At 34.5% G+C, this 144,179-nt stretch overlaps 6 protein-coding genes across 19 annotated transcripts in view; 3 read left to right on the top strand and 3 right to left on the bottom strand.

Moving 5' to 3' along the window:
• The window catches only part of LOC106070643 (phospholipid-transporting ATPase ABCA1-like), a 76,162-nt gene extending 50,882 nt beyond the window's left edge, over positions 1-25,280 (top strand). For 5 of the 9 annotated variants that reach the window (XM_056028305.1, XM_056028302.1, XM_056028303.1 and 2 more), the window contains 29 exons: positions 261-530; positions 1,169-1,280; positions 2,041-2,249; positions 2,990-3,065; positions 3,894-4,019; positions 4,584-4,598; positions 6,616-6,779; positions 7,491-7,633; positions 8,335-8,439; positions 9,331-9,443; positions 10,108-10,228; positions 10,575-10,761; positions 11,076-11,245; positions 12,019-12,196; positions 12,544-12,659; positions 12,846-12,996; positions 13,109-13,232; positions 13,319-13,448; positions 13,638-13,761; positions 14,016-14,197; positions 14,537-14,678; positions 15,028-15,162; positions 15,316-15,419; positions 15,902-15,994; positions 16,749-16,878; positions 17,179-17,292; positions 17,702-17,834; positions 22,188-22,327; positions 24,765-25,280. In XM_056028305.1, coding sequence (XP_055884280.1) covers positions 261-530; positions 1,169-1,280; positions 2,041-2,249; positions 2,990-3,065; positions 3,894-4,019; positions 4,584-4,598; positions 6,616-6,779; positions 7,491-7,633; positions 8,335-8,439; positions 9,331-9,443; positions 10,108-10,228; positions 10,575-10,761; positions 11,076-11,245; positions 12,019-12,196; positions 12,544-12,659; positions 12,846-12,996; positions 13,109-13,232; positions 13,319-13,448; positions 13,638-13,761; positions 14,016-14,197; positions 14,537-14,678; positions 15,028-15,162; positions 15,316-15,419; positions 15,902-15,994; positions 16,749-16,878; positions 17,179-17,292; positions 17,702-17,834; positions 22,188-22,327; positions 24,765-24,806 — 3,849 coding nt within the window. In that variant the 3' untranslated portion in view covers positions 24,807-25,280. Of the gene's footprint in view, positions 1-260; positions 531-1,168; positions 1,281-2,040; positions 2,250-2,989; positions 3,066-3,893; positions 4,020-4,583; positions 4,599-6,615; positions 6,780-7,490; positions 7,634-8,334; positions 8,440-9,330; positions 9,444-10,107; positions 10,229-10,574; positions 10,762-11,075; positions 11,246-12,018; positions 12,197-12,543; positions 12,660-12,845; positions 12,997-13,108; positions 13,233-13,318; positions 13,449-13,637; positions 13,762-14,015; positions 14,198-14,536; positions 14,679-15,027; positions 15,163-15,315; positions 15,420-15,901; positions 15,995-16,748; positions 16,879-17,178; positions 17,293-17,701; positions 17,835-19,748; positions 19,787-22,187; positions 22,328-24,764 lie in introns of those variants that run through there. The other 4 variants (XM_056028310.1, XM_056028309.1, XM_056028308.1 and 1 more) reach the window with 3 other exon arrangements.
• Positions 25,281-25,657: 377 nt separating this feature from the next.
• Positions 25,658-51,375, bottom strand: LOC106070651 (neurogenic locus protein delta-like). Of its 4 annotated transcripts, XM_056028315.1 has the most exons (7): positions 51,050-51,375; positions 41,080-41,598; positions 38,510-38,902; positions 31,666-31,834; positions 30,507-30,619; positions 27,672-27,907; positions 25,658-26,184 (listed from the first exon to the last, which is right to left on the bottom strand). In XM_056028315.1, exons 3-7 carry the CDS (start codon positions 38,794-38,796, stop codon positions 26,177-26,179), a joined length of 813 nt encoding a protein of 270 aa, XP_055884290.1. In that variant the 5' UTR covers positions 38,797-38,902; positions 41,080-41,598; positions 51,050-51,375; the 3' UTR covers positions 25,658-26,176. The 4 variants fall into 4 exon arrangements, with proteins under 4 accessions (XP_055884290.1, XP_055884286.1, XP_055884288.1 ...); XM_056028311.1 differs by having other exon boundaries at positions 25,658-27,907; positions 51,142-51,372; XM_056028313.1 differs by lacking the exon at positions 41,080-41,598 and having other exon boundaries at positions 25,658-27,907; positions 51,050-51,372.
• Positions 51,376-64,659: 13,284 nt separating this feature from the next.
• Positions 64,660-73,989, top strand: LOC129926303 (uncharacterized). The gene is made up of 2 exons (XM_056029613.1): positions 64,660-65,391; positions 73,903-73,989. Exons 1-2 carry the CDS (start codon positions 64,660-64,662, stop codon positions 73,987-73,989), a joined length of 819 nt encoding a protein of 272 aa, XP_055885588.1.
• A 103-nt stretch (positions 73,990-74,092) lies between these two features.
• Positions 74,093-82,475, bottom strand: LOC106068776 (uncharacterized). The gene is made up of 7 exons (XM_056030909.1): positions 82,290-82,475; positions 79,429-79,648; positions 78,314-78,501; positions 77,462-77,577; positions 77,268-77,359; positions 76,426-76,621; positions 74,093-75,998 (listed from the first exon to the last, which is right to left on the bottom strand). Exons 2-7 carry the CDS (start codon positions 79,606-79,608, stop codon positions 75,340-75,342), a joined length of 1,431 nt encoding a protein of 476 aa, XP_055886884.1. The 5' UTR covers positions 79,609-79,648; positions 82,290-82,475; the 3' UTR covers positions 74,093-75,339.
• An 8,581-nt stretch (positions 82,476-91,056) lies between these two features.
• Positions 91,057-96,252, top strand: LOC106068775 (arginine/serine-rich coiled-coil protein 2-like). Its single transcript, XM_013228245.2, has 3 exons — positions 91,057-91,886; positions 93,779-93,850; positions 94,178-96,252. The coding sequence occupies exons 1-3, from the start codon at positions 91,098-91,100 to the stop codon at positions 94,289-94,291; spliced, it is 975 nt and encodes a 324-aa protein (XP_013083699.2). The 5' UTR covers positions 91,057-91,097; the 3' UTR covers positions 94,292-96,252.
• A 4,708-nt stretch (positions 96,253-100,960) lies between these two features.
• On the bottom strand, positions 100,961-137,238 carry LOC106068774 (AP-3 complex subunit delta-1-like). 3 transcript variants are annotated; one of them, XR_008777828.1, is made up of 34 exons: positions 137,016-137,238; positions 134,228-134,323; positions 133,684-133,764; positions 133,178-133,258; positions 131,073-131,180; positions 130,663-130,792; positions 130,262-130,401; positions 130,040-130,113; positions 124,433-124,482; positions 121,508-121,557; positions 119,081-119,129; positions 118,191-118,336; positions 117,772-117,920; positions 117,530-117,656; positions 117,306-117,409; positions 115,834-116,065; positions 115,198-115,343; positions 113,811-113,909; positions 113,612-113,678; positions 112,994-113,147; positions 112,591-112,772; positions 112,264-112,340; positions 111,536-111,677; positions 111,027-111,188; positions 108,615-108,791; positions 108,339-108,518; positions 108,060-108,107; positions 107,796-107,933; positions 107,420-107,560; positions 106,462-106,547; positions 106,154-106,278; positions 104,703-104,782; positions 101,451-103,602; positions 100,961-101,387 (listed from the first exon to the last, which is right to left on the bottom strand). XR_008777828.1 is itself a non-coding variant. In XM_013228243.2 (33 exons), the coding sequence occupies exons 1-33, from the start codon at positions 137,109-137,111 to the stop codon at positions 103,504-103,506; spliced, it is 3,816 nt and encodes a 1,271-aa protein (XP_013083697.2). In that variant the 5' UTR covers positions 137,112-137,238; the 3' UTR covers positions 100,961-103,503. The 3 variants fall into 3 exon arrangements, 2 of the variants coding, with proteins under 2 accessions (XP_013083697.2, XP_055884485.1); XM_013228243.2 differs by having other exon boundaries at positions 100,961-103,602; XM_056028510.1 differs by having other exon boundaries at positions 100,961-103,602; positions 121,508-121,536.
• Between the last annotated feature and the right edge of the window lie 6,941 nt (positions 137,239-144,179).

Raw genomic sequence — 144,179 nt, 5'->3', positions numbered from 1 at the left:
AGGAGAAATAACTTGTATAAACTTCTTACCAGACAGACAGACAGAGCTGATATATGCTTTGTAAAAATGATCAAAAAGTATTAACTCACAAAAGTGGTTCAGTGAATCCCTCATTAAGCATCTGCTTCAGAAATTAGGTAACTTAAACTCTGCTGGCCCTTTAGTTTGAAAAGAGAAAAGTCATTATGTTTTAAATAAGTAACAGCTTAGTCCTTACTTGTTATTCACACCAGTTAAATTTATATTTCACATAATTCTAGCTTATGGCTATTCGCTGGTTCTGGTCTTCAATCGTGGGAACCATTTTTGATCTCCACAAGAAAAGTGCACTCACTGGAAGTAACGATGGTAAAATGCAGCCATCTGGCAATAATGTCAACAAATTTGCTCCCACTGGACGTAGCATTGATAAACTTACATCTTCTAGAATTTATGTTCCAAAAGTGTCATCGACTAAAAGTAATATTTACAAAATGGTGTCAGCTGGAAGAAATCTTAAATCCGCTTTTACTAAAAGCAAAACGTTTGCAGTAACTGACATTGTGGAATGTTTTCTTTCATTTTGTTCCTTTTCACATCAGAAAATTTGCAATTTTTATTCCTTTATTTTATTCATTTAATTTTGACAGTTTTCTTTATGGTCATTATAATTTCTTTTTGCTGTAAGAAATATTTAAAATGATTTTTTTGTTTTTGTTTTTGAGTGTTAAGATTTTGATTTGTAAGTAAGTTTGACTATATTGTATTTAGCTTTCACTAAAGTACATTTAAAAGATCTTCAACTGAAGTAAAGAACATGACTATATAAATTAGTAACCTAAATCATCCAATTCACTTTTCTACCAAAAAAAAGGTTCAATTTAATCTTACATATTGAGTTCAACTTGAGTTTACACCAGAGAAAGTAATTAAACAAACTCACATGTAATACTTGTTTAATTTTGTAGAAATTGACATATATAGAATCATTAATGTTAATAAGCCTTCCTTTGTTTTTTTGGACATAATTCAAAACTTGTTATATTGAATTTCATGGGATAGCTCAATTTGTTTGATATATCTAACTTTGATATAAATAAATGCTTTTTGAAATCTAAAGATAGCCAAAATTTATATAAGAAAGATGATGTGTCATAATACTGAAACATTGTTCATATTTGAACATTAGCCTGCATTCACTGATGAAGATGAAGGCTATGATGAGAAGAATACAGTGGACTCCAATAGTGATGATGGAGTTGTGCCACTTCCACTGCCAAAAACTAGAACCATGGTTTCAGGTAGGACCTAGCCCTCTAAAATATAGATTTGAATATCTCATTGTCATTTTTTTGTTTCATTTGTTGACAATAGAAACAGTCCATGCATATTTAATGTTTGTTTTGTGATCAAAGAGAACATAAGTCTAGATAATGTGTTTAAACTGTTTGTACTGAATGCTTACATAACATGCTGTAACACACTGTATGGGAGAATTAAATGATTCCTAGTAGCCAATGGATTGGGAAAAGGGAAAAGGGGGGGTGGGGGTAATCTCTGTTTTAAATCTGGAAGCTGGGATGGGATGACTTGGGCCTTGTAAAAGTCAAATTATAAATAATAATATTTTACTTCTTTAAATTCTGAGCCTGAAAATTAAGGCATTTAAGGATTTCTGCATCATTTTGGTCAAGATCTTTTGGATTGTTTTTGATGACTGAAAAAACTTAGTTACAAGCACAAATCTAAGTAGTAGAAGTAGCCCATGCTTGAGTTCCTATAAATTCTTGAGTTCATATGACTCTAAAAAAAGAAACAACAACAACAAAAAAAAAAAAAACAAGATAACTCTAAATAGGCAAAGGGCCACAACCAAACTGCTTAACAGACTCTATAATTTTTAGCTTTTTTTTTTTATTTCTGCCCATATCTTCCCTGCAGCCTTGACATTGAATGTGTTGTTCTTACGAATTGAAGAAATTGATTGCTACATTTATAATCTATTATAATGAATATAACTTACTGTTCCCTGGTTTGTATGTGCTTTCTTTACTCTTCTAGGTTTCAGCCTGCCTCGTCTGACTTCATTTATTCAAAAGATAGTTCCAGGGGCAGTCCTGGTGGAGGATAACAGTATGGAGGTGTGCTACAGGCTCCCAGAGAATGACGGACATGCCAGAAGATTTCAGGATTTGTTTTCTGCCCTAGAGACGTCTTACAAGACATTAGGAATTTCCAGCTATGGGATATCTGACACCAGTCTTGAAGAAGTACTTTTGTTTTCTTTCTCAAAGTAACTTAACTTTTGCAGGATTGGTGGTGCCTCAGTGTTGAATACAATATCCTTGAGTTTAATAACTTCAAACTCAATTTAACAAAATAATTATTCCATTTATGAGCAATATTTCTATAAACATAAATCACTTGTACAAATCATATAGATAGTAGAATTACTTGATTCACAAATAATATTAATGATAAAAAATAATCACAGTAAATAATTACTCATCCAAATACTGACAATCAATAACTACTGACCAATGGCTGATGACCAAAGACCCTGATATCTAGCCTTGTTTTACTTTTATAGTCTCCCAAAAGACTTTTCCAAATTGTTACATAATTCTTGATCCTTTCTACAAAGCTTTTATCTCTGGCTTCCTGTTTACATAAATATATTTTTCAAGTACTGTTTTGGTCTGACACAAAACAAAAAATTTTGGCCCACATTCTGATCAGGTTTCTAAACACAGTGACCTCTTAATCTGGTCAGTTCAAATATATTTACTTAGCCGTGACGTATGGTTGAAAATGAAAAAAAAAAAAATCTTAAGTATAGTATCTGGCTATTATTTAGTATTGTCTGAATTTCATCAGTTAGATTTTCAATATTTCTTGAATATAGATCTGATGTTTAATGATTTGCCAGGTTTAGTAAGTATTCTTAAGAAAATATCAGTTTTCTAGCTTTAGTCATTTTTTTATTTTATGAAAATGTTTTTATATTTAGGTTTTTCTGAAAGTGGCTGAAGAGAACTCACCAGACAATGAAACTGAAACTCTGCAGTCTAAACTGAAAGATGACAGTGAGTAGCTTGTACATGTGACTTCCAGACTAACAAAGCAACAGCAATCAATAATATAGACTTAATAAAAAGTTGATTGAAAAAAAAAAAGGAAATAAAGATTTGCTGTTTTAAATGCTTTGCAGTATAATAGATATTTCAAGTTGAATTTTTAATTCACTTGAGTATACCATCTGTTGTAATATATTATATTATGTGGATTACTTGTCCTCACATAAGACAGCTTGACTTTAAAAGACCAAATCCAAGAATAAAAATTGTAAGAAATGAGAATTATCTGCTGGATAGTATAACAATATTGAACTTACAAATAGATTTATAAAGCTTAACTAAGGAATGGAAATTAAATGAATCATCTGAATCTGTTATTTAGTCCCACTGACTCGACTCTCCTTTCTACTAGATTGTATCACTTTTTTTTTTGCCCAGCACAGTGCCGAATACTTTAAATCTAGAAAGGAAATATTCACTCTCAAGTGCCTGATGTCATACGTTTTTTTCCCCACTTCTTATTTCTATAGAACAAGTTCAGTAGTGGATTAGTTCCCATAACTTCTGCCCTGCTCTGTGATAGATAGGGTAATGGCAATGTCTTAGATTCTTCATGATAGAAATAAACTACTCATAAAACTCACTAAGATACTTCTGCCCTGCTCTGTGATAGATAGGGTAATGGCAATGTCTTAGATTCTTCATGATAGAAATAAACTACTCATAAAACTCACTAAGATATTTAGACATTATTTCTCTGCATTAGAAATACATGCATAACATTGAAAGTGACTGATAAAGTTGAATAAAATGTGTATACTTTGTTACATCTAACAGCTGGACGGTATCCTACCAGGTCACCCAGACACAGCCTTAGAGGAAACCAAACCAGTTTGTTTAAGCTCAGTTACAAAAACCGTGTCAACTCTTCAGAGCATCTGACTGCTGATACTGATGATGCAGGTAGATTATTTCATACTCATTGATTTTATCAAAAAAAGTATATTGCAAAATCAATATAGATCTTATGGATCTTTTTTTCCTAAGTCAATTTGTCTTTCAACAGCAGGGCATTTAATAGCCATAGATTTGACTATCATTACTATTTCAAAGAAAGTTATAAAACAAAAGTTTATTACAGTTATTTAAAATGTTATCATGATCTGCTGTTTGATAACTTTTTTTTTTTAACTTAATTATTTCTACCTATTCCTCTGGAAATAACTGAAGTAGGCCAGCTATTCTTACATTATGACAACTTCTCTCAACATCCCTATAGTATGTAGTAGAGAGTATATTTCAAACTCAATTCCTTTGGCCCTTCAGTGTATCTTGAGACATCACTCCTGACCCTTTCTAAAGGGTCACTATTCCCCACTGTCCTCTGGGTTTTGACAACAAAAAAAATTGGCCAGTTAATGCTCTAATATCCTCCTTCCATATTCTCTTCTGCTTTTTACAGAGAATAACAACAGCTATTATTTCTTCTTACGTAATATTCTTATTGATTATTCTGTGCATCAAAAGCAAGGAAGATTTATGGTAACATTTTCTGTTTCACCTGTTTCTTTCACTCTGTTGTTTTTTTAATAACATTTTGATGTTTTGTGTTTAGTCACAAACCATTTGAATCTTACACCTTAGGAATAATTCTAAAAAAAAAACCCAACATTTTAAATACTTAACAAAAAAACACCAAAGCTTATACGAAATGTAATAGTATCAATTAGTTTGGATCAGTCTATAATTAAATTTGTAATAGATTTTTACCAATTGTTTTTGTTTAGCGTTATTTTGTACTTTTAGATTTCTCAATACGCTATGATCCTATCAATTATCCAGAACAGTTAAGAAAACAGGTTAGGGGTTAGGGAAGAAAGAAAGGGATATCTTTGTGAATTTTACTGTAATTGGTTTTTAAAAGCATTGACAAAAAGGGGGGAACGGCCTGAATTTGAACTCATGACTCACATCTCTTCAAGCTGACATAATAACCACTCCGCTAGTGAGGTGCTTATGACTATAGAAGATTGTATAGTTATGTATTGTTTGTTTCCAACTTACTTAAAAGTGGCAACCTATAAAGGCGACTAATTCAGCTTTTACCACCACATCAGTCAATTACAATTTCTTTCCCTTGTTCTAGATACCAAACAAAGTAATTAATTATCAATAGTTAATTAACTAATTTGTTATTTTTTAAATTGATTCTTGTGTTGTCACGTAAAGGAAATAATTGTCAAAATTTCAACCTGATCTGAGATTGGGTATTGAAGAAATAACATCTGCAAACCTTTTATCAAACAGACAGATCGAGTTGATATAAGCTTTGTAAATAGCACAACAAACTATAAAAATATTGTGACTTAAACCTAATCATACAGATGTAGCACTGATGGAGCTATCACTTTGGGAAATAAAAAATTAGCTCAAATTAAATGTCTTCTGTCAATCAATATATTGAGCTGTTCTATTCTGAATACACAGATATGTGCCTAACAAATATCTAGTTATTATTTATGTTAAAGCTTTGTCAAATCTTGATCCTGCCATCATGCTCAATTTCTTTATGTTGAACTTCATGCCAACAATATATGTATTGAAATAGTTCAGCACGCATATTTCAAAGTTCATTTCATTATTACCAGCAAACTCAGGGTGGATCTTGTTAATACAATAAACAGTTAGTTCTTTAAAATTATGTTTAAGAAAAGTTATAGAGAAATTTGTGTGTATTTTTAATGACCTTAAAGTTTTTGTTGTTTGTTTTTTTTTATATACATATTCATTGTTTACTATTACACTTACAATAATAATTTTCTAGAACAAAGTAGGATGTATATTTGATTTGTTGATTTAGTCATTAAACAATGTTTTCATTCACTTTAAACTTAGCATTACATAAATTTTTTAGAAGAATAAAGAAAAAGAAAGATTGAGCTTTACATTTGTATATCTAGGATTGATTATTGTAAATCTTGAAGAGCTTGGATGAAATTTCTATACCAATATAATTGATAAATGATTTTAATTTTAAAAAGTATTTCCCCCTGTGTTCATAAAATTCAGCTTTGACTATTTAAGTAGTGTTTGTTGATATTGCATATTTTTAGTTTATATTAGAACATCAGTTATGTTGTATCTCCTGTCTTTTTAATTTTTATTCCTATAAAGAGTAAAGATTTTATAAGAAGTTCTTGAACTTTTGTTTTGCAATTTATTTTCTGAATGGACATGACATTCTGTGAATAATGCTTAAGAATTGGATTTCTTTTTTTACATTGCTTTAATAGTTACAATATTTCAAGATTAATAAATTTTAATTTTTAAATAGTTGCTTAGTTGTTGTTTTTTTAATTCAAAACCCAAAAATTGTAGAACACTTCATTGTAGTTATACAACAGATTTTTTGGTCAAATTTTTGAAAATATCATTAATGTACACAATAGAAAGGGCAAAAAATTGGATTCTTATAAATTTTGTTAGCTCAAATGTAATTTCTAAATGCAGAATGGTGATGCCTGCTGTTATATTTTTACTATCGATATCCATGTTTCAGACTCCGTCACTTCTGAAAACCCTGATCCAGCAGTAGAAGTGAATTTCAGTGGAGCTGGTAAGGTACAAGTGACAGGCAGGAAGCTGGTGGCTAGACAGATGATGGCTATGTTTCTGAAAAGGTTTCATCATGTCAGACGAAGCAAAAAAGGTTTTATCAGTGAAGTGAGTTGACCTAGTTTAAGAGTATCAAGATTTTTTTAAAGAATAAATTACTTGAACAAGATAATCTAGTTATAGGGTAGTGACTAGTTTGATAACATTAACTTCAAAACTTATTGGTGAAATATGTTTATAACTCCTCTACTTGACCAGTGAAATATGTTTATAACTCCTCTACTTGACCAGTAAAATATGTTTTTAACTCCTCTACTTGACCAGTGAAATATGTTTGTAACTCCTCTACTTGACCAGTGAAATATGTTTCTAACTCCTCTACTTGACCAGTAAAATATGTTTCTAACTCCTCTACTTGACCAGTGAAATATGTTTGTAACTCCTCTACTTGACCACTGAAATATGTTTGTAACTCCTCTACTTGACCAGTGAAATATGTTTGTAACTCCTCTACTTGACCACTGAAATATGTTTCTAACTCTTTTAATTGACCACTGAAATATGTTTCTAACGCCTCTACTTGACCAGTGAAATATGTTTCTAACTCTTTTAATTGACCAGTGAAATATGTTTCTAACTCCTCTACTTGACCAGTGAAATATGTTTCTAACTCCTCTACTTGACCACTGAAATATGTTTCTAACTCCTCTACTTGATTATCATTACAAATTAAATCATCAACCTAAATATCAGGAAATAATATGCACAATAAAAGTTTATAAAAATCTCAAAAGAATCTATTTTCATTTTACTTTTCAGATTCTATTGCCAGCAGGCTTTGTGTGTCTGGCTATGGTGTTTTCTCTTATATTGCCTCCCTTCTCTGAAGAACCTGCCCTTGAACTTCAACCTTGGATGTATGAACCAACCAAAGGAGATAACTTTCTTTATATGTTTTACAGGTATTTATTTTAAAACCAAATATTTAGTTAAGTCTGGTGAAGTAGTTAGACACATGTCTGAGAGATTTTCAATTAACTCCACTCTGCTAGATTGGCAGAATCATGTAAGAGTTAACCAGATGAGTATAACGTGACTTAACTGATTTTGATGACTGTTATTATCTTTTTTTTTTAATAGTATAGTGTTCCAGATATATACTTACACTTAGTTAAATCTCCATATCAGCAAGTTATATTAGTGTCTAAAGCAATTGACTAAAGTTGGACATTCTGAAAGAATGTATTTGAGAGTTTAATTACAGTCTCAGATGGTAGTAAGAAGGTATAATGTAATAGCTTCAGATAGTCAAGTAAAATATGAAAAGCACCATCTCGGAACAACTTCACAGACCAATCCAGATTTTGTACTTCTAATGGTTAATGGACAGCAGCTCCTGGCTTCTCAGACCTGTGACAAAAATAGCAGCACAAACTTTTATAACACAAAGCAAATCTTTAAATCTATCACCAGCTTTTGACATGTTGCTTCATCTGATGACTACATCTACCTAACCTTATTTAATTTTAGAATATTTTGTTCAACTCATTTGACTGTAGAAAGGTTTCACAGAAGGATTGTCTTTTTCTCTCTTTCTATCAATAAATATTTAGAAAATACATTTATAAATGTATATCATCTGTCTTTCTAATAACTTTTTCAGCAATGAAAACTCCAGCAACCCACTAGCCCATGACCTTGAACACAACCTGCTACATGAACCTTTCTATGGAACTCGATGTATGAACAAGTCTGTATATGAAATAGAGTAAGTCAAAGATTTCATTGTGATGAAGAAGATTACTTAAACAAAACTTTCCTACAAACAAAACTTTCATACATGTGCCATCACATCTTGTTATTTGGTGTAGGGTAACACTTTGATCAAATTAAGTAATCACATTTCACTTTTCTAGTTTTTGTTTAATATTTTTATATAATTATTAAATCTCAGTAATTGTTTAATAGTATAACATTGAGCCAAAGTTTCTTTCTTTAAGCTACTATGCTTATTTTCTATAGAAAACTTTGTCACTTGTCTTAGGTCTACTAATTCTTTGGTGTCCCGCAAGTGCTGAGATGTTTCCTGCATTTCCTGATAGTCTCTACCATTTTGAGGCCTTATAATATCTTTGCATTATCTTTCTATTGCTTGTTGCCTTCTTAGTAGCACTATTTTCTATATTTTCTATTTAAGCCCTCACATTTTTGTGAAATCATTAGTATCATGACTTACAGTGGTCACCCAAATCTTCATAAGGTCTTTTGAGCCTTATCATGGAATTGCAGAGTTACCTAACTTTATGATTCATCTTATCTCCATAGATTGAATTTTGTCTAAATATGCTTTTTATCTCTAGGATTAGCATACATCATGCAGTAATATAGCCATAGAACTATTATTCATTTGCCACATTGATATTGTAATTATGTAACTATGTCATTTTGTGACCATGTAATTACATTGATCTTGGAATTATGTAGCCATGTCATTTTGTGGCTATGTAATTATGTGGCCATATAAAAATGTGATTTAATAACTTATTTTACTGTTGTTGTTTTTTTATGGCAATTTTTTGTTTTTTACAACTTTAGATTTTTCAGATGTTTGGTTGCATTATTAAGTTTAAAAAAAATAAATTTGTTATTATCTTCCCAGTGGTAAATCTTGCCTAGCACCATTTCCACTGACCTGGACACCTGGTAAAAACCCAGAACACACAAAACCTCCAGAATGTTCCTGTAGCTCAGGCTTCTTAAGATGTCCTGAAGGTAAGTCTACTGCCTATGTAGTTTATTTCATCCATTATCTCCTATATCTTGATCATCGATAGGTTATTAGAATGTAGAGTTCATATCATTATACATATCTTAAGAACATATTACTAAACCCTCATAGATTTGTGATCAATTATATAATATATGCATTTATATTGGATGAAGCCTCTTGCTTAATTGTTATAAACATTTTGGTTGATGTTAATAGAAATAGCTCAGCATTTTGAAACGAACAATTTTACCATAGTTCAATCTCCTCACTCCACACTGTGTTCTTGTGTTCATAGCCATACATAGCCAAGTCCTTTTTTTTGTTAACACTAAAAGAGGATATTTTTCTTAAAAATCATTAACGTTGCCCTTTTGTTTGCTGATTTAATCAGTATATGCAGTAAAATGTATCTATCAAAGGTAGTAAAAAGTATTTTAAAGTATGCACTATTTCAACGTTCTCTCCAGCTACAGAAACAATTTCATTTTCCCTTTTTTTCCCCCTTCAAAAATCATTCTCATTTCTTTGGGGTTTTTTTTACATTTAGTATTTGTTTACTCCCTCCCCCCCCCCCTCCCCCACATACACATATAAACATTTTATAATCCTAATTTATTTGTCAGTGCTGGTTGATTTCATGAGTTAGGTTTGTTTTTTTTATTTCAGGAGCAGCAGGTTCAGAACCAGCTAAAATGAATCTATGGACAAACGACAGACTGTACAATGCAACAGGAAAAGATCTTTCAGATTGGTTATTGAAAACTGACAGCCTTTATCAGAAAAGAAGGTTTGATGTCACAATACTTGTTTTTTTGCTACTTAAATTAAAAACAAATGATATTAACTCTACTTGTGACTCATTATAAAGGGAGTAAATAAATTGCAGCATATATAAGAGGGCAATAACAAGTAAATTATTCAATATTCTTCACCTTTGCCTTTTTAGAGTGACCATTTCATTGTTATAGAAAATTCTAATTCTTTACAAACCTTGTTCTACCTAAAAAATCCAATTAAAATCAAGGGCCTGTTATTTAGGAAGCTGATGCAATGAATATATTATTCAGACAAAAAATGTAATATTTCATATTGAGTTGTAAACATGTTCTCCATTATTTCTGTTGATCACAAAGGTATGGTGGCTACAGTTTTAGTGAGAAATCAAGCATCTCTAGGCTAGATGCTAATCAGATATCTGCCTCATTGGACCGCCTGATACGAGCAGCAAACAATAACAAGTCTATATTCTCTGGAGCCATTCCTCTAATGAAAGATTTGGAAAATGGACTTAAGTTTGCCCTGTCTCCCTATAATCTCAAGGTTGGTCAATTCATCAGTTGGACATGGTCTTTGTAATAGTATTAGTAGAAGTCTATGAAATAAATGGAATTGTAGTGGCATTTCTGCTAATTTTTGTTCATATTGTTTCATTGATAAATTTGAGCTTACTTTAATAATAACGATGTTTTTGTATGATATTTTGTATCACTTATTTAATCTGATCAGATGTTTGTTTGATATTCTGTAGAAATTTTAGTGATATATGATCATTTTCTAGAAGTTTAACTGATATTTTTCTGATCTGTTATCTTTTTGACTTGATCCTTCTCTGATATTGACAATTTTATCAACAGGTATGGTTCAATAACAAGGGCTGGACTGCATCTGTATCCTACATGAATGCTTTGAACAACCTCTTGTTAAGGACACTGTTGCCTTCAGATAAGAGTTCACAGAACTACGGCATCGTCACAATCAACCATCCAATGAACTTAACTAAAGAACAACTGAATGAAGAAACATTGTAAGTCAGATTTCCCTTATCCTAAGATATGCATACATATTGGAAATGTGTTATGATAAGCTTGGATGTAGAATTAAAACTAGAAATTTCTTACAAAAGCACCACCACCAGGAAAAGCTCACTCATGAAACATGTGCATTGCCATAACTGCAAATAACTATAAGAAATTTAAGCAAATTCAAAGCATGTTATAAGTGAAGTCTACTAATTTGAAAGCCTTACAAATTTTGAAATGATTTTCGGTAAAAATTCTAGTAGTGATTTACAAAGATAATGCTTAATGTTATGTTTTAATCAAGCTTTCACCTTTCATTTAGTCTGGTACAGTAATGTACCAGGAATTACCTATGGTAGTGTTTCCCAAACTTTTGACCTATGTGTAATCCCATTTAATATTTTTGTAATGCGAAGTAACCCCCCCCCCCATTTTAATTTATTAAGAGAACATAATAAATGGGCACTTTAAAAATCAGCATAGTTAATGAGGTGCAACACATACCCCCTCCAAAGTCTTCCCATACCCCTATGTGGCCTCTGATCATATTAAACAGCGAGCCTGAGCCCGAGTATCTGTATTGCATTTATGGTGTGAGCCAACCCAGTAATAGTCATGTAAATCTAGGAACATTCATACAGGGGATAAAGAGCTCCTGGTTCACAGAAATCCTTGTCATTGCTTCAAGGGTTCATGTTCATGTCCTATGCTCTAATGTCCTAATGGACTTGTTCAAAACTAAAGTAATGATGAGCTACATTATTTTCTCCATCTGTAGGTTCAACAGTGCAGTTAATGTGGTGGTGGCCATCTGTGTTATATTTGCCATGTCCTTTGTGCCTGCCAGCTTTGTGCTTTTCCTAATTGAAGAGCGGGTCTCCAATAGTAAACACTTGCAGTTTGTATCTGGCATCAACCCTACTGTGTATTGGTTGGCTAACTGGAGCTGGGACATGGTGAGTCATTGAGTAGTGTTGTTCAGTCTGTTTTCATTTGATAGCTAATGATATAACCTTTTGAATAGATTTAGCTGTTATGATCATATTGTTAACTTATGCTGCCATGGACAATTAGATGTGAAAAGAAAAAAAAAATACTCATTTAGTGCAGAGAAAAAACAAAATGCTTAATGAGACCAAAAACTGGAAGAAATTTGACACATTTCAAAACTAAGATTTGAAATAATAATACATTAAGCCCTCTTCTACAGCTGTTAAGCATGAAGAAATAGTTAAAAAAAAAAAAAGGATGTCATTTTCAGATATTTAAATAGCTTAATATGGTTGAAACATTTTATCTTCAGATCAATTATTCCATTCCTGCTTTATTGTGCATCTTGATTTTTGTGGCATTTGGAAAGAGTGCTTATGTCTCACCTTCAAACTTACCATGTCTGTTTGCCCTTTTATTTTTATATGGGTAAGTGAAACAAGCTCTTGTTATTAGCATATATATATATATATATATATATATATATATATATATATATATATATATATATATACAAAAATTGTGAAAATATCTACAAGTATATACTTTTTAAAATTTGTTGTTATTTTGTTATTACAATAGACTTGTTGATAATGATTTTTTTATATTTTATAGATGGGCAATTACTCCAATGATGTATCCATTTTCACGGCTGTTTGATGTGCCAAGTTCAGCATTTGTAGCTTTGTCATGTGTCAATGTATTTTTAGGCACTGTTTCAACCCTGGCCACTTTCATTTTAGAAGTACTTTCACAGGATGACCCAGTAAGTGTTGCCAGATAAGTTATGAAGATTCAAGTTAAGAATTTTTAACTATTTTAACTTAGTATTTGAAATTGCATTTCAAACATACCCATGTGTATTTTTTTTTTCACAGGATCTAAAAGATATCAATGACATTTTGAAGCAAGTATTTCTTTTACTTCCACACTATTGCCTGGGCCGTGGTCTCATTGATATGGCTTCTTATCAAACTCAAGCAGATCTGACAGCCAGATTTGGTAAGTCCACAATTCCTCAATTTGAAATGATTGTTTAAATTATTGTGTGAAAAAAAAAGGTTTAACTTGATACAATTTGTGTTTAGGTGAAGTTCTACACTACAATTTGTTTGATTGGAAGATAGTTGGACGCAATCTTTTCTCTATGGTACTCTTAGGAGTTCTGTTTAACTTATTGAACTGGCTTATAGAATACAAGTTTTTCTTATCTTGGAGGTGAGTGCATGCTTTGTAAATGTGACATAGGTGACATTGTTGTTTTATAACTTATAGAGTGTCTTTGTATATTTGACTTAGTTGACATTATTGCTTTATGACTAGAGTGTCCAAAAGTCATTTTGGTTCCTGTATTAGTGAAAGTTAAACTTCATTGACTTATTTAATGCTTATTTTCTTTCTGGTTAGCTGCTTGTCAAAGACTGCAGTCAGTAAACTTAAAACTGAAGACATTGATGTGGCTAATGAGAAAAGAAGAGTTCTGTCAGGTGGAGCCAAAAATGATGTCATGAGATTAGAAGGATTGACTAAGGTTTGTAGCTGAATTATTTGAAACATTTTTGTATCAATATTCTTTATGGGATTATTTATGACATTATATTTTGTCACTTGACAACTTGAGACGTTACCTTTAAAAATGTTGGATCTGATTCCATGAGAACTGTAAAAACATTTTTATTGTTTAATGACATAATTTTCATATTGATCTCAAATGCTCATGAGATTGATGCCTAATGCTATGAATAATATCTTAACATTAATATATGATGCAATCAATCTGTACAGGTCTACTGGACACCTGGAAAAAAGGGTAAGATGACAGCAGTTGATAACTTGTATGTTGGAGTACCTAAAGGTCAATGTTTTGGACTGCTGGGAGTCAATGGAGCTGGAAAGACCACAACTTTCAAAATGTTAACTGGTGATGTCAGTGTGACTTCTGGTGATGCATTTATAAATTCATATAGGTCAGTAAGCACACACAATATTTTACAGTGCATTGAATATATGTCAGTAGAAGAGAAACCATTAGTATTAAATGTAGTCTACACAGTAGACCTAATAATAGGCACTTTTCTTTGTACCAACAAATACCCAGATAGTGTACAATGATGTTATCAAAAGGCCTTTTTGTTTTGCATGTGTGTGTTTGATATGAAACTATCCAAACTGATTCAAAATAGTTTAAAACATCAGCCTGAAGTGTATAATTATCCTCACATATTTTTAAAAATGTTTATCTTCAAATGCAAGTTTGTAATTTTTTAAAATTTGACATTTATTTTTCTTTCTCTCTTTCAATTTAGCATAGGCAAAGATAAAGTTACTGTAAGAAAGTATATGGGCTACTGTCCTCAGTTTGATGCCCTTGACCCTCTTCTAACAGGGAGAGAGCATCTGGAATTTTATGCCAGAATCCGAGGCATCTCGTCTAAAGATGTGAAAAATGTAGGTGTTAAAAAATTTCTTTTACATTTTCAATGCCAACATCTTACTTTAAGAATACTAAAAGTTAAGTCTTCTTTGATCTAGTAGATTCTAGAAATTTGATGCTACGTTTCCATGGTCTTTTCTTAGCAAGATTATGCATAAATAATATTCACCTATCACAGCATCTGTCAGCTATCTTTCTGTGATTAGTGGCTTATGATTGGTCCAGAATCAGTGTAGTTCAGTTTTGCAAGCTAAGCTTTTGCTATCAATACAAAAGGTTAATGATAAGCAGTGAGGTTACTTAAAATGAAACTGACACAGGTATCTGGTGTTTCTATTAGCTTTTGATGCTTTGTTGTTTCAGGTGGCAGACTGGGCAATCAAAAGACTGGGGCTTGTCCGTTACTGTGATAAAATCTCTAGCAGTTATAGTGGAGGTAACAAAAGGAAACTCTCGACAGCAATAGCTTTGATTGGGAATCCACCCATCATATTTCTGGTAAAACATTCATATTGAAATTGATTTTAAAGTTCTATCAATAGATTAAGCTTTATGTTTAGATCTGATATAAATACATTAATTTTTATCATAAACTTTATTTTACATCTGAAGTGATTGGAAGAACTAAAAAAAAAAGTTCCTTTATTTTAGGATGAGCCCACCACAGGTATGGATCCAGGGGCCAGAAGATTTCTATGGAACTGCATCAACACTATAGTCAAGTCTGGCCATTCAGTTATACTTACCTCTCACAGGTTGTACTTTCTAAATCTCTTTAAAAAAAAAAATTCATAATTTGTATGTTTATTAAATAAGAAACAAGTTTTCATAAACTAAACATTTATGGTTTAAAGTAATAAACATTCTAGTGATCACATATTGAGTTGCATATATAGTGGGCGAATATAATAATTGACTTGTATAATTTAAATGCAATATCTTTCTTTGACATAAAAGAAGGTCTAGAAATGATCAGATGTACAAGAAAAATGCTATTTTAATAAATAAATAAATCTGTTTATTTTATGGGAAACAATTTTACTTCAACAATTATTCCATCTCTGCCTGGACCTAACAATATTTATATCCAGATTTTTTAGATTTGATTACATGTTGATATTCAATATCTTTGTATAAAATTTTACTTTACACTTAGAGTAATAAATAATCTTACTGTATCTAATATTAACTGGTTTAGATGTCAAGTTAATGTCCATGTTTATTTTTATATCCACAGCATGGAGGAATGTGAAGCTTTGTGTAATAGACTGGCCATCATGGTGAATGGTTCCTTTCAATGTTTAGGAAGTGTACAGCATCTGAAAAATAGGTCAGAAGTTATTTACTTCCTGCTAACATAGTTTTATGTCTTTAATAGTTAATTCAATTCATCTCATCATCTCTGCCTGTGGTCTCTTCTGGGGGATACGCCACCAACCAGCTTCCTCCAGGCATTTCGTTTTGGGGCTGGTCTCTCCACTGTCCCCACGTCTTGCCCATCTGCTTGGCATCTGCTTCCAAATCGCGGCACCATGTATTCCTTGGCCATCCCCTCTTCCTCTTTCCTTGGGGGTTCCAGGTTAGGGCTTGCCTTGTTATGTTGGTTGCAGGCTTGCGAAGGGTGTGATCTATCCATCTCCAACGTGGTATTTCAATTAGAAACCTATAAACAGAATTTATCCAATACCAGTTGTCAATGAGAGAATTTATAATTAGTCATACAGTTTCATATTATCAGATAATAAGTTTTAAGTGTTTTAGACATGGACTGGAGAACAGATATTATGATATTGCTTCTTGTGTTAAAACAGCTGTCTGTATTTAAGGTGTTAAGAAGATATAAAGACAATTTCAAATTTGTTAGTGGCTTAAGATTCAATGTCTAATCAAATAGAATTCAATTTAAAATTAATAATTGCTGTGCTTATGAAAAATTGGTTATGAGATATACTAATGTTTGTAAAATATGTTAACTCAACAAATGCATTCAGACATTTTTATAATAAAACTACTTCAACTAATGAAATGTAATTTTTTTTTAATGTACTATAGCTGAATATTTTTTATTTCTATGTATGTTATAGGTTTGGCAATGGTTACACAATTATTTTAAGAGTCAGTGGTCAGAATCCTGATATGCATCCAATCATGGAGTTTATCAGCTCTACCTTCCCCACTGCTAAACTGAGAGAGAAACATCACAACATGTTACAGGTAGAGTAACTCATGGGGGGGTAACGCCCTGTTTTTTTTTTTAACTGTCTTTTTAAAGATTGTTTAAAATTTATTTTCTGAGACCTTAACTGTACATGAGTCAATTTGGAAAGCAAGAGTAGTGGGGTCATAGACCTGAAAACACAATATCTCTAAACCTACAAAGGCCTCGTAGACACTTCTCAGGATTTTATGCCTTAGACTAAAACTTTAAATGTAAAGCAATTTAGAATTGTCTTGATTCCTCTGTAAAATTGTTAGAGCATTTTTATTATCATTTTCTTTGTTCCTGTTTTCCAGTACCAACTGCCTACAGACAATCTGTCTCTTAGTAGATTATTTGAAGCTATGGAGCTGGCCAAAAGAGATTTCCATGTAGAAGATTACAGTGTATCCCAGACCACATTAGACCAGGTAAGCGATGTACTATGACTAGTTGAAGTATATCTTACATTTGTATGAGCTGTGATCCATTGTCTAACTTTCATAACTTATGGATGATGTTTCACATAAAAACTTCAATACTCACATTACTATGTACTTTATGATACGCGGTGGCTGAGTGCTATAGAGTTTGACTGTCAGGCAAAAATCTGGCATTTGAATCTGGACTGGGCAATGGGTACTTTTCTTATGGATTAAAAACTGTTAACTAGGTTTTGATTTCTTAGCATTAGTAGAGTTTTAAAAAAAGATTGGTTGGTCAGCTCATTAGGTTGAATATTAGGTGCATAAACATGAACTTTATGTACCTAACCTTTGAACTTTTCAAGTTGTACTTTATTTCCTTCTCTACTTTGATGATTTATTCCACCCCCTCCAGGTATTTATTAATTTTGCAAAGAAACAGACAGACTTACTGGATGAGGAACTAGAAGACACACTGCAGGACATTGAGGAGACTAATGTGAATGAGAACAATGATGGAGATAACACAAGTGCCATGTACAGTGTTGGTAAGTTGGAAAGACACCATGTCTATCTAGCATGCAGACAATCACCTGATATATCTATCAAAGGCAAAAGGGAACAAAAATTGTATTTGTTTTCACACGTCTAATAGCATAACTCAACATAATACTCAAAATTGTATTCACAATTTTGTTTGAAAAAAACAAAACTCTTTGTCTCCAAACACAGTATTAAAGAAAAAGGTATTATTTTTATCCAGTCTTTCTTCCCTTCGTCTAGTCATTCTTCAGTTTATCCAGACGTTCTTCCTTTTGGTTATTCTGCAGTTATTCAGTCTTTCTTCCCTTTGTCTAGCCATTCTTCAGTTTGTCCAGTCTTTCTTCCCTTTGTCTGGTTATTCTTCAGTTTGTCCAGTCTAGTTTGTCCAGTCTTTCTTCCCTTTGTCTGGTTATTCTTCAGTTTGTCCAGTCTTTCTTCCCTTTGTCTAGCCATTCTTCAGTTTGTCCAGTCTTTTTTCCCTTTGTCTGGTTATTCTTCAGTTTGTCCAGTCTTTCTTCCCTTTGTCTAGCCATTCTTCAGTTTGTCCAGTCTTTTTTCCCTTTGTCTGGTTATTCTTCAGTTTGTCCAGTCTTTCTTCCCTTTGTCTAGCCATTCTTTAGTTTGTCCAGTCTTTCTTCCCTTTGTCTGGTTATTCTTCAGTTTGTCCAGTCTTTCTTCCCTTTGTCTGGTTATTCTTCAGTTTGTCCAGTCTTTCTTCCCTTTGTCTGGTTATTCTTCAGTTTGTCCAGTCTTTCTTCCCTTTGTCTGGTTATTCTTCAGTTTGTCCAGTCTTCGGATTATCATGTTGCAGACATTTTTTAAAATACATTTTTAGAAATAAATTTTACTCAAAATCTGTTTTCGCTACATAATATGCTTGATATAGTGTATGATTGATCCATAAACACAGACTTATTTATCTGAAAGTACTACTATCTAGATGTGCTCTTGAAGTCAATGACACAAAATTTAAGAATTTTTAATTTATTGACTGCATTACCTAATATAAAAATGATTAAACTAACTAGACCTATTATTGACTGTAACTCTTTAAAAAAGGTATGCGCTCTTCAGGGGCATAGCTAGAAATTTGCCATCATTTGGGGGGCTTGACCTCTTTGGAGGCTCCTGCATTTTGCATACTATTTAATATTTAATGTAAAAAAACACTCATTTGGGGGCCCCCCTCAAGTGGGGGACTGGGGGGATTTTCACCTACACCACTGGTGCTCTTGACTGTCCTATGGCCCTGGGTTTGAACCTTTCCTGCTACCAACACTTTTCAACCTGCAGGAGGTTTGGGCTAGGATGTAATAATCTTCATTTTTGAAGGAGTATCTGAAAACATATAAATCAAAAGTTAACTCTTTTCTCTCCTAATCGACGATACCATTGTTGATTTGACCTCATTAAATTAATATATAATTTTAAAAAAAATTTCTTTATGTTATATAGAAGAAGCATGCATTCACCTTTAATTCTATACCAAATCAAACATTTTCTGATCACAACGAACAAAGCTATTGAAGCGTAATCATAATATGGGTAGTGAAATAGTAATGAATTCCGCCTGAATGTGCAAACATAATTACAGAGGGAAAGAGTTAAATATTGTGTACATTGGTTACTTGAGTTAAATTCATTTTTTTTTTTTTTACTGAAATCACCATTTCAGACTACATGATTTAATGTGTTATAGATTTATCGTCATCTGTCCCTTGACTTATAGATTTTCTCTTGTAATAATGCTAGATAGTGTCCATTTAGTTAGAATCATTCCGTAACCTTTAAACTATCAAACTACTTTAAATAATTAAACTCCTGCTTCTTCAAAAATTATCGCCAATACTTTAAGAGAACAATTAAATAATATCGCTAAAAATTGGTTAAACTAATGTATTTTCTTTAAATAAATTCAGACCCTACACTGGAACACTTGGTGTAAATGAAACTTTTGGTAAATCACTCATTATTTTACTGAGTAGAAAACTGTTTTTGTACCCAAAAAATGTTTAACTTGGTAAATCACTCTTTATTTTTATTATTTCTCTGTGAAGTGTTCTTTATCAATTAAACTTTTCATTAGTATTAATTTTTAGTTGAGAATTAAATTGCAAAATGCAAACAAATGTAATGTTTACATCGATTTTATGGGGGAAAAAATACACAGTATTCCAGTGGATAGTTATTTTGTGGTAATAATTGTAAGGAACACTTGAACTTTTAGTGCTGCATGATTTGGCTTTCTATGTTTTGTATTTACAACAATGTCATGCATTAGTTAATGTTAAGCAGTTTCTAATAATAAAAAGCCATAATAAAATGAGGGGATGAAACAGGGTGGAGGACACGCACTAACCATGAGATATATCAATTGTATGAAGACCCACCAATAGTGACGGAAATAAAAAAGAACAGACTACGTTGGGCAGGTCACCTTGAAAGAATGTCAGACAACAGAGGAGCAAAAATCATATACAGGCAAAAACCAAAAGGCAGGCGACCCAAAGGCAGACCCCGAATGTGATGGATTGACGATGTGGAAGCAGATCTGAAGAAGCTTGGTGTTAGGGCGTGGAGACGAAAGGCCCAGGAGAGATCTGAATGAAAGCATGTGTTAAAGCAGGCCAGAGCCCTCCATGGGCTGTAGCGCCACTGGGATGGATGGATGGAATAAAATGAGGGCTTCATAACCTTGATTAAAAAACTCAACATACTTTGCTGCAATAGACATAGACAATAACAAGCAAAATATGAAGAAAAAAAAAAGCTTATAAAAGGGGAAGAACTGCAAAATCACTGCCATATATCTCAGTATTGAGGGATTTAATCTGTCATTTTTCTATATAAAACAAAGTTATTTACCACTAATTGATTTACTAATTGGTTAATTTTTTTTTACTGATTCATGTATTGTCATCGACTATGAATAATTATGCAAAATTTCAACTTGATTTAAGAATGGGAAGTGGAAGAAAAAATGTGTATGAAATGTATTTAGGGAAATAACTCCACATGTACAGCCACATCTCTCAATAAGTTGCATTTATTTCCCTTTTTTGATGCCAAACAAAATAATTAATTACCATTAATAAATTGACTAATTCGTTAATTTTTAAAATTAATTCATGTTTTGTAAGGTACAACATGTTTCATGTTTTGTAAGGTACAACAAATAATTGTGTAAAGTTTCAGCTTGTTCCAAGAATGGGTGGGGGAGAAATAACGTACAAAAGTTGTAACAGACAGACAGAGTGAGTTGATAAATGTTTTGTAATGTAAAGAAAAGTCTTGAATTATGCCCTTTTATTTAAAGCTGTGCCACAGCTTTGTTGTATCAAACTTGAATACAATACACTTTTATGTTGATCCAAAAGACATTGATGACCTATGCATAGCAAGAAAAAAAAAGTGTCAACTCCCATAGGAATGCTGAATGTCCCATAAAATAATTACACGATAGCTAGTACACAATATGTACAGTCCTTAATTACAAATATTTTACATTTAGTTTTTAAAAAATAATCTATTGTACAATTATTTGCTTTAGTATTAAAACAACAACATGCACCCTTAAAGTTAAAGCAAATCAGCATTTTTTGCTAAAAATTTATAGGGCTCTAAATTATATATATATATTTAATTATTATGTGTATTATAATTTCATGTCACTCACTATGCATTTATTATTACTATTTAAAATTAGCTACTAATGTAGATATTTAGTCAAAGTCATTTTTTTTATTATATAGATGAATAGAACAATGCTACTCTATCGCATGATACAAATAATTTTCTAAAAGCATGTTTTATTATAGCTTTTGGTGGTGGGAAATACATCAGACCATTACACAATTTGTTCAGACCATTCAATATCCTCACCATCAGCTTGATTATGCATGAAATATGTGTCAGTGTTTGATGTTTTACTCTCTGTTGTTCTATGAACATAAATGTTCATACAACTCTACTAGTAAAACACTGCAATAAAATAGAGGTTAAACATAAGGAAATAAAATACTTCATTGCTTAGTATTTCTAAAGAAACAAATTTAAGAATATGCTTAAAAAAAGTTGATAATTTAACTATGAAATTTTAATATGCCTTGTGCATATCAATTCACATAAATAATACAAGCTAGCAGTATGAGAAATTGAAGAGTTCAAAAATAACTTTTTAACGGCCTCATTGGATAAGGTAACACAGTATTTGTATAGCCTATACATTAAAAAGTTTTTTTCTTGATTATAATAAGCATGGTAACTGATGTGAAAGCTGCCTGTCCATTTATATTTTAAGGAAATTTATTTTTAAAAAAGAAAATAACATCTTTTTTTTTTCAAAATATTTTTTTTAGATTCGACCTCCACAGGTCTTCCTACAGAGTACGATGAGGTTAGCGTCACAGGAAGTACAGTTGATCTCATAAGATTGGACAGTTCTAGGAGTAGAAACAGAAGGATGGGTCATGAGCAGAGACCTAAGGAAATCTCAGATGTATCTATTACATAATTACTCACACTTGTACTTGTTGCCAGGCTTTCACTGTTGTATTGGTGCTTTGCATTTCTGAAAGTTTTATATTATACCAGATTTTTTTTAGAGCTAGATTTATATTTTGATGGAGTTGATGGAAAATGTTGAGATTAATTAGACATAGTGTCTGTAACATTGCATAGGATGTTATATTAGGCTAGATAATATAATCTACAGCAATAAGAGATTTCAAACTGGTATAAAGTGCTCAGACAAGATTGTTTTAAAATTGTCTATACTCATTTTTTAAAATTATGTTCATAAAAAAACAAAATCAAGATTATAATAAACTCTGTAGATAAAAAAAAAAGCTTACTTTAAAGATGCCTGTGTATAATAAATTATTGTAAACAATTGATTGGATGCCTTTTATGATACACTTGTTTTCAAATGGCTCATGGTGCAATCAATTTAATGTATTTGTGCTAGTTTGATTGGCACAGGACATGCCAGGGAAATGTCATTCTTTGTTTAGTTGTTTTTCCCAACTAATGAGAAACCAGGGATCTTATCCTACATTAGTCTCCTTACATCTACATTAGACTCAAATACTTTGGGACACTTGACTATCTTGCCCTTTAAAAGTAGATTATCATCTTCTATGTTGATTGAAGAATTTCTTTGCCAACCAGGTTTGGGGAGAAGCTTCTTAGTGTCCCTCTACACTGAAATGCCAAGAAACTATGCTAGTTTTTTTTATTTAAAGTGGAGAGGATTCATCATATACCTACAATAGTGTAGTAACAGACAATCACTTCAAACGTGGATTGTTTCCCTTGCTTGACTACATGAACATAAGCTTAGTTGATACTTATGCTATATTACATTGAAAATTTGGTATAGGAACCTTTGCTTTGCATCTAATAAAATAGCCTATACTATCATGTCCAAAACCAAATTTTTGGCCTGCAAATCCTAGTAGCCCTCAAGGGTGTATTATGTTTGCTCCTCTCACAGATCAGTCTAAAATACCCCTTTCCACCCTCCCTCTACCACATACACTCTTCTTTGTCCCATTACTTGTAGAGAGAAAACTCTTTGTGTCCTCCCAATTGATATCAATGTTGCTATCGGATCATCTCACTGCTGTCACGTTACTGTGATAACTTCACATTGTTCTATCTAAATGTTTGGCTTTCAGTTTTGTTTGATGCTATTGAATCTCTCACGATGTACATAGCAGACTATTTATTGACATTGAATTTTATTAAGATCACTTTGAGTTATCTTCACACTTTTTATAAATTCAGAATAGTCTTAGGTTTCATAGAGTTTTTTTTTTTTTTTAAACATATGTTTCATTCAAGTATTATACTTGCAATTACTAGATCTAGTGTTTATTCCAGATTTGCAATAGCTTTCTTGTCCTCCCTAATACCAAAAGTAAAACCCAATGCAAATGGATTTGAAAAGCAGAATCTATTATTTTTTTTTAGTAGTTTTAAATTCTATTATCAATTACAAAGGGAGTTAACATTTCTTAGAGTTTTACTTGATAATAAAGTTTATTGTAGGATTCTTTTTAATTAAATGGAAATTATCTATTTTGTAAGGTTACTAGACTACATGTTACAGAATACCCTTTACTATTGTTGTTATTATTATTTTAAAAAAGCTTTTGAAAATATGTTTGAATTGTTATTATGTATGTTTTCTTTCATATTTAGAAATTTATTTCATTTGGATTCATCTATTCATACCCCAGTTCATCAGTTAATCTTAACATGTATACACTAGAACTTTCACTATAAACCATATATTTCTAAGTAACGCTAAAAGAATGATAATGAAGTTATTTAAAGTTTTAGGTAATCAATAATTTTTAAAAACAATTTTAGCTGTCTCAAAGTTTGTAAAAACATATCCAACCATTGAAGTCATTATGTATGTAATTTAGGAACAAAGGTTAGGGCCATTGTCTCAATTCAAATTAGAAGAGAATAGAATACTTTTTAAAAGATAAGATAAATAATATGATATTTGGATTGGATCATTACTTAGGTATGTGTCACTTCTGAATTGATCAGAAATTTTAAAACTACTTGCTTCACTTTGTTAACATTTACTGAAAAAAAACTTTGTTCACCTCAATATCTTTTCCTGAGCTACCATCAGAGCTTTTTGCTTATTGATAGTTGTATCTTCTATCTTGTTTCATTACTTTTACTGAGTCAATGTAAGGTTTAACAATGTTTGGCTGTATGTTTTTTTTTAAAACTTTTCATGAACAATAATAAACTACACTTGATGCCACATGACTTAGTGGTATAGTAAACTTTTGACCAGTTAGATAATAGACCTTTATTAGTAAATTCTTTGTTTCACATGACCAATTAGATAATAGACCTTTATTAGTAAAGTCTATGAACAAAGTTTAATTTTTTTTTTCTGTCCCCAGGAAACCAACACAGAAGACACATTTGTATCAATAAGACTTTAGTTACTTTGTGTGGTGAATCTTAAACAGGAGGAGGGATATTTGAAATCTGTGATGCCTTTGTTTTGTCCTTAACTGAATAAAGGGGAGTTGTTTCACATTAATATATATCTATTCTCATTCTTAAAACCCATTATTATTTTGGTCTTGCTTTAAATCATTGCATCTTCTGCCAAACTGTGAGAGCCATTTCACAACAATCAAAAAGGATGCTTTCATAGATAGAACAAGAATTTAGCATCTTTGCTAAATTATTGAAAAATATGATGTAGTAAATATTTTCAAATAAACATTTAAAAATACAAAATATTTCTAACAAACTATTTGGATTGAAGTTTTAACATTTTCTACCCAACGCCACTAACTGTGGAAATCTATTTTCAATGCTTATTTTTCTATTCTTTCATTGGTTTTGTTGATAACTAATTGTAATTAAGATTTTTGTTTACATTAAAAAATATATTTGTTTATATATAATGTGGACTTTGATTCAGTTTATCTTCAGAATGTGCTTAGATAACTTTATTTTATTTTGCAGTCACTGTAGAAGTAATCATTTCTGTTTTGTGTTTGCTACTCTCCACATTTTTCTCTCAGCTCCTTCTTCTCACTGTCTCATTCCCTCTGCTACCTCAGCATATATAATGGCAGCTTACAAATACATGTGCGACTTTAGGTCTATACGTGTTGCTATGTTTCAAGTGGTCAGGCCAAATCATGAGAAATAAAAGTTTTGAAAGATGATTACATTCTATCCCCTAGCCAAAACCTCCTGTAGGACTGCATTAGAAGTTGTATAATTACCACTTTAAAGGCTAGACATGCATCAATCTGATAGATAAATAAGGCATCAATGGGTTAAATGTATACTCTTTTTATTATTTTGTAATAAAAAAAAAATGATTATCTTAATTAGTGAACAAAGAAAGAATAAATAAATATGAAACATAACAGTTACACTAATAAATTTGTAATAACATATAGAAACACACACATAAAAATATTAGAATAAATGAACAAAGAAAAAAATAAATAAATATGAAATATTAGAATACATTAATAAATTTGTATGAACATATAGAATGAAAAAAAAAAGAGGTAATGTTGAAGAGATCCATTGAGACAATTGCTTTTTAAACTAACTATGCCTGTTTCAACTCAAATCTAATATGTACATGAGTCTGTGCAATAGAAGTGATGATCTAATAAATTATCACTGGCTCTGGTCCCAAATTGCCTCCTTAAAGTTTTTTTTCTTTCTTCCCTCTAGTCTGTGCACCATTATGGCATTCAAAGCTCAGTATTTACCGTACTCCAAATTGTGTTGACTCTTGATAGTCTGACTGTTATGAGGTCAGAAAAGGAGGGGGAGGTCATATTGCTGAAAAAGGATTACCAAAGTTTGGATGTACTTCAAAGGATTTAACTGAATAAGTCAAGAAAACTGTATTTATGATGTCATAAAGTAATAATATTCTGTTACAATTTCAAGGGCATAATATAAACAACAGATAAAAAAGAAAAGCTCTTATTGATCTAAAATTTTAGTATCAAAATGTTTGCAGCTGCCATAGCTTGGTTACTGCTGACTGTATTTTGCCTTTGCAGCCTCATCGAATTACTGAGTGTCAGATTATAAAGTGTTAGACTATCAAGAGTCAACTGAAATGCACTCTGATCAGTAATAAATACCCAAGTGTTCAATTGTCACTCATTTAGCTTCTGTGCAAGATACAACCTGTGTGGAGGAGTGTTAGTATTTCTAAACTAAACTACCACTTGGAGTTAAATCCATTTTGGAATTTCCAATCAATAATAAGATTTTTTAAAATTCTAAATTGTTCATTATGATGATATTGCATGTACATTTAATCAACAATTGTTGAGAATATTTATAGAAATTGATTGCTTTCAATTTTTAGGCATGTAATTATTTGGGGGTGGGGGGATAAAATCAAATTCATTAAGTATTTGATACAATTAATTTGAAATACATAGAATCACAAATTTTGGATTTTGCTCAAATATATTGTGCACAGTCTGGAAACATACCGGTATCTCACTATTTATTTTTAGAAATTGACTCGTGATGTCCAGCAACACGTGATAATATGTCAACGTAAAACAAGATATCTCTATACACAATACACGTTTTAATTTGTATATTCATTAAAAGGCACACTATTTCTTAATCAAGAAACTTCATTGACCTAATTTGACCTCTGCCACTCCCTTCGCCATTTGCCCATAAATAGTTTTAGCCAGTGCACAGTTTAGGTAGATTAGCGTGGACGTTAAAAAAAAACTAACAAGTTATTTCAAATGTTGAAAAAGAAAATATTTCATTGATGTTGGTCGTGCACATTGGCTTTGTCATTCAACCCAAACGTTTTGTAGTTATACAATAGATAAAGAGAATTTGAACATAAATTTGGCATATTTAGTGTTAATGGTGATACACAATGCTTTGATAAATAGATAAGTATTACATCTTAAATATCTCCACACCAGATAGTTTACTCTGAAAACAGATTGGTTTAAATCTGGCCAGCAGACGTTTACAACAGTTGTACATTACAGTGTAGAGCCAATCTGGCCAGAAAGACGCGATCCAGAAGTCAAAATAACGAAGTTTTGTTTCATCTTTCTTCGAACGTTGTCGAATTCTGCCATAGAAGCTAAGATGAATGTGAATTATGTGATAAACCGAATTAGCAAGGCATCTAACATAAAAAAAAATAAAATACATCGTTAATATATTAGATCTATTAATTGACTAGATTCTAGATCTTTTATTTTTAGTTCCTTTTAAAAAAAAACTATTTTCTCTTTGTAAATACTTTTAAAATCCGTTTGTTTATCAAGTACCAGAAGTATTGTTGGCATTGATCGTCTTAAGCTGTCTGTTGCAAAACTCGCCTCCGTAACCTTCGCGGCAGGCACAACGATATATAGCTTGATTTTCCGGAAGCGAAATGACGTCATTGACATCTTTCTCATTTCCGGCCTTGCGCAGTCTTACACAGGTGCCACCATTTAGGCAAGGTTTGGGGCAAGTATATTGGCAAAAGATGCCCGTGTGTCGACTTGTATTGCATTGACATCTAAAATATAGATAAAATGTAAACTTTTAAAATAACAAGATAATGAAAATGAGTTTCTTACATAAACAAGTAGGCGGCCTCTGCGGGTCTATCATACTTCCACATTATGTCGTTGGCGTACTATGTAGCCTACATCAGCGTTTCTCAGACTGTTCTCTCAAGGGGGAGCGACGTCCTAACAAAGCCGGGGAGGGGGAAGAGCTAGACGGAAGTTATAACTTCACTGTAGTTTTATATCCATGTTTGAATAGGCCTAGCCAAGAGTAAAATGGCATTGTTATTAATTGTTCAAAAGCTTAAATGTTTTAAATAAGAGACGCTGTTCCATCTTTTAATAAGGATCGTTCGCGAGAGGCGTCTGCAACAATATCAAATCAAAACCCTTTGAAGAAGACATTTCAAAACGTCTACACTAAAGTGATTCTTCTCGACTTCCTAGTGTCAGGATGGTCACAATTCTCACGACTGTCCTACATCGTTATGTTGACGACTTTTCTGTGACGAAGAGACGTGTTACTTAATACGAATATGATCTTGCAACGATCACGCCGTGGCATACTATTATATTGAATGGCCCTCACATAATAGTATAGCACATTGCGTGCTGCCTAAATCTTGATTTGACTTACTTGACCTGTGTATTTTATTTCTACTAGAATGAATACATCGCTCTAGACGCCAGAAAAATGCATTTGTCAGCAGTATCGTCATCACTGAATGCAGGAAAATACTTCAATATTGGAATATCCCATTCTTTTTTACTTTCACCTTTTTTATATACAACCTTTGTAGTACATGATTGTTGACGTCATGTGAAAGAATAGGCCTATAGATACTCATGACTGAAGATTATGCTTGGCTCCGCCCCGGACTCCACATGGGGTGCATGACTGCGCTCCCTCAGACCTCTGGAAAGGGAACCCACTGCCTCTCCAATACTATCTCCAGACCTCTGGAAAGGGAACCCACTGCCTCTCCAATACTATCTCCAGACCTCTGGAAAGGGAACCCACTGCCTCTCCAATACTATCTCCAGACCTCTGGAAAGGGAACCCACTGCCTCTCCAATACTATCTCCAGACCTCTGGAAAGGGAACCCACTGCCTCTCCAATACTATCTCCAGACCTCTGGAAAGGGAACCCACTGCCTCTCCAATACTATCTCCAGACCTCTGGAAAGGGAACCCACTGCCTCTCCAATACTATCTCCAGACCTCTGGAAAGGGAACCCACTGCCTCTCCAATACTATCTCCAGACCTCTGGAAAGGGAACCCACTGCCTCTCCAATACTATCTCCAGACAAAAAAACAACTTTTCTAGTATTCAAAGACTAAACGGACTAAACATTTATTCATTAATTTTGGATTCCCAACATATTGTAACTATAGGTCTATACGTCCAATAAACGACCAGAAAATTGATATAATCATATGTAGGCCTACGAACGAAAATGTTATTGCTTTTTTTTTTGGGCGGGGGGGGGGGGGGCGCTATTAATAAAAGTTTGAGAAACACTGATGTACATTGTCACAATGTATTTGTATTTATATACTCTCAAAAGGATAATAATGATAGTTATTCAAACATATTTATACGTGTGTGCATAGAGATGTAGATCTAATTTACATAACTTCTTTCATTTTTTTAAAAAGTTCACGATTTTGAAAGATCATAAGTAGTTACGGTAGATCTAAATCGATCTGCTGCTTCTAAGAATATTTTAAAAAATGATTTTCGTTTTACAAATAGGCTTACAAAAAGATTGGATATACATTTGACATAAAACACGGGTAACTTTTATCGTTTCACTTATTACAGACCTTTGACCCTTACAGACCTTTGACCCTTACAGAGGACTATTCTGTTCACTTTTGTTTAAAAAATGATGGTTGTATAAACGAATTATTTCATTTTAAAAATAAAAAGGCAGAAGTCACAAAGTCGCACCTGCTTTTATTTTAATCGGATTTTCAACACCACTTTTATCATTTGAGATCTAAGCGTAACCGACAGCACAAATCAACATACGCTTTTCCCTACTAAAAACCCGTGGATTATCTATCGTACAACCTTGACTTTGACGTTAGATTTCTATTAAAGTTTATTTCATGTGCTCAACTCCCTGATTTTGTTGTAGTTGTTTTTTGTACAGATACTTAGGCTTAACTCTTTCTCTCCGTAATTATTTTTCCACGTTTCGAAGGAATTCTTCATTTTGCTCATGACTATTTCACTACCCTCTTATGTTGGGCTTCAATAACTTTTTCGTTTGTTATCAGAAAGTGTTTTAGTTGGTATAGAATTAAAGGGAAATGCATGCTCTTTTTTATACAACACAAAGTCAAGTTTATAAAATTAAACATGTTTATTTTAATGAGGTATCGTCGATCAGGAGAGAAAGAGTTAAAGAAATATCTATATATTTTGGGGGGATATGGTTCAGTCCCCTGTCACTGCCCCATGAAGTTTAAATTGTAGCTGTTAGCATACTTTTGGTGCTAAATTTACCCACAATCAGTCCAACGTCTAACTAGTCCAAGTTAAACTAACTGGTTATAACGCATTATATAAATAACTACATGCAACTAAGTCTGTCACCTGTAGCCCGAATATTGACCGTTGACACAGCGTCCTTGGTTCTGGCAAACAAAGTTATCGATGCAGATGCTGGAACCTTTCTTGATGTTAGCTTGAACTTCCATTCGTGGATCCTAAACAAATACCAGAAAAAGGAATTGCAATAAAAAATTGACTACAGTCTCATGCAAAACAATGAATGCTTAGAAGTGAATGAGAGGTAGAGAAGAAACAAATAAAGCAACAAGTTCTAAAGAGACTTACAGACACAATGTAAACCTGACAGTCGCAAACGTTGGTCGAAAACATTTTCTTTACATTGGCGTAACGTAAGATGGGGTGATGTCAAGTGGGGGGGGGGGGGAAACGAGGAAAAGAAAGATAAAAAATAAATTGTTAACATTCAAGCTAGATGGCTAAGTCGCGTCTTCTCGTTACAAAATGACAATTAGCGTGTATATCTTTATTGTAGTTTAATTACCTTTCCAAGTCCTGCAGGACAGCTGACTTAATTACAGTGTATATTTTAGATATTGTCTACATATTTATACAATATGTAGGCTATTCATACGCGAATAATAAAAAAAAATTTAATGAAAGGAAAAGGTAATGATGTGTAAGTATTTGCAGACTATGCAAGCCAGAAGCTCTTGGCACATAGTTTAAGCACGAAGACGAATGTGAACTCGGATTTTTAATGTTGCCTATTTTTTTCGACCATATATTGCACAATACAATACCTCGTTTAAAAAAATGTGCTAATGCGTCTGCATATATTTGACACATTACATAATGGGTGTTAATGGATAGGTTTTAAGAAGACCAAACACAACCTTGCATGTATTGTGAGAACAGTGTAGGTGATAATCAATTTGAATATTCAATAGTGCTTGTTGTATTTGAAATATTTGTATTAAACTTTTTTGTTTGTTTGTTTATTTTTGTGATGGCGATAAAAATTGGATGAGTTTTTATATATTTTTTAAAACTGGCTGCCTGCTCGTATGGTTTGCGCTGTGGAATGCCCTGCGCCAACCTCCACTGGATTGTTATTTTCTGAATACTTGAGGTGAAAAGGTTCAGTGCTAGTGTTGTGAGTTCAACTTGATGATTATTGAAGAAATGTAAGTAGGCTTATAGTCAAATATATGTGGCAGGATTGAGTCTCTGCAGATCTTACCAGGACACCTGTTCCCAAAGCGGGGGTGTGAGCTGTAATAATCTTGGCCAGGTTGATCCAAGCGTTGATGTCGTAGCCAGGGACGTCGCACATCTCACCTTTGAACCCCAGCGAACACAGACAGAATTGTTTCTCCCCAGCGAAAACACAGGTCCCATGAACACATGGTCTGGATAGAGAAATGGATTTTATGCATTTATTTGTAGGACGAACAGATGGTCATTCAAAAATTGAACATGGTTTTAACCGGACTTTTTAAACAAACTGGACCAATACAACGAGAGAGGGGGGGGGGGATGGCGATAGACATGTTTTAGAAATAATAGAATGAAAGAGGAATACACTGTCATTTGTAATATTTGTCTGAAAATGAACTGATATGCCTTATCTTTAAAATGAAAACAAATTCTCTTAAATTTATTTTCTAAATAACTGAATTATCACTTATATATATAATGTATCCTTTATTTATTGGGTATAAGATCATTTTGGATTGAATAACCGCAGACTGGCAGTCAGTAGCCTGGCTGTACAAAGAACAAGAAAATAATGTCAACAAGGAAATAAACTGTCCGATTAGGAGAGCAAGGGCGGGTAAGTTCGTGTGGAGGTAAGAAACAAGCTAATTACGCCAAAGACTTGTTTAGACATGAAATTCAAAAACATTCGCTGAAAATATATATCAAGTTTTACTTATTTAAAATGAAAGTAATATATATATATATGAGCTATAAACGTAATAGGGATATTCGGCCTCCCAAAAAAAGAGGCAAAGGAAAGAGGCCTAAGGCCAAAGGATTCCTATGATGATAAAGCTAAAACTGAATAGCGCAAATTCTGAGGTTTCCTATTTAAAAAAATGCTACTGAAGATACCTATGTCGCTAGAAAAAAAAAAACTAAGAAAGAATTAACTAACAAAAGAAAAACAATACAATTTAAAAAAAAAAAAGCTTATCGAAGGGGAAGAATCGCTAATTACTGCCATATATCTCAAGATGACAGGGCTTAGCTCCTATTTCGCTATATTAAACTAAATTAATTAATAAAAATAAAAGAAACGACTATGTTTCATCTCGAACACTTTTTCATAAGGCTGTGGAGAATTTTATGGAGAGACACTCCCGTCCACATATATTACATGTCAAGGTGGCTTTCGCTTTGGTGTCAGAGGAGCTGGCCATTATCCATGTGGCACGCTTTTCTTCAAAATAATAATTCACCAGCAAAATGACAACAAAGTAAAAGCTACCTACATGGCTCTACGAAATTAAAGTGTAAACAGTTTATAAAGCTCTTAAAACACAATAACTAATCGTACCTTGGCAAATTTAATTTAATTATTTTTCTTCCATAGTTCCATAATATATCAAATTACAATAAGATGGTGCGCACATGTTTAATTAGGTCTTTTGATTCATTAAAACTTGTTTATGTTTGCAAAGAAATGTTTTAGTGTACTGATCATGGAACTATACTAGTATAGTTCCATGTACTGATCATTCATAAAACATTGTAGCCAAAATTAATTATTCGATAATGAAACATTTTCCAACCAATCTAAAGGTCAACCTCGAGTTTTCCCCTTGTGGCCAATGTTTTTTGTTCTCATTTATATACACATACCTTGAAATTTTAAAGAAAATCGTTAGAGTCGTTTTCGAAATAAAACTTATATATATATGTAAATATATATAGGCCTACATACATAGTCATACATACAATAATTGTTCGCTTAAGAGTATAGGATTATTAACAAGATGTATCTTGTAGACTGCAGATAGAACAAGGGAAATGGGCCTAGAACAAAACAAAATGGCACAGAATTGCTAAATTGTTGAGGATGAATAAAATTCACGCTAAATTAGCGTATCATAAATAAACGAGTGGAGGCGCGGAGGCTAGGCTGAGTGGTAAAACGATTGGCTTCCGAACAGAAGGATATGGTTCGAATCCTGGTGAAGACTGGAATGTTTAATTTCGGGATCTTTAGGGCGCCTCTGAGTACATACAGCTCTAATGGGTACCTGACATTAGTTGGGGAAATGTAAAGGCGGTTGGTCGTTGTGCTGGCTACATGACACACTAGTTAACCCGTGGGCCACAGATGACCTTAACATCATCAGGTCTGAAAGGGGAACTTACTTACTTAAACAAACGAGCAAACAGATCCTGTGGTCTGAATATAAATTATATTAATGGTAGCCGAAGAAATACTACTTTAAAAATAATAATCGAATGGCATATCTACCGTTTCATTTATTACATTCTGGGATGAATCACTTAAATAGCAGTAATACATAAAAACACAAAGAAACAAAACAATAAAAGCGACTCAGAAAAAGACTCTTATTTCACATGCTAGGACAAATCCGTACAATACCTCCTTCTCCTCTAATGCCATTGCAGCATGGAACAGGCTACCTAAATCAGCCATTAACGTAGCAGAATTTAAGTCTCTAAGCAACATGACTTATAAATTAACACACACGTAATTTATTTCTCTTTTGAAGGAAAGCCTGAGATTTCTAAGAAGACTTGTGCGCTAATAAAACCCTTCCTTCCTCTTTCAAAGTTGGTGATTGCCGGTACTTCATGTTGTTTACGTCGAGATCTATACTGTCAATGAGCAAGACAACGTGAGATGCGCCAGAAAGTAGAGAGTCTTGTCAAATGTCACATTTAGTTTACACGCTTAACTTACAACTAATGACAGATTTATATTACATTAAGAATAAATCTAAATCTTGAGCCTTTTTGTTTGTTTACTTCAGCCGAAACGAAACCAAAACTATATCTTTAAGCCCGTCACTAGGCGGCTAAATGTTGGCGGCTATTTAACCATTAATCTTGCCGGCGGGTTCAAGTGTGTCACATCCTGGAAAAACAAAATTCTTGCACTGGCCTAAGTTTATTCAGGGGAAGGGAAAGTATAGAGAGGTGGAGGGATTAAGGTATGTCACCCGGAAGTGAAACTATTGATAGGTCACAGCTTGATGCACACTTTGTCTGTCATTGGCGTGGCGCCATACTGCGACATTTGTGGGAAGAATTTGTGATGGAAGTAAATCCAGAAGAGTCGTAAGTCATTATAGCGAAATTCTGCAGCCACACTACTGAAAAATAGCAACACTGATTTGTTCAAATGAATGTAACGAAAATGTTTTGGTAGTTATAATTGGTGTCCCCGGTGTACAAAATAAAGGGCGTGTTGCTAATCTATGTGTATTCTAAGTTCTTCCATTTGTAAGACAAAATAATATCAATATATAGATGTCTGTCACTCTAGGACTTCTTTAAAAACAAATTGGCAATAAACTAGCGGTCCTAGCGGTCATTTGATACGAATGTTAACCTACATGTCAATCCTTTTTATTCAGTTGGCAGCAGTGAATCTCAACAGAACGTCCTTGATAGTTTCTCGGGAACATCTCCAATAGGAGTTCAGTGTCTTGACGAGTTCCAGTTCAGCTAAATGTGATTTAAATACTAGAGCATTAGAGTTGGGAAAAATAGTTTGGAATCAAAATCTAGATGTCATTGAGATGGTATTGATTGACACAGTCTTTCCCAAACTTTTCCTTAGCGAAATACTTCGCACATTCTGAGCATTTAGCGGAACACTTTGGTATTTTTTTTTTTTACAGAGATTCTAGTAGTTTGTGGAACACCTATTCAGGCCTCACGGAACACTGGGGTTCCGCGGAACACAGTTTGGGAAACATTGGAACAAAGCAATCAAACATCAAAATAAACATCATCCCCCACCAGCTACTCCACATCAACATCAACACCAGCAACTAAAGCAACGCCAACATCATCATTTAAACTAATAGCAGCAACTAAGAAATAATCCAACCTATAAAATATGCAAAGTGCTCCGCTAAATTCTCGGAATGTGAGAAGTGTCAGAGAAAAAAGTTTGAGAAACACTGCTCTAGGCCATGGCTTTGACGAGCAGAGATCAAGGAAATGTAGACTACGGTATATGAACTAAAGTAGTGCGCCTTTCAAGAGTAGCTGAACTTACTTTCACTAATCGAAATAGTTTGTGTGGGTGTTTGTAGCCATGACAACGACGTAACGTTTAATTTCCCTGGCAAGAAAACAAAAGTTATCATTTGGAGGAGGATAAAGTTTTGTCAAGCTTTGTCTAGATCTACATTTCTAAGTAACAACAACGACAAATTAACTCCACCAGGATTCGAACACATGATACATGGAGCGCTGAGCCATGAATAGGCCGATATTTAGGAGGAGCCGCCGTATCTCCGTCATCTAGAGTTCATTTTATTATCAACGTTTCTTGTGTGTAAAACAACCGCTCAACACCGTCCAGAATATTGTCCAGACTAATGCTAATGCGCTAATCCATGCTTATTTGTTGTGAATAGAAGTCGTCGCTATCCCCCTTTTTAATTTTTTTAATGATAAAACTTATATCAACTCTGTCTTTCTGTCTGTCTGATAAAAGTTTGTACACGTTCTTTGTCCCACACCCAATCTCGAATCAAGTTGAATTTTTGCACGATTATCTCTTGTATTTGAGAAAAAAATCAATAAAGGAAAAGTGAACCAATTAGTTAATTAAGTTAAATTAACTATTGGTAATTAATTATTTTGTTTGGTATCGAACAAGGGAAAGAAATTGTACTTGACAGATGTAGTGGTATATGTTGAAATTGTCCTCTTTGTACTTTGTGTAGAGAGGCGTCGCTTAATAGTTTGAAACTAATACTAAATAGCTATAAAGCATTCTGGTTTCATAAGCACTTAGCTGGCACAGTGGTTAGTGTATTTTCTTGAGGAGGTTTGAGCACGCTAGTCTATAGAATTCAATTCTTACAACCTTTTTTTTAAACCAAATGCATTTAAAGAGCGATCATGGTGACATTAACACTGTTACTCCCTTCTTTTACCCTCCCCAACTAGTCTCTAGACAAGGGATAGGACCTTACTATGAAATGGACAAAATACAATTGCTAAAAATAATATCTAATCGCACAGATTTGTATTGTTAGTCTAGATATATTACATATTTAATCACATGACTGATCCAAACTTATTAATACAGTTACTTAATGAGAGAATTATTTTTTTTTAAAGTACTTTTTGTATTTTGTTATACTTTTGCTTTCGTTAAATCTCTTTCAGACTGACGTGCTTTAGTAGATGTATATATGTATCCGTGTATGTAGTAACAAACAAATATATTTACAGTTCAAACAAAGTTGTCCCCCTTTTAAATCTCTTCATGTAGTTTTGACCTTCCCCCCCCCCCCGGTCACTCAGATGTGGTGCTAGTGTTCTGTCGCGTTCTCACTGGATGACCTTTAAATATCATATACTATTTACTTGTTGACACAGTTCTTTACTTGTCACCTCCCTTGTTCTCTCGTGAACCCAAAATGAAATAAACCCAACAACAGCCAACAGTACACATTGTTCACCTGTTTACTGACATGACAAACGTGGCTTCAAAACACGCGACCTTCAGTTGCCTCCCCTTTTTCTATTGCAATGAAGGCCTACACTGCCAACTATAACCGAGGGTTACATCTAGAAACACTCTATACTATGTAAGAAGATTTGAAGTGATAAATAAAAAAACAAAAACTTACATTAAAGAGATGACCTTAGAGAAACAGTGTGGGTTTAATGGAACTAAATATACAAGTTACTTTTTGGATGCTAACACAGAAGTAAAGGAACATAAGTGACATCATATTGGACAGTGTAGCTTCCACACAGTTCGTATAAATCAAATTATGTGGACCCTGTTCATGTTTGAATCTCGGTACTTACTAGCAGTTCGGATATTTTTAGTTGATACTAACTTTTGATCTCTCCTTGCTATTGTACACTCCAACCTCTCTTTCTCTTTCTCTCTCTCTCTCTTCTCTTCTCTCTCTCCTCATATGAAATGATTTGTTTCACATTGATCCGGATCTTTTCTTCCATTATTTTAATTGGCCTGCACTGTGGGCAGAATTTTTTAGAGGAGGAAGGCCGGACAGCGCCACGTCAAAAGCCGGACAACATCAAGTCACAGGCTGGACATTACTACGTCAGAATCTGGACAGTCCCAAGTCACAAGCCAGACATGACAACGTCACAAGCCGAACAGCACCACGTCACATGCTGGATATTTCCAAGTCACAGGCTGGACATCACCACGTCACAGGCTGGACATCACCACGTCAGAGGCTGGACATCACAACGTCAAAGGCTGGACATCACCGCCTCACAGGCTGGACAGCACCACGTCACCGTAGGATAGATTGCTGATTTATGTATTGTTTCAAAGTTACTATAAAGCGACGACCTATAAAGGGGACTAATTCAGCTTATACCACCACTTCAATCAAGTACAATTTATTTCCCTTATTCGAGATAACAAAGAAAAAAATAATTACCAATAGTTAATAAACTAATAGGTTAAATTCTTTTATTGATTTTGTGTTGTCAGGTAATAATGAAATAATTGTGCAAAATTTCAGCTTGATCCTTCTTCTTTCTTCTTCTGCTTGAAACTGTCAGGTAGAGTTTTTTACAACTCCGCGCAGTGCAATGAGGATGCTCTGATTGGGTGTCGGAGAAATAACGTGTACAAACCTTTCACCAGACAGAGTGAGTTGATAGAAGCTTTGTAAAAAAGAACGCTAATAGTCTCAAAGAGACTGCTGACTTAGCGGATTTACTCCTAATCTCTCCGTGGCTGTATTTACTATTTCCGAAACAAAAGAAGATGAGCGTAGTCTCTGTAAGGGATACATACGGGTAAATGTCAAGATAAATCATTTGCCTGTTTGTAAATGGCTTTGTAAGAAATCAAATGTTCTTACCTTGTACAAGGTAGGTCACAGTAGTCTCCTCCCCATCCGACGTGACAGTCACACGTGATTACAGACGTAGACGTGGCCACCACGCAGTCGCCGTGATTATGACAACTGTAAGGGCAGACAACATTTAACACCTCATTGATGGCCGCCTGCAGGCTGGGTCGGACTAGCAGCCATAAGCAGATGGAAACGATCAGCTCGGCTTCTCTGAAGGACGCTGACATACCGGACACAGATGGAAGCTTGGGATGGGTTTCAGCAGACGTCGCACTCGGAAGTTGTACGGGCATGACTTGTCCCTCTACCTTAGATAGCAGGGGAAACAACACTTCTGAGTGTAAGCTTGTTTCTCTCCTCTTTTTCCCCTGCGTTACGTCCCTTCACAGAGTTAACTTCCTTGAAATAATAATAATAAAAAAAAAAAAACAATAAACAAGTGTGACTTAAGTCAGGGAGATCTTCATCTTAGAAAACATAAACACTAGTTAACTTGTTGTTTTTACGCAACGTCCGTGTGTCTTGTGTGCCATGCCGGATTTACATGGGTCGAGGCCCTCGTATTTTTCAGTACGGCCTATGTTCAGAGACTGTTAGCTAAATTCTAAACATATAAGAATGATGCAATTTTACAAAATATCATTTATCACTCTCTCTCTCTTTCTCTCTCTCCCTCTCTCGCAGACAAACACACTTGACTTGCAAAATATATCAAGCCTTTGATTTGGTATAAGTTAAAGCAACATTAATGATCAGTTGAACAATGAAAAATAAAACTGCTGTGGGTGAAAGGTTTGAAAATCATATTTTGTTGAGAGACTCTCCAGTTTATAAAATGAAAATGTCTCGTAACATTAATGCATAAAAACACCAAACGTTAATTAGCAATTAAAAAAAAAACTATTTTGTACTTTTGAAATTAATGAGAAACCAAGATAATATTAGCGCTTAGCCAACGTCACACACCTAGAAGTGTTCAGGTACTGCTCAATTATTCATTCAATTACCATGCAATCGTTCAATCAAGTACCATTCAATCAAGTACCATTTAATCCAGTACCATTCAGTCTTTCAATCAGGTACCATTCAACCAATCAAATACCACGTAACCCTCGACCTAGAAACAATATTCAAGCAGTACTTGGATTGGCTTAACAATAAGATGTTCTAAGATCTTTTTTTTCTTGCGAGAGATTTTATAATTTTATGATACAATAATGTCAATATTCGTGTACACTAGAGTAGCAAACGGCAAAGCTAGCGTTCCTAAGATAACGAAATTCTAGCATCATTTACTTGTCGCCTCTATTTAGCAGTAGATGTTTCCTTCTGTCACGTACAAGGACAACACGTGAGCAATAGTTACTGTTTGAAGAGATGACACAATTTACATAACCCTTCTTGACACTAAAGAACTTGATTGTACATACCACTATATACATAAAGTTCCCCTTTCAGACCTTGTAGTCTATAGGGCAGATGATGTAAAGGTCATCTGTTTATATGGCCTACAGTTAACGAGTGTGTCATGTGGCCAGCACTTTTCCCCAACTAATGTCAGGTAACTATTAGAGCTGGGTGGACTTTGAAGCGCCCAAAGATCCCGAAATTAAAAATCCCAGTCTTCACCAGGATTCAAACCCGGGACCGCCGGTTCGGAAGCCGAGCGCTTTAACACTCAGCCACCGCGCCTCTATATACATAACACCACAAAAGTATCTAAAACAACAAATAAAAAGTTAAGAAAACTTTACTAAAAACACTTTACATATGGAGGCAAGCGTATGAGGCAACACTGTAGGCAAAATAGAAGAGCAAGCTTATGAGTCAACACTGTAGGCAAAATAGAAGAGCATGCTTATGAGGCAACACTGTAGGCAAAATAGAAGAGCATGCTTATGAGGCAATACTGTAGGCAAAATAGAAGATCATGCTTATGAATCAACACTGTAGGCAAAATAGAAGAGCAAGCTTATGAGGCAACACTGTAGGCAAAATAGAAGAGCAAGCTAATGAGGCAACACTGTAGGCAAAATAGAAGAGCAAGCTAATGAGGCGACACTGTAGGCAAAATAGAAGAGCAAGCTTATGAGGCAACACTGTAGGCAAAATAGAAGAGCAAGCTTATGAGTCAACACTGTAGGCAAAATAGAAGAGCACGCCTAGCAAGGTATTGAAGAGAAGGGGAAGGGCGCTGTGGATCTTTCAGAAATTTAATTCAATCTACTGGGGAGATAAATGGAACATACTTGCAAGCCTCCACGAACTGAAGTTGTCACAGAGACTCTTCCAGCAAGGTCTATACATAACTTACAAAAAATGTATACTTGAGCTTTCTGGTCATAAATAGAATTGTTACGATGTGACGACAGTCCAAAGCTTTATACCTCAGCCAGCTGGTACTTTATATTCAGCTTTCATTGCAGACGTGTTTTTTACCCTAACCAGAGTCTCAGGCATTTAGGATTTTAGGATTAAATGAACTTGTTTTAATTCAATCTATTCTTGTGTTTGAATCTAATTCACGTATCATGAAGACAATAAAAGGCTACTAAAATAAAAGTCATTTAACTTACCTGTTTCTTGTTAGTCCTTTACTTCTGAAAACTGTTATAGTCCCGAAGAAATAATTTCTGTATCCAACTTTCCACAATATGTTTATTTAGTGGAGAATTTATCGAATTTTGATGACTTTGTTTTCTCACATCACAAAGACGATGCTGATTCACAAATACTTTTGGTTTAAAAAGAAAAACCTTTTAAATTTTTTTTCTTTTTATCAGCTTTACTATGATCCAATTTATTAATCAACTTTTCTTTTCTCAGTTGACAATTTTGTCAGCTAGATTGTCTTTGGATTGACAGTAACTTGGTCAGAAATCTGGCTATGCTTCTGTCCAAACTTAACGAACACAGGCCTAGGTCGAAAATAAAACGCCTCGTTTGATTGGGAGACATTTTGTATTCACCCCTGCGACCAACTTGGACTGAAGATTTTAGTTGAAAAACATTCCTCGCAGACGGCGAAAAAAAAATCTTTGAGATTTCCGGTTTTGGTGCGGAGGATGATGGGACAGACTTCCTTCGCAGTGTTCCTATTGAAGAAGATTGTTTTAGCAAGAAGTACGCTACATTTAAACGGAAAAGGAGCCACTCAGATGGAGGGTGATGAAAACTTTACGATAATTAACGATTTCTTTCATTATGTCTCGGTTGTTAGGTTTACAACCTTTAAGTGACCTTCATTTGTCTATAGTGGATCTAAGCCTATACAAAATAAGATAAATGAACACAAGGTAATCCTTTTAAATAAATGATAGCGAAATAACCTCTAGAGAGGATAAAGCACTAAAAATTGAGATTAAAGATTATTCAAAGTAGACAAACTCGAATAGATGTTTACTTGAGAGATTCAAGTTGTGTTTTCTTTTACGTATTTCACATGTAGACTACCGGAGGTTATTACAACCTAGCCCAAAAAATGACGGCGGCAGGTTCGAACTAGGGACCATCCAGACGACTAAGCAACCACCCTGCAATACAAATAAATCGCCTTGAGTGGTATCCATTCAGGACTTAACCATTCGGTCATAGCAAAAGTCTGTGTAAAATACATAGATATTGGAAGTTTTTTTTTTTAATAGAAAAACAAAAAATGTTTGTACATAACAGACTGTTGAATCTAATCATCTAATGACCTAGATCTAGTAGACATTGTGTGAGAATGTCGTGTTTACTTCTGCCACTGTTTTTTTATTGTGATAACACAAATATTATTATCATTTTTTTATTTTAAATATAGATTGAAGGCTACAATATCATTCTTAATGACATCTAATTTTTAGTGTAAAGTTTATAAATGTCATTTATTAAGTTTTGAATTCTGAATCAATTTTGAATCATTACCACTACTTTGAGAAAAAAAAAACACTTTTTATATGTCAGGATAAAGTAACTGGGTGTAACAAGTAAGTAGAACATGCTAAATTACAAAGACAAAGTGAGTCTCTTGAGTTATGTCCCCTAGTTGGTCCTCCACGTCACTGACATTGGCCAGTCCTGTGGGTTCTGTTAACAGTTGAATGGCCGAACATTCCTAAGTCGATAATATAATAAGCTCTAGCAATGGCATAAATTAATTATTTCCTATATGGCTGGAGGAAGGAAACTCCAAGATATCAACAAGATTCAGTTGTTTTCCTACATATATGCTTTCTGGTCCCTGGCTAGCTACGCACTGACCAGCTACATTCTGACAAGCTTCGCCCTGGCTAGCTACACCCTGACCAGCTACATTCTGACAAGCTTCGCCCTGGCTAGCTACACCCTGACCAGCTACATTCTGACCAGCTAAACCCAGACAAGCTACACCCTGGCTGTTAGGGGCAGGTATGGCGAGAATGAATATGTTACTTTGTTGATATTTTGGTCTAATAGTTATATCCCCTTTGTTTATGTACTCCCAGGCTATGAATGCGAACAGTCTGCACGTGATGTGAACTGAATGGTTTAGTCTTCCTTGAATGTGAGAGAGAGTGTGCGATAGGCAGTGGGGTCTTGTTACCGGTCCAGGAAGGTTGGTCAGTTGCTTCCTGGACTGGTGTTTGTATTGTAATATTTCCTGAGAGTGTTGCTGTCATTGTATGCTTTATTGGATATTAAAGTTATTATTATGTTCATGGATAGCTGAAGTTGGAGTTTCTTTAGTATTAATTAATTGTTCTTGAGTAACCCCTAATGATCCAAGCAAGAAAAGAACCTGGCAGTGGCCAGCTATGCCCTGACCAGCTACACTGACCAGAAACACCTTAACAAGCTACGCCCTGGCTATCTACGCCCTGACCAATTACACCCTGAAAAGCTACGCCCCGACCAGCTACACTCTGATCAGCTACGCCCTAACAAGCTAAGCCCAGACCAGCTACACTCTGGCCAGCTACGCCCTAACAAGCTAAGCCCAGACCAGCTACACTCTGGCCAGCTACGCCCTGACCAATTACACCCTGAAAAGCTACGCCCAGACCAGCTACACTCTGGCCAGCTACGCCCTAACAAGCTAAGCCCAGACCAGCTACACTCTGGCCAGCTACGCCCTGACAAGCTACGCCCCGACCAGCTACACTCTGACCAGTTACCCCCTGACAAGCTACGTCCTACCAGCTACACTGACCAGCTACACCCTAACAAGCTACGCCCCGACCAGCTACACCCTGACAATCTACGCCCTGGTTAGCGACACTGTGTACAGCTACGTACGCTCTGACGATCTACAGAGCTATGTCCTAGAAGAATAACGACTAAAAGTTAACCTGGGGGGGGGGTAAGGGGGGGGGGTCAATATACGTTCATTGTAACCTCTCTCTGAAACGTAACAGCTGACGAGTTACGAACACGCATACACAACTGAACAGCAACACTCACAATAATGAAATAACTGATGAAAGTTGTTTTTAAAAACAAAACCAACAGCAGTAACTTAAAAATAAAGTAACATTTTGGTGTTCAGTTTTTTTATTTGAAATAAATAACTTGTAATATAATAATGAACTGTGATATTTCCCGAGTATAGACAGTGAACTAAATTTGGGACAAAATAAACTGATTTGGTCTAAAAATGTGTCAAGCATGCTATGTTTATATTCTCTTATTTTATAAAACTAATATCACACCTACACAAAGAACACATTTTGTAAAATTTATAATGTTATGTTTTCATACTTTAGTCATTTAAAAATATATTTTTAAAATATTCATTATTTGTTTTTCTGTATTTTTTTTCTTCTGGCGCATAAAAAATGTAACAAAACTTCCGCAATCTGGCAGATATCAACAGCATGAGTCATTGCCCTTGAACCAAAAAAAAAAACGTAAAAGACACAAAATAATCTCTCTTTTTTTTTCTTCCATACACACACGTATGATGTAATAATTATAATCTAACACAATTAGACCACGTGACCTTAGCCGAGCGTCTAGAGTTGTTGACGCTATCTTAAAATTATAAAGACAATTTAAACAATTAAATATCTTATTATATCTTTGAGTATTTCATAAAATATATTTTATCGGTGTTTGAAGTTGTTTGTCTAGAAATTGAAATTATGTATTTAGAAGTAGTTAGAAGTAAATATTTTGCATAAAAATGTTGAAGTGAATATTGTTTAGACGTTACCACTAATAAATTGAATTAATTGGTCAATTTTTAGCGGGAAAAGACGCTATAAGTTTTGTGTGGAACGTCTGTCCGTCCGTCTGTCCATCTGTCCATCCGTCCCGTTTAGATCTTGTAAACTAGAAAAAAATAGTGAAAATCCGACATCATAATATTTTAGACCATTCAAAGTTCTGATGCAATGTAATTTTTTTAATCACTTATGCAAGCAGTTTTTTTCATAAAATACACCACTTTTACAGCTATTCACTATTAATAGTAACAAACACTTGTTAGGGAAGATGACCATTTACCATATTTTTAACATATTTATGCAAACGGTTTTAGATTTTTTGTACAAAAATATATTTTTTTTTACATTTGTATTGCTACGTTAAGTAAGTTCTGTTATACTAACTACTACATTTACACAAAAAAATGTTTACTGTTTTTTTAAGAGAAAAAATCTATTTAGTATGCATATAAGTTGGATATAATTTAAAACAACAATTAATAAGTAGTTTTTCATATTATTGTTTGAACTGCAGGGACGTACTCATCAAATAGTACACTGAACGAAAGGAATTATTTTTTTTACGGAAATATTTTTAGCGGCCCTCGAAAGGGGAAAAGACGCTATTAGTTTTGTGTGAAATGTCTCTCTGTCTGTCCGTCCGTACGTTCGTCCCGTTTAGATATCGTAAACTAGAAACGATAGTGAAAATCCAACATCAAAATATTTTAGTCCATTCAAAGTTCTGATGCGACGGCTACTTTTTTTTCTTTTCTAAAAGCGAAATACCGTATCTAATTTTTAAAATCACTTATGCAAGCAATTTTTTTGTCATAAAATACACCTCTTTTACAGCTATTCACTATCGATAGCAACAAACACTGGAGGTTCTTTAGTGGGGGAGATGACTATTTGCCATATTTCTAACATATTTATGCAAAGGGTTTTTGATCAAAAGATCTTTTGATCGTTTGTCAAAAATTATTTTTTTTTTACATTTGTATTGCTAAGTTAAGTAAGTTCTGTTATATTAATTAATACATTACACGAAAATGTTTATTTTTTTTAAGACAAAAAATCGATTTAGTATGCATATAAGTTGGACATAAGTAATTTTTCATATTATCGCGTGATCGAATTTAATTCTGATGTTCTTTCTGAAAATACTGATACCAGCCTTTTCACCTGCCTGGGTGGACCCCACTTCGGGGGCCGATCTTGAGTTTGTGTTTCCACACAAACTGTCTTTGTAACCTTGTTTTTTGAGGAAAATGATATTGTCCCTTTACAAAACAATTAAAGCAATTATATATTCATTATAAGACATTAGTTAGGCCAGGTTCATATCTAACTTCACATTCACTTTCACCTATCGTTTGGTCTGTGGATCGCTGGGGCACCACACAAGATCCGACAACCTTCTTTCTCCATTCTTCTCTGTCCTTTGTCTTTGATAGAATTTCATTCTGATTTTCTTTCTGAAAATATTGAAACCTGCCTTTTTATCTGCCTGGGTGGACCACTTGGGGTGGGGGGGGGCGATTTTGAGTTTGTGTTTCTACATAAACTGTCTTTGTAACCATGCTCTTGATTCCTATTTTGTTTGGAACAATCAATAATTGTGCTACGTTTCAACTTGATCCAAGAAGGCGGAAGTAAGAAACAGCGTGTAGAAATATTGTATCAGACAGACAGACAGACAGGGTGAGTGGATATAAGCTTTGTAAAAAGACACACAGAGAAGTTTAATGACTATACACAGACGTCTTGATGGTTTTTTTTAACGGTGCATAATGCATCCATAATACCTCAAAATCACACCCATAATAGGTTACATTTATAATACCTCTTTAATGCCTCCATAATATATCCATGAAAGGTGGGAAACTTACAATACATTCTCTCAGGCTGAACATTACGAGTTGAAGGTTAATGACCAGGCTTTCCAGTAGTGAGAGATTATAAACCCTGCCCTACTACAAGTTTCAGACAAATGAAAGTTGTTACATCCTAGCTCATGCCTTCTGCGGGACGACAAGGGTTGATGATGGTCAAGACCAAACCACATGGCCAGCCAGCCGTAGTTAAATGCGACCGATGATGGCGGTGACTGTTGCTACTGTTATGTAGTGATGGGAACTAAACTAAATTTTTTTAGTTAAACTGAAACTAACTTTGAACTAAAAAAAAAGTAATTAAACTTTTAGTTAATCACAAATTGAAAAAATTAGTTAAACTAAACTAAGAAACTTTAGTTAAACTTTTACTAACTATTTTGACCTTTCTTAAGGACGAAACAGCCAAACATGAAAAATATAAAGCACAACCAATCTCTTTAGCAAAATGTAATAAACATTTATTTGTGCACATGAAAAAGATTTAAATGTCTTTATGGAATAGATGTAGATCTTAATAGAATCACTAGAATGATACTATTATAGAAAGAAATTAGAAGTAATTGTCCAAGTTCTAATATAAGTTACCTTTAGAAGTAATGATAAAACTGCATGTTGACTCTCTAACTAACTCTAGATTCTAGAATATTCTGGATCTAATATCCTCTACAAACGAAATGATCAGAAATATAATCTGGATCTAGAATTAGATCTAGCTACTAGACCTAGATCAAATAATTAATATTTTAATCTAAAAATAATCTAAGAAATACTAGTTACTACTAATACTACTAGATCTAAAATCTAGATAGAGTCTCGTAGATATCTTAGTAGCTAACTCTAGATCTTGAGATTTTAGATTATAATAATTATGATTATAACTAGATATGGGTATTTAGATCTATATACTCTAGTAGATAATACTAGATCTAGTATAGTAGATATAAGTATAATTATAATAGAAGTAGATGTAGATCTAGTCTAGATTTAGTTAATTTAGTATTAGATCTAGTATAGTGACGACTATTATTAGTTAGTATTATAGTCATTATAGATCTATCATCTATGCATCTTAGGTCTTAGTATAATATGTAATGTAACACCTTTAGTAAAATCACTAAATTTAGAAAGCCTTCAGGACAGAAGGCTCAAAAGTAAAGTAGCAATCATACATAAAACACTGAACCATAATCTTCAAATACAAAAACAAAATTTAATAAAATACTCTGAAAGACACAAAGACAAAGGCACATTCCTCGCCCCATATGCTAGGACAAATTTGTACAAACACTCCTTCTTCCCTAGCGTTATTAGAGCATGGAATGGGTTGCCTGAGCTAGCCAGGAAAACCAGTGACTTGGCTTAATTTAAGTCATTGGTTAATATGCATGACTGAATGCATGACACGTAGGACGTAATCATCTTCTTTTTTGAAGTAACGTCTGTATTATATAAGATAAGATCTATATATATATAGATCTAATCTAGACTCTAATTCTAGAATAGTAGAATCTCTAAACTAATAGGTCTAGTCTAATAAAGTTTTAATAAAATTTTTAATTTACATCTAGATCTAAGACTACTAAGAGTTAGACTCTACTTAAGACTAAGAGACTAAAATAATTAAATATAGACTATTATGACTATAGATCTAATAGTAGTAATAGACTAATACTAAAAGTAATAGACTAGACGTCAATAGACTCTAACTCTAGATCTTTCTAGTAAAAAGTTTTAAAATAAAAAGAGTCGACATTTCTTCTAGATCTAAAGTAAAGCAAAATTCTTTGCCTGCAGCTATACAGGAACACACTGGTGTTTAATAAAAAGCAGCAAAATGTAGATCTATAGAAACAAGGAATTATCAGGATTTATCAAGCAGCGAAACTTGATAGAAATATAATGAACACGTTTATTTTTCTTGCCTTTCAAATATTGTAATAACTGAAGTGAGGCAACTCAACGAGGACATAGATGTTTATTTACATAGAGACATGACAAACACAAAGGGCATCTGCCTTGAGTACAGCATCTCCATATTGGCTCTCTACTTGGGCGGAAATCGTTAGTCTCCTATGTCAACATCCGACTTGCCTGGTCACTGATAGTGCGCACCTTCTTTCTGCACTATCTTGGATGGCGGTGCGCATGGCAAAGTCATAACATTGCCCCCGTCTTAGCACTTTTCGTCCCGAAAAGAAACACTGCAGCTGAGGTTTGACGGTTCAGGTGGAGGTCGATCAGTGGGAGCCACAGGCGGCAGGGAGCGTGTTCCCCACGAGGCCATCCGCATTGTTTTCCTCCAGTGCCGCTTTCTCTTTCTCCAGTTGACCAGGCTGTTGTTGCGATAATGACGTGGCCGTTTGCCACACAAAGAGATAGGGTCGAGCACTGTTTTCTTCAGCACAGCCGTTGATCGGACACGCTGTCTCAGCAGACCTTCCCGACAGACGCCTCTCAAGGGAGCTGCAGGTTCGCTTGCAGCCACGTTGCAAGCAAAGTCCAATGCACCGCAGTCATCCTCAGATAATAGTCTCACGTCCAGAAGATAGGTCTCTTCAGGTTCAAGTGGAAAATGTCTTCCTCTTGACAGCTCAGATTTAGAGTGGTTTGATTGACATTCATCTATGCCAATGTCGATGATGATGGTAGAAGTACATATGTCCTGTTGGTGGTTTTCCTGGCATCTAAATTCTATGTGTGATGCGCCGCTCGTACAGTTCATGCTAAACTTCTGGATGCAGTTGTCAAGCTTCGAATTTCCCTCGTGAGCACCGACAGATAGGCAGAGTTCTTTAAGGTCCATAGCAACAGGCTTGAACGCAGACCCAACGTTGTCTTGCTCCGTCCGGCTCATTAAGGTACTGGTAACAGGTACAACAGGAACAAACGCTTCAGGCACGTAACAGACTTCAGTTAAGGTACTGGTAACAGGTACAACAGGATCAAACGCTTCAGGCACGTAACAGACTTCAGTTAAGGTACTGGTAACAGGTACAACAGGATCAAACGCTTCAGGCACGTAACAGACTTCAGTTAAGGTACTGGTAACAGGTACAACAGGAACAAACGCTTCAGGCACGTAACAGTCTTCAGTTTCTTTATTTGTCTCTTTCCCTTCGATTCGGTACATCTCGTTGAGATCATCACAGCAATCGTTGTCACGTTTCTCGTCTTGAAAGTCACAACCACAAGACTTGCCCACAACACAGACACAGACGGCTCTCCAATTCCCAGCGTCTCCGTCACCACTGTTTGTGCAGCCACAGTCTTGACCACGCAACTTCTTTACCAACGAGTCTACAGGCAACTGCTCCTTTACCAACGAGTCTACTCGAGACACCATTTTATCTACCTTTTTTCCCATACTGTTAATTTGTTCACAAATTTCATCAATACCTTCATTTATCTTGCCAATAAGTTCATAAATCTCCGGTTCAATTTCAAATGGGTAGGTCTTCGGATCTTCGTCTTCATCAATCAAGGCTTGCCGGAGACGAGCTGTAAGCACCTCCTTGGTACCACCAATTATCTCATATCGGTTACGAAGTTCCTTCCTAAGCTCTCTAACCGAGAGTTGGTCTAATTGTTTCAAAGCTGCCATTGTAAATCCTACCTCCTCTCGTTGAGTTGCCTATAATCCCACTTCTGACACCAATTGTAATAACTGAAGTGAGGCAACTCAACGAGGACATAGATGTTTATTTACATAGAGACATGACAAACACAAAGGGCATCTGCCTTGAGTACAGCATCTCCATATTGGCTCTCTACTTGGGCGGAAATCGTTAGTCTCTTATGTCAACATCCGACTTGCCTGGTCACTGATAGTGGGCACCTTCTTTCTGCACTATCTTGGATGGCGGTGCGCATGGCAAAGTCATAACATTCCAAGGAATTATCAGGATTTATCAAGCAGCGAAACTTGATAGAAATATAATGAACACGTTTATTTTGCTTGCCTTTCAAATACCTTGAATTGGCGGGAATAGCGACCATTATAGGGTAAAGGTCAAAAAGGCTTTCTAGTGGCCTGTGCACCCTCTAGTTTATTCTCCTATATATTATTCATTATATATATTCTCCAAATTACATAGATCTAAATATTTATTGTTATGTATGTTAAAAAAGTTTGTTAAATTTGTAATTAAACTTTTTAGTTTGTAACTAAAAAAAAAATAGTTAAACTAGGATTTTAACTAAACTTTTTTTTTAAATTAAACTTTTAAACTTTTTTTTTTAGTTAAACTAAAAGTTAGTAAATTCTTAGTGGACTTCCACCCATCACTACTGTTATGTAAATCTATCTCGTCAATTTCAGGGACGGTTTACATTTGGTCAATGTTATTCTGAATAAAATTCTATTAAAAAAATATATTGTATGAGACTTATGTAGAGACTTGGTATAATGATGGATTTTAAGAACAGATTCGTTTTTACAACGGATTTATTGGAAATATTGAAATTCTATAAGTGAAAGTTGCAACCTGATATAGTCCCTAGTCATGCCCTTAAAACAGTGGGCTCCGGAGCATGGCACACACACACACACATGACACAACAGACAATGGAAGATCACCTCTTAGATCCAGTTGGAGAGCCTCAAGAACAATAAGCTTGCACTCACTGTATTGTTTTTATCTCCCCTATATTCCCAGCACATGTCCAAAATGTCCCCATCGTTAGATAACATATTTGAATAAATCCAGACGAGGGCGATGCATTGTATAAATGTCAAGCAGACACAACGTCAAAAATGTGTTAGAATTGTGTAGAGTGTAGGAAGTCACCGCTAGCAATAACTCTATGGAGAACTTTTTTTAAGCGTCCTTCTTTTAATTGTATAACCCCAAACTCGTTATAGGCTCTGTAGTCCACTTCCCCATCCCCTAAGTTTAAAAAAAAACAATTATTTTACATTTTTTTTACCGGTGTAAAACGTTGGTCCTTGTGGCAGGACCTTTCCCCCACATTTGCAACTAGATATGTACTTTTATGCAGAAGCTTCCTGTCAACGCATGTCAAGTTGTGTGTTAACTAGTGTATCAAGCTGTGTGTCGATTAGTTTATCTAGCTGTGGGTCAACTAGTTTATCTAGCTGTGTCAACTATTTATCTAGCTGTGGGTCAACTATTTATCTAGCTGTGGGTCAACTATTTTATCTAGCTGTGGGTCAACTAGTTTATCTAGCTGTGGGTCAACTATTTATCTAGCTGTGGGTCAACTATTTATCTAGCTGTGGGTCAACTAGTTTATCTAACTGTGGGTCAACTAGTTTATCTAGCTGTGGGTCAACTATTTATCTAGCTGTGGGTCAACTATTTATCTAGCTGTGGGTCAACTAGTTTATCTAACTGTGGGTCAACTAGTTTATCTAGCTGTGGGTCAACTATTTATCTAGCTGTGGGTCAACTATTTATCTAGCTGTGGGTCAACTAGTTTATCTAGCTGTGGATCAACTATTTATCTAGCTGTGGGTCAACTATTTATCTAGCTGTGGGTCAACTATTTATCTAGCTGTGGGTCAATTAGTTTATCAAGTTGTGTGTCATTTAGTTATCACTTAGTTTATCCATGACAACGTAATCTCAACATTTGGAAAAAAATTGATCCAGCTTTGTGATGTCAGATGTCAGGTGAACTGTCAAAAATATGGAACTATATTTGTCTCATTCCGTTATCTTCCATTATTACAATAGGTTCGTTTTGTATTTGTGTAAGTATTTGGACTGGAACTAAGTTTGGTTAAAAAACAAAACAAAGCGTAGTTGTATAAATTAGTTTCGAGCAGTCATGTAAATTAATTTTATAATAAATCTAGAATCTAGACTAACAATAATAAATCTGTGCGATAAGAAAAATTTTACTAATTGTTTTTGTTTATCGCAATTTCATGCTTTTAGCTTTCTCTGTACGCTATGATCCTATCACTTGTCTAGACCAGCTGGGAAAAAATGGGGGGGGGGAGGAAAAAAGGGGGTATCTCACGGTATCTGTGTAAATGTCAACCTAAAATTGAAAGACCTGAATTCGAACTCGAGGGCTCTAGTCTCCTGGAGCCAATACGCTAACCACTATGCCAGCGAATGGTTTATAAAAATAGAAGGTTTTTTAGTTATCTTTATTAGAGTCAAATTTTAAAGCGGCGACCTACAAAGTATAAAGGGGGCTAATTCAACCTATACCACATCGGTCAAGTACAATGTCTTTCCCTTGTTCGATACCAAACAAAATAATTAATTACCCATATGTAATTGACTAATTTATTAATTTTTGTTTTATTGAACCTTGTTTTTTTAAGGTGAAAGAAATAATAGTGCAAAATTTCGGCATCATTAGAGATTGGGTGTAGGGGAAATAACATGAACAAACTTTGTATAAGACAGACTGACAGAGTGAGTAGATATAGTATTAGCTTTGTTAAAAAATTTGTAGCAATGCAATCTACTTCATGTCAAAGAAGTTAACTATGAAAATATCTAGTAATTAGTCATACAAAAAACAGAAATGGAAAAGTGGTTTGAGTGCTGAGACAACTCCCAAAAAGCCCGTGGAGTCTGGGAGCGCATGGGGCGCCCTGACCGCACTTCCCCGGGGTGGAGGCTGTCCAGGCCTGAGCAAGCTATTATAGCACAGTGCAGGACAGGCCACTGTCCTGTTGGCTCATATTTCTCGCGGCTATGGCCAAATTTTGATTCACGGTGCCCCCGCTGCGGGGAAGAAGAGGAAACCGTGCCTCATATTCTGTTTGACTGCCCCAGACTTGCTGATCACCGTCTCGACAGGTCTGGGAAATCCAAAATTCTCGACCTGTATGGCGACATTTATGCACTACGCAAGACAGCAGGGTTTCTGTCCAGGGCTTTTGCAAGAGAGGATTTGAGCCTCTCATGCCCTCACTCTAATGGAGTTTGATGATGATGATGATGATTAATTAGTAATTTAATTAGACCTTTTTACTGTTTTAATTATACAAATTCAAGAAAAAAAAATAATCTTTTTATTGTAAGTAATTCAACATTTAATTCTCCCTATATATATATGTGTGTGTGTGTGTGTGAACGGAAAACCATGGCAGGCAACTTCCGTCACTTTGTTTTGTTGGGTTATATCTGGGGCATTGTGTAACAGCTAGTTTTATTTGATGTTGTAAAGTACTGTCATTCAGCCAATAACTTTGTTATTATTTCATTCATACGTTCCTTGTCAAAGTCAAGAAAGTTAGTTAAAAAAAACAACAACTCTACGCCCACACCTAAATTCTTCCCAGAAAAACATGTTTTTTATTTTGTAGTTTCATGTCCTGAATATTGAACCCTACAAGGTTGAAATTTGTAATTCTTGAAAGGCGTTTCCTGTACGAACATCTGTATTCACCTGTCTGAAAGGGAGGGCCACCAATATAGATCCCAGGAATACTACAGCAATGAGGAAACGTTGAGTGACCCCCCCCCCCCCCAGGGATTCACATTTTTTGTGTGTCTTTGATGGATGTCTGTCTGGTGAAAGACAGGACGACTTGATCAGACTGCTAAGACGAGGAAAGGACAACTTGACAAAGGTGAAAATGTCTTTCAACAGAATGAATTCAATAACTTCCTGATGAAGTTCTCTTGAGAAAAAAGATTACTACGACGGAAATACATTTAATATATGTCGAAATAAAAAAAAAACGTTTTTTTTTTTTAATTTGTAGTCTTTCACATGTACTTATTTAGTTTATGTGGCTCTGTCAGCGTCTTTACGCAATATACAATGAAAACCTTTGCGAGACATACGAAATACCACAAAGAAATCAAGATATACAATGAAAACCTTTGCGAGACATACGAAATACCACAAAGAAATCAAGATATACAATGAAAACCTTTGCGAGACATACGAAATACCACAAAGAAATCAAGATATACAATGAAAACCTTTGCGAGACATACGAAATACCACAAAGAAATCAAGATATACAATGAAAACCTTTGCGAGACATGCGAAATACCACAAAGAAATCAAGATATACAATGAAAACCTTTGCAATAATACAAAATACCACAAAGAAATCAAGATAAAATAATGACAATACAAGACTTCGATACTTTGAGCACATATTGTGTTAGGGTTAGAGTTGACAAGCCTAGTTTGAGCACATATTGTGTTAGGGCTAGAGTTGACAAGCCTAGTTTGAGCACATATTGTGTTAGGGTTAGAGTTGACAAGCCTAGTTCGAGTCCAGTGTGGATATTAAAAACTATGAGCTACAAACGATCATTAAACACAATTCTAAATTCATTCTTAGAAAATTTACATTTAGTGTTAGTATTATTATTGCTTTGTATAGTGCGTCTTCCATGCTCATATATTGACCTCATTGCGCATTAGTCCAATCTCTTTTAAGGCTGTCTGAGCGAAGGTTTTTGTGTTTCCTCAGTTGGGATAAAATCTTAAATGCAACATTCCTAGTCTACATCGGGAAAGAAGGCAGACAGAGAAAGCCATGGGAAGACAACATCAAAGAAATGCTAATCAAAGCAAAAGACAGGAATGGAAAAAGACGGACAAGAGACCACATGTGGTGCCCCAAGTTTTTGTGTTTTTTTAAACCAAAAACTAAGAACTGTATAATTCTTTGTAAAAAGTGTATTATATTATTCTATATTCTATATGAAAGTAACTAAAAACAAATGTCCGCTACGGCCATACCACTCTTGCACTCTGACTTCAGCTCGTACAGTAAGCTGTGTTACCTTGGATGTAGAGTTTCTAAAACGCTATTTGTAGTTCTCTGCTATGTTTTTAAATGTCTTCTATTTGTTTACACTCTCTACATGTGTGGACAAAAAAAGTCTTTTAAAAACAGCTCGAACGATTTTCCTAGAAATTTGAAAGTTTTTGTATATTTTTCGGGAAAGAAATCACTGGCTAATAAGTCACATGGTAAAAATTGATTTGATTGTTGTCATTTTTTAGAACTATTAAATCATATTCAAAGTATGACGTTACGTATATTTTTACAAAGCTTTTATCAAATCACTCTGTCTGTCTGTATGTCTTTCTGTCTGTCCGTCTGGTACAAATTTCGATCACGTTTTTTCTGCCATTTCCCATTTTCGGGTCAAGTTGAAACTTTGCCCAATTATTAATTGTTCCTAACAAAATATGAATCAATCAAATTAAAGAATTAGTTAATTAAATAGTGGTGATTAATCAATTTTGTTTGATTTTGAAAATATGAAATAAAGCTTAAAGTATTAAGATATTTGGCTGCAGGTGTTTAGTTATTCCTCTTAGATAAGCTTTTTTTTTTTAGCTTTTTTTTAAATTTTACCTTGGGTTGTGTTATGTCGACAGCAAATGTGTAATGGAGGCAGACATAGGGAACAACTTGAAACATATACTAGAAACTTGAAACATAGACTTGAAACTTGAAACATAGACTTGCAACTTGAAACATAGACTTGCAACTTGAAACCTAGACTTGAAACTTGAAACATAGACTTGCAACTTGAAACATAGACTTGAAACTTGAAACATATACTTGCAACTTGAAACATAGACTTGAAACTTGAAACATAGACTTGAAACTTGAAACATAGACTTGAAACTTGAAACATAGACTTGCAACTTGAAACATAGACTTGCAACTTGAAACATAGACTTGAAACTTGAAACATAGACTTGCAACTTGAAACATATACTTGAAACTTGAAACATATACTAGAAACTTGAAACATATACTTGAAACTTGAAACATATACTAGAAACTTGAAACATAGACTTGAAACTTGAAACATAGACTTGAAACTTGAAACATAGACTTGCAACTTGAAACATAGACTTGCAACTTGAAACATAGACTTGAAACTTGAAACATAGACTTGCAACTTGAAACATATACTTGAAACTTGAAACATATACTAGAAACTTGAAACATATACTTGAAACTTGAAACATATACTAGAAACTTGAAACATATACTTGAAACTTGAAACATATACTAGAAACTTGAAACCTATACTTGCAACTTGAAACATAGACTTGCAACTTGAAACCTATACTTGAAACTTGAAACATATACTTGCAACTTGAAACATATACTAGAAACTTGAAACCTATACTTGCAACTTGAAACATATACTTGAAACTTGAAACATATACTTGCAACTTGAAACATATACTTGAAACTTGAAACATATACTTGCAACTTGAAACATATACTTGAAACTTGAAACATATACTAGAAACTTGAAACCTATACTTGCAACTTGAAACATATACTTGCAACTTGAAACCTATACTTGAAACTTGAAACATATACTTGAAACTTGAAACATATACTTGCAACTTGAAACATATACTTGCAACTTGAAACATATACTTGCAACTTGAAACCTATACTTGCAACTTGAAACATATACTAGAAACTTGAAACCTATACTTGCAACTTGAAACATATAATTGCAACTTGAAACCTATACTTGAAACTTGAAACATATACTTGCAACTTGAAACATATACTAGAAACCTCTACTTGAAACCTATAATCCTATATTCTAGATAGAAATAGTCACGTTCTTGCCTTAAACAGTATTACCCTCATTTTATTTAGATGAGTAGAATGCGGTCACGTGAACACAGCTGTAAGTCTTTATCTGTTAACACATTTTAGCATTATGGGGCTTAGTTATAGAAGAGGTTCTAAAATATTTCACTTTGGTCTACTGAGGTCTCTTTCAGTTCATCTACTCTATAAAGTAGCTTGTCTGTCTGTCTGTCTGTGTAACAAAGAAAGATGAAGACAAATGTACAAGTTTGTAAAAGTTGCCCTATGAAGTCACTGGGACAGTGTTCCTGTGGATTGACTCTGTAGTATTTCGTATATGTAAACAAAGAAATTCAAAGAAATAAATTGAGAATAACTTTCTGAGTTCGGTAACACCAAAATGTCAATTCTATTTTTAGATACAGACGCGGAAGTGCTAAGTAGGTTGAGCAGTAGTTAATGCTGTGCGGTTGTAGTAGCGCAATGACTCCCAAAATGATGTAATACCAGCCGGTGCCGTCTGCTTCTCAGTTGTAAAAAAAGATCCCTTATACGTTTAGGCACATTTATTGTGCATGTAGATCTCTATGTAGCTATTAGATAGATCAGTTCTAGTTTGTTACAGTATTTTTTTTTACAATAAATTGCTAAGTGTTGATCTCTTGTCGCCAAGGAGTTTGAGGAAACCTGATGTAGTATGTTTAGTTTAAAGGATTTATGAAGTTTAGAGTGGGATAGATTTATTTTCCCTAGCAGTGCAGAAAAGGAAACGCGAAAGTAGTGTCTATGACGATATGAATGCTGGGAGTATTACGATAAAAGAGTTATACTTACATAACTGATGACACACACACACACACACACACATACGCACACATATTCTCACACATTTTCTGGGATGCCAAAATTATATAGAAATAGAAACGTTTAGGAAATAAATTTTACGGACACGATTTTTTTAACTCAAAAAAAAAAAAAGACAAACAAGTTTAGAAAAACAGTTTGTGTGGAAGTGTTTCGATATTTTCAGAAAGAACATCAGAATGAAATTCTATCAAAGACAAATGACAGAGAAGAATGAAGAAAGAATGTTGACAGATCTTATGTGGTGCCCCAGCTGTTTAGCAGACCAAAGAATTGGTGAAAGTGAATGTAAAGTTAGAAGTGAACCTGGCCTAACTGATGTCTTATAATGAATATCTAATTGATCTAATTGTTTTGTAAAGGGTCAATTCTCTTATTCAAATCCTCAAGAAAAAAAAACATTTCGGTAAAAAAAAATATTGTTTTTTCCTTACGTTTCATAGAGGTTGTTTAGTTATCCGGTTGTGCAGTTCACGCGTTAATATGAAAAAATAGGGCCTACTTATTAATTGTTGTTTTAAATTATGTCCAACTTATATGCATACTAAATATTTTTTTTTCTCTAAAAACAAAGTAAACATTTTTTTGTGTAAATTTTATCTTATCTTATAAGATACAGACGTTACTTCAAAAAAGTAGATGATTACGTCATACGCGTCATGCATTCAGTCATGCATATTAACCAATGACTTAAATTCTGGCAAGTCACTGGTTTTCCTGGCTAGCTTAGGCAACTCATTCCATGCTCTAATAGCACTAGGGAAGAAGGAGTATTTTGGACAAATTTGTCATAGCATATTGAAGGAACAATATGTAGTCATCTTTGTGTCTTTCTGAGTATTTTATTAAATTTTGTTTTTGTATTTGAAGATTATGGTTCAGTGTTTTATGTATAATTGCTACTTTACTTTTAAGTCTTCTGTCCTGAAGGCTTTCTAAATTTAGTGATTTTACTAAAGGTGTTACTCTAGTCAAATGTGAATATTCGTTTGTTATTAATCTCACTGCACTGTTTTGTGTCTGTTCCAGTTTCTTAATGTTTTCTTGATTTGAGGGGTCCCAAACAGAGGATGCGTATTCTATTATTGGCCTAACCAAGGTTAAATAACTTTTTAGTTTTATGTTCTTATTTGATTTATAGAATTTTCTTCTAATAAACTATAATGCTTTGTTTGACTTTTTAAAAATACTTTCATCAATAGGGGATTCCGTGACAGTTTTTCATTTATTATAACACCTAGGTATTTTGCATTTTTAGTCTGTGTTACTGGTTTACCATGAATAAGATAAGTGGAATTAATTTTGTTTTAGTTTTTTTGTTACTCTTAATAACTGATATTTTTCTGGGTGGAAAGACATGCTCCAATTTGATTCCCATTTCTGTAATTCATCTAATTTTCTTTCTAAAATGTCAGTGTCTTGTGTTGTTTTTATTGTTCTATATATTATGCAATCGTCTGCAAATAATCTGACTTTTGTTCCTGAAGTAATGCAATTTGGTAAATCATTTATGTAAATTAAAAATAGTAGTGGACCTTAGACTGTTCCTTGTGGTACACCTGAGTTTACTATTATTTGTGTTGATTTAGAGCCATTTATTATTACAGTTTGTTCTCTCCCATCAGAAAATCTTTAATCCACTGATGCAATGGACCAATAATGTCGAAATATTTTAGTTTCTTAAGCGAACTATGGTGGTAAACTTTGTCAAAAGCCTTGGAAATGTAGTAGTTAGTATGGAATAACATACTTAACTTAGCAATACAAATGTAAAAAAAATATTTTGACAAAAATTCTAAAACCATTTGCATAAATGTGTTAGAAATATGGTAAATTGTGATCTTCCCTACTAAAGAGCCTCCGGTGTTTGTTACTATTAATAGTGAATAGTTGTAAAGTTGTGTATTTATTTGTATGACAAAATTAGCTTGCATAAGTGATTTTAAAAATTAAATTTTTCGCATTTAGAAAAGAAAAGTAGCCGTTGCATCAGAACTTTGAATGGTCTAAAATATTATGATGTCGGATTGTCACTATCTTTTCTAGTTTTAGAGATCTAAACGGGATGGACGGACGGACGGACAGACATTCCACACAAAAATAATAGCGTCATTTCCCCATTCGGGAGCCGCTAGAAAAAAAAAAGCTTCACACAGTGTTATTTTTAAATAAAGATACTCAATTTAATTATTTCCCAGGTTAAAAAGTATTAACTTAAAATATTGTAAGATGCATCAAAGATTTTATTTTCAAGTGTCTAGAAATAGACAATGACAAAAAATGTTAAATATAAAAGTTTATGTGAGTGTATGTGTGTGTTTAAAATACAAAGTCTACAATATTTTATTAAAATGAATGAAACTATTCTAAGGCTGTTGCAAATATTTCCGGGTAATTTGTTAACATTCGTAGAAAGTGCTTCTATATAAGAGTTTTACACTGTATTCACATTGTACTTTATCTGGAATATACAAAAAAAAATGAAAGATGTTTTAATTATTTTTGTCTTGTCCACGTTTAGAACGGCCTTAGTTTGTTTTTGTTATTTTATTTTCATAGGTATTATATTGTAGTTATTTTGTTCTTTTTCATAGTATTTTGCTGTTCTATTATTTGTCAGTATAATGTTATTACTATTATTGTGTTATTGTTGGTATTGTGTTGTTATTAAAAAAAAAACTATCGTAAATGAATAGTTAAGTTTGCTCATTTACTAATCGTTACAAATGATCTTTTGATAACTTGTCATGTTGTATGTGTGTATTGTTATGTTTTAGCTGACCTTTAATTCATGTCATACTGTATGTGTGTATTGTTATGTTTTAGCTGACCTTTAATTCATGTCATACTGTATGTGTGTATTGTTATGTTTTAGCTGACCTTTAATTCATGTCATACTGTATGTGTGTATTGTTATGTTTTAGCTGACCGTTAATTCATGTCTAATTGTATGTGCATGTAAGGCCTAGATTAAGAACTGCACACGTTTCAACTATGATGCTGAAAGAAATTCCTTTAGACTCTTGCTTATTAAATACCTTTCCACGTTTCTGTTGACACTCAATAATGACGATTGTATTTCTAATTTCACATTTGTTTATTTTTAAGTTTCACTTTTATTGGCTAGTCTGATTTAACAATCAAAGCTTCTCCAAATGACGATCTGAAAACAACAAATAAAACTTTGGGAAAGTTAGGTTTTTGTTGCCACATGTTGAGTGTTCAAATGTAAAGGTAGGTTTTTGTTGCCACATGTTGAGTGTTCAAATGTAAAGCTAGGTTTTTGTTGCCACATGTTGAGTGTTCAAATGTAAAGGTAGGTTTTTGTTGCCACATGTTGAGTGTTCAAATGTAAAGCTAGGTTTTTGTTGCCACATGCTGAGTGTTCAAATGTAAAGTTAGGTTTTTAACGTGACTTCATGCTCCATGCTACGTCGTCCGGAAGAGTCAGTTTCTTGTCACGTGGCAAGTCATAACCCCAAGTGTGATGGAGGGGTGGAGACTTTCTGTCGATTTGAAAGTATATAATCTATGTACTTTATGCAAATGTACTTTATGTAAATGTACTTTATGTAAATGTACTTTATGTAAATGTATCTTTGAAGAGTGAATATCTATTTTTATCATTGTTTCTTTCTACACCATTTGGAAATAATCAGATATATATAATATTTAAAATTTGGAAATAATCACAGACATATCAAACTTCAAATTTGGAAATAATCAAAGACATATCAAATATAAAATTTGGAAATAATCACTGACATATGAAATTTAAAATTTGGAACTAATCACTGACATATGAAATTTAAAATGTGCATGTTTCAAATCATCATTCACTTAGTTGTATGTCATTGTCTGCTCGCTTCTGTGTCCATGGTGTTCTGTCCTATTTGCATTGCAGGCCTATGCAGGACTAAATTCAAGTAGTTAAAATATGTATTATCACTTTAGTCGTTCTTTAGTACTTTAACTTACACACGCACACACACACACACATGAAATACTTTGCAATAAGTTTATCCTAATAAGATTCAAGGAGGAGCGGTGGCTGAGTGCTTCAACGCTTGTCTTCCGAACCTGAGGTCCTTGGTTCGAATCTGACTAGGGTTTTGAATTTCGGGATTTTCACGACGCCCCTGAGTCCAACCAACTTTAATGGGTACCAGATTTAGTTGGGGAAAGTAAAGGCGGTTGGTCATGTGCTGGCCACATGACACCCTGCTCTTGAACCGTTGGCCAAAGAAACAGGCGACCTTAACATCATCTTCCCCATAGATCTGAAAGTGGAACTTTAAGTACTAAGATTCAGAGGTAACAGTAATGAGACAATGCTCCACTCCTCAACTGAATGTTTTGGCGGGAAACAAAAGTGTGGGATTAATCGTTCTGTCAGTCAAATAGCCTTGACATAAATACAAATTAACACAATCACACACGCGCTCACGCTGTTCACACACACACACACATATGCACATTATTGAATTGACATGTCATTCTAATTTTAAACCCAGTTGTTTTGTCTCTCTTCTGCTCAATGAAATGTTTTATTTAGACTAGTAGCTAAACTCAAGCACCTTTTTATTTCCCTTACATTACGTCACGCGTAGTTGAGTCATTCTGCTCAGTTTAGTATTTGGCACATAATTTCACGGGGAATGAGCTAAATATAGAGAACTTGATAGATTAAGCCAAAAGGCGCACTAGTCAAACTTTGAAATTCCCTTTCTGAACAACTATCATTACGTTCATTTTCATAGGATTTAAACAAAGACAGCAATCCTTTGAAGGTTCTCAGATATTAAGTCTACATTGTATAAGATCTTCAGACTATTAAATGTATTTTGTTTTTAAAATAAAATATGTCATCTATAAGAGGTCACTAATAACGTTTTCAGATATTAAAAACGAAAAGCGACTGAAATAAAGCAACATTTTATTGCTCAGAAATAACTAAATCTTCCTTTGCCCAGCATTACTTCGGACTAACAGGGGCCGCCTTCGAGTTTGTTTTTTATGCTTTAAAAAAAATTGCAAAACGCTTACTATTATCCAATCCTTCTTTTAAAAAACGAGCTAATGTCTGTGTCCAAACCTTACAACTGGCGCCAAGATACGTTTGGCCTCAGACGAGGCTTCTTGTCGTATCAGGCTACAGTACAATAAAGGCTTAACCGGGTTTTTTTTTTGTGTGTGTCTTGCGTTCAGTCCTCCAGCAGAAATGAGCTTCATGGAAAAGTCAAACTGGGTTCGTGTACTTGTTTCAGTGAAACGCTTGTCACCTTGTCTCCAGTTCTTGTATTTGTCAAGAGTACACCGTGCCGGAGTTAGGTAAGGCTAAACCAGGCCATTGCCCAAAATTCCAGGGGCGGCAAAATTTATTTCTTAAAAAATACAACATAGGGCAAGAAAAATGAGGAAATTACAAAGTGCATAAAAAAAACATCAACAAGAAATTTATAAAACAAAATTAAAAATAAGAAATTTAAAAGTTAAGCTTAAATCGTTTAAATGCACAAATGATCTAGATCTGCACGAGTCATAACATTCAAGTTTCAGAAATGTCATGAAATGTTTTAGGAAGTTTGGTTTCACTTCAATAGTCTCATTTCACACAACTATCTGCTCATTCATGCACCAATTTATCTGTACAATAGCTCATCAATTCCTAACATAATCACATTGGCAATAGGACCCCACGCTAATCTGATGACCAGTTAAACAAAACGCAAATATAAACTGCAAGGCCTTATAACGAGGCGCTTAGGCCTCGCATAGATCTTCCTGCCGGTAACAGTACCAGGAGAGAGAAGAAGAATCAGAGAAGACATTAAAGAATGGTGGCACCTATCATTAAAAGTGATTCTCACCTGATCTGTACCTTGACTTTCGTCGTAGAGATGCTAGAACATTTCGCGTCACCTGATCTGTACCTTGACGTCGTAGAGATGCTAGAACATTTCACGTCACCTGATCTGTACCTTGACGTCCTAGAGATGCTAGAACATTTCGCGTCACCTGATCTGTACCTTGACGTCGTAGAGATGCTAGAACATTTCACGTCACCTGATCTGTACCTTGACGTCCTAGAGATGCTAGAACATTTCGCGTCACCTGATCTGTACCTTGACGTCCTAGAGATGCTAGAACATTTCACGTCACCTGATCTGTACCTTGACGTCCTAGAGATGCTAGAACATTTCGCGTCACCTGATCTGTACCTTGACGTCCTAGAGATGCTAGAACATTTCGCGTCACCGAATCCCTCCTCAGTTCTCCCGGTCAGCAGCTGTTTTTAAGATATCAAGAGAGAGAGGCCGGTCTATTCTTTCACTTTGTCCAGTTAGGCAAAACATACATAGGAATGGAGAAAGACGATGAAGAGGTAACGTGTGGTGTCACAAAGGTCCAACAGAGTACAGACTATGAGATGGGTGAAGTTCATCAGCTCATCAATCTATCTAACCAGGATTCTTTCTCAGGGGAGAAGAGTGGGTGAATGGGGCGGATCAAAAAATGTTCCTTGTTTTTTTAATTAAACATTCGTTTTTTAAGAGAAAATAAAACAATCGCTCTATAACTCTTGTCACGAATGTATTGTCTTTTTTTTTAAAGTATTTCTAAATGTTTTTCTTGTTTTATAATAAGTCTAGTAAACCAAATACCTTGTTTATGATATATATATAGCTTACTATAAATATGAAGGCCTGGGCTAGAAAAGAAAGCAATATAAAGGCCTGGGCTGGAAAAGAAAGCAATATGAAGGCCTGGGCTAGAAAAGAAAGCAATATAAAGGCCTGGGCTGGAAAAGAAAGCAATATGAAGGCCTGGGCTAGAAAAGAAAGCAATATGAAGGCCTGGGCTAGAAAAGAAAGCAATATAAAGGCCTGGGCTGGAAAAGAAAGCAATATGAAGGCCTGGGCTGGAAAAGAAAGCAATATAAAGGCCTGGGCTGGAAAAGAAAGCAATATGAAGGCCTGGGCTAGAAAAGAAAGCAATATGAAGGCCTGGGCTAGAAAAGAAAGCAATATGAAGGCCTGGGATGGAAAAGAAAGCAATATGAAGGTCTGGGCTAGAAAAGAAAGCAATATAAAGGCCTGGGCTGGAAAAGAAAGCAATATGAAGGCCTGGGCTAGAAAAGAAAGCAATATGAAGGCCTGGGCTAGAAAAGAAAGCAATATGAAGGCCTGGGCTAGAAAAGAAAGCAATATGAAGGCCTGGGCTAGAAAAGAAAGCAATATGAAGGCCTGGGCTAGAAAAGAAAGCAATATGAAGGCCTGGGCTAGAAAAGAAAGCAATATGAAGGCCTGGGCTAGAAAAGAAAGCAATATGAAGGCCTGGGCTAGAAAAGAAAGCAAGATGAAGGCCTGGGCTAGAAAAGAAAGCAATATGAAGGCCTGGGCTAGAAAAGAAAGCAAGATGAAGGCCTGGGCTAGAAAAGAAAGCAAACAAAAAATTTACGTCGTTAAACAAAAAAAAAGACATCCACTTTGTTTTGTTGTCTTGTTACGAGACAGTTGTAGAAACAAGGGACATCATCTGTCATTTCAGCTTTCGTTAGCTAGCAGACGTTCATTACTGTCTGTCATGTTGGCGGTCCATTTCAACACATTTTACATCTAGACGGGACGTAAAAAAACGACGTGGGACTGTCATAAATTTCAAATTGGACAGAGGGGGGTGGAGGTGGAGTCTAAACAGTGAGCAAAAAAAGGGGGGGAGGGAGGATGACAAGGAACCAAGGGGAGTTTTTCTTTTTAGTCGGGAATTCAAAGAACGCGGTAGTGAAGTCAATTGTTAAAGACGTGATGTAAAAATAAAAAAAAAAAAAAAGGTTGCCGTACCGGTGTTTAAGGCTCCCGTGAGACCTCTAGTACTTCTCTTGTCGTGATTCCACATCTCAGCAGGATCAGGCTTACACGATCACGTTAGACTGGAAACACGTGTTACAAAATAGTGGCCGCAGAAGTTTCACACTCAAAGTTGATCAGATTTGTCTGCTCGTTTACTTCTTGAACATCCCATTAACGCTCTATAAGCCATGTGAGAATAAGAAGGGAAAGTGATATAGAGAAATGTGGTGGTGATATAATGGAACCTAAAGAAAATCACAAGGAGATTGGAAGAAGTTTTCAAATAAAAAGACAAAACAAGCAAAATACAAAAAAAAAAAAAAAAAAAAAACTTAACAAAAAACAACCTTATATTAAGTGTATCAATAACTTTGGATCAAACATGTAATTAAATATGTAATAGATTTAGACTACCTCCAATAAATCGGTGCGATTAGAAATATTTTTACCAATTGTTTTTATTTAGCGCTATTTCATGCTTTTAGCTTTCTCACTACGATATGAGCCTATCACTTACCTGGACCAGTTGGAAAGGGGTTGGAAAGAAAGAAAGGGGGTATCTGGGCGATCGTTTTTTAAATGTATTTATAAAAAAAAGTGAATGACCTGATTTCGAACTCGTGGGCTAAAGCCTTCTCAGGCTTCCAAACCAACACGGTAACCACTCTGCTAGTGAAGAGCATATGAACATGGAAGAATGTATAGTTATCTATTGTTTCTATTCCATCTTTGTGCTTGTGTCTCAGGCGACGACCTTTAAAGGGGACTATTTCAGTTTATACCATCAATTCAGTCAAGTATAATTTCTTTCCCTTGTTCGAGATACCAAACATAATAATTAATTACCAATAGTTAATTAACTAATTGGCTAATTTTTTCAATTGATTCTTGTGTTGTCGGGTAAAAGAAATAGTTGTCAAAAATTTCACATTGATCCGACATTGGGTGTGGGAGAAATAACATAGGCCTATACAAACTTTTGGCCCGACAGACAGACAGAATGAGTATAATAAACAATGTCAAGGACAACGTATCGTAAGATCACTTTTGCCAACTAAATAATGAAAAATTACTTGATGCTACAACCGAAGGAGCATAGAAACTTGATTCAACAGTTCTGAAGAGTGCGTACAGAAATTGATTTGATTTGTTAAAGATAAATCACAAATGAATACCTCTGCATTCTCTACCACAGATGCCCCTCCGCAGTTGGACTTTGATTATTACTTATAAATATTTATAGCTTTGAAGCCTTAACTTACACAAAAAAGTATTGACTGGTCTACAGACTAGGGTACACCATGGAAATGTATGAGCATTTACTAAAGTAAATAAAGAAGCACATTTTTTTTAAATGATTACTTACAAACAAAGCATTAAAAACAAAGCATATCTAAGGAGAAGTTCCACAAAATCAATGCCATATATCTCAGCACTGCAAGGTTTGACTCCCTTTTTCTATATAATACAAAATTAATTCATTACCACTAATTGATTAATTTTTTCATTGCTTCATTGATATATTGTCATCAACAATGAATAATTTTAAAAAACAAAAACTTTCTACATTTTAATACAAGTATGTTTTGCTAATTGATTAATATACATCAAGTTTTTTTATATAACCTTTTACATCAACACACAGCCTTGGATATTTACTTGACATCAACACACAGCCTTAGATATTTACTTGACATCAACACACAGCCTTAGATATTTACTTGACATCAACACACAGCCTTAGATATTTACTTGACATCAACACACAGCCTTAGATATTTACTTGACATCAACACACAGCCTTAGATATTTACTTGACATCAACACACAGCCTTAGATATTTACTTGACATCAACACACAGCCTTAGATATTTACTTGACATCAACACACAGCCTTAGATATTTACTTGACATCAACACACAGCCTTAGATATTTACTTGACATCAACACACAGCCTTAGATATTTACTTGACATCAACACACAGCCTTAGATATTTACTTGACATCAACACACAGCCTTAGATATTTACTTGACATCAACACACAGCCTTAGATATTTACTTGACATCAACACACAGCCTTAGATATTTACTTGACATCAACATTTTATTTATTCTAGTTTTACTCTAGCTATCTTCCAACTCTTATTGCCTAATTCTCTAAATAAGGTTTATCTCCCTTTAGCTTAGCACGTTTTTACTACATAAAAATAAAATTAATTACGACTAATTGATAAAATAATTGGTCAGTTTTTCGATTGATTCATGATGTGGGGCATTGAATAATTGTACAAAGTTTAAACTTCATCCGAGAATGGGAAGTGGGAGATATAGCGTGTACTAACTTTGTAGCAGAAAGACAGACGGAGTGAGTTGATTTATGTAGGATGCGTAAAAAGTCTTAACCATTTGTTCCATAGACTCTGCCCCATTGGGGGTAGAGGAGTTTGTATATTATACACAAACATTTCGCGAAATGTCCATAACGTGTGGCCGATGTACTTGAAATTAAGCGTTTGTATGTATAAAATCCCTCAACAATAAAAAAAAAAAAAAAAAACTATAGCAAAACTGCGCTCACCAAATCCCATGACGGTAGCCAAGGGGGCGAGTTAAAACAGCGTTAATTATAAAAGCCAATACAAAGTTTTCTTAATAATTGATTAATATACATAACGCTTTGATATAACCTTTACATCAACACACAGTCGTAGATATTTACTTTACAGTATCATTGATTTTTTTTTTATTTTATATTAATGATAATGTAAATAGGCCTAATTGATTTTATCGCTAACCTATGTAAAGCAGCTTTACTTTCGAAATATATTTTCTAGAGGCAAGTTATACCTAGTAGGTAATAAAAAAAAGTAAAGACTTTATTATGTGATAGCCGAGGAGTGATAGAACTGAAGTGAAAGGGAATTTAATGCCATTCTTTACAAAGCTTCTATCATCTCACTCTGTGTGTCTGGTATAAGTTGTGTACACGTTGTTTCTCCCACTTCACATTCTCTGATCAAGTTGAAACTTCGCAATATCTATAAAACTTACTCGCTCAGTGGCTAGAGTGTCGGCCTTCCATCAAGGAGGCTTGACGCTCCAGTTCGACTTGAAGTCGAACATAACCTACTCCCAGATACCCCCCCCCCCAACAGGTCAGAAACCTACTCCCAGATACCCCCCTCCCCCAACAAGTCTACACAAGTTTGGGCTATAGCGCGTTGAACATGCTAAAAGCATGAAGTTGCGCTAAACAAAAACAATTTGTAAAAATATTTCCAATCGCACGGATTTATTATTGTTTGTCTATATCATATCTAATTATATGATTAATTAATTACATGATTTATTCAAAATAATTGGTACAATTACATTCAATATAAGCTTTGCATTTTTATTAAAGTATTTTTTTTTTACTTGTTTAGTATTGAGTTGATTAGTTTTATTTAAATGACCCTGACCTTTAGGTAAGTAGCTGATGTTACACATTTTACGAACCCAAGTTGGACGATAGTAAAAATAGTACGCTAAACATAGATAAATTAATATTCAGGAATTCTAAATGAAACGGCGCCATTAAATCATTAACCTTTAGAAAAGTGACAGATGGTTAACACAGTTAAACGTATTCTGCATTTAATGTCGAATACATTACCATCCGGAGAGATGGAAAAACGACCTCTGTTGTCGACATTTACCTGGCATATAATCTAAATAGACATTGACGGATCTACGTCGTGACGCACTCAGAGAGAAAACTTCCGGCAAGTGTGTTGTTATGATTTATTTGACTTACTACTAAAACTCTGAAAAGATAGACATTTTTTTTTTGCTGGACATTTCCTCGAAAATAGTGTCTACGCGAACACCCCGCCCTTTTAATCAATTTTGACCCCCCCTTCCTTTTTTTCCCTTAAGAAATAGCGGTCCTCGAAATGGGAAAAGACACTATTAGATTTGTGTAAAATGTCTGTCCGTCGCGTTTAGATCTCGTAAACTAGAAAAGATAGTGAAACTGACATCATAATATTTTAGACCATTCAAAGTTCTGATGCAACGGCTACTTTTTTTTTCTTTTCTAAAAGCGAAAAATCTAATTTTTAAAATCACTTATTCAAGCCATTTTTTTAAATAGAAATACACCATTTTTACAACTATTCACTATTAATAGAAACAAATACGCAAGGCCCTTTAGTAAAAATGATAACATACTAAAGGGATTTTTTTTTTTTTTTTTACGAAACCATTTTTTTTTTTTTTTTTTTTTTGAGGATTTGGATAAGAGATTGACCCTTTACAAAACAATTTGATCAATTAGATATTCATTATAAGACATTAGTTAGGCCAGGTTCGCATTTAATTTCACATTCACTTTCATATATCCTTTGGTCTACTGGACCGCTGGGGCACCACACAAGATCTGTCAACCTTCTTTCTCTATTCATCTCTGTCATTTGTCTTTGATAGAATTTAATTCTGATGTTCTTTCTGAAAATATTGAAAACCGCCTTTTGACCTGCCTGGGTGGACCACTTCGGGGGCCGATTTTGAGTTTGTGTTTCCACACAAACTGTCTTTGTAACCTTGTTTTTTTTTTCTAAAAATATACATATAGGTATTTATTATAAGCTAAGCGATTAATGGGTCTGGGTCTTGTATTTATCTATCTGTCTATCTATCTATCTATCTATCTATCTATCTATCTATCTATCTATCTATCTATCTATCTATCTGTCTGTTTGTCTGTTTAATTATTTAATTTATATATATATATATATGTTACAATCCAAGTGCAAAATCCGTTAATGTGCAGATTAACTAGGGAAATCAGTTTCATTTATTCACATTACCTGGATCAGTGCGCCTCAAACTGTGGAACGCACCACCTTAAGGGGGCGCGGCTTCCTCTAAAAAAAAAAGGGGGGGGGGGACGCGAAGTCATGGCAAAAAAAGGGGGTGAGGCCAGTAAATTTATTTTTTCAAGGAGGGGAATGTTATAATTTTATTTTTATTGTAATTATCAACCCATGTTTGAATGTTAACAGAGCAAATTAACATGAAAATAAAATATAATTAGATTATTTTAAGAAAAAGACGTTGCTTCTAATGAGGACCTTTTAAAATGTAGAGCGAGAAGTGTCTGCAACAATATCGACTCAAAACTCTTTGAAGAAAACATTTCAAAACGTCTCCGCTTACGCATTTCTTTGCAAATTTTCCGTGTTAGAATAATGGTCGAGATTCTTATGACTGTTGTACATCTTAACGGAGACGGTATTGCAACAACAACAACAAAAAAAAAAAAGGTCTGCGACAAGAAATTATATGTAAGACAAAGCTGAACTTACGATGATCACAGCTATTACAGACGTACGTTCGCTATATTATCTCGAATGTTTCTCTTATAATGGTCAGCGCTGCCTCCTTATTTATTCAACTTTATTAGACCTACTACTTGACATAATGATAATGAAATCAAATCGAACATCCTAAACAAAATACTTTGCATCAGCATTCTCATCCCCAGAAGAGAAAGACATACTACTTCATTTGAATCAAGTCGACAACAAAGGAGATATAGAAGTACAAGAAAAAGGATCCAAAAACTATCAGCGAATATTCAACCGAATAAAGCATCTGGAATTGATGGTATTATGGCTAGATTACTCAAAGAACTAAGCAATGAGATAACACCAGTGTTCAAAACACTTTTTCAGACATCTCTTAACCAGGGAAAGGTAGCAAGGGACTAGAAAGAAGCTACGAGACTCTTCTGTTTTAAAAAGGAGAACATCTGACCCTGGAAACTACAGAGACCAGCATCACTAACCAGCATCACATGTAAAATCTTAGAACAAATAATATGTAGCAACATCATAAACCACTTAGACAAACATAATGTCCTTACTCCATACCAACATGGCTTTAGGAAATATAGATCATGTGAAACACAACTAATAGGACTAATTGATGAGTTTTCAAAAGGTTTTGCTAATAATGAGCAAATAGATGCTATCTTATGGGATTTTTTTTTTAAGGCTTTCGACAACGTTCACCACCATAGCTTGCTTCAAAAATAAAATATTTTGGCGTTGATGGCTCATTACATCAATGGATTTAGGATTTTCTGATAGGGAGAGAACAAACTGTAATAATAAATGACTCTAAATCAACACCAATGGCAGTAAACTCAGAATAGTCTTAAGTTCACTTCTAATTCTCTTTGAAAAATGTCTGTATCTTGTGTTGTTTCTATTGTTCTATATGTTAAGTAATTGTCTGCAAATAATTTGACCTTTAACAAATACAGTTTGATAAATCATTTATGTAACTTTTAAAATACTAGTGGACCTTGGTTTTCGTCTATGGTTACTGTTTTTTTTTTCATTTATACATAAAAACTGCATTTTTATCTTTTCCTTATAGTTTTTCTCAACTGGTTCCTGTAACGTTTTCTCAACTGGTTCCTGTAAAGTTTTCTCAACTGGTTCCTGTAACGTTTTCTCAACTGGATCCTGTAAAGTTTTCTCAACTGGATCCTGTAAAGTTTTCTCAACTGTTTCCTGTAAAGTTTTCTCAACTGGTTCCTGTAAAGTGTTCTCAACTGATTCCTGTAAAGTTTTCTCAACTGATTCCTGTAAAGTTTTCTCAACTGGTTCCTGTAAAGTTTTCTCAACTGATTCCTGTAAAGTTTTCTCAACTGGTTCCTGTAAAGTTTTCTCAACTGATTCCTGTAAAGTTTTCTTAAATGGTTCCTGTGATTGTCAGTCATGAAACGTTTTTCTTTGTGCATCGCATTCTGGAAACGAGGCTTAACTAATTCCATGATCCTTTTTGATTCATTGAATTAAAAACAAAAACAAAACATGTCTGCTTAGTGAAAACATGACAGTTAAAGTTGCTGTTTGCGCGGGCAGAAGTTTACAAATAGTGCCTAGCCATGCAACAAGTGACGGTCAAACAGATGGCAGAGATGTGTAATTAATCAAACCTTTGCAGCGGGGTAAACATGACAAGAGTGGACATGACGATGTTGTGTTTGTTTATCATTACCATAATTATGTCGGACAACAAAACGGCGTGACAGCACGCATTTATTCAGTTGAATGTGGAGGTATGTCTGAGAATAGGTAGCGAGGGCAGTAGGCCTACTGGAGTGCTACTTACAGATTTAGTAGGCTACTGATGATTAAGACATAGAGACTCGACATTCTGTTGGGATAACTCCCCGGGCAATGGCGCTCGGGTGGAAACGTTCGTTACAGAGACGACTTGGCCAATAGGGAAAGCCAAATAGAATTCCCGTTGGGGTGCCTATAAGGATGCTGGCGCTGTTCAAGGGGTCGGTTTTTTTTTTTTTTTTTGTAGGCAGACACCTGCACAGCTGACGTAGTACAGAGAATGAATATGGGGGAACTTCCCCAGTTTTCTCGGCCTTCGACCTCACTTCTGACCTAAGCGTCTTGAATTACAAGCAATCGATAATAGAGATGTAGAAATGTACGTCTGCTTGGATCTTTCCCAGGCAGAAGTTTGTTCAGACAGCAGATGGAGATAAGCTTCCATAGGTCTAGTTTTACAATCGCGCAGTTCTCAGGACAATTGTGAAGAAGTTGGGAACTCAGCAATAGCTTAGATCGTTGTAACTTCTTTTAATTAAAACTCAATTCCTTTAACTCATGTTTAACTCAATTCAAATGACTTGTACTCCATAGGTCTGTTAAATCACTCTTTGGTAAAGTCGTTTCGGTTTTGTATTTTTTTCACAACGAGAATTCAGAATTGTTTTCCTTCAATTACATTTCCTTACATTTTATTACATGAAAGCTGACAATGCCTTTTTTCTTTTATCGCGTAGGATTGGCGTTTTCCGTAATGAATGACACCAACAAATGGCACTTTTGTCTATTTTTCAGATTTCCAGGAATTTTTCGTGTATATTTTGCTATTTAATAATTACACCTAGAATTAGCGCGGGGCCTAGGAAAGCGCGAGGCCCACTGCGACCGCATAGGTTGCAGTGGCCTAAGACCAGCCCTGGCTCTTCCCTACACAGCTTCTAACTGAATAGCTCTACCCTCCACAGCTTCTAACTGAACAGCTCTACCCTCCACAGCTTCTAATTGAACAGCATAAGAATAAAGGAGGCAATCCTCAGACCATCAGAGTGTGAAGTAGTATTATATAAAGTTATGCCCCTTGTAAAAGCCATTGATAAGCAAAATTCTAATTAACAGAAAGACTGTAAAACTGAATGGAAAAATAAAACAAATCCATTCAACTCTTACAAATAATTTATTTATTAGACATTATCATACCAAAGGCAAAGTCATAAATGAGATCTTAGAGATCAAAGTGTAAACAAATAGCATTTATCTGTCATAAACTGTTGGTTTGAAAATGCCCAATAGATGCAATATAAATAAAATAAATATTGAATGGAATGCATTTTTTTTTATTGTCTGAGAAACTTTCAAGTCTAATCATATTTCACATGATATTACAAGTGCTTATTCTAAACTTTGATCATCAATCTTTGTTAAGTTATAACTATAAAATAAACTTATTTATAACCAAAAGGACATTTTACATCTTTTTTAATAGCTTTACAAGCTAACATTTTGAAACTTAAATGTGTCAGGCATTTATGGGATAATTAAAGAAAAAAAAAAACAGATTTCAAACTATTGCCAACTTTCTGTATTCAAAACATTTGTAAGTGTATAGAAAAAAATAAAAGAGAGAAAGACATGATGATCAAATATACACTCACAAGATCCTGCATAAATATGACATGCATATATATATATATATATGAAGACCAAACAAGAATTGATATATCCAGCTCCAAAATATAACTGGTTGGTGAAAAACATTAAAAGGTTACAAATAAAATTTTTTAAGGGAAACAAAATATTGGAAAAAAAATGCTGAAACAAGCCATTTTAATTTTTTATTATTGGAAATAAAGACAAAAAAAATAAAGAAGAGCTACTTCAAATACAGGCACAAAAAAAAAGAATGTGTATATGTAGAGGTTATTCCCCAATGGTGATCATTTAAAATGACTACAACTTGAATAGCTTGTTAGTTAAGAGGGAAATACAAGAAGTAAATCTCAGTCAATATTGGTCTGAAATGTCTAGCTTTAAAATTTTCCTATCTTGATTAAAATACTGCTTTATTTGGCAAAGTCTACCAATACCTAGAGTGGATATGTATCTTGTAGAGCTTACAGCAAGCTCAAAACAATATTATTGGTCATGTCATGCTCTGTGTACCCATAAAAACACAAAATTAAGGTTCAAAATGTTTGTTTCTTGGCACAGTGGCTGTCATGGAAAAATGACTTCAAAGTGGAGGACAATAGCTTTTGTTCAGCTCAATACTGGACCTACACCCATCACAGATAATGTAGAGAATTCAAGCTATGGTTTTATCGACCAGTGGCTCTGTACTGGATAAAGCTTCCATGTCCAAATTACCAGGTCAATCTCACAACAGAATAAAAACTAGAATTATCTCAGGAAATGTATGAATCTAAAATATTCAGAGACAAACTTAGTTTTTGTTTCTTTTTGGGTGGCGACTTTGAGTATTGAAGAAGGAGAGAGTCTTTCTTTTTGGGTGGCGACTTTGAGTATTGAAGAAGGAGAGAGTCTTTCTTTTTGGGTGGGGAATGTGAGTATTTAAGGAGAGAGTCTTTCTTTTTGAGTGGCAACTTTGAGAATTGAAGAAGGAGAGAGTCTTTCTTTTTGAGTGGCAACTTTGAGTATTGAAGAAGGAGAGAGTCTTTCTTTTTGGGTGGCGACTTTAAGTATTGAAAAAGGAGAGAGTCTTTCTTTTTGGGTGGGGAATGTGAGTATTTAAGAAGAGAGTCTTTCTTTTTGGGTGGCGACTGTGAGTATTGAAGAAGAGAGTCTTTCTTTTTGGGTGGCGACTGTGAGTATTGAAGAAGAAGAGAGTCTATATCCAAATCTGAGCAGACCCTTTCTGCATGGACACTTGCTGACTTTAAGGCCTTACTTCTGGGGAGAAAGTGAAGGGAAGCTGTAGAAATAGCACTAGTCTCTGGCTTCTGCTGTCTGTGTGGACAAGTGAAAGTGTTGTGGACCATAAAATGAAACTCAACATCTGATGACCTGGGCGTAGACGCTCTATTGTTGATTTTTTTTCTTTTATCTGCAAAAAATGAAGAGTTAAAAACTGTTGAGCATGTAAGGTGGAAAAGAAATGCTGTCCCCTTTTTAACACTGACACCATCAGATGGCTGCCTCTAAATTGTTGCTGTTCTAAATGACCATCATATAGAGAAATGTTTTCAGTCTAATGTAAGTGTGTATAATCGGAGGGGAAAACAAGTACAATTAATATTAAAGAAGTACAATATTAAAAATGTATAATAAAAAGAAGGAAGATTTTTTTTTTCAGTGACAAAAAAAAAACAAAAAAACAAATGGCAGAAAACCATTTTGAATTTAAAGGTCAACTTCAACTAACTAAAACTAAAAAAAACTTTTCTGAGACAAACCTATTTGCACGAACAAAAAAAAAAAAGAAAAGATTAAAATGTTTTGTACAAAGTGTAGCTGCAAATGAGATAACTCACAAAAGCCACAAGTGACTGCGTCAGAGACGTTAAGTTTGGCCACATCAACAACATTCTTATCTCTGATTATTTCGTATTGTGATTTCCAAATATTGATGACATCACAAGCCCATCCGGATGTGGTGAATTTCATCAAAGATTGGATACAGCTGCATGGATTCACGGAGTCCCAAAGAGACCAAACTGTATTAATGGTCTAAATTTTAAAAAAATGAATAAGACACTAACACAATAATTCAAATAATATAAATGTATAGTAAATCTCTGATAAAGACGCTAAAGATGACAAAATACATAAAATCTCTTTTAAATACATGGCACATTTAATGAAAATTAATTTCAAAATTTTAATCTATGAGCAATATATATTAATTAGTTTACAAAAATTATTACAGATTATTTAAAATAATTATGGGACCGTGATACTGATACAGTGTTTGGAAGTTAAGCTCAAGGTCCCAGGTTCAAGACATAATGAAGAAGTACATTTTGAATTGTAAAATAAATGTATCGACATTCCTGCAACCAAGAAGGGGTCACCTTGTTTTACAAACTTAACAATGGGAAACTGTTGGTCACAAAACTGTTGGATCACTTCAAGTGCACTCAAATATTTATCTGATAAATGAGACACTACTTCAAAAAGCTAAAGAAGACAATTATATCCTAGGTCTAACCATGTGTTAATCTCTCATGCATGTTAATTAATGACTTAAATTCTGCTATGTCGTTGGTTTTTTCTGGCTGATTTAGGTCACATGATACAAACCATACAAAATATATACTTGCTTTCAAATTGGAGACTGCTACTTTAAATCAAATACAAAGACAGTGAAACTTACTTTTAGTGAAATACCAGTATTGAAAATGTTGACCACTTTTAGATTCTCCAAACATGTTAAATGGCTAACACATTTGTCTGACACCTTATTGTCTAAACAAAATAAAGAAATGATTTTAATATTGGTAGTTTATCAATCAAATATTTTTTTTAAATCATAAAATGTTAAAAACATGTCTAGCCAGCAATAATTACCTGATAAATCTAAATAGACAAGTGAAGATTTTTGTTTAAACATCCTATTTTGAATTGTTAGTTTCCGTATGCCTTCGTCTGTAAGATAGTTACTACACAGAGATAAACTCTGCAATCTGTTCAGGAAGGAACAAGACATTAATAGATAAAAACAGATATTTTGGTAAATAATAATTGCTAGTACAGTTGACTCTCGATGGTTAGACAGTTAAGAGACCAGGTGTGGTACTACAATATACAGCGGGATCATTGCCTGGTCATGTGGTGTGCACGCATGACTGTCATTCAGTAGTCTCGATGGTCCCGGGTTCATAAACTGCCAACTGTCATTCCCAAATGTCCTATAGGAGGTTTGGGCTGGGATGTTGATTATCTTCAACACCGAAGGAACATTTTACAAACATTAAATGAATGTATGCATGTGTATTAAAAAAATCTGTAATAGTCTTTTTGTTTTTGCTACACAATCAATCTGTCATGACTTTTCTTGATGCATTTTAACATTGATATGTATGAGCAGCTGATGTATACAAAGGCACTGCATCAGATTACTGAGTGTGTAGGATTAAAAGTGATGGATTACTAAGAGTGAAATGTATTGAACATGATGTTAATACTGTTTAAACTAAAACTGTTCGATAAAAACTAAAGGCTGCTTGCAAAAGTACCATTCACTTTTTTTTTGACTTTTTGAAAGTGAGATAATGGGCCTGACAGTATAGTATTGATGAAAAAAAAAGAATTAAAATATCTTTCACAGAAATTTTTTTAATAATTTCTACAGCTGTAGACTAACTGACAACAAATTCAATAGACTAAGACTTGAAAGATTTAGACATGTATTAAGCTCACCTTGATCTACTTGTGAGTAGTAACAAAGCATCATGATTGTCTCCAAGATTACAAAACGAAAGGTCTAGGTCAACCAGACCATCAAATAACCACAAGCAGTCATCTATAACATCATTTAGGAACAAAGGATTTCCATGAAGTGACAGGCCATCAAGAATACCTTCACTGCTGTAGGCTTCAAAGAAAATCTAAAGAGAAAAAATCAAACTCAATTTTAAAATGTTTAAAACTTACAAATACAAGCAGCTTCTTGGTACTTTCATTAGTTTCTGATAATATTTAAATACTCTAGAGCAGTGATGACCAAAATAAGGCCCGCAGGCTCACAGTGTGATTCAATCCGGCCTGCCCAAACATTGGCAAACAAAGTGTACAAAATCCCCTCTCCATATAAAAAAAAGAAGTTTGAAATGAATATCTTTCCCTACGTTAGGGCATGGTTTGGTACAGATAATTATCCAACATATTTGTTTTTTATAAAAAACAAAGGAGTGACTCTTTTTAAAAACAGCTTTATGAGACTCATGAATAAATGTAAGTAGGCTACTAGATTCACAGGTTTCTAATAAAAATAATTTATTGTCTATTTTCTGTTTTTTTTTTCTTTCCATTTTTGTGGCTATGGCCCACAACACGAGTATTGGAAATTAAAATGGCCAGCAAGCTGAATAAGGTTGAGTATCACAGCTCTAGAGATACTGCCAAAACATCTTGCTTCTAATGAGATTCCAAAATTATTTTGATATAGTCCCTTGAAAATTATTTATGTAAGGATGAGAGGAACAATTACATTTCAAAAAGGGTTCAGGAAACGAAAGTCATTTGTGATATCTCGGTAGAGCTTCATAAACAATCAAAACACAACATTACTGACAACTACATTATACAAATTATCATACATAAAAATCTTTTTTTTTTCTAGAGTTGTGGTTTAAAAGATGAATATTCTTTCAACCTGACAATACACTCAAATTTGCAAACAAAAGTCTTAAATTAGTTATTTTATAACCTTAGAAGTGTGAGTTCCAAAAATGTCTTTTGTCAACAAAAATAATTCAAATTCAGATCACAAAATAAGAAATGATCTGCCAATATTTTATTGCTTGATATTTTACCTTCAACTTTCTTCTGCATTGTAAGTCCTTTCCAAGTTGTGAAAATTGTTCTTGTTTAGAAGAGCAGTGAAATATTTGTTGGCCAATACTCTCTGGGAACCCAACCAGAGAATCAACAAGTGTTAGATGACTTCCGATAAATTTTAGTGTCAGATGAAATAAGGAAGGCAGTTCTTCCATAGTATAGATTCAATGTGACGACTACAGTATGAAGATGAATCTAAGCAAAATGATTTAAATATATCTATAAGTAAGTCTATTGATTTTAAAATATAACATTTAGAATAAAATAGTTTTATTCAGAGTCAATGTTTAACTTAATTTGACTTAAAGCAAAATGAGAAAGTATATACTTAAAAAACAATTATAACTTTAGAAAAACTTATTTTAAACAATTCTATTATGTAGAAAAGTTTCTACTCTGTATCTGTCAAAGATTTATAATATATCTCTATTATTTCTACGTCACTTATAACCTGCTAAATACAACTTGAATGTAAGTTCGTAAGCAACAGTAGTTATTGTTAGTACTTTCAGTGACTTTCATCAAACATATAGATTCTATTTTAATCTAATAATCTATACTATATATATCAGTGATAGTACAGTGATTCCCAAGCCAAAGTGGTCTATCTATACAGGCAAATTACAGTTGTTAACAGTCAGTCAGCATATAGACTCTATGCCATATTATATTATAAATATCAGGTGACCGAGCCTCGCTCGGATGAATAATTTGTTAAGGAAGGATATATACCCGAAGTCATTTTGAGAATATTTTTGTACCAGGTGGCCGAACCTCGCTCTGTTAAATAATTTCGGAAGGTTATATACCCGAAGTCATTTTGGGAATATTCTTGTAATTACGAAAATGAACGATCGGATAAAGACTACTAATCTGAAGAGTTGTTTTAGTGTTCTGTTAATTCTAACTGTAGGCCTAATTGTACATGTCGATTAAATTTAAAGTCTTTTAAGTCCTCCTACAGTCTAGACAAACTACAGCTCACGTACGTCTTATAGTTTTACAATCCATCTTTTGCGTAAAACTATTGTAGGCTTACTATTATTGGCTTGGAAGAAAGTCTTTGCAATGTAACTTCTCTACGTTATAGGGTAAAACATGCACTTAGTGACAAAGTAAAATGGCGCATTTTTTCTTATTAGACTTAAATCATGGCATTAGTTTTCTAAAGAAACGTTTCCGTGGGGCACCTCTGTTACGCCAAACAATATGCTCGTTACCCATACGGGTTACGTGCCCTGCCCAGCCTGACTGTCGGACTATAGGAAGTTCATACCGGCTTTTGCCATCCATCCATCCTAGTGGTGCTATGGCCTGCTTTTACACATCCATCCATTCAGATCTCTCCTGGCCCTAACTCCAAGCTTTTTACCGAGGTTTATAGTTAAATCAAAAGAGGCTGCAGTGTACGCAAACTCGTTGACCGCTAGATGGATATCATGTTTAGTGTGAGCAAGTAAGGCGTAGAGAAGCTGTGTTATGACCATTTCCTTTGTTTGGTACAGGAGAGGTAGACACTGAAGCATGAACACATGGTAATAATTCACCAGCAAAATAATAATAATAATAAGGCTTGTCTTAGAGTCCGAAAATTAATGAGGATTGCAGCTGTGACCTACATATCTTGTCACATCCAGGGAAAGCATAACCATTGTCATCGATGCTCGATTAAGATTTTCTTTTAGCGTCTGCGTCTGTCCTCGGCAGCAAACTATCTTTTGGTCTCAAATGTGTATCCGCGGCCTTTGTATAGAGGGAATTCTTTAAGCCCGACAGTTACGCTGGACAGAGCAGTATCCTGTATGGGAGACGAATCTCAGACGAACGCATGCCAAAGGCACTTTTTTGGTGAGCCAAAAAGTGGTCGACGTAACAGCGAAACCCTTAAAAGACCAGCTTATGGCGCAAAATTGACTTAGCTGACATAGAAGAGAGCACATGGTTGCATGCAACCTCAGAACGAGACAGCTGGAGGTCACCAGCAAAATAAACAACAAAGTAAAAGGTATCTACACCGCTCTACACAATTAAAGTGTAAACAACTTATTAAGCACTTAAAACACAATAACTAATCATATATCGGCACATTTAATTTCATTACTTTTCTTTCATAGTTCTATAATAAATCAATCTACAGTAAGATGGTGCGCAAATGTTTAATTAGGTCTATTGATCCTTTAAAACTCGTTCTTGTTTGCAAAGAAATATTTTAGTATACTGCGGTAAGCCTAGTGACGTAAACAGCGTTTTTCCCGTTTACGTCATGGAAAATTTTCATTCATAAAACATTCTAGCCAAAATTAATTTTTCGATAATGAGGCATTTTCAAACTGATATAACGGTCGACCTCGAGTTTTCCCAATGTGGCCAATGAGTTGAGAATTTTTTTCTCACTAATATGCACATACCTTGAAATTTTAAAGAAAATCGTTAGAGCCGTTTTCGAAATAAAATTTATATATATATATATATAAATATAAATATATATACATACATACATACATACAAGAATTGCTCGCTTATATATATATAAATATAAATATATATACATACATACATACATACATACAAGAATTGCTCGCTTAAGAGTATAGGATATTAATAACCGGTATATATAGATCTAGAATCTAGATCTACTCTACTAGTCTCTAGTCATACTATAGATCTAGACTAGACTTGTTCTTACCATACAAGACGGTCTTGTTCAGATATATTATTTATAATTTATTATTTATTATATAATATTTAATTTAATTTTAATATTATATTTCATTATTAATTTTGGAACCAAATAATTAAATAATGTGAAAAGTTTAGCATCAACAAGACAAGTTACCTCGAAACGGATTGCGCGGGGCCTACCTAGTCTGGGTAGGGATAACATAAATTTGATAAAGATAATAAATGAAAATTAGATCTATAATAGATGTAGATCTAGATCTAGACTACATATCTAATCTAGAAGTTCATCTACTGATCTAGAGCTACGATTTTTTGTTAGAAAACGAATTCGTCTTTGACTTTGCATATTTATATGCCAGTGACTATAAAAGTAACTAAAGTACTGGAACTTCCTGATTTGGTTAAAATTCGCCCTATTATTACACTTTTATTAAATGAAAGCTCATAATGTCGTTGTTTTTTTTTTTTTATCTCTAGTAGAATTGGCAACCCAAAAATGACAATTTCGTCGTCTATTTTTCGGGACATTTTTATTTTATGAGTTTTTGAGGATATTTTAATAATTTCAGGAGATTTTCATGACTTTTTTTTTAGTATACTTTACAATTTCGGGAGATTTCTAGGAAAAATCAGGAGGACGCGGGAACCCTGTTATAATTTATAATTTACAGCTAGAATTAGCGCGGGGCCTATGAAAGTGCGGGGCCCACTGCGGCCATCGATCTTCACTCTTCATTAGAAATATTAGTACAAAACAATTTCTTCCTTAAATTGAAATCCCATTTTCTTCTCAATACTTTGCCCATGCTAACCTAGCGGACACTAGGCTACTTATAAAGACACTCTCAAGAGCTCCTTCAAGAAGTGTGATAATGACATTCACAGCTGGGAAGCACAAGCTCTCGATCACTCCTCATGGCATGAAACAGTGAGTTTGGGAGTCTCGAGATTTGAAGCAAGAATATGAGTGGCCAACGTGAAAGTGCGCTGAACCAACAAAAAAGCTGAGAGAAGAAGCAGGCCTATCTGCAACTGATACAAACCTACCCTATGCCACGTATGCTGCCGGCTTTTTAAAGCGACATTGGATTGTACAGTCCTCTTCAAGTTCATAGCATGGGCGGAGCCAGGATTTTTTTTCGGGGGGGGGGGGTAATTTTTTATTCTCCCCCCCCCCCCCCCGGCAAAAAAAAATAAAAAATATATATATATATCATATATATGTATGTATGTTTGTGTGTGTGTGTGTATACATAATCTTTATTACATTCTGACCCTTCATTCTTTTGGTAAAAGTTTATTGTACCCTAGAATAAGTTCTTCCTGGAATCAGTGGAAAAATTGTAGACTCCCCACACTTGCCCGCAAGGGGGTCTAAGGGAGCGCTGGGAGCTCCCCCAGCGCGGGGCGAAACCCCGCCTCCAAGCACTATTTATGGTATTAAAAGCCAACTAAATGCATATTTTGAGGTACCTACAGTGCATTATTTTGCTATTAAAAAGTTTTATTTCAAAAACCTAATGTGCTATTCTTACTAACTAGGTAGTGGGTTTCAAACTCAAACCCCCCTGGTAGGTATTTTCAAACTCAAAAACACTGGTAGGGGGGTTTAAACTCAAAACCCTTGGTAGTATAGGTTTTAAACTCAAAACCCCCTGGTATGGGGTCTCAAACTCAAAACCCGATGGTTTGGGGTTTCAAACTCAACCAAGTGATGGTTTAGTATTAAAATTTCACCTAAAATAAACAAAATTAAAGCAAAAGATCAGTCACTAAACTCCGACTCCCCCCCCCCCATGCGGGGGGGGGGGGATTTCATTTCGGGGGGGGGGAGGGGGTTGAACCCCCCAACACCCCGCCCTGGCTAAGCCCATGCTTTTTGTAATATTATTGTGAAAATTATATGCTGTATCGGTTGTCGTTCTTATATTTACATGTGCTTGTAACTCGTCCGTAAGAATGTGTTCACGAAATGTGTGTTGTGTAGTCATTCAGTGTATTAAAGCCATTCTAAGCGGACATGGTTTTCGACTCTGTTATCATTATGTTCATAACAATTTAAGTATATACAATGGGCAACTAATAGAAAAACTACATTTTTGCTTGAAGTTCTTATCAGAAATTTACCATTCATTCTTATGTGAGAAAAGAGTCTTTGTATTCACAACAAATCCACAAGAAGGATCCATAAAGCAGTCTTATTCTTAATCTAAATGTAGAAAAAAGTAAGACAATATTGCTGCAATTTTTTTAAAAAATTACTTGGATCTATAGATCTTTGCTAAATCGAATAAAAATAGATGAGATTAAACTTATAGTTGTGAGCAGGTCAGGCAGGCGCGAGTGGGATAGAGAGATGACCTATTCTCTGCTGCTCAACATTAAAACATTACCAACAGTAGGCAGATGTTTGCGCTACTGGGTGGGCTCATCTGTGACACCTCAGTCTGCGACCAAGGGGCTAGAGTCACCTAGGTAACCAGACAACTAGACTAAACTAAACTAACTAAAAGAAAGCAATAACAAACTTTAGTTTACGATAAATAAAACAAAAAGAAACTTTATTTACATGGAATCAAATAATAATAAAATATAATATATACACCATGGGCGTAGCCAGGGGGGGGTTCTTGGGGTTCAAACCCCCCCCGAAATGAAATCCCCCCCCTGGGGGGGGGGAACGGAATTAAGTGACTGGTTTTCGCTTTCATTTTGTTTATTTTAGGTGAGATTTTAATACTAAATCATCACTTACCACAGCACAGCCGAGGGGGTTTTGAGTTAAAAACCCCCTACCAGGGGGTTTTGAGATTTAAAAAACCCCTATCAGGGGGTTTTGAGATACAAATCCCTCTACCAGGGGGGCTTGAGTTTAAAACCCCCTACCAGAGGTTTTTGCAGTTAAATCCCCCTCTTCTATAAAACAAAACAAAAAAATGCAAACAACAATCCCCAAATTCTAACAGCACAGTTAAGGAAGATTTTGATTTTAAAACCCCCTCTTCAATATAAAAAAAAGCAAATTACACACTCAAAATTCTATAAGCGTAGCCAAATGGGTTTTGAGTTTAATTTCACCCCCCCCCTTTTCCAGTTGGGGTTTGAAGCTAAAAAGTACCTATTCAATATAAAAAAAAAAGCAAATTACACACTATAAAATCTATGAGCGTAGCCAAAAGGGTTTTGAGTTTAAAACCCCCTGCCAGCGGGGTTTGAAGCTGAAAACTACCTTTTCAATATTAAAAAAAAAAGCAAATTAGGCACTCAAAATGCGCGTAGCCAAAGGGGGTTTTGAGTTTAAATCCCCCTCCTCCAGATGGCTTTTTCTTTAAAGTTTAAAACCCCTCCAGATGGTTTTGAGTTTAAAATTCCCCTACAGAGCGTTTAGAGTTGAAAACCTCTCTCTTCAATATTATTTTAAAGCAAACTACATGCAGTCACCAAATTCTATGATCGTAGCTAAATGAGGTTTTGAATTTAAAAAAAACAACAACAAAAAACTCCAGAGATTTTTAATTTAAAACCCCTCAACAGATGATTTTGACGAAAAAACTTTCCTTTTCGATATAAAATCTAAATCGAAATACAGGTATGTAATTCCAGGAGCGTAGTCAAGAAAGGTTACAAATTTCTACCAGTGGCTTGGGCCCCATTAATAAAGTGTGAATAGTCTTCTGCCAAATTGAAAAACACAAAATGTGGGTCAACAAAGATGGCTAAGACAGATTTTAGGAGTCAGTCATAGAGATCGGGTCTAAATCAAATAATTTTAAATCACATGCCGAACTGGGAGTCGAACCCTTAGTAAGGTTGTGACAGAGCGTCGTATGAGGTTTTGCGGGACATGTTCTCCGACAAAATGAATTACGCAAAATAAGAGTAGCGGAAACAGCTTGCCGGAAAATGCGCCGAACGGCGCGAGAGAGTCTAAGTCAGTAAGAATAGCACATTAGGTTTTTGAAATAAAACTTTTTTAATAGCAAGATAATGCACTGTAGATACCTCAGAATATGCATTTTGTTGGCTTTCAATACCAGAAATAGTGCTCGGCGGCGGGGCTTCGCCCCGCGCTGGGGGAGCGCTGCGAGCTCCCCCAGACCCCCTTGCTAGCAAGGGCAGGGAGTCTACAAGCAGGGAGAATCCCCCCCCCCCCAAAACCCCTCCCGAAAAAAAATCCTGGCTACGCCCATGATATACACTAACCACTATAAACTACCCTCTAAATCTACACCACAACAAACACTAACAAACTAACCAAACCAACTATCTACTAACTAAATCACTACAACTACTACACTAGACCTAGATCTACACAAACACACTACAATAAACTAGTCTAGATCTACAATATCCTACTATTACACTCATAACACTAACACTAAAACAAGAATCTTATAAATCCTTAGGCTCAGTACCTTACTATTCACTAAGAACAGAATTGAGAAACAGACTATAGATATCTAAATATAACTAAGTTTACCAAGGCATAAAAAGAAACAAAATAACACTAGATTCTAGCTTCCCTAGAATTAGAATAGATCTAACAACAGCAGTTATAAACAACAGCTAGATCTATAAGCAGTAATATTCAGCAGCTAAAAGGCAGCAGTTAAAAGCAGTAACACAGCAGTAACAATAGCAGGCCGTCCCAGGTACAGAAATAAAAATATAATTAGACGACAGACCACAACGATATTCAGCTGTCACACAGACAGATATGGTACTGACCACTGGTCAACTGTACACTGAACTGTTTTAAAACAGCGTGGGCATCACTTTTTATACACAAAAAGCGGAAGTAGAAATAATAAGTTTGGCACTAGCCTATAAAAATATAGCTCTGGGAGCACAAGCTCACATTCATCCCGCCTTAAATTTTTGCGTCCTCGCAAAACAAAATACTAACAAACTACTTAAAATGCATTACATACATACTGCTGACATATTCTACCATCAAAGAAAATACACACTAAAATCTATTTCACACAAAAATATACATCTCCATGACATGACTTAAATTACATTGCTTTACAAGGACAAAAGCAAAAAAAATATACACTTCATCAGCTAAAAACACAAGAAAATACTCTTGATTCTGTACATTCTCAAATATAGGTACAGCAACTACTAAGCTTAAAAAAACTTTTAAACACACGTGTAGATAACATGTACTCATAGAGTTATTACAAACTAATACATCTTGATACATTGGAATGCAACCAACATATTAAATAAAAATTAGAAATATACAAATGAAGAATTGTGCTAGTATGGTGAGGAAACGAACTTCATTTCATCCTCTCGTACATATCGGTAAGTACTGCCGTCTTCTGCTTCTACCATGTACCAGCCAGAAGCATACTTGGGTACTGCAGTAATTATAAAACACGAGGGCTCATACTGCATGAACATTCTTCCCTGGCCTCTGACTCTCTGTTCGACAAGAACTCTGCACCCAATGTTCAGAAGGTCGTTCCTTTTCTTCTGCAACTCAGGAACCTCATGGGAAAGCAAGGTGGATTCTGGTTGGACCGGATGAAACTGTAGGAAAGGATTTGTTTCCCTACCTCCTTCTGCATGATTACTGGAAGTGTCAGGTGAGGCAACTTCTGAATGGATCGACATCATTTCTGCCACTGCGGGTTGGTTTCTGCGAACAATTGAATCAGGAGCAGTGTTGGATCGCCTAGGATTCTGTGGCACCTCAACCGACAATTCTGTTGGCTTGGGGGCAGGTTGCAGTTGTACTGCCTGTGGTTGTTCAACTGAGGCAACCTGAACGTGATTCAATGCTGCAGTGACATCAGGGCAAGCTCGGGTGAAATGGTCCCGGCTTCCACAATTCGAGCAGTTGCTTCTAGAAGGGTGTTGGTGGTGAGCCCGGTTCCCTGGCTTCTTTCGCTGACCTTGGAACCTGTTCTGCAGCCTGCAATTTCTTGCAAGATGGCCAGGTTTGCCACATGTGTAGCATTTCCTGTTCTTCGTCGCTGGCCTCTTATGGTTAAGAGTGCGCTTTGGTTGTGAGGCAATCTGTCTCACCTTGCCGCTAATGTGATCAGGTTGATGGTGGTTGCAGTGGGGACAGTTAGAGTTCTGTTGTCCCGAAAGTTGTAGGAGCACAATCTGGGCTGCAAGCTCCTCCACTTGCTTGGAGAGCGCAGCTAGCTGGCCTTCAATCTTTATCTCACTGCATGTGACGTTGACTTGCGGTGCGACATCCTCGTCCTGGGCCCACCTGATGGCCATGTCTCTTAACGCCAGGAATTCAGTTTCTGGCCTGTCGATTAGTCTCTCTCGCAGGTCTCTCCTTAGGGTCCTGTCACTGAGGTTTTCTACAAACTGGTCCCTCAGGATAGACTCGCTGAAAGGAGTTTCAGATAGAGCTCTCTGCCTGTCTGTGAGTGCTTCAAATGCTTGAAGGAGACGGTGTGAGTATGCGCGGACAGACTCATACTGGTGCTGGCTTATTCGGAACAGCTGTCCAATGAGGCAGTTGATGCTCCGCCTTTCTCCATAAGTGGAGCGTAGAACTTGTACAAGGGCATCTGGACATGCCCTTGTCGTCTGAGGGTGACACCTAAGTTCGGCCTTCACTGCCTCACCTAGATGTGCAAAGAGGAAGTCACATTTTTCCTCTGGATGCACCATGTGTTGAGACTTCCAAGTTCTCTCAACATTTTGAAGGAACTCCTCCACTTCCCTGGCAGGACCATCGCCATGGAAGCGCCGGATACTCATCTCTGTCCTAGGCACCAAGATCACTGTCTGCATTCTTGCTGCTGCTGCTGCCTCGCTGTTCATCTACGTAACTACTCAACAAAACTAAAGCCTAATAACCTCTCTAACAAACGCCCAAAGAAAAACTGAACTATACACTATCACTACTTCCTATCACTGCCTAAACTCGTACAAAAACCTAATCTATCCCAATAAAAAATACAAGTCTGGTCACTCAAGCACAGATCCCACTTCTGACACCAAAAATGTGAGCAGGTCAGGCAGGCGCGAGTGGAATAGAGAGATGACCTATTCTCTGCTGCTCAACATTAAAACATTACCAACAGTAGGCAGATGTTTGCCCTACTGGGTGGGCTCATCTGTGACACCTCAGTCTGCGACCAAGGGGCTAGAGTCACCTAAGTAACCAGACAACTAGACTAAACTAAACTAACTAAAAGAAAGCAATAACAAACTTTAGTTTACGATAAATAAAACAAAAAGAAACTTTATTTACATGGAATCAAATAATAATAAAATATAATATATACACTAACCACTATAAACTACCCTCTAAATCTACACCACAACAAACACTAACAAACTAACCAAACCAACTATCTACTAACTAAATCACTACAACTACTACACTAGACCTAGATCTACACAAACACACTACAATAAACTAGTCTAGATCTACAATATCCTACTATTACACTCATAACACTAACACTAAAACAAGAATATCTTATAAATCCTTAGGCTCAGTACCTTACTATTCACTAAGAACAGAATTGAGAAACAGACTATAGATATCTAAATATAACTAAGTTTACCAAGGCATAAAAAGAAACAAAATAACACTAGATTCTAGCTTCCCTAGAATTAGAATAGATCTAACAACAGCAGTTATAAACAACAGCTAGATCTATAAGCAGTAATATTCAGCAGCTAAAAGGCAGCAGTTAAAAGCAGTAACACAGCAGTAACAATAGCAGGCCGTCCCAGGTACAGAAATAAAAATATAATTAGACGACAGACCACAACGATATTCAGCTGTCACACAGACAGATATGGTACTGACCACTGGTCAACTGTACACTGAACTGTTTTAAAACAGCGTGGGCATCACTTTTTATACACAAAAAGCGGAAGTAGAAATAATAAGTTTGGCACTAGCCTATAAAAATAAAATATATAAAAATATAGCTCTGGGAGCACAAGCTCACATAGTCATAGCAGGCGTATTTGTGTGTGCTTTCACATAAACATAATCAATTCCATGCAAAATTTTTCATAAATATATTGCAAATGCTAAGGACGTAATAGGCACATTTTGTTAATATTTTCCAATCATGTCATTTAGTGAAATAGAAAAACCACTCGGATTGCCTCTTCTTCCTCCATCTCCTCACTAATGGATTTAGTTCAGTTTCTATCGTAATGAGGAGATGCTACAGTTCACGCGATAATATGAAAAACTACTTATTAATTGTTGTTTTAAATTATGTCCAACTTATATGCATACTAAATAGATTTTTTCTCTTTAAAAAGTAAGCATTTTTTGTGTATGTAATTATAGTATTTAGTATAACAGAACTTACATAACTTAACAATAAAAATATTTTAAAAATAGTTTTTGACAAAAAATCTACAACCGTTTGCATAAATTTGTTAAAAATATGTTAAATAGTCGCTTCCACTGATACAGAGCCTCAAGTGTTTGTTACTATTAATAGTGAATATAATAGTTGTAAAAGTGGTGTATTTTTATGAAAAAAACTGCTTGCATAAGTGATTTAAAAAAAATAGATTTTTCGCTTTTAGAAAAGAAAAAAGTAACAATTGCATCAGAACTTTGAATGTCGGATTTTCACCATCTTTTCTAATTTACGAGATCTAAACGAGACGGACTGACAGGCCACACAAAACTAATAGCGTCTTTTCACCTTTCGGGGGCCGCTAAAAATGATAGCAATATATACAAAAGTTGTGTAGCAAAGATAAGTTAGCAACAATGGTTTCAGCTTAAAAAGGCCTACTTGTAATAAAATAATTCTAACCCTAACCATTCCAGCCATTACCGAATCCACCACAGACGTCAGTTCTAAAAATATAATCCGCGGGTCGTTTATTTGCCCACAAATACGCTATTTGATGTTCTAGCATGTTCTGAAATTGTTTTAGCTTTCTAGTTGGCAACTCTGTCGCCATCTCTATTTAGTGTAAAATTGTGCAAACAAAAATGGCTGACGATTGCAACTGGCAGAATGATGACAATAACGATATGAAACTAAAAGACGTTGACAGACCAAGACGTCGCGATGATTACCATAGTAGGAGAAGATCTATAGAAGACAGACGCCGAAGAAGTCGAGATAGTGATAGATCTTATAGATCTAGTGAAGATAGCCGCAGTCGAAGAAGAACGAGGTCTCGATCGAGGTCTAGGTCACCGTCAGAGAGAAGACGTAACAGAGATAGATCTAGGTCTAGATCAAGATCGAGATCTAGATCTAGAACAAACTCTAGGTCGAGAAGTAGATCTAGGTCTAGGAGAGACAGCAGTGAAGACAGCGATGGTTCTTCCTCTGCACATGAGAGCAGTAGTAGATCAAGACTGCGGAAATATGAATCCAGGGGCTACAGGAGGGACGACGCAAGAGATGATGATTTTCATCGCACTGGTAATGAAAGAATTACTGGTCACGATTGGAGATCAAAACTGACATCTATAAGAGATGCTCATTTTAACAGAAGCAAACAACCACCTGTAATGGCACAAAATCAGTTTAAGAATGATGGCAGCTTCATGGAAATGTTTAAAAAGAAAATGGCAGAGCAAGCCACATCAGTGACCCCTAATTCTTTGGTTTTAGCGTCATCATCTATCCAGTTCAGTCCAGATCTTTCATTACCACCTCTTACCACAACACCTCTTGAAGAAACAGTGTTAGCTCACTCTTCACATGCCGAACAAGATCTTGATGGTGTACCAATGCCTGCACATAAGTCTATACCAGTTCCGGTGTCTGTAAGATTTATAATAGTTTAACATCTTATAATTTAAAAATAAATGTAAAAATATACTAATATAGATCTAGTATTTTATTAATTGTAAAGTTAAAGGTCTCTGTGATATTATGGGCTATTGATTTTATATATATATATATATATATATATATATATATATATATATATATATATATATATATATATATATATATATATTTATATTACATATTTTTATAAATATAACAAAGTTTTGTTTTGTGTTTAATTTGACTTGTAATCAGATTTCATGCTAACATAAAGTTCTATCACAGGGGTGAGCAAAGGTTTAGATCCTCAGGCAGGAAATAGAGATGCACAGGCTTTTTTTTTTTTGTAAACATTAAGATTTATTTTGCTTCTTTTAAAAAATTTCTATAGATGGATTAATGTGATTTCTCAGCACCTATTTTTGTTTTTTATTGGTAAGGATATTAAGTTCTGTTTTGAAGGCTGTGCGTATTTTGAGAACAAGTTTTGCATTTCATGATTCTTTGATTTGCTCATTAAACCAGTTATGACAGTATTTTGCCTTGTCTAGAACACTACTACTACTACTAGCAATAGATTTGTTTTCTTTTCATCCATTCTCCTCACCCAACTTGAAGTGTAAATATTTTATTATTGTGTTCAGTTCGTTGAAAAGATCTTTCTTGATGTGTGGAATTTAAAAAAAAAATTCTTAGATGGTCAGGAACTTTACTGTAATCTTGATTTCTCAGGGCTTTTAGGAGCTTTGAGCTTATGTTCAGTTTCTAAACTAATTGAATGGATGATTGGTCCACGAGTCAGCCTCTGCGCTTAGACTTAAACCATTTGTTTGTTCAATTGATTGACACTGATGGAGTGCTATTGATGCCAGTGTTTGGATCTGGAATGCAGCCATTATAATGTTTTAATGCTTTGTGTCATTGTGGTAGCTGGAAAAGTGTTATGATCAGCTTTAGAGCCGTGTTTATTTCTTATAGCACACAGTGATAATACAGGTTGTTCACTTAGAGTCGACTCTAGTCAGTATAATTTACAAATTTTATTAAATATTATATATATATATTACTGGGGATATATATATATACATATCCCCGGTAATATATTTTATATATTATATATATATATATATAAATAATATATATATATAATATTTATTTATTTATTTATTTGGTGTGTTTTATCTTTTTTTTTAGTTAGGTCTAAGTAGAAAAAGTCTTATATATGTTAGGGTTGGACAAAATTGGGGCAGATGTGCTAATGAGAGAGGCATGGTGCATTGAAGCCAAAGTAGACATGTCATTATACTGACACAGCACAAAATCATTTTCACTTTAATAAACTTTCATTGCGCAAGCCAAAATGTAATTTTCCATGTTCATCAAATTTATAATGAAATGTCCACAGTTTAAATATCATTTTTCTTTATCATAGTCTATAATTGTGTCATGAAACCTCAACATACTCCACTACCATTTATTGTAATTCTTATATCAATGTATTAGAAAAATCTAACCCCCACCCCAAAAAAAATAAATTTTGAAATGTCTTAACTGGCAACTTAAAATTCCTTCGCAGATGCACTTTGCACACCCCTGGTCTATAATATAGTTGCACTATTTAGGTGGATAAGTGATTATTTAAATAAGTTGTGCTTTGGATATTAATTTAAACAATAAGAATGAGAGGAAAGTATTAGCCAATTTATCCATTTATTTTCCTAATTGACTTATGCAGTTTGAAATAAAAGTTGATATTTTTTTAAATCTCTGCCTGCTATATTTAGAATAAAATTCTAAATAAACCCAAATCATATAAATACATAATTTAAAAAATTTGTGACGCAAACTCAATTTGAGTTTGACGCTGTCAAGTTTGTTTCTACAGGTGGGTAAACGCAGACTTGCTAAGCCCCTTAAGACTGGCATTGTTCTCAAGAAGCCACAAGAACCTACAGAGGTAATGGTTACATATTCATATTTTTTAACCACATGGGGAAAAATGGAAAATTTAAATTACTTTTTTTTTCTGCATTTATGGTATATATTTGACAATGAAATAAAGCGTTCAGTTATAGTTGCATGGGAACAACCTTATCAATACCCAGGTAAGTCAAAAAAGAAAAGGCACCATTCTGATTTTGTTACAAATTGTGGTTATAAAGTCTTAAGAGTGCCATTTATATTGTGTGCTGTAAATTGAACACCCTTAAAAGAAAAACCAAGTGCTTTTTGTTTGCTAGTGGGTGAAACACATTTATTTATACATGAAGATTTTTCTGTACAGGACGAAGCTAGTCAAGAAAAATTGGATGCCTGGGCCAGATACTTGCAAGAAGTACAGAAATATAAATCTGCCAACTGTATGGATGATGACAACAGTAGACCACTAGTTAAGTGAGTCAATACAGATGATCAATTTAAGCCAAGAGATGCTTTTTAATACCTTTTTAAAAAGTTAAAATAAATGCATCCTATTTTATTTTTTTTTTTAGAATTATTTTGTCATAAATGTAATTTTGTTAATCTTGTTAGCATCTGTCAAAATCATTGGACTAGTGTATTTGTAGCTAAGTAATGGTGACTAAAATTATACATCTTCAGATATTATTTTTTAAATAAATTGTAGGTTATATGGTACTTAAGTTTTTTAGTTTTTAAAAAATGTTAAGCAATAAAAGATGTAACAATTGTTTTTTCACCATAACTGTAGAATTATTTTGTGTATTGTTCCTTATATCTAGCTTCTTTAGCTGTCAGTGTTAAAAATTAATTGTTAGGTTTACCATGTGGAGGTAGGGAGTAAACATATCACACATTTTTAACTAGTGTTCATCAATAAACCAGTATTTTATGTATTAACATTTTACATGTTAAATAGTAGAGAATCCTAACTCTCCTTTCAAGACCTCTTGAGTTCATGATAGGGAGTTTTTTTTTTTTCAAAGACGTTAAAAAGTTAAATATTTTCTAAGTACATTGATCAACCTCTCTTTAGTGGAATAGGTAAAAAAACAACAACAGCAGTACACATACTGAGATACTAATCCTCTAGCTAAAGAATATCACTAGGCTATCTATTGTCAACAAGACTGTGTACTCTTTATACTGACTGTGATGTCAAATAGTTTCCACTTATTAAACTGTATCAAACTAATTCAATCTTGACTTCCTTGTTCTGCTTACTTACTTTTAGTGATCTTTTTATTATTATTATTATTAAATCAGACAAGTAGTGTCTTAGCTGGTGGTTAGGTGACATTTTATGCTGGACAATGTCTTGTTTTGAGATAATGGTAGGCTTTAGTCTGTGTAATTTCATAAATAATAGGAAGCACTGCATCAATATATTTATTTAATACATTTTTTTAATTGCCTGAAGTTCAAATTGTGTAAAAGAGTCTGAAAGTGTGGCATTTATCAAGATTAATGAGGCTTTTTAATTTATATTCTTCATCTTATCATCTTGCTCTACATTGTGATTAAGATGTATTTATTTATAAACTACAATACGTCCCCCCCCCCCCTTTTTTTTTTTGCTGATGACTTTTCATTCCTTTTTGCTGTCTCTAAAAAAAAAACTGCACTGAACAGTCTTCTAGGCTTAATTACAGCTTTCTTTATCCTAGACGTGTAAACCAATCTTTAGTGTTGGTTCCATTGGTGCTTGCATTCAAATTAACGCCCCCCCCCCCCCCCCCAATGTTTATGAATCCAAATGTATGAAAGATTGTCATGATTTTGAAAGAATATTTTTGTCCCAGCAAAAATTCATTAGGCAGATATATCTGATGTAGCTGTCTAGTTTTGTGAGAACTGAACCATTTTATTAACAACTATTTTGTTGTCATTTTCATGTGTTTAAATAGCATTGAAATCAATTTTTTTTTCTAGCACACAATGCTAGAAGTAGACTAGTACTTTTTTTTCCCCTTTGGACTAGGACAATTAGTCTGAGGCACAAGGAGACACTTGAGCAATCTATCTGATATGGCTTTCTAATGGGTTGCAGTCTTTCATTGTTTTAGTTATTTGCTTAGTGGTGTAACTTCATCAACAATTCTACCACTTTAAAGTGGACAACAAAAAAGTGAATCCACTTGTTTGTACTGGATGACCTACATGCCTCCCATACTTGTACATGAGTTAGGTACTAATTTAGGAGGTTGGCATGGTTCTTTCTGTAAATACTTTATTGCTTGACAAATAGAATGGTGGAAACTCAAACCCAGGTTTATAAAACTTGTTTTGAGTTTTTGTTTCTGAAGCCAAACATGTACAGTACATTTAAAATGATTATTGTTATAAACTGATTGGAATATAAATATTTATGACCTAACAATAAATTTATTGATCACATTTTGTTAGTTTTTGTGTACGGGTATGATTCAAATTGTATGATGATAAATGCTATACGGCCAAAACAAATTGTTTCAACAAGTTGTGTTGTATAGTTGTTAACTACTAATAAGTTATTAATAAACGTTAAAATACAAGAAAAGTAATCATTTTCCCCCATATCCAAAAAGGTACCTGTGCGTACCGTCACAAAAAACAGTCGACAAACAATTTATGACTTTACAAAAAGTAACCATAAAGGAGTAGGCCTAGGTCTCGGGATATATATATATATCTTTCATGTAATTGTAATACGCAAACTGCTTAATTTTTTTTTCTTCTTGGAAAAAGTAGGTGTAAAAACAACTACAGCCTTGACCTGCTTTATCACATCTCCATGCCCGGACTGTTGTAGCTCTGCCTCTACGTCATGAAGCCACAGTCCTCGTGATCAATCTTTGCTCTCTGGCATTCTTTCTGTAATCAGTTGACAGACAAGGTGTGAGAGATTGAAAACAGAAAAAGTACCGGTGTTAATAATTACTGTTGTCTTCGTTACGGTCTGTGAGGGAAACACATTTTTGAAGCTTATTTGCTACGGCTACAAGAAAGAAAGAGGGGTGGGGGTATGAGGATTTATATTCTAGTAGCAATAACACACAGACTTTATAAATTTATAGATACAGCATCCGAGGAAGAAAACTCAATAAGCTTGGTATAACGAAGGTGCAGCTACCAGACGTCCGACAAAAGGAGGTTATGTCCTCCTTCCTGCCGGCATTAACCTAAAGTGTGAAAATGTCCGGCTGTTGTTAACTGCAATGGCATGTTAGTTATTAATCAGTTTAACATAGAAAGGTGTAAAGCTACACAGCATGAGTTGCATGATAAATGCACGTGAAACAGTTTCTTTTGCTAAGATACTCCCTGGTCATGGGCACATTCTTATATGTTTGCGAGTCTTGGACGCTGACTGCAGAGCTAGAGAGGAGGATCCTAGCAATGGAATTGAGATGCTACAGAAGGATCCTATGTATCACATTTAAAGACCGCATCATAAACCAAGAGATTAGAGACTGTTACTACTTCGACTGGACCCTACGATGACCTGCTAACTATCTTTTTTTTTTTCTTTTTGGTTCTTCTTTGTAAGCTTTGTCCTCCTTTTTGTCCTGCTCTGGTAACCCTACGCTCAACCTTCCTCCTTTTTCAGCAGGGTTTGGGACCGTCCTCGGCGGAGTGTTCAAGACTGAACAATTGAAAGCTCCCGTCACATGTTCCCTTATTAAAGATTACCATCGATTCCATGCTAGTCGCCAAAGAAAACTCGCGGGTACATGTGACCTTCTTTTTATTTAAATCCACTGAGTGCCCTAATGCTAGCTGGTTTTGTTTTGTTTCTCATCGATTCGATATTTAGTTCCCAGGGCTTGCTATGAGTCGTCCAAGCTGTAGAATACAAATTAGCGAACAAATATATCTCGACTGATTTGGGCTTACAAAGTTAAATGCGACTTAAAAGCAACAAATTGCCTTTTACTCCCTAACACTGTCCGTATTAAGGGGAGAGAAACTTTATTGATCTGCAATTTCAGTCTGATTTGGCTCGCCCCCCACCCCTTTTAAAACAAGAAAATGAAAGTAGTCACTACAAGGTGAATGCATTGAAACTACTACCATAATGAAGTACAGGGCCAATAGGCTATCACAACCTTATTGGCCTAAACATCCTTGTACAGTACTGGAATAGCTGATTTTTAGCGGCCCCGGAAAGGGGAATGGACGCTATAAGTTTTGTGTGGTCTCTTTGTCCGTCCCGCTTAGATCTCGTAAACTAGAAAAAATAGTAAAAATCCGACATGATATTTTAGACCTTCAAAGTTCTGATGCAACGGCTACTTTTTCTTTTCTGAAAGTGAAAAAAAAATTTTTTTAAATCAACTATGCAAGCAGTTTTTTCATAAAAATACACCATTTTTTCAACTATTCACTATTTATAGTTTTTGTCCACTGCGTTTATATCCTGTCCATTTATAGTAATGCTTGGATCCGAGTAGGCTTTCCCAGGAGCAGGTAGATATAAGACTTCAGTCTTGTTCGTATTGATGGTAAGGCCAAAGTCTGAGCATGCTCTTGAGAAGTCACTGACGATGCTCTGCAGATCGTTTTCAGAGCAGGCATTTAGGGCACACTCGTCAGCAAATAGCAAGTCTCTGATTGTGCTGTATTTGTTTTTGATTTTGCTTTAAGCCGCCTCGGGTTGAATAGGCCACCACAAAATCTGTATGACATATTTATCCCGTTGTTTTCTCTATTTGTGAATGCATCTGTCAGCATAGCGGAGAACATGATACTGAACAGTGTAGGTGCTAGGACACAGCCTTGTTTTACCCCGTTTGATACTTCAAAGGGCTCTGATGGTTCTCCACTTTCTTGGACACGAGCCTTCATGCCATCATGAAATAGTCTCACCATGGTTATGAATTTTTGTGGACAGCCATACTTTGACATGATCTTCCAGAGTCCTTCTCTGCTAACAGTGTCGAAAGCCTTTGTTAAGTCGACATATATTGAGAACAGGTCAGCATTTTGTTCTTGGCATTTTTCCTGGAGCTGCCAAGATCATGTCAATGGTTCCACGCTCTTTTCTGAAGCCGCACTGGCTTTCTGGTAGTAGACCATATTCTATGTGTTGCATGAGCCGATTTAGTAGGATGCGTGCAAGGATTTTCCCAGCAATAGAGAGAAGAGATATTCCTCTGTGGTTGTCGCAGATCTGGCGGTTTCCTAGTTACAAACACGGGAGGCTCTTTAATAAGGGAAAAGAACATCTATCTATCTATATATACATAATAATATATAGTTATCTTCTTCCCTCAACTGTTTAAACGAGAAGAAGTAAAGGAAAGATCTATTTCTGCGTATAGTCCACGACAAAACAAGAGGGAAGGGGGGGGGGGAGAGAGAGAGAGAACACGTGGGTATTCACACGTCGCTACGGATGGCTGCGTGCTGGACAGTCAAACCCTGCCCGCTCCCAACCCCCTTCTTCTTGCGGGAGGTTTGGACTAAAAAGTAAACTATCTTCAACTCTGAAGGAACATTCGAAACATGTAAAACATTTTACAAACAAACATTTAACAAACACTAAATAGCAGGGCCGGACTTAAGCATTGTGGGGCCCTATTCGAAACGGATTTCGTGGGACCATGTTTGAGTAGGGAAGCAAACAATAAGTGATAATTAAGAGTTTGTATTAGACAATAAATTCGTTATGCATTTTATTCATCCTTTACTACCTACAGAATTACTTTAGGAGCCTTGCGTGTAGCAAAGTCATACAGTATATCATAATAATTATGTTTCCTACATAGATCACGCTCAAAGCAAGAATTACCAAATGTTTCAATCTATCTTTGAGAATTGTTGACCTCAAGTATTTCTTCATTAGTTTGAGGCGCGAGAAGCTTCTTTAACCTGATTACACAATTACGGCTAATGCATAATGCCGTTTTTATTTATCGCGCGTAGGATTGGCGTTTTCCATATTGAATGACTTCCCAAAATGACAATTTTTTCTATATATTTCCGTATATTTTAAGGACTTTTTCGTATATTTTGCGAGAATTCCAGGAGTTAGCCTACTGGTAAATCGACAGGAGGGCGCGGAAAATCTGTTTTAAGTAATAAAATGGTTTAATTTAATAATTTATACACCTTGAATTAGCGCGGGTCCTATGAAAGTGCGGGTCCTTTGAAAGTGGGGGCTCATTGCGGTCGCATAGGTTGCAGTGGCCTAAGACCGGCCATGCAAAATAGCGGCTTATGCTACGCCGCCGGTCGACTAGTTTACCATATTTTTAACGGTTTCAGATTAAATTATTTTTTTTTACAATTGTATTGCTAAGTAAAGTAAGCTCTGTCATAATAACTACAACAGTTTAAAAAAATGTTTTTTTTTAAAGAGAAAAAATCTATTTAGTATGCATATACGTAGAACATAATTTAAATCAACAATTAATAGTTTTTTTGCGTGAAATGCAGTACTTACGAGACACAATAGGATTTATAATTATTTTTTTTTTACAGAAATATTTTTTTTTTCTTAAGGCTTTGAATAAACTGTACCAATTTTGAGTTTGTGTTTCCACACAAACTGTCTTTGTAACTTTGTTTTTAAAGAAAAGAAAGCTTAATTGTAGGGGGCACTTGATTTTTTAAAAACGTATTTATTCCAGCCAACTAATAAACTACAAATAATAAAATTTATCCTTACATTAATATATGACAAATAATTACTCATTTTGAAACTACAAGCACACAAATAGTCAACAATCACAAAGCAGCTTTCAACAAAAGTTTGATTCAGTTACTGCTTGGGGAGATATTGAAAGAACTTCTAGTGACTTCTATCAAAGCAGTGACAAAATAACCTATATAAATATAACTCCTCTTTATCTAATGATGGTATGCATGTTTCTTCATCAATGCTTTGAAACATTTCATGGGACCAGTTGGTTGGTTTAGGTACAACTTAACCATTGTGTACACATTGGTTTAAAAACTTATTGACCTATTAAATATTTCAGATTTGAAGTTGTGCTAAATCACAACCCGAGTCCAAATGATCAGTTCTAATTAGTCTAATAGAACTTGGCATGATTTACAGATAATAATGAAGGAGGCTTATTTGTTGAGCAGATATAGACATATTGAACACTTAGTCAAAGAATTCAGTTTGTACATTTTTATTTTTTTTGTCTGAATGATTCCAATGTACATATGTACTCAAATGTTTAATTTCAAGCATAGCTGATTATTTCAACTGGACAGATTCAATACAACATTGATAGTGATAAATATATGTAAACAATAGGATTCTTATTTATATATATATATAATATATATAGACACAGCTCAGTCTATTTTCCAATGAATTAACAATACAACTTTTTGTTTCAAACACATTACAATGAACTTGAAACAGCACACATAAAAAATAAATTCTGACAGGCAAAAGTACAAAGTCAATGCAAGTGTAAAATAATGCTCTGACATTTCTGGTTTCATAAGCACTAGCCATTGTAGGTTGGCACCTAGTGCAAAGAACCTATTGCACTGAGAGAGAGACTGATCATTCATTATCAAGAAGTAAGGACCTAGTGCAAAGAACCCATTGCACAGAGGGAGAGACTGATCATTCATTATCAAGAAGTAAGGACCTAGTGCAAAGAACCCATTGCACAGAGGGAGAGACTGATCATTCATTATCAAGAAGTAATCATTGTGATTTGTTGCTTTCAAACACACACAGAGAAAAAAACAACAAACAAACGCTAGAGTAACAAATGCAACAACAGCTAAGAACTGTGCTTTCCCATGAAAACAATTATTTTAGTTGAATTAATATTGTAATAATAAAAAAAAACTTGACCTATACATTGTAACCATTAGCATTTAAAAATGTTAAAATAAAGAAACACAGAAGCAAATATTCACATCTTTAAAGTCTGTTATATCTAACAGACAGATAGTTATATGGCAAAGACCTGAGGTTTTATATGACTTATCTTCCATCAAAAGGTTCTAGTAGCAACACCATCAGAAATGTGAATCTTCCCCACAGACAGACCTACATATTATATTTATTTTCCAATACAGGTTCTCTTTTGAATCCTTATTCACAACCATGAGGAACAATGTCAAATCTAACTAGATAATGCAGTCACACAAATAAAGAACAAGAATTCACCAACGATACACAAAATTGTAAAAAATCTCTATTGTGTACAAGTTACAAGCATTAAAAAAAAAATCTGATTGGCCTGAATGATGAAGAAAAAAAATTAGACCACAAGAACTCAGGAAGACCCAACATGGTTGAATAGAAAGTGAACATAGGAAGTTAAACAGAGAGATTAACTTAGAATAAACACAAAACATTTCTCTAAGAGAACAAAAAAAATATTTGAAAGTGTGATCGATGCATTACAGTGTAAGACAAATTGAGAAGCCATCCAATATAGTCAAATCTGGTAATAACTTCATAGCCTTATTACAAACAAGTGGAGCTACTTCAAAAGGAAAGCTGGCTAAACAATACTGATAGCTGATTATGTAAACCAAGACCTACACTACACTGTCAACTAACTTAACACTGTGGCAAGATTAGGAGTGTGGGAAACAAGAAAGCATTACAAAAGCCCAACTCTAAAGGGAGACAAGTTTCTCACTATATGTATACAGTTTGAGCTAGGTCAACTACTACAATTCTGATAGAAGCAAATATGGAAATGAAACAAAAGTGACAGCCTGAAGAAAAAGCTGTGTTCAGACTCTCATGCTGTAAATATAATACATATATATTCTTTTTGTTTGTTTGTTTCAACCTGAGCACACTCCTCCAGTGAATGATGATGAAGTTGAACTACAGCTCATTTCAATGACACTCAAATCTTTTCATCTTAGAACAAAACAACAACAACTAACCTATTTAAAAATTAACTCAAATTTTTATAAAATAAACGAAATAAATTTTCTTATTTTGAAACTAATATGTGGATAAATCTATATGCTCAAAAAGAGAGTATTCACTAACAAGACATAACACACACATTTTAGCCAAAAACTATTAAATATACCAATAATGAATAGGCTGGTCTCTGAGAGCAATACATAGGATCATCTATGAATTGAATGTAGCAAGTTAAATATGGTTGATGAGAGTTAAGTCTCAGTAGATCTGAACAAAAGGACAACCACTGAAACATGAAGAGTTATGAAGTCACTAATAATACCAGACACTATTTAAGAATGTAATCTTATCACATACTAACTCAGACTTAAATATACATGTTTTGTTTTGGTGAGGGATCATTTATAAGCTAGTCAATAGGAACCTTTTTTTGGCCGACATGACAGTGTTCTACTGTTGCATAGAAACTTGTGCACAGTTTGACAAAGAAATGTTATCAGAATGAGACTTTATAATGTAACCACAGCTCCACAAGACTGCACAGTCTGACAACAGTACAGGATACAGACCAGACAACACTACAGAGTATTTATATACTCAAACAGGAATGCTTAAGTTATTAAGACAAAGCCAAAACAGAAAAAAAGTTGTTCATGGTGCCCCCCCCCCTCCTTTCTGGCTGCACTTCACTTTTTAGAACTACACAAACAAGATAAGTGTACATTAACTATTAGCAATAGTTGCTTAGTGTGCACTCCTCTATCTAGTATCACAGATGAGCAGCTGGGTGAGGGCTGATGTTAGGAGGATTGGCTCAACAAAGCTTTCAAATCGTCTAAGATATTAGACAGGAATGACTGGTCGGAACTCTTGCCTTCTACACTCAGGCTGCCATCAGTCTGAAACACACATATACATAATGAAACTCAACCGGACTTAAGGGAACAATAATTTATTTTTTTTTTATAACTAATGTAAATAGATACAAAATAGGCCGGTGATTAATATGCTTTGTTAACCCTAAAGCTCCTATTTCCGGTTAAGAAAAACACTTCCCAGGCACTAAGAAAAGAGGGATAACTCCGTATTTAAAAAATCCTAAAAAAAATATTTATTTTGAAAAAATAATCAAATTTAAGATCTAATATATTTATAAACAAACAAACAACTTTTTAAAAAATAAAACGATATGTCTAGTTTAAAAACATATATACTTTAAATACCATTACAATATAAAAAAGCTTCAAAAATACACATTTTCCCATGTGGGGGCTTATACACTGGGACTATGGGCCTGTTCATTTTAAAAATAAAATTTTCCCGATTGTAATAAAAATAGAATCGGTTATCTCCAAAATTATTTATAATCACGCTTGCAACGAGACTAGAAGAAATCTTCTTTTAAAAAAGTTTAAATCAAGTCTATTGAACAGGGGATTTAAGAAACGTTCTACAAAGGTTTAGGAGAAAAACGCGAAAACGTTTCCAACTGCAGAAGGAGCTAATGGGTTAAATGGTGAGGAAGTATCCACAATATGTTGTGTGTCTTAGCTTCTATGCAAAGGATGAACTAGGACTAGGGGATATTTCCATTAAACTGAATCTCAAAAGAAAGTAATAAAAACATCCTTTGAAAGCTAAAGAGTACAGTTTGAACATCTAATCATATACAAGTTCATTTTTAATGTTCATTAGTCCTTAAACTGATTTAAATCAGGAATTAAGTGGTGCACTTGGTTTTGTGTAGCCAGTACAATTATTGCTAATCTTAGCTAAGTATTAAACTATCTCAATTGTGGTGTGGTCAAATGATTTAGTGACTTCCATACTTTCATAATGCAGATTCAAAAGATTAGATCTCAGAAACACAATTACAAATGGACAAAACTTAATTAGTAGAATCAACAGGCACATTGACAACTTTCTCAGTTGACTAGAACATGCTAATCAAATAGAAACATAGAGAGACCACATAGGACAGTCAAACCAATGGACTCACATATTTGACTAGTAAGCAGACTGGATGTCCTTGAATTGAGCGGCTGTAGAGCGAGGCACTGTTTTCTACTTGTTCTACAACTGTTGATAAAGTCAAAATTCATGGATAAAAGGAGAAATGCAAGAAGAACAGACTTTGAACAAATGTTGAAAACTTTTCTACAGCCACATTTGTGAACATGCCATGGTGACTCAAGGAGTCACTGAATATTTTTAAAAATATGTTTAGAATTGAGCTATATTGAGTTAATTTTGTACACACACACACGCAAACACACTACTTGACACGCACACACACTACTTGTGCTCTATTTTATTGAAGAAAAATATAAAGACTTTGAATTTGATCTACACTGAAACTAATAAAGAAAATTATAATTCATTTCTCATTTTTTTTCTAGAAATTTAGGCCATCCTCTTTCTAGGCATGGTCTTTTATTTACATTAGATTTCTACATGGTATAACATTCTGTGTAATTGGATGGGTTAACTCTGACTGGCTTTCTTTTTATAGCACTCAAATCAGGTTCCAGAATAGGTAACTGTGACAATACTTTGAAATCTCAATTTTTTAGAGCAAGAACAACCAGATGAAGAGGTGGCAGAAAATGTTCACCACTTCCTGGTGTGACACATAGTCTGACATACAAGGCAGTGTGCAAGAAGCACCGATCAATAGTTAGGTCTAAATCTAGAAATAGTTTGTTCTGCTTCCATAGCTTTTTTTCAGCCGAGATGTCAAGATGTCTCTAGACCAGATCTAGACCTAGAGTTGTATGCTGTAAGACAAATACACTAGATCTAGATACATCTCACATAGATGTTGAAAGGGTTTAGAGATGACTTCACTAGACTCTAGCTAAATGTAGTCACTTCTTGAAAAAAGAATCCACATTGTTATTTCTTATTCTTCAGCACTCTCCTGATGTATGTCCTAGATTTTATTTGCAATGATTTGACTTAGCAGATGTAGATCTACATTAGATCTAGACTCTACAAAAGGAAATTCTCCAAAAGTAAACTCTACTGAATGTACAGATCAGAAACTTTGAAAATTCAAAATCAACTGAAAGCAAAATTCAGCCCTTGTAATTGTGAAAAAAATCAATTAAGTCTGTTTTCTTCCTATAAGGTAAAATGATAGATTTGTATTGTTTATTTCAAGTAAAAACAAATTCGCATCACAGCCAGAGAAATGCATAAAGACAAGTTTTAAACACTTACCAGAGAAATGCATGAAGACACAAGTTTTAAACACTTACCAGAGAAATGCATGAAGACATAAGTTTTAAACACTTACCAGTGAAATGCATGAAGACACAAGTTTTAAACACTTACCAGAGAAATGCAGGAAGACATAAGTTTTAAACACTTACCAGTGAAATGCATGAAGACACAAGTTTTAAACACTTACCAGAGAAATGCAGGAAGACATAAGTTTTAAACACTTACCAGTGAAATGCAGGAAGAAACATGTTTTTGCTAACATATGAGACAACTGGGTGTCTGAAGGGGTAAATTTAAGTGAAGCCTTTTCAGTTATCTCCCCACTACTGAGCAGTGATGCAAAATTGTCACTGTGGGAAGTAGATCAAGAAAAGGAAATATTGATATATTTGGTAGACTAAATAAATCATAAAATGTAAACAGACTAAAGATCACCAAATAAAATAAACATTAACTTAGCTTTCTACTTCAACCAAAGAAACAAAATTGTAGTTTAAAAGATTTTTCCTAAAAAATGTGTTTTTCTTAGATACCTGGTACTAGAGGTGCTCACTAGGTAAGTACTACAGGGAAGATTGATTTTGAAATCCACTTTGTCTTGTGTGGAGCCATCACCTGACTGTACAACACAATCAATACAGTTGTAATTAATAACTGGATAAATACAAAAATAATTTGTTTTATGAAAACAGTGACTGAGGGGAAGGTTCAATGACCTGGTGTCTTTGAATCTAGATATTTGGTTAATTGCAATTTTAACCCCTCTTAATTAAATCTTTCTCTCTGGAACAAAGATTTCATTATTGATTGAAACAGTCCTTTCAATAGAAGTGATGCTTTAAAATTCATGTTTTGTTTTCACCCCACCCTAAATGTTTTTGCTTAAAATTGTTATCATAAATAGTTTCTCTTTGTTCAACTTAGATTTTTTTTTTAATGTGTTATTACAGAGGATAATGTGAATAACATTTTCTGACTTGATTTTCTCAATGATATGTGATATCTTGGTATAACAATATCTAGACATCTAGTTTATATGTTTTTATGAGTTATTAATTATATTTTCTTAACTAATGGATAAATATAATAATTTTTTTTTTTAACCTGAGCGATCATAAACTATTTTGTGGATGTGATATATTATTTTGCATTATTCTATACCAAATGAAACATTCTCTGATAACAAAGTAAAGAACATGGAAAAAAATTCTGGACAGAAAAAAAGTTCAAGCTAAGAGAAATGTTTTGTGGAAAGTAACAAAAATAGAGTTAAATGTAAAACACTTTGAGCTCAAAAGTGTTGATGACTTGGCCTTCAATTAGGACATTCCTCTTTAACAGGGACATTTTGAATAAAAATATAGCATTTACTGAGATGATGTTATGACATCATTTCCAGGCCACAGAATCTGTTCTAATTTATGTTGTGCTAACGACACAAGCTAGAGCTTAATTTCTGCCAACTCTAAGAGTGAACGGGAAATATTTTACCTTTAATATGTAGGTCAGTGTTCCTCTCAACTTTTGAGGCATTGTGATTTTGTCTATTAAGAAGGCAAACTGTCCTTCATTCTGGGCTTCAGGTAAAAGAACGAAAGGAACTTTGACAGCATCATGTGACTTTTGGCCTATCTGTAGACACAAGCATACACATTTCAGACTAATGGAACATAAAGTTATCTATTTCATTTACAAAATATTATGTTCAGTAGGGATTTTTATTTTTATGGATAATTAAAGCCTCTTGTTTCATGCTTATCTAAACATAAAAAAGAAACATTCTCTTTGGGCTTTTCAATAAGGAATAGTTATACATTTATTATATTCCATTTTCTCTCAAATCTTAACAAAATTAAAATGGATGTACCCCTCTGATAAGCCGAATGTTAAGAGTGTCCAGCACACTAAATTCCAAATCTTTAATAGTGTCTGTAGTCAAGTTAGTGAACACTACTGACACAACAATCTGGTCACTTCTCTGGTGGTTGATGCGAGTCTCATATGTCTGAAACAAACACTTTCTTTATTCTCTATGTACATTCAAACAACAAATAATACAGTTTGTTTCTAGAGAACTAGGCTCCTGTAATTAGTAGTCTTAACTCAACTCAAAATGAAGAAAATCACTTACCAACTTGATGGCTTTATTTTCTGCTAGTGGGAGGTAACTGGTCATTGGCTACAAGTAAAAACAAAAAGTATTTAACTAAAGGCACCCCTGACTTTATTGAAAGTGTTGGCAATGTTTTGGTGACAAAAAAACAACAACAAGGTCATAAAATATCACTAAATAAGTATCTGACACTTGGAATCCATTTAGTTTCTAATTGCAGCTAATATGAAATGATATTAGATCACAACATGACCCAACACTAGAGGGTGAAAACACTTTTCTAGAGCAGCCACTTACTGGTAGTTTGACATCATTAGGTGTGGGTAGTTGAGATAGACTAATGGCTTCTTTAGAAGGTGTAGTTGTTCCATCTGCCTCTTCATATTCACTACGTCTATCTTTTAACTTCTTCTTCTCTTTCTTCTTCTTCTCTTTGACTTTGCCTTTTTTTGATTTTTTCTCTTTCTTTTTGGGCTTCTAGTTAGAGTGTACAACAAAAGCAGTTTCATAAAAAAAGATTATTATACAAACCAACAGCATAGTTTTTATGATCAGTAATGGACTATTACCTACCTCTTCTATATGTTCATCTTCTTCTTCAGATGTCAAAATCACATTTTCTACAGCTATCTTAGGTTTGGATGGAGAAATTGTTGCATTTTCAGTGGGACCATTTAAATGAGCTGGTGATTCTTTGGATGGACCATTAGGGGTGTCATTGGATAACCAGAAGTTTAAGTCATCACCATTCTAGAAAATTTTCAGTAAAAAATAATAAAATTAGATGACAATCAATTCATCATGAATTCTACTGCAAACATTAGTTATGTAGGCAGAGTAGTAGTATTTTCTTGGTCATATTTTGAAGAACATATACATTTATTTCTAAATTCTTCCAAAACTAATTAATAATAACAATTACAAGTTTTAGTAGTTGAACCATAAATAGTCAAAGTTATAGAAAAAAAACTAAATTGTTTATGTAATCTTATGTATCCAGCAGTTACATATGGAATAGAGTTTGACATTGCTAATAACTGAGTTTACCTAGATATGGTTGTATCAGATATATTGAACTAATTCATAGAAACATTAACCTGAGCTTTATCAGCAGCACAGAGAAAATACATTCCAAATCCTTTTTGGATGCAACTGAGTCAGCCCAATCTCCCTATATTTCATTGCAATGCCCTACATTTTTGGTTGTTCTAAGTGGGGATCCCATTAGAGTTGTGCCCATTAATCATGTTATGACTGAAATGTAAAGCAACCTTCAAATCCCTTGTGGGCATGTAATAGAATGACACTCATTGTATTGATTCAGTAAAACTTCCTTTAGAAAAACTCAAAAGTTAATAAAGCTTTCATAAGTTCTATTAGAATTATGCATTTCAATATAAATGTATGTAGTCCATGTGCTCAGTTATGGTCAAGCTAGGAGTAAACTCTTCAAGTGTTTCCATCATAATATGTGCTCTAGAAATAAGTTAAAACAAGCTGGAGAGAGAATACATCCTTGCTGCATTCCTATGGATGTCCTAAAACTTTATCCAATTTGGTTGTTCAGTATTTGCAATTTGATAAAGGGCTTTGATAATTTAAGAAATGTCTTTGTTTAAATTCTACTTTGAGTAGCCTAATAGACAAAATCTTGTATTTATGGCAAGTGAAAAAAAAAGTCCAATACCAGCAATCAGTTGGACTGGCAATTACTGGCAAGTTATTTACAAAGCTTATATCAACTCACTCTGTCTGGTAAAAAGTTTGTACATGTTAGTTCGCTAGCACCCAATCTCAGAGTCAGATGAAGCTGAAATTTTGCACAATTATTTCTTTTACCTGACAACACAAGAATCAATAAAATAAATTAACCAATTAGTTAATTAACTATTTTGTTCGGTATCTTGAACAAGGGAAAGAAATAGTACTTGACTGAGGTGGTGGTATAAGCTGAATAATTCCCCTTTATAGGTAGCCACTTTAACCTAAGTTTGAAACAAACTATAGATGACTATACAATCTTTTATTTTTATACACATCTCACTAGCAGAATGATTGAAATGTCATGTCGGCTTGTGTCAATCGAATTCAGGTAGTTCCCCCCCCCCTTTTTTTAAAATAAATGCTTTTAAAAATGATTATGGTAGAAATCACCAGATATTATTTCTCTCTCCCCCCCCCCCCTCCTCAATTTTCCCAACTGGTCCAGAGCAAGTTCATAGCCTACTGAGAAAGCTAAAAGCATAAAATAGCACTAAACAAAAACAATTGGTAAAAATCTTTCTAATTGCAAGATTTATTGTTTGTTGGTCTAGATCTAAAAACTAAATTACATGACTGATCCAAACTAATTGATACAACTACACTTTGTATAAGCTTTGTTTTTTTTTAAAAGTATTTTTTATGTTTTTTTTCAGATGTAATTTTGCTGGCAATCTTGCATCCCTGCAAATGTAATTAATGAAGACAAGTTTTAACTGAGAAAGTTAATGACTAGGCAAACATGTTGGGATGAGTGGTTGCAGAAATTCTGGGTACTTTAGATGAATTATCAAAGTAACAGGCATGGATGGCTGCCTGGTCGTGCGGTTTGCGCGCTGGACTCTCATTCAGATTTATCGATGGTTCAAATCCTGCCCGCTCCCATCCCCCGTCGTCCTGCGGGAGGTTTGGACTAGGAAGTAAACTATCTTCAACTCTGAAGGAACATCCGAAACATGTAAAACATTTTACAAACAAACAGGAAGCTGGGTGTTGTTATGGCCACATAAAATCACTAATGAAATACCACTAAACATTTTAATCTTCTGCCAATGTCTCCGAGGAAACCTTTTATTGTGATTCACCCATAACTTATAAACACAATACATAGAAATTAACATTGAAACAACCCTCCCCTCAAAGTTGTGTACAATGATTCAAAATACTTTTACCATTCAAACTCTGCATTTAAGAATATTATGAAGACCAGCAGTACATGCTTACCTCTTTAGTAGGAGCTTCTATCACAGTTTTAATTTCATTCTTGGCATTCTCTTCTGGTACATCCATGTCTTTAACTATTTCAGGGACGTAGCTAGACTCTGTTATTAACAATGATGGCCCATTGTCTTTAGTTTCAGATTTTTTGTGCTTCTTTTTATCTTTCTGAAAACAGATATTTTGCAAAGTTGTATTGTTCTTCAGACACTGAGGTAATATAAGCAGTTTAGCAAACAGGACATAACAGGAGAACATATCTGAAAGATGAACATACACTTAGCACTGTGGACTGGCCAAACAGAGTGTCAAGCTTGTTGGTCAAGCTTGTTGAGTGAATTAGTCACTAGCCAAATGACCAACCCTATTACCTACAAACCAAAACCTAATTGAAATGCTAAACCAAATGCAGCTCCAATATAGAACTGAGCCTGATGAATAAGAAGAAAACTTCCCTAAGGTGAATGAAACTTGCAAATGTTACATTGAGCAAAGAAACAAGGTTTGTGTAATACCTTTCCTTTTTTATCTTTTTTCTCTCTCTCTTTCTTGTGCTTCTTTTTGACTTTTTCTTTTTCAGGCACCACTTCAGTTTTGGGAGAGTCTAACACTATATGATGTGTTCTGACTGGAAGTATTTCATCAGCACGAAGTGGTCTGTTGAGTTCAATATTGTCAAGAAGGTACATTAGAAAGTCAAATTCTGTCACTTATAAAAACTAACATTGTCTATAACAAACAAATAAGCTTTTGGAGAATACATTGTAATTATTGTTCATTTTATCCACAATGTGCAGGTAATTTGTGAGACTAACAGATGGTTTCAGGAAATAAAACATTATTGTGAGATAAAATCAAGAGATGTGTCTCAGGCGTTTTTTTCAAATTTAAGTTGCTGTAGAACTATTTCAGGCCAAAGTTTGACATGCATGATTTAACAACTAAAGTTGTGTTTAAGAACATAACAAATAATGGACTATAATGCAATGTACAATCTTTTGTTTTACAAGAACTCCAATTGCAATTAAGTGCTAAATTAGATGTAAGATTAACTGAAGGACTTTCAAGAAAGTACTAGCAATTAATTCATGACAAATGCATGAAACTACTAAGCACTAAACAGGGTAAAAAAAAAAAAAAAAAAGTTCCCTGGAAAAAATTATATAACTAGCTTGTTACCTCTGTCAGCTGTTAAGTGTCGTAAGTTATGATATGTGACCACAAACCATTAGTTAAGACTTACTCATCAAGATTGATATCCAGAGCTTTGTAAGCATCTGAGCCTTTTTTGTCATCATCATTGTCAGAGACATCAACACCCTGGAGGAAACAATACAATCAAGTTTTATAGCAGATCAAAAAGCACTAGTTAATTATTAAAATTAATAAATTCTAGCATTATGTATCACCCTGCTTTAAAAACAAGCAAAATATTTATCCAAAACTGGATTCAAGTAGTTCAATATAGCATTTTTTGGGACAGAATTTTTTTTTTACTGCTGGACATATTGCTAGCATGGTTCCCCCCCCCCCCAAACCATGTCAATGAATCTCCTAGAAGCATGCTGACCTCTGGAGCATCCACTACTGTGCTGACAGAGTGGACAGTGGGCACTTCATCATCTTCTGACTCCTCCACATTTTTACTCTTTTTTCCTTTCTTCTTTTTCTTCTTACTCTTGTCTTTCTTTCCACGCTTGCTTTGATCAGCTTGCTGCTGTAGCATCATATATTTATCAGATGATGACAGCCCTGGTAAAGATAAAATAAATAAATAAATATATATATATATATATACAATCATACATAAGATTAATGCAAAAGAGAATAACAATATAAAAAATAACAACAAACAGAAAAATACATTAAAAACACATTTTTCCAATAAGTACAATTAAATTCACAAATAAATACATTAAAAAAACAAACTTCGGATCAAAATATTCTTCTGATGACCTTTTCAAGAAAATTACCTGGAACATGTAGTGGTATGGAGAGATCAATTTCTGCCACTGGAATGTTCTTGGTATCCATGGAGTCCACTGTTCTAGTCTTCTTCTTTGACTTGCCATCATCTTTCAAGTAGTGGGGATTGTGTTCCACTTCAGATTTCCTGATTTCACGTCTCTGAAATTAAACACAATGCCATCAAAGGATATAATATCTCGTTAACTCAGTTGTCAATATTTCACAAATGAAACTATGAACCACCAATTAAAACTATAACCAAGATCAGGCTCTTCAACACCATTGTTAAGCTAATACTTCTTATGGAGCAGAGACCTGGAGAACCTGTCATGATAGGGGTTGTCCAGTCATAAAACCACATTAGATCATCTTCAGGAAAAAAGATAAATGTCAAGGCTTTAGTTATGGTGGGAATGATGTTGCCCACACAGCAGTCCCCCCCCCCCTAATCTATCCTAAGGAACGGCAAGTGCTGATACAGTTTGGGATCAGCAGCATCTCAAGATCTGCCAGGTCTGCCTAAGGGTTGCCAGCTCCTGATTTTAACTTAGGGTTGACAGGCCTTTCCCAGCATTAGTTGTATTTCTGGGCATATTAAGCTTATATCTAAAACTAGTCAAAACCTTTTCAATCTCTTCCTCTGTAGGTTCATAAGCTGATTTAACATCTTCACCATATTGATAAGAAGACCTGAAACAAAAAGCACTTTATATAATAAGTATTGTCACATAAATAATAAACTAATTATCTATACAGAATCATTATACAATATGCTCAAGACTAGCCAAGTTGAGTGTTATTTACACAAGGAACTGTACATACCTATGCTGGTCATCTGTTGCAAGGAAGAAAGCTGTACCACCAACTTCCTCATCAGAGCTGTCTTCCACAGGCTCATTAATCCATTTATCTAAATCTAGGCTGCAAATCAAATACAAAACCAATGTAAGGCAACAAGAAGACATGACTGTTTAACCTTATCAAGTGATCATTTTAGATTTTTGTGTGTGTTTGTGTTTCTATGGTGATGGTGGGAAGATGTTAGCAATTGGTTGTAAATGATGAAAGATAAGTGGTATTTGGGTTTTTGGCACATCAGCACATTTTAGGCCATGTCATGCCCATAAGATTAGTGGCATTGTAGTCAGCAATCTTAGGACAGACCGGACTCCAGACTCCAGAACATGAGACTGAAAGGTTGTGCTATGTAGTGAGTTAAGAGTTTGTTAAAAATATTATTACTTAAGTCTAGTACATTGATTTTATCAACTTATATAATATATTATAATAAAAGTTATATTCAGTATAAGTTACTTCAAGTTTCTCAAGTTACAATATTGTTGTAACTCTAGGGTAGGCACTCAACGTAAAAGCAGGCAACTTAACACAGTTTAACAGGAAATAAATATGTGTGTTTATTCAGTAGGGCAAACACATAACGCCCTTCAGCTTCCTCAGTCTTACTACTAAGTATACCAGTCCTTTAGATAGCAACTCCAATGTGGACCAACAACAGCCTTCCCCGCTTCGCTCCAGGTCCCTTCTACAACCTTCAGGCAGCACAATTGCTGGCTTCGTAGTTTCCAAACATTCAGACTCTTCACAATCCCTGATGCACTGTTATTCTCTTTCTTCTAGTGTCTTCCTGTTTACATTCACTAGTGCGCTCCTCAAGCACTGGTGCAAGGCAGGGTTACAACAATATAATATGAATACAGTGGTTTAGTTGTCTATCAGCAGTTTGGTGCTACAAGTCAATGTCAGTCAACAACAATCAGTATTTATTTGGAAAGTTTAATTCATATTAGAATTGTAGGGTGCAAGAAATAACTTTCCCATCTTAAATGAAGTACTGCCATGAAGAAGAACTAGACCTAGAAAAAGTACTGCAGACTAAATTCGTATTCTACCCCTTCCCTCGCAAAAGCCAATTATTACATCAATAAATTATCCAAGGACTTTATAGAATTACATTCCACAGGGTGCTGGCACAAGACTAGCATTTTAAAATTTATTTCTATACAAGGAAAAAAAATGCAAACGAAGAAAAATTAATGTAAAAAAAAAAAAACAACAAAAAACTTGTGCATGTTTAGATTTCTTTTTCAGGTGCCATTTATCTGCCAAAACCTTTATAAAAACCTTTTATTTTTTAAAAATTTATGCTTGTCAATTTTTTTCCTACATCTTTATGCTAAAGACTGCTCACCCTTCTGGTATAGGTACTTTCTTCTGAGCTTTGGGTGCTACTGGGTTTAACTCCCCAGCATATAGACTTTCCACCTCATCTGCTACTGCAGCTCCTTTCTCCTCCAGCTTGACAATGTACTTGACTATCTGAAGAATGCTGCAGGCCTAGAGTATTAGAGAAATATTCAGAAGAACAACACATTATGTAAGTTAAAAGTGATAACATCTAACAATAACTCTGATATTGAATCAAACTTTGTGAGACATTTGATGGGTGAAATAAATTCAATTAGGACACAACACTTTTAACACACAAAGTATTATTTCCCCTGCCTTCTCCTTTTGTATCCTTCAAATCTTGAGCTTATAGAAATACTTCAAGGTTGTCTAAATAATGAGAGTGGAAATCAGATCTTTGTATGTCTTCATTGAACAAAATATAAAGCTACAATTCTATATTTCTATCAGCAAAACTTAATTTACAAAACAAGTAGGTCAAAATGTATCTAGACACACATTTTATTCAATTCTCAATATCTAAAAACAAAAGAAAAAAACAACATGGTATTTACTAGAATCCTCCTCTGTACAGACAAAGTTTTAGATGTAACAGAAATTATTTCCAAAGAAAATGTGTGACAATGCTGAAACTTACTCTTTCCTGCACTTCTAGGTCACCACTTTGAATGAAAACTGGCAACTTCTCTTGCAGCAAAGCGTGAACTTCTTTTTTCAGTGTCTCATCTTCCTTGGCCTCCGCAGCTTTCAGAATCTTGCCATACAGTTTGAGAATGTTTTGGACAAATATGGACTGGATGTGACCAGGCAGTGATGTGATCTTTGGTTTAAGCATTGCTTCTAGAGTGGCCTTGGGATTGTTCAAGTGCCTGAAGACACAACAAAAACATAGGTCTATGTCGGTGTGTAGACCATGGTATTCTAGTTCCAATGTTTATTAGGTGCACAATTTTTTAACACCCTTTCTTTGATGCCTTGCTTTTATGCTTATGGAGGGTTTTTTTTTGTTGTTATGTTGCTGGTGTAAAGTTTCTTAAGTCTGTGTACATTATTTTATGAAAATGTTTGCATTTTATGTTACATCATATTATGTTGCATTTATTATTATCGACATTAATTTGTTGATTATTCATTTTAAATATGATTGGTTGGTAGGTTGTGATTTTGTGAAAGGTTCATAGTGTAATGTTGATGCTTTGGTCTAAGGTGTTTCTTCAACTTTGTTATTTTTGGAGGAGTGATGTTAATGCTGATGAATTTTTCTTGCTAAATGTGTTTGCCTTGTAGTTGCTACGATACCTTCTTCCTTTTCTTTCAGTTTGAGGTACGGAAACTGGTCCATACTTTGTAAGAACCAGTTTGGGGGGAGAGGGGGAATGTTGGTACGTAGACCATGGTATTCTAGCACCAATGTTAATTAGGTGCACAATTTTTGAACACACTTTCTTTGTTGCCTTGATTTTATGCTTTTGGGGTTTTTTTTTTGTTATGTTGCTGGTGTAAAGTTTCTTTCCTCTGTGTACCCCTGTTTAGGGGAGTTAGTTCTGGGATTAGGAAGTCTACACTAGAGACTAGGTTGTGCTTGTGGGTACTAATGTGTTACGTTGTAGGACAGCAAGGTGCAGAATGATTAGTTAATTAATATAACAATTATAGTATAACATTTGTTAACTTCAAGGTTATTACTTCATCAGTTTGTCATCATAAAGTACATTCATCCCATTAAACACTTATAGTGTTAACATCTAGTCGATTGTTTATTGTAAGCACGAAGGTGCCTGTTGAATGTCAGGGGCTCGGACGAAAGAGCTAAGGCTTAATCACAACCCTGACAGTCTAACTAATTACATTTGTTTGGGAAAAATACATTCTTGCTCCTTCCTTTTCTTCCTCTTCATATAGTATTGTGAGTAATAAGTGGATAGTGAGCAAATCATGTGGATGAGATACTGTAAACAATTACATTCAGAGAGAAACATGATAAACCAAACTTCATGGGTGATGCAATAATTGGTAAATCTGGAACTAGGAGTTTCTATTAACAAACTTTGCCATAAAATAATCAATTATTAAATTAAACCAAAAATTATTTTACAGAAAGGTTCCTACTCTGAAAATTCTCCACAGATCCAGGCAGCAGCATGCAGAACCTCACAGATACCATTTCTTTGAGAGTTGTTAGCAAGTATGTGTGAATTGTCTAGCAAGATGGCCTACACAAAACAAAGTAGATACATAAACAATCTGCCATGTCTAAACTAAACTAATACAATAACTAGAGTTGTGGCACTTAAGTAGACCATGCAACTAGAAACAAAATGATAAAACTCTACCATTTGTGATACGGCAAAGTGTCGAATAGCTTGAACCCTTATGGCTACGTCAAGCATTTGATTAGCTATAAGTCGACCATGCCTTGTGCCCTCCATTCTTGTTAGCTCCACCAATATGCTAACATACCTACACACAAAAGAGACATTAGTTTGAAAGTTTTACCAAGTATTAAACACAATTGGATGTTTTTGTTCCAATGAACATTAATCTGATTAAATGTATTTTGAAAACAATTCCATACCATTCAAAATTTGTGACGTATTGGTAATTGGACTGACTACAAATCTCTACTGTCTTGGATAAAAGTTCATCTCTGTAATGTGAGCCCTCTGCTTTGTCCATATGGACCATCAGCTTTTTGACAATCTCCATTAAGTTTTTCTTGGACACCTATTGAGAAGATCAATCAGTATTTACAACGATATGCTTATCTTCTGTTGATCCAAAGGGTTACATTTATAGTAGGTTTGGGGCTGGGAGAGGGAGGGGGGCAAACTAAATGTAACATGCACATTATGTACAATATTCTATTGAGACTCTTATTCTCCTGCTTTAAGACTCAGGCACTCCCAACTTAACCCCAATAATACTAATGCAACTTGTCAGCAATGCAAAAATAACAACAACAACAAAAAAAAAACAACTTTCATGTCAGCTTACCATTCCATAGAGTAGGTCTAGGGCTCTCAGTCTAATAGATTCATCTCTGTCATCAAGACACTGCAGTATCAAATCTTTGTGTCCTTGAACAGATTTGGGATGTGTCGCTAAAATACGGGACATTGCCAGCAAACCCAAGTATTTTACTGGAAATTAATAAAGCATTTCATTAAAAATTGACTATAGTAATTTTGAAAAAATGGATTTAAAGCCATTTAATAATAAATATATAAATGAATAATTGTACAATTATTTGATATAGCAATTGATATCACTTTAAAAATATATAAATATAAAAAATATTTAAATATATATATATATATATATATATATATATATATATATATATATATATATATATATATATATATAATATATATATATATATATATAAAATATATATTAAAAAATTAAAAATATATAGAGAGAGATTATTTAAACTTTAATGATCAAGAGCACTGAAACAAGTTATTCTGGAAATATATAGAATTAATAATCAGGCAATTATCTCAATTAACAAATAAAATATTGATCAAGTCCACAAATATGAATAGATATAATTTAAAATATAAACAAATTTATTTGAATTAATTCATAATAGCACAGTTAAATAAGATCTGGATAAAGTGGTTGGCTAGTACCTATTTGAAAACTTCTACTGTAAGAGTATGTCAGTGCTATTTCTTAAAGTACAAAGGAGCATGATGTACCGAGTTATCTTTCTTTTTTAGACCAAATAATAATGCTGAAGAAAAAGACTATGTAATCAAGCTACAGTTCCAGTTCTTTGAAACAATACTTAAAATGGCATAAATTTGAAAATATATTGAGTTCATTTTTTCAACACTACCACAATCAAAACTAGAACATATATATAAAAAAATACTTACGATTCTGATCTGAATCTTCTATCAAAATGCGCAACTTTTGAACACAGAGCTGAAAAAGTATTGAAACAAATTAGTCAATTTAAGAAACAACATGTTTTCTGTATACAGAAATAACAATCAATGAAATTAATAAACAAAAGCTACATGTGACATTCTGAAAACAGGATTACTACCAATAGCCAGAGCTTCACTGCATGCTGGACACCATTACAATCTTAACAATTTCATTAGCTTGGGGAAAACACATTTTGACACTAAATATACACATATACTCCTAGAAGATGATAATATAAACAAGCATTACTTTTCCCAAATTTTCTCACCCCCCCACCCCAACAATTTATCCAAAATAACATTATGTGTAAGGGTTGGACACAAATGCAAACCAATATTATTCCTTTAAACATCACATTGAAACTACACACTAGTTCCCAGTTGTATTAGTCATAGCATTAGTACTCCATGGGAGAAGCATATTAAAAAAAAAAGACTATATAGAATATATATTATATACATACAGTTTTGTTGGCTTCAGGGAATGCCATAATATAATCTTAAAATTATATTTAATAATAGAAATCAAAGTAATGCTCTTAACAGGTTATACACTTCAAAGCTTGAAAAAAAAAAGAATTCAACTGCATTTCATAACAAACATCTGAACTTAACTATCATTACACTATTTCACCTAATTTAATTCATTAAAGTAAAGTGTAGCTGTCTTTTTATTAATTAATTTCATAAATTTTTAATCAACTTCATTTTGGCATTCTCAACACAATGGCAAGAGTCATAGCTTTGCTTTTAGTGAGCCCATGGATTCTACTTGTTCAAGTTTATTCGGTGTCAGGTGAGCCCTGTTCTCTTAATGCCTATATTTGTTATCAAGTGTTTATTTCTTATGTAATTAGATTCTGACTCCCACCCCTATTGCTTTCACAAGCTGACAATTGAATCTCAGGATAGAAAATCAAGAATGTTTGTATCCTCCCCCACAGCTGAATCAATGATATATGAAAGAAAACGCTATTAGACATCACTTATTCATACAACTTCAAGCTAAGTTAATTAATTAAGAATTAATACAGATTTTACATCACAATTAACTACAATGCTGGAACAATCTGCACATTAACTATTACTAACATTTTACATAAAGATTATCATTATTTATTTATTTATTTTTTTTTATAGTTTTCACAATACCTATTTAAGCTGATAAAAAAGGGTAAGTCTCAAACAAACTTAATAATTAGTATCATTCTATACAAGCCAGAGATATTGACTTATCTTGGTATTAGGTGCTTCATGCATCAAGGATCACATTTTCAAACCATAAGAATAGTGTATTTGTGTATGAGATTGTTAGATTTTATTGGCTTATCAAAAATGCACTGAATGCTGGTTGATCAATCAGGGAACTAACTAAAACACAACTTGTTTCAGGTTACTGTTGTGTTTGTTTAACAAGACATAGTTGTGTTAGAGAAACATTGCAACAAATTACACAATACTTTATCTACTTAGTAGTTGAGAAATTAAATTGCATAAGTTAGATTTTTTTTGCAGAAAGTTATTTTGCAAAACATTTAAAACTGATACAAAAAGGATTAAGACAAAATAAAGATAAATTGTTTATGTTATAATGAATTGTAAACCCTGCACTTAGTGCTTTGTTGTGTTTCTAACAAACATTTCTTTCTAAAATGTATCAGTAAATTTATTCTTTAATCTGATATTAAGTACATTACAACCTAATCTCTTCAATATTCTTTTTAAAGGTTAATCACATTATATTTATACTTTGAACAGATTAAATGATTGTATGACCTAACAGTTCAATTGTTGTGTTGTCAGAATCAAAGACAGAGTTACCCGCCAATATAAACTCATGCTGTGACCTGGGCCAGATGGAGGAGATAAAGAGGGGAACAAAAAAAAAAATTCTTTCTTTGCAATCAATATGCCACAGATGTTGATAGAAAGCTTACAGACAAGAGGCTAACTAAAATCCACTTAAGGAACTACAGCTTCCAATTCTTTATATGAATAATGTTTATGTACAATATGGCCCCCATCAGCTAATATATATTTTGTGTCACACTACATTTTCTTTTGTATTATTCAAAGCACATTTATCAATTTAACTTTTTTTCTTCTAAAGAAATGTAGTTAAAATCAAACTTTAACATAAGCCTCTAGCTCCCCATCAAACAGTTAAATTATCTATACAACTCTAGCAACATCTGGGCTAACAGTAGGTAAGACCCTCTGCCAACATTCACATAAGTAAAACTTATAAGACATGTCTATTTAAAGCATGGATATAGGCCTGTTGTATGCTGAAATCCTATTGGTAACAAAACAAATTAGAATGAAACCAAAATAAAAGGATGAGAGCATGGTAATAATGTTTGAGAGAGATACCTGTATGGAAGCTGTATGATTTGGGATGCCTGAAGATATAGAAACGAGAACTGTAAGTGAGAAAGGAAAGAAAAAAAAACAAATCAATGTCACTTATTGGGGAAGATTTTCAAAACAAGTTTTCTATTTTAAAACAACAACAACAACAAAGCTTCCCCATTTCATCAGTAAAGTTCACCTGTGCTGGCTATCCACACTTTGCTCATGGCCAATAACAGTGTGATCCAAACAAAAACAAGTTATTAGCAGCCATTCCATTGACAGTCCTTAAGTGTTGGGACCAGTGAGTAACTTGAGAGAAGTTGGTCTGTTTAGGGAACATTCAGACCAAAGTCCCAGACCTGATAGGTTAAGATTTGAACTTGGGATGTCATTAGTGACTGCCCCAAAACAACTACATCAGGTTATACACCATAAAAAAAAACACTATAAAAATGAATTGAAATAATAAGGAAACTCCAAAAACAAGGTTGTATATATTTTAAAATTCAAACACCTGAAATGCTCATAGTAATGAAAATAAAATAAATCATTTCATTAAAAAATCTTTAGATTCAAACATAAAAAAAAAACAAAAAAAACTAGCATGCTAAGAAATAGTTTAAAACAAGAAACCTTAAAACTTATTGAAACTAGAAGTAGAAGGAAAATTAGACAAGTAATAACAAAAAAAGTGTTTTATTATTATGTATACAAATTATAACGAAAGCATGATTGTTGAAAATGTAACTTTCATTTAACACCATAGATAACCTAAAGTTTAATGTAAATGTCGACATAAAAACAAATTATACATGATAATGACTGCTGTGTACATCTGTAAGTCAGCTAATAAGATTTGCTTTTCAGCGAAAAAAAAAAGTTGAAATTAGTTTTGAAAAATTAGAATGCAAAATAAATTAGTACTTTAATAAAATATCTCATGAACAAAATTAAATGAGAAATTATAGATTTTAGAAATTATAGTTTTAATGAACATTTGTTCACTCCACTGTTATGTTAATTTTAATTACTTAACAGACAAAATATAATAGAGCCAAATATCCAACAAGGTTGTCACTCCATGAAATAGTATCACATATATTCAGTCTTCTTTCTTTTGAGCGCTCAGACATGCCTACCCCCAAGACCCAGAATGTGGAACACTCAGGTTGAAAATGTGGAATTTTGAGCCCCAATGTGGAACATAAACGCGTTTGTTAGCAATACTGTACGCAATATAAATAAAACTTCAATTATATTACTTTAAAAACAACAATAGCATGCTTCTTATAAATTAGATGTAAATATTATAATTAAAAGTAAGAAAACCTTTAATTCATAATTATGTCCTTTGTTTGAAATCAATAGTTCTTAACTCCTAAATGATGAATTCTAACTAAAATGTATTCTAATGACCTAGACTCAAATGTTACTAATATCTATTTTTATTTGTTACTACTAGATATAAATCTACTGACTAGATCTAGATTATTCTAGATCTACTTGATTATCTATCCTTTTCTAGGGCTCTACTCTAATCACTCTAATAACCCTAGATGTTGTCTCTAGTTCTAGATCTAACTAAAATAATTTAAGAGTCTACTAGTGACTTACCTAGTCTAGACCTACATCTAATAAGTCCTAATAAGTCTAAGAACACAGATTATAAAAATAATATTATAGATTATAGATCTAAATATTAATGTCTAGTCAGTCTAGATCTATACTAATCTATAGACTTATTCAACTTATTGAGAACTAGATCTAAATAAATAGTAAATTTATTACATAATAAACTAGAATCTAATCTATCACCTTCTAAGTCTATTTCTAGACAGATCTCTAGAGATTTAGCAGAAGTGCTAGTCCTACTTTTACTTTTAGATCTAGAAACTAAACTAATAATTAATTTAGACTATAAGATGTAATAATACTAATAAGTAGAATAGTAGATCTAACTGTAGCCTTATTTAGGCCTTAGCCTTACTGTGTCTAATAAAATTAATTACATTTAGGTCTAGATCTAGATCTTTAATAACGTATTTTTAAAAAAAAATCCTTTTCTAGATTAATTAGGACTTAGAAACCTAAGAAACCAGTTGAGTTAGTGTTAGTTACTGTTAGAATAGTGACAATACTCTGATTATACTAATTATAGACTCCAATAGTGGCAATACGGCAAATGCAATTCCAATTGCCAATAGTCTAGAGATAGAGTAGTCTAGATCTAGTCTAGACTAGTAGTAAGTACTGTAAGTACTAGTAAGTAGACTAAGTAGTATAGCCATTGTCGGGAAAAGAAAGGGATTTGAATGAAACATTTGGCTTATTAGCATAATTAGCACTTACTAGATTCTAAGAATAGATCTAGATCTAGTATCTAGACCTAGAGTACTAGATCTATGTCTAGATCTAGCTCAACCTTATCTTCGTAAATTTAGGACACACCGGGTCCGGGAGAAGATGAAATGTAAACAATAAACACAGACCTATATATATTTTATTTTGCATTCAGTATTTTAATTTCGCATTATTAATAAATAATGAAAAATCAGCGATTTTTTTTTTTTTTTTTTGTGTCGGAATTCAGACTTGGCGGAACAAAAAATCGTGAATGCGGAACGGCGGAACATGTGAGCTTTTTTGATGCTTTTGCGGGACGGTTCCGCATAATGCGGGACTGTAGGCATGTCTGAGCGCTTCTAACAAACATTTTAATGTCTATATTTAGACTTCATATTTTAAAAGTCTAAAGAGGAATGCCACTAAAAAAAACTGTGATAGCTAGCAATGACAATGACTTTACAAAAAGTAATCTATTTTAAAAACTTGTATCCTGATGTCTAACCAATGTAAACAAATATGTTGAGTTCTTAGTACATAGATACATCAAATTCCCTCCTCAAATACTTTGTACTGACATACTGGTACACAACAACTTACCAGCGATTACTGTGTTGATACATTCATAGAGCAGAGACATTGCTGATGTACTGGGAAGGTAGGATTAAAAAAAATTAGTTCATGTTCAGAATTTCTAGCAAAAAAAACAAAACAAACATAAATATTGTTTCTATTCTCTGACAGTGTACACTACACAAAAAACAAACATAAATATTGTTTCTATTCTTTGACAGTGTACCCTACACAAAAAACAAACATAAATATTGTTTCTATTCTCTGACAATGTACACTACACAAAAAACAAACATAAATATTGTTTCTATTCTCTGACAGTATACACTACACAAAAAACAAACATAAATATTGTTTCTATTCTCTGACAGTGTACCCTATACAAAAACAAACATAAATATTGTTTCCATTCTCTGACAGTGTACACTACACAAAACAAACATTATGATGTTTCTATTTTCTGACAGTTAATCTGTAAGAAGAAATAAAGGAACACTGAAGAGTAACCTAAAACAAGGCTTTATTAAACTAGAATTACACATGAACTGACGAAAGAGACTTGGACAGTAACACACTAAATCAATGTTGTGAACACATTCTCACAACGTTACACAAACATAAACAAATAGTAACTATTTTGCCACAGTATCCTACACAAAAAGAAATATAAATATTGTTTCTATTCTCTGATAGTGTATCCTACACAAAGTGCAACAATATATTTTCTTAAGTTTTTCTTATTATGTTTGCCTTACACATGCCAACTTCAAAAAGATTGCTAACTTCAATAGGTGAGCATGATAAATAAATAACAGCTCTTACTAAGTTAGAACAAAAAAGGTAAAATCTGTAGTCCTTTTTTCCAGTTTGGAAGGGTAACTACCCCCTATTTCCTTTCTAGAATATCTAAAGGCTTGTGTTTAACTTCAGTGTATGAGACACCACAAGGTTAAGTAACAACTTGACTAGATGATTGACTGGACAAAGGTCAATCTTAGTTTGGACTTTTAGAGATTTATGTTTTGGTGCCAATACAAGAAGCATCAATGTGTGAACTTCACTTTTATGAGACTGGACACCTACAGGGGAAGGGAACTTCATGCTACTGTCTTAAAACTCTATGTGGTGAAATAGTTACTATTTGTTTATGTTTGTGTAACGTCGTGAGAATGTGTTCACAACATTGATTTAGTGTGCTACAGTCCAAGTCTCTTTCGTCAGTTCATGTGTCGTTCTAGTTTAATAAAGCCTTGTTTTAGGTTACTCTTCAGTGTTCCTTTATTTCTTATTACAATTTATTAAACTAGAAATTTTCAATTCTATGGATCTATGTGCCTCACGTATCTTTTTTGGATTTTCGTTCAACACTATTCTCAGTCTGTAAGTAAAAGTAATTATACAAATGGAACGGCTATTTAGGCCAAAAGAGCTAGACATAGAGCCTAGCTCGCCATCGGCTGCCGAGAAGTGGCTGCACTGGCTCAGAACATTTGAGAATTTCATCTCCTCAGTCTCTCACTGTGAGATTGACAAAAAGAAATTACTGGAAAACTACGTTTCTTCGAGCGTATTTCAGTACATAAGTGAGTGTACCACGTTCGAAGAATCAATCAAAGTTCTACAAAATGTCTACGTGAAGCCTAAAAGCGAAATTTTTGCACGGCACATGATAACTCTTTGTCGACAAGAGAACGGACAAACCGTTGACTCCTTCCTACTTAAGCTTAAAAGTATGGCCAAAGACTGTGACTTCAAAGCTGTCACCGCTGAAGAACACAGAGATATCTTCGTAAGAGACGCCTTCATTACTGGACTGGCTTCAAACAGCATAAGGCTGCGACTCTTAGAGAAATCTACTTTAACTCTACAGTGCGCCTATGAAGAGGCAAGACAACTTGAATATGCCCATAACCATGCCATGGCGTATAACATCTGCTCTGAAACTCCCTGTGGAGCTAGCGCCGACGAGGAGAGCCTTTCTCCAACGACAAAAGTAGAACACGAGGTGAGTGCGGCGACTAGTAAAAGATGTTTCTTTTGTGGAAACAGCCCACATCAACGCTTTAGATGTCCGGCCCGCGACGCTACATGCAACTTGTGCGGTAAGAGGGGCCATTTCCAGAAAGTCTGTAGATCGACCAGACAGACACTCAAATCTTTAACCTCAGCCATAGTGAAAGCAGATGATGAGACGTCTCGGACTACAACCGTTGGATCTTCCTGGGCATCGACACCAGCGTCCGGTCTTACCAAATCTACTATTTCAATACTCGTCAATGGAGTACCATTGAAGGCTCTCGTAGATACGGGGAGCAGTGAAAGCTATATATCTTCTTCAATTGCTAAAAGGTACAGATGGAAATTAGAAACGTCCAGAAACAGAATCTACATGGCCTCTACACATCTTTCTCGCACTACTCACGGCCATATTTTCGCAAAAATAAAGTACAAAGATGAACAATACGAAAGTGTTAAGCTCTCACTACTAGATGGACTAGTATCTGATGTAATCTTAGGGCTAGATTTCATCAGCCAGCATGAAAAACTGATGATCCCATTTGAGGGAAAACGGAGCACTCTCCAGGTCTGTACGCTGAAAGCTGCACGAGTTGAAGCCCCTCGCCTCTTCGCTAATCTTGCTCCTAACTGCCACCCCATAGCCACTAAATCTAGAAAATATTCTATGCCTGACTCCAAATTCATTCAAAATGAAATCAAGAGACTCCTATCTGACAAAATTATTGAGCCTTCCACGTCCCCGTGGCGAGCCCAGATAATTGTAACAACTAATGAAAGGCACAAAAAGAGAATGGTTATCGACTATAGCCAAACCATCAATCGATTCACTTACCTCGACGCGTACCCCGTGCCAAAAGTTGATGAACTGGTGCAGGAAATATCTAAATACTCAATGTACAGTACATTTGACCTCAAAAGCGCTTACCACCAGATACCTATCAGGGATGATGAAAAGCAGTACACGGCGTTCAAGGCCGGCGGAAAGCTTTATCAGTTTTGCCGCATTCCTTTTGGAGTGACAAACGGAGTCGCTGCATTTCAAAGGACGATCAACACAATAATTGAGGAGGCAGGGCTACAGGACACGTTCGCTTACGTGGATAACGTTACCATCTGCGGACTTGACCCCAGTAGCCACGACCAGAATCTACAGAGATTTCTCAATGCCGCTAAAAAGTACGGTATCACCTTCAACAATGATAAAAGTGCTATTGCGACTAATAAAGTATGCCTCCTAGGCTACGAAATCTCACAAGGGCAATTAAGACCAGACCCCGAAAGATTTCAAGCATTGAGAAACCTACCTCCACCACAAGACATGAAATCACAAAAGCGGGTGATTGGACTACTGTCCTATTATTCTCAATGGATCCCAAATTTCTCCAACAAGATCCATTTATTGGTAAACAACAAAGCCTTTCCTCCCCCTGAACAAGTTCAAGAAGCTTTTAAACAGCTAAAACATGAGCTTGAAAACGCTGCTGTGTCGACTATAGATTACAATCGACCTCTAACAGTCGAAACAGATGCCTCTGACATCGCGATTGCCGCCACTCTTAATCAAGAAGGCCGTCCTGTCGCCTTCTTTTCAAGAACACTCACGAATAGTGAACGCAGACACTCAGCAGTAGAAAAGGAAGCATACGCTATCGTAGAAGCCCTGAGAAAATGGCAACATTACCTTATCAGTAGACCCTTCACATTGGTTACAGATCAACGCTCAGTGTCTTTTATGTTTGACCAGCAGAACAAGGGCAAGATCAAAAACGAAAAGATACAAAGATGGCGACTGGAGCTTAGTTGTTTCCAATATGACGTCGTATATCGACCCGGGAAACAAAACGCTGCGGCGGATACCTTTTCAAGAAACCACTTTGCGTCAGCAATGACTGGAGAAGACCTCAAACTGTTACACAACAACCTCTGTCACCCAGGGGTCACGAGACTCCTCCATTTCGTTCGGACTAAGAACTTACCTTTTTCCTGCGAGGACGTCCGCAAAGTGGTAAACCAATGTAAAACTTGCGCTGAACTGAAGCCTAGATTCTTCAAACAGTTTTCAGGCACCCTCATCAAGGCTACCCAACCATTTCAGAGAGTAAGCATCGATTTTAAGGGGCCACTCCCATCTGCTACTCACAACAAATACTTATTAACAATGGTGGATGAGTACTCACGCTTCCCATTTGCCTACCCATGTCCCGATATGTCCTCATCTACTGTCATAAAGTGTTTAAATCAGCTGTTTTCCTTAGTTGGGATGCCAGAGTACGTCCATTCTGACAGAGGTACGGCCTTTATGTCGAGGGAGGTGCAATCCTTTCTGCACGAGAGGGGAATAGCTACAAGTAGAACAACCGCTTTTAATCCTTCATGCAACGGACAAATTGAACGACTAAACAAAACTCTATGGAACGCTGTTACTTTAGCACTGAAAGACCTCGATCTCCCGAACTCGAGATGGGAGCTTGTCTTGAACCAGGCCCTATACTCGATTAGATCATTACTATCTACGGCAACAAACGAAACTCCACACGAGAGAGTTTTCCGGTTCAACCGGAAATCCTCCTTCGGGATATCTATCCCCACTTGGCTATCTAGCCCAGGTCGAGTGTTGCTGAGAAGAGAGAACCGATCTTCAAAGTATGATCCTCTCACGGATGAAGTCGACCTGCTGATGTGTAACCCCCAATAAGCCGTCGTACGGTTGCCCAGCGGTAAAGAGGAGACGGTCTCTCTAAGACGCTTGGCTCCCACCCCCTCCCCATCCACAACAACAAGTGAACCTTCGTTCTTCCCTCAGGGTGAGGATAATGAATATCCTCCAGAAACTCAAAACAAGGAAGTACCAGTAAACACCCCTACGGTGATACAAGAAAGGAAAGAACCCCTGGTAGGCTCTGAGGACCTCCGAGCGCTTCCTCTTGAAAATACCCCAATTGACGCTCAGGAACTCGCTAGTGACTTCCAAACTGCAGAACAGGATAGTCAACCCCGTTACAACTTAAGAGAGAGAAGAACCAGACCGAACTATAGAGTCTAGAGTTGTTCCTCTATTGCACTACTTATGTTCTACATAAACTGGCATTGTTTATCTCTTGCTACTGATACTAGAGTTTACTTTTCACTTACTTACGTACATGTTTACTTACTACACTATTTGTTAATACTTAAAACAGAAACTATTAATTGTTTATAAGTCATACAACAGATACTGGTTTTTAGGTTTCTTTGTATCACCATTCACTATTGTTTACTAGAGAAATTAATATTTCGACACTATTTATTGATCTATTGATAATCTATTGTATTACAGGCACTAGCATTCTCTTTTCATTTATGCTATTGGCCTACTATATTATTATACTTGCTATTTTAATTCTAGGCGGGGTGAATGTGGTGAAATAGTTACTATTTGTTTATGTTTGTGTAACGTCGTGAGAATGTGTTCACAACATTGATTTAGTGTGCTACAGTCCAAGTCTCTTTCGTCAGTTCATGTGTCGTTCTAGTTTAATAAAGCCTTGTTTTAGGTTACTCTTCAGTGTTCCTTTATTTCTTATTACACTCTACAGACATCAAAAAACAGAATCTAAGTCATCTCTAACTTTTTACCTGTGAATCAAATTAGTCAACGGTTCAATCAATTTTTTTCCCAGCCTGGGCTCTAAAGGAGTCAGAGCACTGAACTGCAATTTGTAAAATTTTTAGTCATATTAAAAAACAAATTTTAATTATTTAAATTATTTTGTCATATTAAAAATAAACATGTTAAGAAAATAAAAAGGTTTTTAAACTTTACAAAGAAGAAAGTTTTCAAAGACAATGATTGCATACCAACTTTATAATCTTTATAAGAACCCAATTGTTAGTTGATGTAGTCATTAACTTGAAGAAGAGTGGTGCCAGAGACAAATAATTTTGTGGGTTTTTCCTGGCTAGTTCACAGATGACATTGACAGCTGCAGATTGCACACCTAAGGATAAAAGTGAAGAGATTTTTGCAATCACTTCTTAGAGCTTCTTGTACTTGTTAGCTATTTTCAGAGAAAATAGTTTTAATACAAAGTTCCTCCAAATTTTATTCTACAAAATGAAGCTAGAAGTCTCTGATTTAAACCATTCTTCCATTACTTTCAGTGATTAGTTAGATTCAGGAACCACTGATGATCACTGCCCATATTTATTTTTAATGACAATTTAAATATCTTCAAATAAAAATAAAACCCATACAATACCAGGATCAGGGTCCTCTAACTTTTCCTTCAACCTTGGGAATGCTGGCCGCAAAGCTTCTGGGAATTTTAGAAATACTTTGTACATAATAAGCACAGCCTTTTTCCTCAAATATGGTCTGGAGGAGGTCATCTGTAATAATAATAAAAACGACTGAATATCATTGACCTTTTAGAGAAAGTACAAGAATCTTATGATGTAAAAAATACAAAGGTAACAATGAATAAAACAAAATCTAGAACATTACAACCAATACCTAGATACACTTAACATCCCCTCCATTTCTCTTCATATATGATTTTGAACAAAATGAAACAAATTTCTTCTCTTTAAATCCCCATGAAATTTCTTATAACAAATACTTGACAATTTTCATTTCAAGTCATTTAGAAATGTTGGCGCTATATCTTACCAGAGTCATGATGTCATTAGCCAAATCTCTGGCCAAGTCTGGAGTGATGAAACATGATAGACCATTCAGTGCAACACCAGAGTCATACATGTTTTGACTGCTCATATCCTAGCACAATAAAATAAGACCAGTTAATGATAAATTTTTTATCAATTTTCAGATTCTTATAACCATAAGATAAACACCCTCCCCCCAATGTTTGTGAGCTTCTAATATAAAAAAGAGGCTTTTATATTTTGCATTTTGTCTCTATAAATAGAGATTTTTACCAATAATTGCTTTTTTTTTTTTTAATACTTTTTTAAAAATAAAAATGTGAAAAAAAAAAGGGATGAACAAATATAAATGTCTATAGAAATGAGATGATAGTAAAATATTTTTGTGCTGTTGTAATAAATGAACACGCATTGTGTTCCCCTAATTTCTAACTACTGTTTTTATCTTGACTACTTTCTCCTATCTGTGATGAAAACCTGTCCCAGTGACAAGGTTATACACACATACACACATGCAGGCCATGCTGCTGCATCACAACTCAAAGCTAGTGAATGATACAAGATCCTATTGGTAAACAAGTCAGGCAAAAGTAGGTCAGCTTATCAAGTGCTGGGGCATCATTAACAAACACTGGATCTGTGCACATCACATTTAGGCTGGATGCATGAGTTACTAATGCACAGTAGCATTTAATGAAATCCACTTATGTCCCCCAGGTCATGCAAATGCCCTACAATTTGTTTTGTCTACCTATTCAAGTCATGCAGTTGTGTCTCTCATTTCATACAATGCAACAGTTTGTCCACTGAATCCCTGATAAATCAACTTTAGATTTAATGACTTTCCATAAATCAGAAAAAAAAACAACAACAACTACAAAATGAGAAATAAAAGGGAAATTATGGGTTAGTATTTTACAAGCAAAATGAAATGTGTCTGTGAAAAATAACAAGTGCAGAGATCACTTCCAAAGTACAAACCAATTATGTAGTGTTGTCCAACCCTTATCACTTAAAATAAAATATCATGTAAAGTTGTCCCATCAGGGAAGACTCTCCACATTTACAAACAAAATAGAATGATTTCAGTCATTGTAAGTGTTATTAATGAGCTATGTCAACAACAGGTGTGATGCTCTGTAAGACATGAAGGTCAGAACCTAACACTGACTGTACCACATACCAGCAGAATACATCTACAAGCTGAGCACACACACTTTCAAACAAGATTTGCTTTTGCCAAACATTTTGAATAGTGTGCTTGGAGACATACCAGAAAAAAAAAAGGGTTTAATGGTCACAAGACTTCAAATAATAACAGCATAATAAATCATTACAGTGCTAGTCCAAAACAATAGAACAATTTTTCATTTAAAGAGAATCTGTTTTATTTTTCTTTCTTTTTAAATAGTACTGTTAATAGTTTGGCTTTTCATGCTTTCTTTTAAGTCATGCAGGGCAATTAGTAGAAGCTATGTTCACACTACTTCCAAGAAACCTGATTGTTAGAGATGCTAACCAACAAAAAAAATCTTTTGAAAAAAAAAAGTGTGTTTTATCAACTTACCAATTCCTTAAGTACCAAAACAAAAGTGTGTAAGATAAAAAAAACTAATGAAATAAACCAGTCAGTTTTTCCTGATTTACATTATATATATTTCACAATCATTTTTGTGTGTTTATGTATTGAAATATAAGTAACAATGGTAGCCAGTAGTATCATATTGTATCCAATTAGGTTTCTTGAAACATCAAGCATTTCAAATTATTGGTGAGATTCAATTGACTTGCGTGAATTACTAAATTGAAATGAACTATCTAACATCTCATTGCTATGATCTCATGGCCATTGTGGCTAGTAAATATAATCTCTCTACTTAGTGTTCCATTCAGAGACAGTAGGCAAAGTCAGAAAAAAGAAAGAACCACAACAGAAGCATTTATGAATCTCACCATTGTAAAGAAAGTATTAACTCACAAAATATATTTCTGGAAAACTCATTGAAAAAATATTTATGTTTTGAAATAAAAATTGTGAAACATTACTATTTGCATGTAATTATGTTATCTTTCTTCTGGTTCATTTGCTACAAAAAAACAACAACTCACCTTTCTTATCATATTTGTAGTTAACATGAGTACATCTGTGCCTTCATGGAATGACTGTGCTGCTGCCAAATAGCCTATTCTCTAAAAAGAGAAGGGAATATACTAAGTTAAGAGTATTATCTCATCACATATTGTAATGTTCCTTTCACAAACTAATAGGTCACATGACCAGCAAAACCAACTGCTTTATCTCTGCCTATCTAAGTTTTAGATGTTTATTACAAATGGGTGGAATTAAGATGCCCTAAAAAAAAAAATAAAAAAAAAAAACATTAAGAGATCTTAAAGGTTCCCACCTTCTCCTAAACCCTCAAGAAAAAAAATGCTCAGTTTTGTTTCAAGACTTTCTGTTTGTCAGTCATGCACCTAAGCACTTAGTCAAGTCTATGCCATAAGAAACATCTATAGATAGAGATGAATCCCAGAAAATTAAATATGATGATACAAAATGACTGTGTTCAAGCCTGTGTGATATTTATAACAAGAGAGAATATATTTCTAAATACCTTGAATGTAAACTTGGTGGAACTCATAACTTCAATTATATTGAAAGCAGCCCAACTGATGTCATAGCCCAACATTTGAAGCTGAAACACACATACAGAAAAATACAGTAGAATACTTTTAGTAGCCTCAACAAACTAAAGACTAACACTTAGATTCTTCCAATCAGTCAGACATGCATTGATACAAAGATTGCTAGCTCTATACAGTCCAGTAAATATGCAAACTAAGATTTCTTACAAGGAAAAGAACTCTCAAAATAATTGAACAAGGCATAACAAAAAGTACTGGTGATGGAGTTGTGAAATGCATAAATATGATTAATTAACAAAGATTTTTTTTTTTTAATTTAATAGTCATTCCCATTAGGTCTGCATACCCACTTACTATCTAGGATATTCCTAATCCTCTAATTCAAATACAAAAGGTATGGAGATATTATAAACAAGATGTCTTACATTGATATCCAATTCCACAACTGTATTAAAGAATGGGGTGGTTTAGATACAAAAACAAAACAACAACTTTAATCTGTAATAGCCTTACATATGTCAGTTTGTTCACTGCATTGGCTTTGATGGCCAGATTCTCTTGCTTGAGTTCTTGTTTGATTTCATCTATACATTCTGCTATGTATTTGCTCTGGAAATATAATAAATAAAACTTTATTACTCATAAAATAAATATAATATATAATACAAGTATTGCAAAATGATCACAATGTTCATGGGAACATTTTAGATTATGGTTTTTAAATTTTCTAACAAATATAAAATGTGTCTGTCTATAGCAATAAAATATAATAACTACTTTTTACGCATCATACCGGGGTATATGATGAATATATTAAAAAATATATGGAAATAGAACCTGGTCTATTAGTTTTTATACTATAAACTGTTGTCAGTTAAAGCAAAAAATATTGATAAAGTATATTTTGAATAGCTCTAGTCCTAAATAATACTAAAACATAACCATACAATTTGTTCAACAGAACTTTTCACTAAGAAAACTTTATTACTAAGAGTGTAGACTTTTTTTTATTTCCCTCTAAATGACATCACAGATACTTCTCAACTTTCTTATGTCAGAACAGAATTTCACCACATTGATGTACTTAGTTAAGTTGACAAATTTTGTGTAACAAAAATGATGGTCTGTGACGAGATGTCATAGTTAACACTAAGATGATCACAACTATTGAATTTCCCTCACATACTAGTTTTGGACAGTGCTGCTTCCTTCTTTGTATCAGATTTAATTTAACATGCATATATATTTATCATTTTAATTCAACCATTTTGGGACATGCCCTTATTTTACTATGAGAAAAAGTGCAAATTTACATGGTGGGAGAAAACAGAAAAACACTTTGGGTTGGTGCTTAATGGGGTGGGGTGTGAAAATGATTTTTTTTTAATTTGGAGAGGGGGCACTTGTAAAAGTTAAAAAAACAACAACATCAACACTGGTCTAAACAGTGCCCAAATCTATAGGCAATCAATAGATTCTTTTAAAATAAGAAAAAAAAACAGTAACTAATTATATTAACTTTCCAAAAATTTATATTAACCACTATTAGGACTCTTCTTTTACAGAAAAGCAACTAAAGTTACTAGAAAATAAATGTATTTGTTGTACAATTTTTTTATGTAAAAAAAAAGCTTAAAAGAAATCTTATTGAAACAAGGATGACAAGGGCTTCAATCTGACACTAGTTTTTTCACAGTTAATGGTAGATTAGCAGTATTCAGTATCATAAATAGGCTGAAATGTAATCTATACTATAGTGATTATATTCTAGTCCAAAATCCAAAGAAAGTATTGTAAGTCTATAAGTCAAAGCATTATGATGGCTTATCATGGACATGTCTAATCTTAAAAGTTAGATCTATACTGTCTAGTGTCCACATGCAACTAATATTCATATCTTGAATTACTAGATCTAGATTATATTTTATAACTATAACTTACTTTTTACTTACAACTAACCTAGTTCTAATTGGAATAAAATACAATCTAGACCAAGTCTAGAACCCTTGATGCATTTAGTAATTTAGAATATCTACTAGCAATCTAGTTCTATAATACTAAACTGTTTTTATAGTATTATTACATTATAATTATAAATATAAATTTTAGGATTTTCTTTTTTCAGTTTATCTTCTATACTGGCTGTTTTAGTTTTTATGTTTATACACCTATATACTGTTATATAAATGTTATAAGATACAGACGTAACTTCAAAAACGAAGATGATTACATCCTTTTTAGCATATATGGAACGAGGAATGTGCCTTTATCTTTGTGTCTCTCTGAGCATTTTATTAGGTTTTGTTTTTGTATTTGAAGATTAAGGCTCAGTGTTTTATGTATAATTGCTACTTTACTTTTAAATCTTCTTAGGCTTTCTAATTTTAGTTATTTTTCTAAAGGTGTTATTCTGGTCAAATGTGAATATTTGTTTGTTATGAATCTCACTGCTTTATTTTGTGTCTGTTCCAGTTTCTCCATGTTTTCTTGGGTTGAGGCAACTGGAGGGGGTCCCAAACAGAGGATGCATATATATTCTATTATTATTGGCCTAACAAGGGTTAATTAACATTTCAGTTTTATGTTCTTTTTTTTATTTATAGCAATTTCTTTTAATAAACTAACTATAATTAGTATAATTACTATAAACACTAATGCTTTGCTTCATTTTTTAATAGTTATTAAATAGTTCCATCAATGTGGGCATTCCATGACAGTTTTTCATTTATTTATTTATATTTATTTTATTATATTTATATGTTTGCATTTAGTATGATCATTTAGACCTAGACTATAGTATAGGTATAGACTGTCTATACTATCTATACTATAACTATAGATAGTTACTATAGTTTATTGATTTAATAAAATCAATGTCTCTTCAACACTGGCTTTTTCAGTATTAACATGTAGATCTATAGACTTTAGATCTAGACTAGTAGTTTAGTCTAGTAGATCTAGACTCTAGTCTAGATCCAGATCTATATTCTAGACCTCGATCTAATTGTTCATTGTTTGTTATCACGCCCTCTTTTCACTAATAATTCACACATCACTCAATTTCAGGATCTACATTTCTATTCTATAATTATATCCTAAATATATCCGTTTCCTATGTTCTGGGTCTGAATTATTAAAGTTTAAAAAGAACTTAATTTAGACCAGGTGTTAATCTAATTTATTTATTTAAGAGTGAAAAAGTGCATTGAGATCTAAGTCGTCAAAACTGATAATTTAAAAGCCTTCCTTTTAGCCTATTATCGATAACAGGTAAATTAAAATAGAATTTGACGATATTAACCTCATTTTCCTTATGATTCCTAATCCCTCTAACAAGATCTTGTAAATTCTTATCAAGAACCCGCTCAAGAGTCCCTTTCACTTTCTTAAGCGCCATTTTAGAAGGACTAAACAGAAGACATCACAAAATGCTATAATAAATTCCAAATTTGAATGGAATATTTTTATACGGCCTGTTTTACCAAGCCGACAAAATGTCTTCCGCTCTCTTTGGTCATGTGATCTGACGCGTAGACATTGAAAAGGGTGCTAACACTAGCAAAGGCCTATTAATTTATGCTTATTAATTCTATTCTCCCTTTTTTTTTTCTTTTTACAAGAAGTAAAAACGTATCACATTGTAGTTTTAGCATGATACATCCCACAAGCGGATCCAGAACTTTGGAGTGGGGGGGGGGCGATTTTTTTCCAAACCCTAACCCTAACGCCCAGTAAACCCTAACCCTATACATAAACGTGCGTACAGCACACAGATATATATATATATATATATATATATATATATATATATATATATATATATATATATATATGTATGTATGTATATATAAGAATAAATAAGCAGTAGGCCCCTATTTCTCAGTATTTTCATGCATTCTTCACTGCAGAAACGCATTCTCCTGACATCTACAGCTCATTATTAATCAGTGGAGTTTGGGGCGAAGCCCCGACGCCAAAAAGCGTTTTCTTGCATTTTTCACTGCAGAATAGCTCACTATTCATCAGTGATTTTCGGGGCGAAGCCCCGACGCTAAAAGCGTTTTCTTGCATTCTTCGCTGAAGAAACACATTCTCCTTACCTAAAGCTCATTATTCATCCTATTAAAAAAGGACCTTTTGAATAATATTGTACTTGAAAAATATTCTAATTTGAATGTATACGCCCTTAATACATTGCAAATAAAAACGATTTGTTCCTTGAAAAGATCAGATACCCCACATATTTAGATTAAGGCTTAGAGGATCACCGCCGAAAAAAAATTCGATAAATAATATTCAATAAAATTCAAGCATAAATTGTGAGTTATAGTCCCAAATTTAACTAGAAAAATATTAGATTGAGTAGAGGTTGGAAAAAAGGCTACTCATCTCAATCGTGACTCTTATACTGAAAATTTTTGTTTGAATTTTAACTTTTCCAAACAAAGTCTTTCTTAAAATAATTATGATAAATTCATGTAAAATTACATAAACTCTGTCTGGAAATGGGAGGGGCGGTAGAATGAAAACGATTTATCCTCGCTGCATTTTATAATTTCTGCTAATGATTGCATTTGGCATTAAAGAATAAGGGTGGGGCCACTCGATACGAGAATTTAATTTATAGCATATATAAATTATATTAGTGGCTGATTTTTTTTTTACATTTTGTAATTTCTTAACTATAATACAAAAAGAAAAATTATTGCTTCGTCCGATGAGGGAAAGGAGATGGCATGTATCGCCCCTCCCACCTTTTTCTTTTTATATTTACTAATCATAAAATTTGAGATTAGAGTGTGGTGCGACATAATATACAAATGATTTCACATATCAATTATATAGAAATTCAATTATTTTTGTTCACAAACTATGATTCCTCCATAAAAATATGACCGCCCCCCCACACTCAGAGGGCTAGAGCGGGGAGGGCAGTACATGCAATCGCCCCCCCCCCTTACCCCACCGAATCTGCCAAGATACCTGAAGGAGATCGACATAATATCAAATTTATATATCAATGCAACTAATCTTGCTCACAAACTATGATTTCTCCATAAAAGTAGGACCGCCCCCACCCCACTCAAAGGGTTTAGGTGGGAAGGGCAGTAGAGGTTTCGCCCCCCACACACACACACACCAATCGGACAACAGGGGAACGACATAATATAAAGATCGGTTAAAATATCAATAACAAGTTTTAATCATATAGATATTAAATTGATTCTTTTGGCAGGCTGTGATTTCTACAAATAAATTGGACCGCCCCCCCCCCACTCAAACGTTTATGGTTGGGGGGGGGGGCGGATTGATGCTATCGCCCCCTCCAGACCCCACCTAATCGGCCAACATACTAGAGGGGGGGGCGATATAATCTAAAAATAGTTTGAAATATAAATAATTAGTATATATTATTAACATAAGTAATAAATTCGTATACAAATTGTGTGACTTCTATACTAAAATACGTCCGCCCCCCCCTCCGGGGGGGGGGGGTCGGCCGAGTGGGGGGGGGGCGATCGCCCCTACCGCCCCCCCCCCTGGATCCGCCAGTGAATTACATCCTCCTTGTTAATCTAAATTTAAACACGCGGTGATCTAGGTCAATATATAGTATAACTAAATGAAACAAACTTCAATATTTTACTGTCGACTGCACCTTGGTTTGAACCATGGGCGCACAGCCGTCATCGATAAAAGGTTGAATATTAAGGACCTCCTAAAGAGTAGTAATGTTTACTACATCTACGCGTATCTATATACTCGTTGTGCCTGCTTTCTGGCACATCCAATACATAGAACAAGAAATAATTATATCACAGCTAAGAGACTCGAGGAAGAAACAGATCTATAGTGATGACGTAATTAGGCTAGCTTGAGGAGTCTCTCCTCCTTCTCGTCCGTTGTACTTCTAGAAACATGTTCAGTCGACCTTGATGTTAGGATAAAAAGAGACCAAGTTGAGTGACGCTGTCATCTCATAGCCTACTACCCTGGTTGAGGTTTAGCAAACAGGATGTAACAATGTATTGCGAGAAGGGATGAAACATCAGCAGCGTGAAAAGATGAACTGTTGTGTGGGCGACATCGTTCCGACCATAGCTAATGACCAGACATTCATTTCATTTCCATGAGATGATCTATATAGGCCTAGTCGACTCGCGACTGAAGGAGGCTATACTAATAACATGTATTACTACATGAGTGAGTATAAGTACCGATTAATCGAGACTTGTACGAGTTGTACCAGACTGGGTGACTTGATATAAGCTTGCTACAAAAATATCGGAGAAAGTTGTAGAAAAAAAAAAAAAAAAAAAAAAAAAAAAAAAAAAAAAAAAAAAGCAAAACACCCTTATGTAATGCTGGTGGATATACTGCCTGGTCGTGCGGTTTGCGCGCTGGACTGCCGTTTGGATTTATCGATGGTCTCGGGTTCAAACCCAGCCCGCTCCCATTCCCCGTCGTCCTCCTGAGGGAGGTTTGGACTAGGAAGTAAACTATCTTCAACTCTGAAGGAACATCCGAAACATATAAAACATTTTCTACTTCCGTGATCCCAATGAGTCGACCCAGATAGGTATTAGTCGACCTCGTTCCGTCCAACACCCACATAATGAAGTCAAGGAGGTTACGCTGCAGACCGTACAAGCAAATTTCACGCTTGAATGGTAAGATTACGTGAGGGTATTGTGCATGCATGGTGCCCTCTTGACCAAGGCTACTGCCAATACTTTCATCACAACTTTCGTGAGATTAGACGGCCTTGACTTACCAAGCGCTAGGACCAAACGACGACAATGCCTCGTGGTTGTTGCATCATTTACAACCAATCGCTATAATTTCTTACCACCGTCACCATAGAAACACACGCAATATGCATACCACCCTTACATGCGGTATTATTTTTAGTGCTGGAGTTTTGTTACGTCCTGTATGATGGCGAACTAAGTTGGCAGACGTGAGCATAAAAATATAGGTCTGTGCTTTAAATATTATAGGTTCCTGAAAAAAAAACGGGAAATTATTTAGGGGTATGACCGTCATGAAACTCGTTCTGCTATTTCTTCCATTTCTGACATCGTGTGACCTACCGTTTAAGGAAAACTATAGGGAGAGAAGCAAGAAGACAGCGACAACAGAAAAACCCTTTCTCTAGTTTAAGAGAAGATCTTATTACATCATAATAAGAATGACATAAATGGTTTCACAGGTCTGTTAAGGGTTCATTTCTTTGAAGCTCATCCAACCTTTGGTCATCCGATAATAGCCGTAACCCGACACTTCCCGGTCCCGTAACCGTCGGATTATCAAGAGTCAATTGTATACCAATACTTAGGGTGGCTGTCAAAAGAAAATGTAAACTTTTAATAGAAGATAGAAAGGGAACCTAATTATTAAACATTCTAGTTGATATTTACGTTGCGCTGTGTTTAAAAAAAAAAGTTGGTATAACAAATTTATTTTAAATTGAGTATGAATTGTCATCAGATCTAGAGGCTTATTAATGACACAGTGTTGAAGTAGGCTGACTTAATGCTACACTAGTAGTTCACGTGCTGTCAACACGTAGGACCCGTAGATCTTATTTGTGATCTTCAGTTGTAGGACGACAGAGAGCATCCAGCAATTCTTCTGGAGAAACAGTGCCGCCTATATCACAACGTCTGCTTGGGTTCTGGAGGAGCCACTCTTTTTTTTCCGTTTGACTAGTTTTTCTTTCTGTACTGAGATCATTTCAAATACTCATAGCTCGCATTGTCATACCCTCTCTCCGCTACATCATGGTAGGCACTCCCATCATTTGTTATGATGCTAGTGAACTTGTCCAACAACACATTTTGTAAATAGTTGGAGTCATGGTTTAACACTTTCGTCCCCGCCAGAGAAAGACTTGTGCTCTTGATCCAAGTCGAAGACAGTTTTGTAGCTTGAAGTATTGCAACACTTTCACAACTTCTCTTAACAAAGAGATTTCGTCTCATTTTTAGCGGCCCCCGAAAGGGGAAAAGACGCTATTAGTTTTGTGTGAAATGTCTGTCCGTCTGTCCCGCTTAGATCTCGTAAACTAGAAAAGATATTGAAAATCCGACTTCACAATATTTTAGACCATTCAAAGTTCTGATGCAACGGCAACTTTTTTTTTCCTGAAAGCGAAAATTCTAATTTTTAAAATCAGTTATGCAAGCAGTTTTTTAAAGAGAAAAAGCTAATTAGTATGCATTATAAGTTAAACCTAATTTAAGACGAATAGTAATCTTATAAACTTCATATTTGTGAAAAATTTTTTTTTAAATAGCGGAAATCATTATTATTTTTTTTTGAGGATTCGAATATGAGATTGAGCCTTTTCAAAACAATTACATTATTTATTCCGAACCGAGGGTCCCGGGTTCGAATCCTGGTATTTTCAACTTCTGAGTCTACCCAGCTCTAATGGGTACCTGACATTAGTTGGGGAAAAGTAAAGGCGGTTGGTCGTTGTGCTGGCTACATAACACCCCCGTTAACCGTAGGCCACAAAAACAGATGAACTTTACATCATCTGCCCTATAGACCACAAGGTCTGAAAGATAAACTAGTTAGGCCAGGTTCACATCTAACTTTACATTCACTTTCACCTATCCTTTGATCTGCGGGACCGTTGGGGCACTACACAAGATCTGTTAACCCTCTTTCTCCATTCTTATCTCTCATTTGTCTTTGATATAATTTCATTCGGATGTTCTTTCTGAAAATATTGAAGCCTACCTGGGTGGACCACTGGTCGTGCGGTTTGCGCGCTGGACTGTCGTTTGGATTTATCGACGGTCGAAGGTTCGAACCCTGCCTGCTCCCATCCCCTGTCGTCCTGCGGGAGGTTTGGACTAGGAAGTAAACTATCTTCAACTCTGATGGATTATCCGAATTATGTAAAACATTTTACTTCGGGGGCCGATTTTGAGTTTGTGTTTCCACACAAACTGTCTTTTGTAACCTTGTTTTTTGGTTCTGCAATGAAAAAGAATGCATTTCCCCACAGCTCATTCAACTAACGCTTGCTATCAGTTTTTTTTGTTTCTTTTGTTCATGTTCTTTACAATAACATAAAACTATGTTTTTTTTTTCTTTGCTTGAAGAGGCAGTTGTAGAAGTGAATTAGTTACATTTCTGTTGTACTTTAGTCTAGGGCATTTGTAGAAGTGAATTAGTTACATTTCTGTTTTACTTTAGTCTAGGGCATTTGTAGAAGTGAATTAGTTACATTTCTGTTGTACTTTAGTCTAGGGCATTTGTAGAAGTGAATTAGTTACATTTCTGTTTTACTTTAGTCTAGGGCATTTGTAGAAGTGAATTAGTTACATTTCTGTTTTACTTTAGTCTAGGGCATTTGTAGAAGTGAATTAGTTACATTTCTGTTGTACTTTAGTCTAGGGCATTTGTAGAAGCTAATAAGTTAAATTTTTGTTGTACTTTAGTCTAGGGCAGTTGTAGAAGTGAATTAGTTACATTTCTGTTTTACTTTAGTCTAGGGCATTTGTAGAAGCTAATAAGTTAAATTTTTGTTGTACTTTAGTCTAGGGCATTTGTGGAAGTGAATTAGTTAAATTTCTGTTGTAATTTAGTCTAGGGCAGTTGTAGAAGTGAATTAGTTACATTTCTGTTGTACTTTAGTCTAGGGTATTTGTAGAAGTGAATTAGTTACATTTCTGTTGTACTTTAGTCTAGGGCATTTGCAGAAGTGAATTAGTTACATTTCTGTTGTACTTTAGTCTAGGGCATTTGTAGAAGTGAATTAGTTACATTTCTGTTTTACTTTAGTCTAGGGCATTTGTAGAAGTGAATTAGTTACATTTCTGTTGTACTTTAGTCTAGGGCATTTGTAGAAGTGAATTAGTTACATTTCTGTTGTACTTTAGTCTAGGGCATTTGTAGAAGTGAATTAGTTACATTTCTGTTGTACTTTAGTCTAGGGCATTTGTAGAAGTGAATTAGTTACATTTCTGTTGTACTTTAGTCTAGGGCATTTGTAGAAGTGAATTAGTTACATTTCTGTTGTACTTTAGTCTAGGGTATTTGTAGAAGTGAATTAGTTACATTTCTGTTGTACTTTAGGACATTTGCAGAAGCGATTTAGTTACATTACTGTTGTACTTTAGTCTAGGGCATTTGTAGAAGCGATTTAGTTACATTTCTGTTGTACTTTAGTCTAGAAATCGGTTATTATTATTTTTTTTTACAAGCAGGCAAATTTTGTTTGTTTCTTGTATATTCTCTGGGGTGCAATGCGCCACTGGCCTATGCGCCATAGTTTGACTACTCCTAGTCTAGGACTATGTTTTCCGTTAAGGACAAGGGTTTGGGAATCACTGGACTCTATATAGCTTGATCAGCTCGTTTATAGATTGGGATTAATGGCCATATATTTCTATCGTAAGTGTGTTGTTTTTATTTAAAGCATGATTCTTAGTTCTCATCGATAAAC

Source organism: Biomphalaria glabrata, chromosome 5, assembly GCF_947242115.1.
Source record: "Biomphalaria glabrata chromosome 5, xgBioGlab47.1, whole genome shotgun sequence".
Classification (NCBI taxonomy): domain Eukaryota; kingdom Metazoa; phylum Mollusca; class Gastropoda; family Planorbidae; genus Biomphalaria; species Biomphalaria glabrata.
Note: the sequence above shows the minus strand (reverse complement) of the source record. Positions and strands in the feature narration are given on the sequence as shown.

Bases quoted from the DNA above. Each gene is read 5' to 3' on its own strand.
- LOC106068776 (XM_056030909.1), bottom strand. From the start codon at position 79,608: ATGGAAGAACTGCCTTCCTTATTTCATCTGACACTAAAATTTATCGGA. The intron at 78,502-79,428 runs GTAAAATATCAA...TTTTCTCTTTAG, and splicing joins AATGCAGAAGAAAGTTGAAG to ATTTTCTTTGAAGCCTACAG. The intron at 75,999-76,425 runs GTGAGTTATCTC...CATTTTTTGCAG, and splicing joins CGCAGTCACTTGTGGCTTTT to ATAAAAGAAAAAAAATCAAC.
- LOC106068774 (XM_013228243.2), bottom strand. From the start codon at position 137,111: ATGGCGCTTAAGAAAGTGAAAGGGACTCTTGAGCGGGTTCTTGATAAG. The intron at 117,410-117,529 runs GTAGAGTTTTAT...TGTTTTGTGTAG, and splicing joins ACTTTGCCGTATCACAAATG to GCCATCTTGCTAGACAATTC. The intron at 111,678-112,263 runs GTAAGTCTTAAC...TGAACTCAACAG, and splicing joins CTGGATATCAATCTTGATGA to ACCACTTCGTGCTGATGAAA.
- LOC106070651 (XM_056028315.1), bottom strand. From the start codon at position 38,796: ATGCCCGTACAACTTCCGAGTGCGACGTCTGCTGAAACCCATCCCAAG. The intron at 31,835-38,509 runs GTAAGAACATTT...TTCTCTATCCAG, and splicing joins TGTGACCTACCTTGTACAAG to ACCATGTGTTCATGGGACCT. The intron at 30,620-31,665 runs GTAAGATCTGCA...GTATTTGTTTAG, and splicing joins CTTTGGGAACAGGTGTCCTG to GATCCACGAATGGAAGTTCA.
- LOC106068775 (XM_013228245.2), top strand. From the start codon at position 91,098: ATGGCTGACGATTGCAACTGGCAGAATGATGACAATAACGATATGAAA. The intron at 91,887-93,778 runs GTAAGATTTATA...TTGTTTCTACAG, and splicing joins CTATACCAGTTCCGGTGTCT to GTGGGTAAACGCAGACTTGC. The intron at 93,851-94,177 runs GTAATGGTTACA...TTTTCTGTACAG, and splicing joins AGCCACAAGAACCTACAGAG to GACGAAGCTAGTCAAGAAAA.
- LOC129926303 (XM_056029613.1), top strand. From the start codon at position 64,660: ATGAAGGCCTGGGCTAGAAAAGAAAGCAATATAAAGGCCTGGGCTGGA. The intron at 65,392-73,902 runs GCTAGAAAAGAA...TACCCTCCACAG, and splicing joins AAAGCAAGATGAAGGCCTGG to CTTCTAACTGAACAGCTCTA.